Raw genomic sequence first — 121,896 nt, 5'->3', positions numbered from 1 at the left:
CAGATAACTCTACTGGAATGACTACATGTTGGCTCCAGCCAAACAAAAACTTGGAAACGTAGAGTGAAGCAGACAAACTGCTCTCAATGCCCCAGAAGACACAGCAAAACTTGGGATGTAGGATTGGATTCTTGTTTGCAAAAAGCTGATTCTTAAAGTATAACCTTTGTTGCAACAAGGAAATGTTAGTAAGGCATTCACAAAGTAAACAAAGTTGAATTAAGTGGGTTCAAGAAAAATCCTTTATCCCAAGTCAAAGTGGGGGAAGAAGAAATGTATTACTGAAAGAAAGCCATTACAAGTCCCTAATAAAGATAGCCTCCAATGATTTTGGAGGAACAGAAATCATGCTAAAGCTTTCCTAAGATAAGTATGGGGAGTTTTCTTACTGAGCAGGAATAGGGATGCTGATCAGCTGAATCACCTGTCAAATGCTGTTCAACTTTAATCTGGGTTAGAGTCTGACCTTCCAACAGGATGAGCCTTAAAATAAAGTATGATCTACAATGGAATGGTTCGGGCCAAACTCTATTCAGTTAGACTGACAGTCAATGTCTATACCTAAATTCCCTTTCAACTCTGGTTACACTTAAAAAGGCCTCTCTGCGTTTACACAACACCATAGTTATTGAACTTTTCCACCTGCAGCAGAGATTGGCCTTATATGTGGAGGCAGCAGTCCATCTTTTGTGTGGTCGGTAACCATGCCCTCGGACTTGAAAATCTGAAAACGTGAATACATAAAAGCATTTGCAAAAGATATACTTCTTATAAGTGGTAAACCTTGGACAGTTTGTTTGCTATTAGTATATTTTGTGTCAGAACTCATTATTGGTTCTTTGCAACATTTATTATGCAAAACATTACTCCTAAGTAACACCCTTCTGTTGAGCACACTTTCATACCCCAGTGAGAAAACAGACTCCCTGGAACTAAAAGATAATTATGGTAAATTTGCATTTTTTTCTGGACACTTGAGAGGCACTGATAAAAGCTGTGAGCTATTATCATGTCAACATTACACAGATTGTGCTGTTAATTACGCTTCATGCAATCTTTGTGTGTATATTCCAGAAAGTTAAGAATTGAAATTGAGGTGTGTGAACACAGAAGTAATTTCTTCTGCTCAATTTTGATGGGGGTGAATATGACACCACCATGCTGTAAAAAAAAAAATCACCTTTGACAACACAAACCATCAGCTAGTATGGGATTTATCACTGGAGTTCCTTTAAATTTAGTTGCTTTTGTGGTTCTTTGGACACTTCCAGGAGGAAAATTATTGAGCCTAGGTAAGAACTGAAATAAACCTGGTATATAACATACAACATGTTATTTTAATATAAAAAAAACTCACACGGAAAGAAAAAAACAATTAGAAGAATTTTATTGATTCAATTATTGTGAGACTTTGGCGCTCAGAATTTGGCAGGAAACAGTAGCACTGAATTTTACTTTGATATGCATTAGCAGTTATATAAGAACAGAGGTGTTTTTCTCCACAGGCCTGAAACTGGTGGTGGAGTGGAGATAGATGAAGTTGGCTCAGTCCATAGACTGCGCATATGTGAGATGATCTGCTTGAGCTGAATTGGTAAGATCCAGTAGACTGTGTAAGCTACTAGTGCTTTACTCAGGACCCAGAAGATAGATGTCCAGCTCGGATAAACACATGTTTGCATGAACCTGTCCATGATGAGCAAGCATGAAGCAACAGTGGAGAGGAAATCTCTGGCAGAATCAGGGTCGACATGGCGGTCTTCTGCTGGACCGACTGAGATGTGGCGGGGAATGCAGTAAGAGTCAAGGGGCCGGATTTATCAAGATCCAATTTTGCGTGCAGTAATTTGCGCTCGCAAACTGGAATTTTGCGCGAGGGGCTGAACCATGGTTTGCGGGTGATTTAACAAGAGTATTTGCGTAACTGGTGGCAGGTGCAAAACTGTTGGAGACGCCCTATTTAAATGATGGTTTTGCGCGTTTTGTGGTTTGCGGCAAAGTAGTTTGTAGTCTGTACAAACATTAGGAAATTGCATTAGGAAATTGAAATCTTACAGTTTTATTTAGATGTTTCCTAATATTTTCATCATTAATAAACTGACTCCGGCACAAAGCCTCATCCATTTTTTGGCCATATTAAAAATGTGAATTAATTCGCTATGGAGTCTGATTAGCTAAAACCTAGTCTTTGTACTAGTCCTCCCACATCCAAACTATCTGGAATGGCTATATTATCCATCATGCACCACTGTATTTAAATGCTTACAACAGTACATGTAAATTCCTCCCTCTTTGTTTCATTTATTTATTGCTTCGTTGTTTGACTCTGATGGAGGGGGTTTAAATGTGTGCAAACTTTGATTTAGAATTTAATCAGGCTTTTTTTTTAACATCTGTGACATGGGCCGGATTTATCAAGATCCAATTTTGCGTGCAGTAATTTGCGCTCGCAAAGTGGAATTTTGCGCGAGGGGCTGAACCATGGTTTGCGGGTGATTTAACAAGAGCGATTGCTTAACTGGTGGAAGGTGCAAAACTGTTGGAGACGCCCTATTTAAATGATGGTTTTGCGCGTTTTGTGGTTTGCGGCAAAGTAGTTTGTAGTTTGTGCAAACTAGTGCATTAAGAAATTTTAATCTTACAGTGACACCACCCCCTCCAAAAAAAGAAATAAATATATATATATATATATATATATATATATATATATATATATATATATATATATATAAACTTTAGCAACCTTTATTCCCTAAGGTGGTATGTGGCTGAATTTCTACTTCACCGCAGTAAGAAAAAAACAAACAAACAAAAAAAAAAAACCAGGTGTTTTGTATCGGCCTGTAGAAAAATGCACATACCAAATGGCTCACAAGAAGTGACTGTGGATAAGATGACTGCATTGGCATGTTGCTCCACAGGCGCAGGGTGTCGGGGTTCTCCGGTAGGGCGTCAGGGCGACATGGCATTTAGAACGTCGGACAGCACTTCTGAAAAACGAGATTGGGAGATCCCAGCTCTTGCTGCAACCATACGCTGGAATGACCCAGATGCAAAAAAGTGAAACGTTGCAAGGAGTTTCGTGATATCTGGTATTGCGTGGGTCCTCCTTGTGGCTGGCTCCAAATCCATTCGGAGTTCCCCCAGCAGCTCCAAAATGGCAATGCTGGATAAACGATATGTTTTGATGATCGTTTCCTCGTTCATTCCAAAAATATTCACACGGAGTGAAAAAATGCTTTCTCTGCGTCTCCTTGCTTCATTTCCATGTCTCCTTCTTGCGACAATAACCGCTGCCATGTGTGCGCAATTACGCATACAGACCATTTGCACCTTCTTTTAAAACGTGTTAAATATAGAGTCAGATACCGTTAGCAAAATTGCTTTCAGGTTTGATAAATCACTTTGCGAGTGCTAAATTAATATATTTACATGTTCTCCTCCCACAAGACGCACTTTTGCGTGTAAACGCCCCATATTGCATATTCATTGCAGAAAAAGTACTAAATGGATAAGAGGCGCTATTTAGCACGTTTTAAAGACCAAATGCTTTTAGCACGCTGTTGATAGATCAGTTTGTACATTTTTTAGTGTGCGCAGTGAAATAGCTCACGTTTTAATACACGCAAACCTTTGATAAATCCGGCCCAAGGAGGATTTACAGTCTCATAAGGACAAGGTTGTAGAAGCACCATGGGAAAGCCAGATGGAGCTTAGCTACTATGGTGAAGAAGGGGATGGAGGTGGGTTGAATTGGAGTCATTTGAGTCAAAATCAGACATAGCGCAACCACTGCTTTCACTTGGCTGGGTAGCAGGCTGAGTCGTGGATTTAAAGAGCTTTAAAGATGTACTCTTTAAAGATGCTACAAGGTAAAGGTCTTGTCTGTTTTCCAACATGTCTTCCATCAAAATGGTTCTACCTATACCTTCATTTTTCCCTCAAAGCTTAGTTCTATCACCACCATGTTTAATGTACCGAGGGGTGTGACCAGGGCTTATGCATGTACTGGGTGTGGAAGTAAATAAAGCAGCAGCAGTAGAAGGTGGTAATGCTCAGAAATTCAGTGGGAAATCTTCTGCAGAGTGCTTTAATGTGGACCTCTGCAGCTCCTTCATATTTTTTTGGGTACCCCTGATTTTTCTCTAATTTATGCTGCCTTAAGAGTTATTAGTCTTGCTGGATAGCAATTTCTTTCTTGGACTTGTAACCAGTTTTTTCTTTTTTGTTATTTTGGATGAAATGGTGTCCTTTAAACATTCTAGACTACGGACATTGTGATAGATCTAAACCCTGCCTTCCATTTCTCAACACTTCTATCCTTAAACTGTTGGTTGTGTTTCTTGGTCTTATTGATGGTTATTTATCGATATTCTCAGAAGACTTCAGATAATAACTTTTTACATGCCTACATTAAGTTCCAAACTGATTATACAAGAAGCAGAGATGACCAAAACAGTGGACAGGAGGTGCTGGACAACTTTGTGAATAAATCAAGGAAGATGAATGTTAATTTCAGGGAAAATAGGAATAAGTATAAAACTATTACCCACTATCCCCTGGATAAGACTTGACTGGAGCTGCCACTTTGATGATACACATGTCTACCAGAAGGGACAGAGGACACAATATTTCTTCCATCATTTGTTGGGGTAGTGACATCACAGTAATTGACTTAAAGAAAAACAAGCCGTCAAAGAAGGTCAGCTCTTTCCTTTGGACACATGTATAACCTCTGCATTTGTTGCTACAAAGATATTTTTCATTGAAATGAAGAAGTGAATGCTTTCAGTCAGAGTCTTCTTGAATCTCTTTAGAAATGAAGGGATACTGGCAGTACATTTTGGTGTATATGAGAAAAACGGCTTCAAAACAAACCCATGGTTCTTATATGTAAAAGAAGTAAACTAGATAAATAAAAAGTATATATTCTTCCTAATTAGTTTCAGATTTATCAATATTTGTTGGGTAGAGTGACAGGATTTAAAAACATTTAGGGGGTATGAATACTGTGGGTTCCCCATGTTGCATGATTATCCAACTCCTGCTTTTGCAGTGCTTTTAAAAAACATAACTGCAGTGGCGTTATGTAGGATTCAGCTCAATGTAAACTAGGAAAAAGAGCACTTCAGTATTATAGAATGGCTCCACTTTACACTCGAACAATTAATTTAGCAAGGGAACGCAAAATGATTGCAATGTGCACTTAGCAAAGCACCAAACTTTTATTGCAGTTGTACATAGGTTGTAGACATACTGTGATTACACAGGTTTTAGAAAGTGGCTTTGATTTCCAGAACTTTACGTCAGTAACGCAGAAATGCCAACAGATCTTGATGAAAGTAAAATCCGAGTCAGAGAGAGAAAAAAAAAACCCAAAAGCAAATAAAGAAAAATTTAGTAAAAAAGACCCAAATACAAATTATCCTGTGTTTCTTTTTCCAAGAGAAAATAGATAAGGATATAAGCTTTGTAAAATAGAAAAATAAAAAGCAAACACTACTTGTTTCTGAAACTAAAAAAACAAAAACATTCAAACCACCTTTTTTCAGAACCCAATTTTAATATATATATTTTTTAATGAACAATTTAAGGCACATGGGAGCATTCTGTTCATTGTTACAAGGAAATATCCACAGGTCCTCTCTGGGATTGTATGAAAACAACTGGACACATTTTATGGTAATAAAAATATTAATGCTATTAGTTAAAAATCACAAAAAATGCAAATTTGACGTGTCTGCAGATTTTTTAAGGAAATTGAGGTATTACAGCTGGAATAGTAAACCTTTCTTATTATATTTATATGATAATCTCATTTAAATATGGCTTAGGTTCCTACTGCATACATTATCAGTTTTGTTTTTTTTTTAATTAGAGGTCATGTTCCAGTAATGTCTAAAGTAATTCAACAGGATAAAACTTGTAATATTTACAAAAGGATCGATTCATACTTACAAATTGAAGCTTTTGTCAAATGTGTTTCATAGATGTTTTCAAACACAGTCTAAGAAACTTTAAATATCCTTATAAAATGTATTCTAACAAAGTTGACCAAATATTTAACTAAAACTGAAGAAGTACATGCAAGTTTTAGAGTGTATTCAGAGAGGAACAGTAATGTACAAAATTCAAATATTATTAATTACAGTTTGTTTCAAATGCACTATTGGTAGCACCTTAAGTGTTTTGCAATTCTGCACAAAAGCACCTCTGTGATGTAAACAGAGCATCACTTGGAGCATGTAGAGAGGAGCAGGTGGGAGGTCTAGGGAGGAGGGAGGACGGGGCTTTGGGTGAGCGGATCCTCTTGCCAATGCCTTAAGTATGCAACTGTCCACCACTGCATCAAAAGTTCTTTTCCTGATGTCACTCTCATTACAAATAAAAGTCATTTGATTCTGGCCCTACAAGGGCGAGGAGGAGTTTCCCCTGGTAAGCGTTTTTAAAGCAGGGTGAAGGCATGCTCTTGTCTTTCTCCCAGCTTGTTGGATCTTCTTTGCCATAAAGAAAACAGGTTTTTTACTTTGTTGCGGAGAACAGGTGGTGGCTAAAGGCTCTCTTATGTGGGTGTTATTGCCAACTCTCTCAGTCTGTCCTTCAGCAGCTGGGGAGAAGAGGGACGGGTCTAGCCGAGGAAACACACCGAGCCAACCTCAAAGCCGAACCTCTGGTTGGATTCCCCAAAGTCATTTATCATCACATCAATGATGGGTAACTGGTCAATGCGAGGTGTGTTAATTTCCAACACTGTCCTTGAATAACCCTTCTTCATCTGCACAAAAAAACAAAAAGGGGAAAAGTTGAGCTATATGACCCAAGTGCAATTACAAAACATTAGAAGCAATAGAGAATGTTAAATAATCTTAAAATAAACCTTTATTTTTAACAAAAAAAACATGTAAATAATTGAAAATCTATGTATTTTTTAGGATACTAAACATCTCCATTAATTCCTCTCCTTTTTAGTTGAGCAATAATATTAGCATCCAATTTTATCATTAGTTTAATTTTTTAAGCTAGGATATTCCTTATTATGGCCACTGTTTCTGCCATGTCAAATATGAACCCATTCTCACCCTTTTTCTCTAACTTTCTACATGTCTGTAAGGATTAGTGGGATTTCATGGGATTTAGAAAAAACTTTAATTGCAAACTGAAACTTTGAAATGTCTGTTTACCGAGCAGCCATCCATCAGAGACTTGATGAAGGGATTATTGTCATAAGACATTTCCTCATCATTGGAGCCCAGGAAGCGGAGCGCTTTGTCGAAGTTATCGGCCTTGGCGTCGTACCAAGCCACAGACTGATGGCAAATGTAGGTGAAGTTCTGCCGTGCTGAAGAGCTAAGCAGCTTCAGGAAGGTCATCTGCACAGCGCTAATGCTGTTGTCACCAACGTCCACATAGTTCAGCTGGGAGGGTTTGGAGGTAAACAAAATTACAGAGTTATCAGAGGGGAAAGAAGAAAAGTAGGAGGGAAAAGATTTTATATATATATATATATATATATATATATATATATATATATATATATATATATATATATATATATATATATATATATATATATAGTGCAGTGACTATATAAGTTTTAGACATTTCTTAAGCAAGCAGCAAAAACATTAATTTATCAATATATTCTGGAAGGTATTTCTGTAAGTCTGACTCACAATCTTGCCACGCTTGAATTCACTAAACCATGAACCTGGAGATTCCTTAGGCCAGTTGGATATTCTAACCTACAAGAAATACCAGCAAAAAAAGAAATAAAAATTAAAAAAACATGATTATTATTTCAGTATTGTCTTAAAGTTGCCCTTACATGATTATAAAGTGTTACTGAACCAGTAAAAAGAACAATGCATATTTTACCTGACCAATGTGATGTAGTGTTGTAACAACAATATACTCACTCCTGTCGATTTCTTGTCTGGGTAAATGCATGTTTCTCCACCTGCTGTGAAGTTGCAGAACACTTGGATGGCGTCTCCGATGCAGCCCTGGTTGGGATCAATCCAGTATTCACCTGAAAGAGAAACAGATCCATGACAAACCATCAAAAAAACAGCTCACATCCTCTAGATTTTCCCATTCTTGTTTCCCTTTAATCTTCCTAACTAAACTAGCTATTTAAAAGTCTACTAATTTCTGCTATCAAGGAGTTATGCTCAATCTTTTTTTTTTTTCTTTGTCATTGTACCATCTGGGAAATCGGGCTGGCTGAGGTGCAGATCATTGCAGGTCCTGGCGGGGTTGTCTTGGGTGCCCATGGGGAACTTCATGCGCTCAATGTCTTGTTTGAGGTTGTTAAGTGATCCAAAAACATCATCCATTCCCTCCGCTCCCGGCCCCTCCATTCCATAGTCTGTCAAAGGCTCATCCCCTTGCATCTCAGCCTGTCGCCTGCTTTTTTTGCCAGACTGCTGAATGGGAAGCGGCTGAATCATGTCACCAGGTGGACCCTGCAGGACATAAGATAAAAAATTAGCACTTATAGAAAATTAGACGTTATACTAAGATTTAATATACCCTCAAACCATAAAGTCTAAATTATAATTGAATCTCTTTTTACTAACCGACTCTCTTTAGAGCTGTCATTTCTATTCTGGTCAAGAGAAACTTTACTGCTGTGTAGAATAAAGTTTGATTGAAATTTGATACATTTCCTGTCTGCCATAAAGTACTGATGAGACAGTCATAAATGCATAATCTTTTTTTTTTTGGCTTAACTTCAGATTAAATCATTGAGTGTTTTTTAATATAGCTATACAAATTTGTAACTGTACAGATTATATTTTCTTTTATGTACAGTAAAGGCCACAGCAGGTGTCCCTCAAGGTTCTGTGTCTGGCCCACCAGATGCATCTTCCTGTGGTGCTGTTGAAACTGCATGCAAACAGTTTACCTCATAGAGATAATATAAGAGTAGACCCCGCATCGATCGCTTTTGCCTATGGGTGCTGACATGATTTGGTAATTTTGTTTAACTCCCTGAATAATAGTCAGCGACAAAAAAAAAGTAAAAAAACAATAAAAAACTGTGAGAAGTAATTCAATAATCAGTGAATTTTAAACCACTTTTTACAGTTTTGTTTTTTGCTGAAAATAAACAAATGGTTCAGCATATTTAAATATTCTTAGTGGGGTTAAGAGTATTCTGATAGGCCTGATTATATTTAAGGTAGGAGGTCGACCTGCCCAAGATGGCTCCCATAATTTCCATATGTCTATGGTTTACTTTGCGTTTGTTGGGTTGTCTGCAGTTTGCAGTCAATATTATTGGTGTTGTTTCTACCACAAAAATCTGTATTTTGGTTTCAATTCTAAGCAAATAGCTTAACTTAATCATTTTAGAAGGAAAGTGTCTGTGAACAAAAATATCTGAGATGGGTGCTTATTTATCTGCTTTTTCCCCCCAGATTCGTCCTGTTTTTGAAAAGTTTCCTTTTATTTTCCAATCAGCTCCAAGTATGTCTCATCCTTTTCTATCACTTGTTTCTAATTATCCAAAACTAGTATATCTATCTATCTATCTATCTATCTATCTATCTATCTATCTATCTATCTATCTATCTATCTATCTATCTATCTATCTATCTATCTATCTATCTATCTATCTATCTATCTATCTATCTATCTATCTATCTATCTATCTATCTATCTATCTATCTATCTATCTATCTATCTATCTATCTATCTATCTATCTATCTATCTATCTATCTATCTATCTATCTATCTATCTATCTATCTATCTATCTATCTATCTATCTTTTTATATATATATATATACACTATATTGCCAAAAGTATTTGCTCACCCATCCAAATTATTGGAATCAGGTGTTCCAATCACTTCCATGGCCACAGGTGTATAAATTCAAGCACCTAGGCATGCAGACTGTTTTTACAAACATTTGTGAAAGAATGGGTCGCTCTCAGGAGCTCAGTGAATTCCAGCGTGGAACTGTGATAGGATGCCACCTGTGCAACAAATCCAGTCGTGAAATTTCCTCGCTCCTAAATATTCCACAGTCAACTGTCAGGTGTATTATAAGAAAATGGAAGTGTTTGGGAACGACAGCAACTCAGCCACGAAGTGGTAGGCCACGTAAACTGACGGAGCGGGGTCAGCGGATGCTGACGCGCATAGTGCGAAGAGGTCGCCAACTTTCTGCAGAGTCAATCACTACAGACCTCCAAACTTCATGTGGCCTTCAGATTAGCTCAAGAACAGTGCGCAGAGAGCTTCATGGAATGGGTTTCCATGGTCGAGCAGCTGCATCCAAGCCATACATCACCAAGTGCAATGCAAAGCGTCGGATGCGGTGGTGTAAAGCACGCCGCCACTGGACTCTAGAGCAGTGGAGACGCGTTCTCTGGAGTGACGAATCGCGCTTCTCCATCTGGCAATCTGATGGACGGGTCTGGGTTTGGCGGTTGCCAGGAGAACGGTACTTGTCTGACTGCATTGTGCCAAGTGTAAAGTTTGGTGGAGGGGGGATTATGGTGTGGGGTTGTTTTTCAGGAGCTGGGCTTGGCCCCTTAGTTCCAGTGAAAGGAACTCTGAATGCTTCAGCATACCAAGACATTTTGGACAATTCCATGCTCCCAACTTTGTGGGAACAGTTTGGAGCTGGCCCCTTCCTCTTCCAACATGACTGTGCACCAGTGCACAAAGCAAGGTCCATAAAGACATGGATGACAGAGTCTGGTGTGGATGAACTTGACTGGCCTGCACAGAGTCCTGACCTCAACCCGATAGAACACCTTTGGGATGAATTAGAGCGGAGACTGAGAATCAGGCCTTCTCGTCCAACATCAGTGTGCAACCTCACAAATGCGCTTCTGGAAGAATGGTCAAAAATTCCCATAAACACACTCCTAAACCTTGTGGACAGCCTTCCCAGAAGAGTTGAAGCTGTTCTAGCTGCAAAGGGTGGACCGACGTCATATTGAACCCTATGGATTAGGAACGGGATGTCACTTAAGCTCATATGTGAGTCAAGGCAGGTGAGCAAATACTTTTGGCAATATAGTGTATATATATATATATAGATATATTAGCATTCTTTAATTTACATGTATTTATGTGAAATTGGTCTTTCTTAAAATAAATGCTTTGAATTATTATGTTAAAATGTATTTGGATAATAAAAGAAAATTTTGCTATGATTTACCTTCTCAAAGAAATTATATTCTTGGTAAAGTAATCTTTGAAACTTAAACCCTTTTATATTATATGGAACAAGATAAATGTATAATTACAGGTGGTCCAGGTGGTCCAATGAGTCCAGGGTCTCCTTTCTGACCAGTTGAGCCCTAAAAAAACAATGCAAACAACATGACAGGGGCATTAAGAATGCTTAAATACTAAATATAAAAGACATCCAAGAAAGTATTGAAAGTAACATACGACTGATCCCTTAGATCCTTTCTGTCCTAGAGCACCCTGGTAAAAAAATAAGTCAATAGTAATGTTAGATAGAGGTAAGTCAAAATGAGGCAGAAAAAAAAAAGACTATTTCCAACATAAATAAAACTTACTGGAAGTCCAGGGGGACCAGGAGGTCCAAGAGGACCTTGTGCACCAGCAATGCCCTTATGAAATACAACAAGATGGATTTCATCAGTGCTTAATGATAAGTTGCACCAAGAGGAAATTAATCCACCAATAACTCATAAAACCCAATGAAAATGTTTTGATTAATAGCTATTCTTATGACATGCACTTACAGGTTCTCCCTTGCCACCTCCAGTACCCTGAAGTCCAGGCAGACCTCTGTCTCCCTTTTCTCCAGGTTCACCAGGGGGTCCAATCAGACCAATTAGACCAGGATGACCCTGGAAAAGGAACATTTGTTCATTTAAACAAGTTACAAAATAACAATAATAAAGCAACAGAAGCTTATTTTTTGAGCATATGTCACTACTGGGGGGGATGAATGCAAATTTATACATAGTGCCTGGTGAGTTGAAAGGATGCCTAGAGTCAAGCATTTGCCTATCAATAATTTCTATGTTTACTGCAGTTTTTTTTCTTTACACCAGCCGTTGTGTGTCTGCTTTTGAATCTGGCATTAAAACAGTGAATTTAGCAAAGACGATGTTTTTATTCTAATACATATTCATTTAGTCCACTTGATAAAAAAGCCACACAGAGCACAGCTGCTTTATATCTCTCTGGGAGGGGGTGAACACACTAAAGGTGCACATGCCTAGATGCTTGCTGGATTTGTAAGCTTTGGGTAAGATTACTTATTGGATATAAGGAATTCACTATAAAGGGCTATATGATTAGTATTATAATAATGTCTTGCCTTTTCTCCTTTGGATCCAGAGTCTCCTTTCATGCCAGGAAGTCCAGGGGGTCCCTAAGGAGAGGAAATAAGAGCAATTAATAAATCATGTTTATCAATCAAAGGAAACATGTTTATTTGCCTTTTTTGGGCATTTGTATGCATTCCATAAAACATCTAAACTGTATTGTCATGTAAATTCTACTATGAAAAATAAAACAATATTTCTCATATCACTGAGGTTTTGAAGACCATAATTTAAGATGTTTTTTTTGCATTGTGTATTAGATGTGAATTGGATTTAAAGGCATTAATAGATGCTAGTGACAGAAAAGACAGCCTTACGATAGGTCCTGGGGGACCATCTTGACCAGATGCACCAGGCAGTCCTTGTTCACCCTGAAAAAAAAACAAATAAAATTGGTTATGCTTAGGTTTTTAATTTGGCCTACAATCAACATCCACACTGAAAGCTTTGTTAATCTGAAGCAAGTTGCCGCTGGCGTTTAGGGCACTGCATCTGCCGAAAACTAAAACACAGGCAAAATCATACAACTGAAAAAGCAAAAAACATGAAATATGACAGACTTTGATTATTTCTAGATGTGATCTATATAATATGTTTTTTTTCTAAAAATACCTGAGTGTCAGTGAACCATTTAAACTGATGTTTAAAGGGTAAAATAGAAAATACCTTTTAATGACTTCTGTTTGTTGCAACCTATTCTATATTATCCCAGATTTAGAAATCTGTTTGCCCCTTATTGCCAGGTCATGTTGGAAGCAGCAATCAAAAACATTCAAACATCTATCTTCACAAAAAGTACAACCTTTAGATCCAGTCGTGAAACCATTGGGTGTACATAGTCACCTTTGCAGCTATAACAACTTCAGTTGAGGTCAGACAAATTGTTGAATTGAGCAAGAATGCCTGGCAATCTAAATAAAGATCAAATTTAACTTTTTTTCCTAAACTATACTCTGATTTTTTAGTGTGTGTCATTTGTGATTAGGCATTTATAATCCTGTAAATGCAATATACCACATTTCCTATCCTCATAGCCACCAATTGTTTTGGCTAGACAATTTCGTGGACAAATAGTCTGAGACCAAAGACTGTATCGCTGTATCAAAGGTGTTATATTAGATAATCACATACAGTCACAGATTTTTGCCACTGATTTTCAAAACACATCTTGAATTATAACAGATTTGTTTTGTTTGAATGAATATAAGATTTTTTTTTTAATGTTATTCTATTATTAAAACATTTTTTTTTTAAGTTTCGAAGGACTTTTTACTCAATTAAAAAATAACTTCTTAGGGGACTTCAATCTGACTTAAAGCTTCCAGAAAACTGTAGAAAGCAAGCGCAATGTTAAGCATAGTTTTTTGTAGAAAGTAACAACTTTGGCTAATTACATATGTGATTATTGGTTTACAGTTTCTGTAATAGATGTAGCCTAACATAAATGAATGAATCGAAGGTCATGGTGTAAAGGTCAGTTTATTTTGATAATTCGTATGCATAAAATATAAGTGAAAAATAATGTAGTTAAATATGTAAAAATAGAATCAAATAGAGATAAAAATCGAATTAATTTGCTTCTGAGCGACCTTTGACCTTATCTAGAAATCACTCTCTGACTTTTGAATATTAGGTTCAGCAACCCCTGATTCAAGGAGTGCCACTAATAACTACATATTTCTTAGGGCATCAAGTTTTAGCTCAACTCACAACAGGGCCAGGAATACCACGCAGACCCTCAGCACCAGGCTTTCCAGGGGGACCTTGAGGCCCAACAGGTCCAGTTTTTCCAACAGGTCCCTCCGATCCAGCTTCTCCCTAAATAAAATGGAAAAGATGATGATCTTAGCCTCAGAAAAAAACAACAAAAAAACATAACAACAACCTATTCAGTTCAGTGATTCAGTATATTTCCCCAAACTTTACCAAATCTAAAGAACCACTTTTAAAATAAGGTCTTTGATCAGAAATAATGACTTTATTTCTGTTTCAGTAAACCTGGAATTAAAAATGCACCGTTTTCATATTTCAAAAGTGTGATGGAGAGTATTTGTCAAGAATGTAAACAATTTTATCATGATTATTCTTTAAATGATGTAAAACAATTCCCTGCCAAAGCCTGCAAATAACGTATGGTAAAATGTATATAGGAGAGTGAACAATAGATTTTTGAGTCACATTTGTTAGGTTAAGTTCTTTAATGGTGTAAAATACATTAGGGCTGCAACAACGAATCGATAAAATCGATAAAAATCGACTTTTAAAAGCGTTGGCAACGAATTTAATCATCGATTAGTTGTGTCGCGCGATTATTGCGTCATCTGCCGCGCCGTCATCACTGCCTCTTGACTGAAAGAGGAAGAAAAAAAATTATGGCAGAGCGACCCAGCGCCACAGGTGCAGTGTTGCCTACTCAGCGACTTTTCAGACCCCTCCAGCGACTATTTTTCAAAAAGGCGACTAGCGACAAATCTGGCGACTTTTTTCGGTGTCACTGGCGGCTTTTGGAGACTCTTAGTGAAAGCATGTATCATTCCTACTCTGCCGTGGGGCGCCTCCCCCATCCCAACCGCGTTCTCCCGCAGGAGTCCCTCTCAGCGCTGCAGTCAGAGCCTCAGCGTCCAGACTGCAAATGAAGCGCGCATGCACCGGGATTGACGGCGCATATTGATCACAATAATTAAAATAGCCTGCGCTTTGTAAAGCGAAAAAAGTGATAACATGCAACTTTTTTCAAAAGAAATTAACATGGCACGGAACCACCATGTTTGTTTGGTTTTAAAGTGGGGAGACGTTACGTTAGTTTCTCAGGTAGCTCATCTGATGCTTTTCTTACTGTGTTAGTAGGTTACAGACAGTGATAAGGTTGGCTACTTATTTTACTTTTAATTTCATTTGAATTAGCTTAAGCAGCGTTTATATTTACTTTATAAATAAATTAACTTGCAAATTATGAGGGCAAGGCTTTTAAAGTTTAAATCTTCTGGCAAAGATAAAGTAAAGAAGATCCTGCAATTTATGGAAGTAAAGCAGAATAAAATCCAGCAAGATCAGTAATATGTCAATTAATTATCTGCCACATTCCCATGTAAATATCTGTCTTTGGAGGATGTGTTTTTTAGCACCCCTAGTTCTCTCATTTTTATTCCAAATACAATTTATAATTTGAATCACAGGGCTATTTTTATCTCTATGGTTCAGTATTTTCTCAAGTAGCAACTTTAACTGCTATACTTTCCTGTCTTAAAAGGCAGAACTCTTCTAGTCTAAAAAAACTCATTTGTTGAAATGGGGGGGCCTATTGTTTGAGCCCCTTAGGGGCTTTTAAAAACAAAAATGTCTTTTTTTGCGCTTTATGAAACAAAGTTCCCTATATTTTGTGGATGTCAGCTACATTTCTCATGTAAGTTTGCGTAGTTTTAACACATTTATTTTTCATATTGCACCAGTACAGTTAATGAGCAACCTGTACTTGTGTGCTTATTTGTTCTGTCTAAAATGTTTATTTTGGAATAAAGAGGTTAATATAAAAAATATTTTTTGTCTGATTCATCGATTAATCGAAAAAATAATCGTCCGATTCATCGATTTTTAAAATAATCGTTAGTTGCAGCCCTAAAATACATATATGAGCGTTGTTCTTCAGTACACCTGGAGGGTCTTAGCAGATTTCCTGTAGCCAAACCTTTTAAAACAACATCCTCCGGACTAGTCACTAAAAAATGAATGACCTAAATAGTACTAAATGGTACTCATCCGACCAGAAGGACTTTTCAAGAACTCTAACATAGGGTAATACTCAGCAGGTTCAAAGTCTGAAAACTCATGTTGGTTTCAGAGACAAAGCACAAGAGGAAGTGAGAAGTGGGAGGGGCTAGAATGTTGTGCAATTAAAGGTTTTCATGTGTTAAATCCCAGGAGGTGCACGTTATTGATTGACTTGAGGTAATTATGCTTGTTTTGACAACCAATTAGGATTAGGATCAGATTTGGTATTCTGAAATTATCATCCGGGGGGTGTTAACTACATAGTTAACTACATAGTTACATTATTATGACTTAAGGCCAGAACACACTGAATACGATTTTGCGTCCGATCTGACAGAAAATTGTGTCGGACGGGGTTGTGGCGTTTAGAGCTCATTGAAAGTCAATGATTCTACACAAGGGGTTTGCGTAGCTCCAACTGAGATAAACCCCAGGTCTATTTTAGTCAGACTGCACAGGAATTTAGCGGCAATCTTTTCTTTAGATTTAGATCTCATCATGTTTTTAATATTGGCATTGGAAAATTCTCTATCTTTTCTTATTTGAGATGCTTCACATTTGTCAAGTAGGGCTTTGGGATTCTTATTTATCTTTTCTATAACTGATCATAATCTGTCCAAAGCAAATGTGAGAAATTGTTTTAAATTGTATGGCACAGACACAGAAGTGAAAAAAAATCTGAGCAGATGTATTGGAGATCAAAAAGGCGTACCCAAATTGTGTGTTCTGGCCTTAAGATTCTTCATGTTATCTGACTTAGATGTGAAACATTGTCTTTATGGCTTAAATTAGACTTTTTTCCGTTGATGCTGGTGGAAATGCAAGGATGTTAAAATTAAATATCTTGATCCTCTAGGGACCTCATCGCTTCCTTCGTACAGCTAATTTGCAGCAATATAGGACAATTCAGCAGGACATCAGATGAAAACATTTGTAGATGGGTGACTTCTAGTATTTCGTAAGACCGACAGTTTTTGGGACTTTTTTAAAAGGTTTAAAATTCCTCTTCCCTCTTAAAGCAAAACATCAATCAATGACGCTACACCAACGTAGTGGTGCTGCTGATGTTAGGACCAATATAAATTAACTTAAAGGAAAATTCCGGTTTTTAACACTTTTAGTCCATTTTCTGTAGTGTCAAGGATGAAATCGAATGATCGACCCCAAAATTTTGACAATTGGTCCTGTCTCTGCTATTTGGCTCATGCAGAATCCCCCCCTGGCTGCTTCAGAATGGCTTCTATTGTGCATGTCCGATAATGTCCTTAAAACAACCTTAAACGTTCTTTTTTTAAAATATGCTACTCACCGGGTCGTCAGCGCTGTTCAATGACGTTCCAAAAAAAGTTTCGTAAAGAAAAAACGTTCCTGTAGTGTTTTATTTAGCATTTTGTAAATCCCATTGAGTTCTGTTGGAATAGTCAATATCCCTCCGCCACCGGAAACGGAAATGGGGCCTGTTTACACAGTTGTAGTCTTTTCGCTTCACTCTGTGTACTCCTACGTCGAGGTGCTAACGTCTCTGTTAAACACTTTAAAAAACTCTGAAAATGGAATACGAAAGGTGGATTCTTGAGGAGGACATATTGGACTTTGAGTTTGACGGTAGAGGATACCGTTTTGAACCGGAATATACTGAGGAGGAGTATATAGAGACATTGTCGCCAACTAGTGGTCTGGAGTGTGCAACGCTTCAGATTCGAACGGGAAGCGGAAGTTTATAAGCGGTTGTGATGTATCGGAAAAAATAGTTCTGGGATTTACAAAATGCTAAATAAAACAAGACAGGAACGGTTTTTCTTCACAAAACTTTTTTTGGAACGTCATTGAACAGCGCTGACGACCCGGTGAGTAGCATATTTTAAAAAAAGAACGTTTAAGGTTGTTTTAAGGACATTATCGGACATGCACTATGGAAGCCGTTCTGAAGCAGCCAGGGGGGATTCTGCATGAGCCAAATAGCAGAGACAGGACCAATCGTCAAAATTTTGGTGTCGATCATTCGATTTTATCCTGGACACTACAGAAAATGGGCTAAAAGTGTTAAAAACCGGAATTTTCCTTTAACTTCTTAGACACTAACAAAACCTGACACAAGTTATACAGAAACTGTGTTTCAGATTCCTTTGTTTTTTTTTATTTCAGATAAAAAAAACAAAAAAACGAAAGTTAGGTATGTAACTACGGTTCTATGAATTCTATGGATCCATCAGTAGGGATGAAATAGAACTTTATTGAATAATTCTAATATGTAATGAAATTGAAATGTCACCTGTCTTTATGAATTATTATTGATATTTTACAGAAATCTATATTTTTCCATCTTGTATGCTTTACTATTTACACTATGCAGATTCTATTTAGTTATATATTTTACATTTTTTTAGTTTCTGAAATATTTTATTTTGTTGAGGAGGTATATGTTTGTCTTACATATGTGTAAACAAAATAGAAAACATATAGAGTTAAAATAGAATACTTCAGATCAAACAGATCATTTTTACCAAATATTTTAAAAAGGCTGAAATATGTAAATGTAAACCAAGTAAAAATTACAAACAGTGCAAAAATTTTAATTTGATGTGTACAATCCAGATCACTAGAACTTACCTTAGATCCCTTTTCTCCTTGTTTTCCTTCTTGACCTACTGGTCCAATGCCTCCCTGAGAAAAAAAAAATCAGTCACCATTAAGTTCTTTATATCAAATAACCTCAGGATATTTATAGCCTATTTATAAGAACCAGAGTACAGATTAAGTTAATCTACAGTAAAATTATCTAAAATCAACTGAAAATAGTGCCATCATATCATTTAGGTAAAGTTTGTTCTGACTTTGAGAAAGGGAAGAGGTTTGCAAAGCTGGGCAGGATAAGTGCAACTGTCCCACATAATATTTACACGCCGATACAAATGCATCAGCCTTTTCTCAACACAGCCTCTGGTGAAAAAGCCCCTAAGTGGGCTAACATGTGGCATTAGTAGCTATAATCGAAAGCACAACACAAAAGCCACAGGTCCTCCATGTAGGTTATGAACCCTGGATAATATGTGTATGCAGGCACTAGTGTGTGGGTGTATCTGTGTGCTAATGTAGTCAAGGAGTTACACGCATCAATGAACACCAAACTGGAGTCATTTTTAAGGAGATACCAGGATGGAGGCTTAGCCAGAATTACCCTAGTGAAGGATGAAAAATTATATTACAGAGTCCATTAATATGGACATGGAACTGGAGTCTAATTTGTTCAGCGCTAGCCAGGGGAATACAAATTATGGGGATAAAAAGTGCTTACCAACTTGTTTAAAATGTATGATCAACCCTACCTGACCTGCATTTAAAGTCAAGCTACAGTCATATGTTGTTAACTAATGTATATTACGCCAGCCGAACCTTGTGAGTTGAAAAACAGGCACCACACATTAATATCTAAATGCCAATAATGCAATAATAATATATCAAACAGCACCTACACATATTGTTTAAAGGGAAAACCTTGAAAAACTCGGGAATTATCTACAAAATTTTCAGCTGGTGTATTTCCACTAAGTATCATAAACTGGTTAAAAAAATATGTTAAAATAGGCCTCCTTAAAAGTTTTATTCTAGTAGGACAAAGAAACAAATATCAAAATAGCAGAAAACGAATGGGAGAGGCACAGTAAAGGAATCAAAAATAGGCAAGAATCATCTTAATCTGACTTTTTAATCTTTTTGTCTAAACTTTTACCCATATCTTTTATTAATTGTTTATTTAAAAGAAATCTCTCCTCTGCAGAGCAGTAAAAAAATGTAATGAGAAAAATTAATATAGACTTTGGAAAAAAAGTTAATTTATCAGACATAAGGAGTCTTGGGGAAAAGGGTGTGAGCAAGATTCTAATTCTCATCCAGGCTATGTCAGTGTTCAAAAACTGTCCATGATTAACATCATATGGAACAACATGTATGAATAGATTATAATAAGTAAACTTATAAAAATGCTACAATGCAGGGAAAATTCTGAATAGACATAATAGATTTAATATTTTAAAGGACAAATATTCTATTATTTTTTTATTTTATTTACAGTGATATTATCTGTTTTGGATAGTTAATTTTTGTTAGACACAGAAGATTATACCCAATCAAAATAATTATAAGACTTCCCAATATTGGATATTTATAGATTAGCTTAAAGTCTGTGGTATTGTTAACATAGTTGCATTTGTTTGTTGTCAAAGCTGAGAAGAAAACTTTGAAGATATAGAGTAATTAAAATTATACTGTAGATGTTCAGAAAAAGGCACAAAATGTCCAGCTGGCTGGTAGGTACTGGCATGAAGTCAGTAAGAAACTTCCAGTAAGAAACAAAAAACACTGAATTCATTCAATTCACTTTATTTATAAACTGCCATTTTACAACACGTATTATCTCAATGCATCTAAAAAAAAGAATTCAACCCAAATCTGCAGACAGTTTAGTGAAAAGTTTTCTTTCTAAATAAACCAAGCCGACTACACTGAGTCAGTGACATTGTAAAACACATTCATTCTGGTTTAGAATGTAATTAGCATACTGGGGAATATAAATAAGCTGTGTCTGTTTTAGGGTCCTAACCATCACTGTTGATTATTCCACCATCTTAGAAACAGTTTTGTTATTTAGACCCGATCTACATAACTCAGTAAAATTTGCACTTCCTAAAGCTTTAGAAGTTTGACATTTCTGCTGAAGGAAACAAACCAGTCAGTCAATAATTTGAAGGATTCATATTAAAATCTGTTATGTAACCATGTCTCAGGTTTTAGGACTTTAGAGTTAAGAGGACGTGTTAGAACTTTAAATAAACACCTAATTTCCTCCAATAATCTTTTATCTCTCCGTTAAAATGTCTGTATTACCAATGAATGTTATCTTCAATCAATGCAAACTCTTTATGCTTCTCTGTCTCTGTGGGAATCATTTTTTGTGAAACAGAAGGAAATACATTTCAAACCTAAGCCCACCCTTATAAATATGGATCAGTGCGTAATGAAGTAGCTTGGGGCATGCAAAGAGAACTTTAAAAATAGAGACCAAGAGCTCAACAGGAGTATCTTATCCAAAGCATCACTTGGAGAAGTACTCACCCTTTTGCCAGGAGGACCAGGTACTCCAGCCTCACCAGATGGACCTGGAGGACCCTAAATTAGAGCATATAGGAACACTTAGCCTCACTTTATGGAAATTAAGTGGTGTTAGATACTCAGCTCTGCATGTCATTGGAAAAAAGAACTGTTTTCTTTTATGCAGAATATTTAACATTTAAATATAAAAGTTTTGCTTCTTTTGTGATTCATCTTAATGCAATTACTGCCCAAAATTCTATATATGAGAATTTAATTAAAAGTTTGATATATTTTGCAAACGCTGAAAAAAAGGATATTTGAATATAAGATTCAAAGATTCTAATACATTTTCAATCAAACAAATGTCAGAATTGTGGTTTTTCTTTTTTTTTATCTTTAATGGGAAACTAAGTAAAACGTCTCATCAAACTAAACTCACCGGTTGTCCAGGCTCTCCATCATCACCCTTCTCACCACCTAAACCATCCAGACCCTAAAAAAATAATAAAATAAGTAAGCCAGGCTTATTAAAATAGTTCTCCATCTGTGTTCATGTTAAAAAAAAGAGCAGAAAAGGAAAACTTACTGCTGCACCAGGCTCACCAGGTGGACCCGGGTCTCCTGGGAAGCCGGCAATTCCCTATAGAAAAATCAAGATATTGAGAAGACTGAGTTTGACTCGGATGTGTTCCACTGTGTCAACAACAGTTCTGGCAGCAGGCAGCTAAACTGAAAAATGTCGAAAAATTGTGCTATCACTGACAGCTCAGCTACTGATGCATAGCTCTGGGAAAAGTGTGTGTTTAAGAACAGCCCACATACAGGGTTTCCCTTGGGACCGTCGTCTCCTGGAGGTCCTCGGCCACCAGGGGGTCCAGCAGCTCCGGGTGGGCCGGTTTCTCCTTTCTCACCAGTCTCACCTCTAAGGCCCTGAAGAGAACATTCAGTAAAGTTTCTTTTTTATCATAAGAACCAAAAAAGCAAACTATAAAGAAAATACTAAATGTATGTTTGCCACCACAGCGGATAGCAAAACATGAGGTAAGAGAGAAAGTTACTAAACTAAGAGCATGAACTGATGAACTGAACTTCATGCTCCATTCAGTTCAGATCATCTGCTTGATAAATTTAACAGTAGATTATTTTTACTCTGCTAATAGCAGAATTGGACGTTTAACGCATGGCCTGTTGTTAAAGCATAGCTGCAGGACCACAATCATCCGTTAAACTATCAAACATTAGCTCTTATTTAGAGACTCCCAGCGTGCCACCTCAGAATTGACCTTGATTTTCTTTGCTACACGGGGTTAATTTATCACTAAACAGATATGATGCAGCTGGCAGAAACATCAATACCCACTGATGGAGTCACACACAAGAAGACTCACACCAATGACTGAGATAAAGGGTTTTCAGTCACTGGTAAACACTGGCTACTGTTTGCCTGGATCAATAACAGCTGCGAGATATACACACATAATATAACCTATAGCACCTAGAATTCATTTTTCTTTGACTTAACATGCAAATTAGTGATTAAAACTCATTTAGCACACACACTATATTGTTATTTTATTTCTTAAACATTAATGTTTCCCCAAATAATATGCTACCCTTGGAGGAGTGGAGTATTCTGCCAATATAAAGCTCTACCTCTGAGAGGGGATGATGGTCAAAATAGTTAGTTTATAAAAATTGGAGATGGGTAAAAATTTATAGTAAGTACAAATTTAATTGGAAGATACAATTCTCTAATTAAGAGCTAGTCTGAATCAAAATAACAGGCTGTTTTCTTTCTTTAAAAAAATAACACATCATATTTAGATACAGGGAAAAAGTTCACTTGAAATTAGATAAAAAAGCATTTCTATTGGAATTTCACACTTACGGCAATACCAGGTTCTCCAGGTGGTCCTGGGTTACCGGCCTCCCCAGTTTCTCCCTGTAAAAAAGTGACATAAAAATCTATAAACATCTTTATAATTAGAGTGTTAAATCAGATATGCTTCATGTTTTGCAGCTATGCAAATCAAAGAACAGGTAATTCCTTAAAAGGTTTGAGCAATCACCTACCTAAGGACATAAATCAGATAAACCAGATCGATAAACCAGTTAAACTGGGATAAATGTACTTTTGCATGATTAGTCTCCAGTTTATTGTATCTTACCTTCTCACCAACACCTCCCATTGAACCAACACCTCCAGGGGGACCTTGTGCACCCTAAATACAAATCACAACCATAAAACATGTTGAATCCGTTATTCATTTATTTATTTTTGGCTGATTTCGATTCAGGCCAAAACTCAATGAAATAAAGGATATAAAAATTAAAGCTAAACTCACATCTGCTCCACTGGACCCCTGTGGACCTCTGGGACCGGGCGGACCTGGTGGACCCTATCAGAAAGAGTGTTTAGAATGATGCGGTGCTACTGGACTTATTAGCAGATCTATTTCCATCCTAACACAGGCGGAAAAAAGGGAAATATCTGCTATTGATAGTTATATTAATTTGGATGTAACACCACAGCACACTAGTCATTTTAAAAGAAAACATGGCATCCATTATCATAATAAAAACATATGTCAGACTTTCAACATACTTGCATTTTTACATAGTACACTGTCTTTACACATCCACATACAAAATATGCAGATGTTTCATTCAGTGTGACTGCTGGGTTTTTATATTTGGAATTTAAATAACAGTATTTTACCAAATATTTCGTATCATCCAGGTCAATATGAAATGGACTGAGCTGGATTTCGTTGATTTAGTAAGAGCAAAAATACTTTCTATAATACAGTATATTCACTAAAGGCGTCTAATAACTTTACTTCACGCCGGAGAAAAAGTGATTTGGCCAAATATTTATAAGGCAAAGAAGCTATGATTATTGCCACCTAATTGTGTTCCCTTGCATTCCGAACTTATGACAAAATCCATATGGTTTGTTTTGTTTTTGTATAAACTGCGTATAAAGTATGTCCTTGAAAAATAATTTCAAACTGAAAACAAATTGTCTTTAACTTAAAATATTATTTTACTAACATCTGAACCAGTAAACATACTTGAACATAAATCTGTCAGGGCAGTGATATAGTTCAGTTATAGGATCAATTTCCAACACATGGCACTTTATGAAAAAAAATATAATTTAATAATAAAGACAGATTTCAAGTCAATTCAATTATGTCAAATTGATACTACTTATCAAAAATGAGATTTATTAAACTTTATATAATTTTAAAATATAAGCATTTATAATACAAATCTACAGATATAAAAGTTTAAAATGATGACCCTGTGCAACCCACCTAGGTAATTATAAGTTTTACCTTTTTAACTATGTTAAAAAATATATATTTCTTAATTGAAATACACCCATATGTGCTTGCTCTGCATGCATACCACTGCAATAAAATACTTTGATTCAATAGCTCTGGAAACATATTTGGTGCCCAAGCTCCACAATAAAATCAATACATTTCCTACAAAATAATCTAAATGTATTCCTTGTAGAGTTGCCAAACTCACCCCTCAATAAAAGTGTTCAGCAATCAGAATTCCCCTGAAGTGGGACTGCATGTAAATATAATTTAAGAACGCTGTAACAGAAAAGTTACAGAGGTAGATGCACTCACCATTGGTCCAACATCTCCATTCTCTCCCTTCTCACCAGGAGGGCCAGGCAAACCCTGCAGAGATGACAAATACTGCTGAGAACACAGAAGCTAAGGTAAAATGAGGCAGCCTTCTACATTAAAGAGTCCAAGGACAGGGACATATACATTCTTTCTGCTCATTACCAGGTACTTTTAGATGACACATTTTGAAAAAAAAAATGCAGCAAAGGGATGCAAAGCGATGGAGAGTGCATCAATACTAACTGAGCCCCAGAGCATAAACACACAATTAGTCAAAAAGGACACCTATTGTAATTAAAGGGTATGGGAGGCTTGGGTATAATCAGCCTGTGTAAATTACAGGGTGGAAACTTCATCCATCCACGTCCACAGCAGAGTGGGACGAATGCGACTGTGGAGGCGATGCCTACTATGTGGTTTAGGAAATCAGTCATTCTTAACACAAAGAGTGTAAATGCAGCACAGAAATGTGGACGTCTAGAAAGGATAAAGGTGTCATTGTTTATTGTTGCCTGTTATGTATCAATATAAAAGCAGTTATTATGTATTTTGATAGCCGAAGCACAAAGATGGAGCCTGTATAACATATAAAGATATGGAAAGTGGCTATAATAATTGGAGTGTAATAGTAAATTGGATTGATTTAATTGGATATACATCAGTGCTATGATAAATACATCTATATATATATATATATATATACATATATACATGTATATATATGTATATGTAATGTTAGATTTTATTTTCATTGATATACATTAGCCTCGGAATCCATTTGTAACTTGCCCTTAATGGGAGGTTCGTTTTTTTGTTACGACTGTTGTAAAAATGGAAAGTTAAATCTCACATTAAACAATTTCTTGTAAACTAATTCCTTGCAACTGTTATATAATAATTTGTCATGTAAAATGAAAAAAAACAACAACAACAATGCTGATCCAATTTGTATGTGTAACGCTTGTTAATTAAAAACGCACTGAAGAATATAGATTAGAAAGAACGAAGAAAACTGTACGAGTTTAATTAGCAAATACCAAATAAACAAACCTTGACATACACCATCAGAAATCAATACATGTCGAGACTTGGCACTCATTCAAGTTTCCACACCAGCCTTGAATTATAATATGGACAAATGTAATATTTATTTTCTTCTGTGTCTTCATCTTAACCTCTTAATCTGGAGGATTCATTCTCTGAGGGAGGACTGTAGCGCTCAACAGCAAACTGCACGAATTGATTGAAGGATTTCAGGGCGAAGACATTCCTTCCCCCTGGTCAAAAATCATTAATGCTACAGATAATTGCATTGAAAAGCTGATCTTGCAGCAGCTGGTGCTGTGTATTGAAGGGTAGCTTAGCCAAAAAAATAATTAAAAGAGTAGAGTTGGAGTGCATTATGCACAATTAAAAGCCAATTGCACTTAATAACAATGTTATCTAGTCCTATTGACCGACAGAGCTTTGCTCTAATTTCATCCTCAGTGGGTCCTTGGATAATTGACTTTGAGGTACTCTGAAGTATATCGTTTCTTTGTTCATTGCTATCAAAAGAAGTTTCCTTAAACTTCAGCTCATCAATTTAAATGAGTCAATGTGCTACTGCTTAGCTTTTCCCCCATAAGCTCCTGATTTCATCGTTTATTATTATTGTTTTCTTTTTTTGTGAGGCTCTATTAATTTGTTAAAAACAGTGAATCCCTTAATACTATGGTTCCCAGACTTTTGCTGTTGGGCCTTTTTTTTTTTTTTTTACACTAAATTGCTTATCAATTACCCCACAGTTTCCTTTTCACTTTTCCACAGATAAAAGAAAAGCTAACTACAATAAGTTAAATTTTTTAGTTAAATAAGCTACAATCTCTTTTAAATAAAAAATATCACCTTTAAAAAGTAATTATTTTATTGTAACTGGTTATTTTATTATGTAACACGGTAATCTATAAAAAAAATTAAAATAAAAAACTTCCTTTATTCAGTTTATTTCAACCACTCCATCCCTGCATGTGACGATCTTGGCGCTGATGACTGGCTGGATTACTCATATCATTCACCTGACAAGCTCTGCCCAGTTTCTCATCACCCCTAATTATTGTCACCTGCTCCAGTCACTATTTAACCAACCAGCTTCCAGTCATCAGTGCCAGAATATTCTCGAGCCAGTGGTAAGAGTGTTTCAGCATTACCTTAGTGTTTCTGATTACCTGATCCTGACCTGCTCTGCCTGTCAACCATTCAGCCTGCCTGTTCTCATCTGATCTGTTTCTCTGTCCTCGGACTCCTGCTGGATTCTATCTGTTAACTGAACTTGGAACTAATTCCTGACACTGTTCTGATTTCCTTTTTGAACCATTTCTGACTTCTGATCTCCTGGTTCTGAATGCTTGGCACGTCCTCGGAACCGCCTTTGGCTCCACCCACTGGATTATCCTGCCTTCCTTAGTCTGCTTGAATCTGATATCCTGCTTGTTCTCCGTCCTCTGAGACTACGGCGTCTGGTACTCTAAGGGTGGCGCCCGTCGCGTCTCGTTGTCAGCCAACCGGCTGGAATCAACTTTGTTCTCTGGGCATGGACTGAACTATAAAACCAGGTTAGTGACTCACATTTTCATAATCATCCTCCGTCAGATTAACGTGGTCACTAACATGTGTTTTCCTCCTGCAGGGGTTCCTGCCTTAGACGTCCTTGCTGTTACTGCAGATCTGCCGTTTTTCAATAAACGCTTTAGAATTTTCCAACTGTCTGTCTCCCTTGAATACTGGGTCCTCTGTTCTGAGTCCTTACACTGCAACTAGATGGGGACGCCTCAGGGGGGCCAGCCCCCACTTTGGGAACCACTGTAAATTACTACTTTTGTCTTCTCATTAAGTGTAAAACCAGACAATTTGGTCCAATGTGTTGAAACTAACAGCTAGACTAAGAAAGACCAAGACGAAAACATACTTTACCCACCATAAAACAGATACATTTCAAACATGTAGTTTATTTAAACTAAGTGTGATAAATGTTCACAAATTTGACCTTTTTTTAAGAAAACCAAATGTAGTGCGTACTAAAACATTTAAAGCATTTTTTTTTTTCTCAAAATGCCTAATACAAACACGAGAAGACATTAAGAGTTCAGGACAGTTTTTAGTAAACATCTTGGATGTTTCACAGATTAGAGATTGTTTTTTTCCACAATGATACCAGTCTGTTTTGGTTTTAATCCGTTTAACTTAAGTGCCCAAAATCAACCAATCTGGGATATAACAACTTAAAATTAAAAACAGAGGTCTTTACTACAAGTACGATACAAGTGCATCTTCATCTATCATTGATTTTGTTTCCCACAGATTTCAAGTCCTAAAGCTCTGACTCCAGCTGCAATCCAAGTCATTACTCACCCTGAAGATAATAAAAGCTATTTCCTTCACAATCCTCTTAAGGCTGACTAAACTCTTCTGCTTATGTACAGTATCAATAGCAGTTTGTCCTTCTGTTACACTTTCAGTTTATACAGTACACTTAAATACTGCTCTCTCTGAATTTTTTCCTTTACTATAACATTTTATGTTTTGTGTTAAACGTTATGGTGATACACTGCTGTTGTAGGTGAAATACTGCTTGTATGGTTTCTAATCAAATCCTTAACCCCACTCCTACAAGAGGTTGTTGCTGATTGATCAAAACATCAATGGATGCACTATCAAAGCTGGTGTTGAGCAATGCGGGCATGATGGGGTCATAGTTTAGTTTTTTATTAACCTTCTGTACCCTTTCTACATATAAAGAAATGCCATGCATGCATGAAAACTGTTTTAAATTTTTTTGCTCTTTGATGTTGCTTTCATTATGCATAGTGTTGGATTAAGGCTGTCATCAACTCCTGTTTTACTAAAACCGCAGAATCTCACATTGAAAAAATATCCCATAATTGAATTTTACTTAAATCCCATGTAAAGAAACAACTGTGTTTAAAAAATGGCCTGTAGCACAGTTATTTATACCCCCACTGAATCTTCAAACGTAGATCAAAACTTAGCTTTCCTCTATAACTTTTTTAGATGGTTGAACTAATAGTCCCCATAACCTACAGGTTGTCATATACTAAAAATCCCTGAGTGGAATGCATAAATTCAGGGTGCACACTTTGTGTATTGCATCAAGCTTTTATTTTCAAATGAGAAAATATGGTACTCTGTTGTGACAGCGACACAAATCAATTGACTGCTGTCATGGAAAATAAAGAGAAATACAGCTAAAAGTGTGTTAAGCTTGAAAACAAAACTGTGAATCCATTATTGTTAAAAGCCCTCAGATCACTCTCCCCTCTGTGCCTTCAATGCAGAAAGCATGTGGTGCTTTAGATCCCTTGGAAATTAAACTTATGTGTGATGTTCATAAGAGACGACGTGGAAGAGCAGATTTGACAGCTTTAAGTGTTTTATCATTTTTTTTGGACCAAGGACACTGTGGGATTGATGTTTACTGCATGGATTTAAATTAATTTGAATCGAAATCCAAACAGAAAACACCAAAATGTTGACAATAGTGCTGTATTTTAGCCCCACCTATACTAAGGAATGTCCTTGAGCGGGTATAGCATTATTAACTTAGAGGTAAATAAAGTGTTATTGGGTGTCAAAGTCGCATTAATAAAATACGATCTGTCTTGATTTATTATAAACAGGGAGATTATTGCTATAGGTTTAAAGCAGTTTGCAGTAAGTCTTATTGCATTAGATGGCTTCATCAGGGGAAAAGCCATATGCATACCCAATGGGACAGTGGTTAACGTGACTTGCATGTCTTGTTTTTCAAAATATGAGTCCGACAGCTAAAAATGTGGAACTAAAAAAGCAGCAGATTTTGTGGACACTTGCCTGCAGTCCGATAGGTCCCGGCAGCCCTGGAAATCCTCTGGGTCCTTCATCTCCTTTTTGGCCAAACATGCCCTGCTGTCCTCTTGGCCCAGGCTCACCATCACTGCCCTGTGGGAGGGCAGGGTTCATAAAATCTCATTAGCTGTAGCTGCAGCAAATTCAACCACTCAAATAGGGTTTATCCTTAATACACTTCAAGGTTAAAACGTATATGTGAACTCACATAGAAAAGGAAGGATTTTGCAAATACATGGCATATTTTAGAAAGCTTATGGGCTTTATCTAGCCTTAGCATTCTAAAACTTTGTGTTTGTGAGATGTAGCATTTTCACAGTGGTACTGAAATTTTTCCAAAATTGAACATTAGTTTTCCAAAGGGATTAATCTATCTATGTCTTTTATGTGTCCTGTCGCTGCATTTTGGTCAACTCATATAGTAGATGGTTGCCTATATGTGCTAGGGGACATTTGGTCTACAACAAAGATATCTCAACATGGTAGGTATCCTAACTGCATGATTGACTTAGCATTAAAGTAGGTAGGCATGTGTTTCATCAGAGTTTAAAAAATATGTATCATTTGTGTGTTGGTATGTGGGTGCTTTTATATGTGTGGGTGGGTGATTCAGTGTTTAGACTTAAGTGTGGTTGTGTTCAGTGGGAATAAGTGAGAAAGTTGGTCACCAGAAGGTGACTAGATGTACTGTAAGAGTGGCAAGAGCAGAAAGATTTCTGCCACCTACAGCAATTAGAGCAGCCAACTAAAGGCAGATCTGGCTCTGAAAAGCCACAGAAGGCATCACCAAGGGCAGCCATACACAGAGGTGGGTTGTCTCTGAGGCAAAAGAGTAGAATCCCAGGGCAGAGAAGATGTAGGATACTCAGCCCATCCACACTACTGTGTGTAGCCTAATAGGCCAAGTTATGGATCCAGTCCCAAGGGAGCTAGACCAACCAAAACCAAGCAGATATAGGTCATTACCATTTTATCATTACAGTGATTATTGTGCCAACTAAAGATGGACAATTCTGATTTTTTTAACCCAATCCAAAACCAATACCTGAGCATATCAGCCAGTATCAATATCAGCCATGTGAGTGAAGGCTTTAGCCTTGACATAAACGTTGTTAAAAAAAAACTAATAAATGTACCCTCATAAATATGGTTTATATTATTCATTAACATATAAGCAGCAACAAGAGAGAAATAACAGTTTCATGTAAACTGGATCCAATATCAAATCACTGACATGCGATCCAGCTAATTAGCCAATATCAGAGATGATATCCAATACAGGTACACTGGAAAAAAATCCAAATCTAGATAAGTCATTTTTTCTTACAATCAGTGCATTTGTTCTTGGATTGAGGAGATAAAAGAGACATTTTGCCAATGGAATAAGACAATTTACACTTAAAATAAGAAAACACAATAGCATTGTCTTATTTCAAGTAGATATTATCTAATTATCTTATTTTAAGAGTAGAAATACCCATTCCATTGGCAAACTATGTCATTACCTACTCAAATTAAGGATAAATACACTTAATTTGAGAAATGTTTACTTATTTCTAGATCGTTTCTCCAGTGTATCAGATTGGTGCATCTCTGGTGGCATCTTCCCCAACCCTAATGCAAATTGTGAAAGGCAATGTAGACTCTACAGTGAAGCTACATGGTGAAAACTATTTCATCCTTTCGAGATTCAATGTCTAACACCAAAAGTCAAACCAAAAGTGGCCAAGGGTGACGCAGCAAGTCAATAATGTGTCCTTTTTACTGTGCTACCAGACGGCTCCCTGACTAGTGAGTCTCTCCAGGAAAATACAAGTTGCAGAAAAGAACTGCCACAGGGCTATGGTGAAAGATGCTGACTTCTGTGAAGTCAGAGGTACATCGACCTGCAAAGGGTAGAAAGAGGATACTGTAGGGAAAGAGTGAAGTGCTGACAGACAGGGAGTTTTCAGTTCAAACACGTGTCAGCACTTGAAAGTGCTTTAGGAGCTCTTGCAGAGCCCTGGGACATGTAGGGAGCCTCAGGCGATGGTGCTGAATGCAGAACAGTTTAGAGAGAAATGTTAGGTGATTATGGGGAAAACAAGCACAGCTTTGGAAAGATACAGAAAAAGTGACAAAAAATTGTGAGAAACAAGAAGCAAATCTAACTTTGTGGAGATTTGAAGCAGAGCTGTGTGGGTTACATTTTTTAAATTTTAAATTCTGTCCTGTCAGTCAACTTCATAGCATTCATTTCACCCACGTGCCTGAACTTATTTATTTCAGTTCTGCAGCCAACTTGTTTTAAATCAGACCCTAACACCTTAAAGGTGTACCAGCACAATGCAAAAGTTTGTATTCAGCATCACAAGCAATGTAGAAGTATAAGATAAGTATACATCGGCCTATACCTAAATTAACAATAGTGTCAATCCAATCCTAAGTAAAAGTATATTGATAATTTATAGTGTTCTGCACAGGGATCAATTTTTCCTTGGCAATCAAAGTGTTTTTATCTTTTTCAATGAAAAGAGAGACTGTATAGGCTACTACAGCTCTGTCAGACAAACTAATGCGTGGGGGATAGCTGCAAAAAATAAATATAAAAGACTAGTTACTGTATTAGATTTCCCTATGTTCAAACCCAGCTTAAACCAAACAGAAATAAAAACCACACAATAATTTTGTTTGTAGGACTAATCCTAAAGAAATACTGTTAATAATAATTTAAGAAAAATCAATATTCTTTTTTTTCAAATCAAATATTTATTATGGAAGTATATAGCTTAACCCATCCATTTGTTATACCGTTATCCCATCTTTGACTAAAAGGTTGAACATTTTAGAAGAACATTTATTTCTACTTAAAACTAGTGATTTCCTAAATAAAAAATGTGTGCCCATAATACACATAATGATCTAAAAAACATGTTTTAATGAGACCAAATTCAGCCAGGACTACATAGCATGAGTAAGAGTTCACTTGTGAAGAACGGAATGCGCATAAGCAGATTGACTTGTCAGGAAAAGCAACTGTTAAATAATTTTCTATTCAGCATGGGTGCACTTAGAGCAATCTGTCTAAGCTGGTATACTACAGCCCCCACATGGCCCTGCAGACAGTATATGCTTCATGGAATGGTTGGTGAAGCCTTATTATTTTAGCAATGAGCTGCTCAGCCCCCCCTGAAGCCACCAGCTAATGTAGAATAGATCACTGTCCTGGTGGAGGAGGTTCTGCAGCATTTTCTGATAATTTAACTAATATATAAGAAAGATTTGCAAGCCGGCAGGTAAACCATCATTAGTTTTGTTTGTTTTTTGTTTGTAAAGAGGCGGTCAAGTCAGTCCAAGAGGAGCAATTCCACACAAGTTCTGCAGAAAGAGTAAGGATGAAAAGAAAATAGTGGTGGAAAGTTGTTTGGCCTGGGAAATCAAGGTCACTGGTTAGAGAATGAGGGATGAGTTGATCTCATCCTGTGACCCTGGCTAAAGCAACCATTTAATCCCAGTGTTGTCTGGCTAATCATCCCTAAAAAATCAGAAGAACATAACTCTGCTAAGAGCCTGAGGTCAACTTTCAAAAGTATGATGGAAAAACATAAACACAAAACTATCAACAATACCTGACAAAAAAAAAATTTAAGTTAACACCTGCTGGTAGTATTTATGTCAGTATATTGGATTATTATTTTTTTTAGCTTTACACTCATTTATTCTCATAGTATATAACACTTTGCGCTATATGTTGCAGAGTACAAATTCCAATTTTTATCATGCCTTACCATGACCAGATAAAATTTGTAATCCACTTATAATTCCGTTAACATCATCTAAGAACTGCATATTTTCCAAGGAGCTTAGAGTTTTGCAGCCCTTTGATTTAAATAAACACTCCCTGTCTTGATGAGACCTTGATAAGAGTAAACATTTCCAGTCCCAAGTAATTTATTGTTGCTTTTTTGTTTGTTTTGCCGCCAGGGGCAAGCATTATTTGAACAGCTATTTTTTGGCATCATATTTTTTAACCATCCATGAGCTGCAAAGCAAAAAAAAAAAAAAAAAGAAGAAGCTGGAAGCCCTTTTTGAAAATATGAAGAGGATATTGGCAGGGAATACTGATACACCTGCAAAGTTAACTATCTCTTTGGAGCCTATGTCAAACTGGGTGCTTGCTTACTGAATATAAAATACATGAAAGTTAAAATTTTAAAGTCAACTAAGTCTAACTGTTAATATTTAATATGGTGAATTTTAATAGCTCAGAGGAAGAGATACTTACAGCTGGACCGGGAGCTCCAATCACCCCCTGGAGACCTGTTGAGCCAGGTGGACCCTAAAGGAAAAAGGCAAAAAACAAGGCTGCTATACCAGATGATAACAAAACATTATGGTAGTCAACGCAAAAATGTTGCACAGAAAAACTGAACACTTAGATTAGATGGAAAGTCTCAATTAAGATCTATTTGATCTCTTTCTACAGAATGAAGGTGGACTCAATTAATTGTATTGTAACTTAATACTATGATATAATCAAAATCATTTTAATGTAAGTCTGTACATTTAGCCTCTCACTTACATTTACATGGACATAAATAACCAGACTGTATTTGTCATGTCAGACTGATGATTCTCATCTGTTTCGGAAGAAATTTCAGTCAAAAACAGAGAAGGGTTTTTTTTCTGATCACCTTTCCGATTGGCACCATTTACACACCCATTGGGATCTTCAGACTAAAATAATCTCCACAGCACATGTGTGCAACAACAGCGTGACGTTTTTCCTCTTTACTCCTAACCTTAATCTGCTGGCTCCTGGTCCTCGGTGGAGGAGGTAGCTCTAAATGAAATGACCGGATGAACATATCATCCTGCCCTGTACCCTTTTAGTGAAGGAGCATTCGAATAAGGTACTGCTGAGCCCTTAACTACAATTACCTCCAAAAACAAAAGTATGGTTACAAACATGTGATGGTCTATAATGGAAAAAAAAACTACAGCAACAGACACAACTGAAGAGTTGAGGATGAGTTTGTTTACAAAACAGGCCGTTTATTCTACTACCAAAGCGTTTCTAGAAAATTAGACGGTTCCACACAGAGTTAAATGATTTACTCTGATCTAACGCTTGGAACATGTAAAAACAGGTCATGATCGGATCATTTTATTTAGTGTCCATGTAAACAGTGATTCAGGATTTCCAATTAACCAGCTTTAGATAAGTCGGGGAAATTTTGCACATGTAAATGTAGCCGATTGCCATGTATTTAGGGCCAGAAATATTATTATCAGCTCCAGGTTTGTTCTGGTTTTACCTTACTAAAGCACCTTGCTCTTAATTGTTACTGTGTCCAAAGGGGCTTAAGCAAAACAAGTGGAGCAGCTACTCACAGACAAAAGTTTTTCACATTTTAAAAATAGCGCAAAGCTTTTTTTGTTTGCCCCTTTCTGACCCTCCCCAGAATTGATACATTCCTGCATCAAGAAAGATTTAAATATTAGATGAGCATTTAATTATACTTACATTCTAGCTCCACTCTCATTTTTGGAGAATGAAGCTCATTAACTCCGCTCATCAATTTCTGATTCCGTTTTTCTAGATGTACCATTGGCATTTGGGTTAATCTCTGATCAGAGCTAAAACTGGCCTAATCTTCTATGAATGTTGCTGCTTAGGCATATTCTTTTCTTTCTAAAATTATAAACTCAAACTGTTTTTTTAAGAAATATAAAAGTCTGTTACAGATATAGCTTTAAAGTACAACTTTTCTGCTGTGCTCTTTGGTCTTCATAAAGCTGGTTGATCCCTAATGTTCTTTATCAAACTACTGAAGCTCTCACAAAACAGCTGAAATTATGCTTTTATTAAACTGCCCAAATACACTCTTTACTAATTGTGTGACTTCCGGGGGTAATAAATACACAAGTTTTTTTATTGGAGTTTCAAAATGAAGTTGACTGAATCCAAATGTACAGAAAATATTTCAGGTTTTTATTTATCACCTTACAGTATTTAGCAATCATTTACTTCTTTCAACATTTGCTAAATCCAATTAAAATCTGTTTATGCTTGTGGTCGTAATGTCACACAATAAGGAAAAAGTTGTATTAAAATCAACAGTACAGATATTCTCTTTTTGCTCAGCCAACATGATGCATGGATTAAACTTAAAGTTTAAAAAAAAAAAAAAAAACTCAATACAAAATGTAATCAAAGAAGTGCAGTAATAAGAACTCACTAGTTCACCCTTGTCTCCTTTGCTTCCCTTCTGTCCAGGTCCGCCAACTTCTCCCTGTGTTCCAACACACACATTCACAAAAGCTCTCATATCTCTCCTTAACATCTTAGAAACCTCCTGCCTTGCATGTTTATTCTAAGTTCAATATCTTCAAGTGTCACCTTTATCAGGATTTCTCACAAAAATATTCTCAAGAGATTCTAATTTGATTGGCCCAGGAAGACCTTGGGCGAGTGCTTTCAATTAATTGATTGGCTGCCCGTCTCACCCCATTGGTGCTACTATGATTGATAAAAATGTGTGATAGAAGACATGACTTTAGTAGGTGTGATGGTTACAAATGTAAAAAAAATAATGATCTGTGGCTCAGTTTAACCAGTGTGGGTGTAGCCTAGGGGTAAACATTGTGTGTAAACAAGATTCTGATTCAGCACATGCAGCTGTCTAAATCCTGCTTAGTTCTCATGATGCATAAAACTGGCTTACGCTTGGCAGCAAAATAAAGCTGCATCTTGCAAAGTCAAACAAAAAACATGTGCTAATATGCATTAATTATAATAATTTTTATATTATTTTTTTAAATAAAAACAGTGCTCGTCATAAGTTAGCAAATAATGTTTGCATACCTGCTTTATTAAACATGAAAGTGATATTAATTTTGGCCTTTCATTATTGCAAATAATTATTTTTTTCAAAGTAGAATAATAATATTTAACATTTAATAAAAAATAAAAATATAGGTGCACCACTATCTTTTTTTAAGTTACTTTTATTTAAACTTCCAAAAGTTCAATTATAAATAATTTATAAACTCACAGCCCACACATATCGAAATGAGCTTTCCCTGCAGATAAACAACACATGCTTCTCTACCATTAACTTCTGCTATACGTAACTCTGGTTCGTTATTTGATCACTATTGTTGGCAGAGGTTTTGGTGTTCATTTAAATGATTAAAAAGCCCCTTATCAAGTTCAAGGACCCCTGAAGCTATTTACACTATATCATTAATGCACACATGGTCATGAGCAACACTGTAGCCACAGCAGCGCAGAAGCTTACTGACATAGATAGGGACTGCTGTACATGGGGGCCACTGGGCCCTCCGTCCACCATCAATTAATAAAAAAAAAAATACTTTATTAATCCCAGAGGGAAATTAAATGTTGCAGGAACTCAGTTTTTTTAACCAGTTTTTTTTTTTAGGTGTTTATAGCTGCAGGCAGGAAGAATTAGTAGGCAACTCAGGTGAAGGGTTTTGCCCAAACACACAACTTAGATGGTCTGAGCTGGATCCTCAGATTGTAGGATGAATTGTCTCCTATGCCGGTGTCTCCCCTAAAAGTACCGGAGGTGGATCATCCAGGTCCAGTCAGTAAATCTCTGCCCAATTTTCCTTAATCCTTCTCATTTAACCAGGTGATTAATCCCCAGTCTGTATTTCGGAGCTGGAAATGCAAATGGTTTAAAATAAATCCCATACAGTGTTTTTTAACTTGTGGACCTGGATTATCCATCTCTGCTGGTTACCTGCTTATATCTTTAATACGATCAAGGTAAAGGCTTTTCAAGGACCCTTTAGTCTGCATAAATTTTCTAAAATCAACTGATCCAAAGTGCACCTTTGATGACAGGAAACTGGTTAGGATGTTTAGGACGTCCCAGATACCACCAAGGCTCAAGTCTATCATGAAGTGGAAGATAAGTGTTCAGTTGTGTCTTTGTCCAAAGAGAAGCTACCTTAACATCCCGGTAACCTAAGAGAGTGTTGAATACACAACCACAATAAAAATTTGCAGCCTCCCCAACATAATTTTTTTTTTCTGGAGAAAAGGTTTATAGTCAGTGGAGGAAAACAGAAAGCTTTTCATCAACAAAGAGAATGTTTTAATAAGACAATGTGAAGCTTTGAAACCTAAGAATATTACACCCTTTGTGATGAGGATGGTTGAATCTCTCTAAGAGGCTTTCCTAAAGTTTGTTTTAATGGTGCATTGTACCAAATTAATGGGATCCTGAAAAAATATTCAACTTCACAAACAGTCAACATGATACTTGCAGAAACTAAAAAGAAAACTAAACTTGGCTTTCAGACTGAATATTAATCCTAAACACATTTTAAAACAGGTAATGATATGGACAAAGCAAGCAAAAATTAAGCTTAAAAAAATGCCCCAATCTCAACTTCATTGAAAATACATGGACTAGTCAGATCCAGGTCAAGAAACCAACTATACGAGTGACGTTTCTATCCAGGACCTTATTAATAGACACAAAAAGCATGCAGTTCCTCCCATACTTGTCAGGATCCATTAATGGTCATTTTAGGGTGGCTGTAAAATTTAAGCCTCTGTTTTGTTTTGAGTTGAATCACAATAAATTTGAATTATTGCACCATATAACTGTTTTAAAAATCTATCAAAGTTGTATGTTATATTATTAGCCCAAAAAAGAATGTTGGATCAAAATAAAGGCCAAAATTGATACAACTTTTAAAATAATCAGGACTTTTAAACTTTTGAAAGGCACTGTTTGATGGAGGATATTATTAGCATAACTCCTACAAATGAAGATGTAAATGAAAATCCTAAAACACAGCCTCTGGTTTTGCCTGTGTGTTTTTTGATAAAAAAGATTATGGATTTGTGAAACCTCAGAATTCCACATTTACTTTACCTTATCACCATCCTCTCCTGGGGGACCCTGAGGACCAGCTGGACCAGGAAGACCTACCGGACCTTGAATGCCGTCACGGCCAGCTGGACCCATGGGACCTTTCTCTCCCTGTGAGAGGCATTTATCAGTCATTTGATGATACCTTGAAAACTTTAAGGAAAAAAAGTGTTGCTAAGTAAAGAGAGGATAAACAAACTCACAGGGGCTCCCTTTTCTCCAGCAGGGCCTGGTGGTCCTTGCGGGCCGTTGCGTCCTGTCTGACCAATAGGACCTCCAGGACCAGCAGGGCCTCTCTCGCCAGGGGAACCCTGTCATCAAAGACCATATTTAACATACAATTTAAAGACACTCAACACACCAATGACAACTGCTCCCATTTTTCTTGAAGCATAAAAGGTTTGAGAGGACTTGTTTAAGCAATACTACTCCCGTTTACTTTGGTTGGAACAGTTGTTACATTAATGCTGATTTTTGCACAGTTTCTGTCTTAGTCAGTTAAATAACATGCTGCTGTCATTTCTTTGCACATCTCTGGTGTTGTTGCATGGATTAAAAATCCATGTAAAAATGTCCACAGCTGTTTATTTCTTATCTATTCTATAGATAGAGAGTATTTATACTGTAAAAGCAATGTACAGTACAGTATTTTATTTGTTTATTTTCTAAGGTCCACATTGTGTGAGAACTTCTGCTATAACCTGCTGCTGAAACATCACAATTTCCCCATTGTGGAACAATAAAGGGATTTTCTATTCTATTGAATTCTATTCTTGGATATTTTAATGTTATTTGCTAACAAAATAACTATCCTCACATGACTCAATTACAAAGAAGCAATGACTTAGTAATAGCTGTGGAACAGCATGTGTGTCATTTAAAGTTATACAAAAAGGTAATGAGACCATTATTTATACTGTGCTGTATATAGTTTATTTTTAAAAGTTCTTTAAAATATAATATTCCTTTCTTCTTAGGAACCCCACTAAAAAGACGTTCCTCATGTTAAATAAAAAAAATATACTAGTTAGTGTTGCACCGATACAGATACCAGTATTGGGCGTGGCCCCGATCCAGAACTAAAATGGTGGTATCGGTATTGGTGAGAACTGACAAAACCCATTCCAGGTAGGCAATAAAAAGTTCTACTGGATTCACTTTGTATTAGTCTTTTTTCTGCTTCACAAAGGTAGGCAGCAGCTTGACAAAGCCATGATGGCAATTATTTCACATCCAAGTAGTATGAAGTTCTTCATATATATACACACACACAGCAATTTCAAACGGATGGTATCGGTATCTGCCAATACTGCACAGCCAGGTGTCAGTATCGGGGCCAAAAAAATCTTATCGGTAAAATTAGTATAGGGGAAAAAAATATCAAAATATCTTTATACATATATCAGTACCAAGTTTCCGCTCTAGTCCATCTATATCTTGTTCCAGTAGCCAATTTGTCATCAAGTTGTCCCTAGCAACTGACGCGGACCTTGTTAACAAACTGGGAGAGTGGCTACAGCAGATTCCAGGTAAAACATCAGAGGTCTCTGTCTAGAAGAGCGCAGTCCTAGGAACAGCTAAGATACTGCGCAGAACCCTCAAACTCCCAGGCCTCTGGTAGAGGACCCGAGGTTGAGGATGACACATACCACCCCACGAGGGGTGAGAAAACAGTTTTTTTTTTATATATACAGTATATAAAAATACTAGTTGTCAATTCTTTTCCTACATCAGCATGTTTACAACTCCTGACTTTTCCCAGGTGGTTTCTATCTCTACGTAGGTGGTCCTAAACCACACATATTACAGATATATTACAGAGCATCATCATGATACCATTCACCCAGGGAGGGCTTTGAGCAAGCTTTAAACAAAATAAACACAATAAACTTTGATTTGCATGTGTTCAGGGCCAAAGCTATGACCTGGTTCACATTGACTGAATCAGCATCTGATGCGAGCTGCCACCTGGCACTCATACTCCTGGCCCATTTCATGACAGTCATTCTCTGGTGACACACTCACAGCTCCAAACTGTCACCCAGAAGCTGCCAACCTGCTCACAAATGCTGAAACTCACACGCAAAACTCTTCACTAGTTTGTTTTTCTCAATGTATGTCACTAGCTTTTTTCTGCTTCTTCTTCTCCCAGTATTTATTTTTTTCCATTTGGCCAGAAGCAGACAAGTGGCATAACTTATAGTACTTATTTATTGTTTTGCGCTAATGTTTCCCTCTCAGGGTCTTTTAGACACACAAGCCTCTAAAAGGACAAGGATAAAAGAAAACACATGCAGCACACTTAGCCTTCCCCAAAGCACAACAGCAGCTCGATCGGTGGCAGGCAATCGATAGAGGGAAATATCAGATCTCTTGTGTGCATTAACATTGCACACTGGCCTATTTTCCCATCATAACAATGCTACTGAGGTAGTATTTCACCTGTATTCAGCCAGGGACTCACTTTCAAGCCAATTTAAGACAACCACGTCTCACTGCATTGAGAATGGCTTTGCCCCTTTAGAGAAATACTCCTCACATCCAGCATGTTTTCATCCTTTGCTATGCATATCGGCTGTCATCTAATCTGGAGTTGCTCTGTAGCTCGTAAGCAGGGGGGCAATTATCACAAGCTCGCATTTAATGGCTGAACAATATGACACAGAGTTCAAAGCTGCACGTCAGTCAGATTATGCATAGGATGTCAACTCTTCGGGCTTTTTGTTGCCTGCATCACAAACTAAGGGGCCAGAGACAAAAAAAAAATGTCACAGTTAATTTTGAACTGCTCTGCCAGTTTTGAACTGCTTCTTTTTTAAGGTCAAATATTGCCGTGTGATAGGAATGTATATGATTAGCAATGCCTTTTTATCTAGATCAACTGCAGCCATGAAGGCTAATCTTAAATATGCTTGAAACAATTAAGGGTGGGTGTTTGTAAATCCCTTCAAGTTTCTCAACAATCTTTCACTTTAAACGACAAACGTCATTATTTACTTTTTTCTTATGCTTCACATGACCAAAGAACACAGACAGGCATATAAAACAAGAGGTTAAATATCCTGTAAGTAGGAATGTTTTTTTTATTTATTATTTTTTTTTTTAATATAATTCTAACAAATACAAACACTGTTTCAAAATGTGCTCTTCTGGCTTTTGTAGATCTAGAACATCATTTTGGCAAAATATCTGAAGTCTTTTAAATCCTCTAATAAGAATCCAAGCAGCATGCTGCCACCACCATGCCTGACAGCTGGGATGGGGTGTCATTGGTGCAGTGTTAGATTTCTACTGGAGGTATTATTTTTAACATGGACACAAAAGCTTAATATTGGGAACATTTCAATTCAATTAAATTCAGTTTATTTCTAAAGCGCCAATTCATAACACGTCATCTCAAGGCACTTTACAGTTCACCATATCATACAGTCAAATTGATTCAAAGTTTTCTATCTAAGGAAAACGGGTTGATTGCATTGACTCAGATGCAATCCCTCACACTAAGCATGCTTGTAGTGACAGTGGAGAGGAAAAACTCCCTTTTAACAGGAAGAAACCTCCAGCAGAACCAGGCTCAGTGTGAGCAGCCATCTGCTGTGGCCGACAGGGTTCAAGGAGACTCAAGCAGAGATACAAAAAGCAGTTGTAAAAGGCGGCCCCGTCCAGGAAACACACAGCAATGCAGCAGACGAGCTCTGAGCCAACTCCAATGTCAGAGAAGTTGGTTCCGCTGACATGACCAAATTGCCTTCTTAACAGATGCCCTGTGAAAATATTTTTCCTCTCTGAGCTATAAACCTCAGCTCTTATAAAAGGTTTTTCCAGGGAACTCCCAGTTTAGGTGAATAGACATGTTTTGGTAGGTTTGAAGTTGCGCCATGCTCTTTCAATTTTCATATTAAAGGTTGAACAGCGGTCTGTAAGACTACCAAGGTTCCAATATTGTTATATAATCCAATGTTGGTTGATCATTAATACTTTGTAACATCTCTGGAACCTTCCCATTTAAGCTGAATTCAATTCCACAGGTACTTCTGAGGGCAATTAGCTGTCTAGATTTTGTTCATTGGTGTCAAATGAAGGAGGGTGTAATATGTTTACATGCCACACATCCCATTATGTTTTTTTTTGCAATAATTTCTTGGAATGTATAACATGGAAGAACGTGATAACATATTTAGTGCAATTTCAGAATTGAGAAAATAAAAATGTACCAGGAATATTAATACTTTTAAAAGGCAGAGCAGAGTAGGAAAGGGGGGGGGGGGGGGGGGGGGGGGGGTTGTTGTCAAACACAGTTTAAGCAAAACATCTAAAGGTCGGGCAGTAAGAAGTGAAGCCCTTCTATCTATGCCCCAACAGTTGCTATAGGAACCGTTAAGGCTGTGTAAGGAGAACATCCGTAATCAGTCAAGCAACAGGGATAAGACTAGCTGCTCTTCGATTAGACAGTTAAGCAGTGATTAGGTTGTATTTCACTAAGAATACACAACAAATTGTGTGGCCTTTTAATGAGCTTTGGTTTATGCATTTCTAAGGTTCTTTGGTTTTACCAGCTGACACTATAACTTTATATATATAAGACAAACTTGCTTAAGTTGGATTTCTGAAGATTTCAAGATCAATATTGAGGATAATCGAGGGTAGTAAATTTCTATAAAAATTTGCTAAAATATACTAAAATAAAAAAAGATTTGAAGCAGTGAAGTAAATGCCATATGGAATACCTGCTCTAAAACATCTTATTAAAGCTGTGAAGGAACAGAAAGCAATCACACCACACCCCGTTCAGCCATTCTCTGTGCTGCAGTTTACATTACATGCACCGCTGAATGACCAGAGAATGGGGCTGTGGGCAGCACAGGCGGCTCAATTATCCAAAAGCACAAGACACTTTTCCTCGCAATCTCTGTAGCAAGAGAGATGAGGTAACCATAGTAACTGGCTACTTACGATGGGGCCGGGGGGACCCTGAGGTCCTTCTCCTCCCTTTAAGCCACCTGGACCCTGAAAGGAGAGAGAAGAGAAGGTCTGATATCGCTCACTGTGGACCAACACTCCAAGCTATTCAAAGACTCTCGGTTGCAACTGTTAAAATAACTCTTTAAAAGTTTGAGAATGTACTTTTGGTAGTCCCTATGCGAATCAGAATAAATCAATCTGAACAGACTTTTTGGGAAGAAATTGCATCTAAACAGATCACAGTGACTGAAATTCTTTTTCCTGTACTTTGAAAAGACAAACTATACATTTCAAAACAATAATAGTTTGAATTTATTGGTGAAGATTCTGCCAATCAGCAGCATGCAATGAATGTTCCCTCCATGAAAATATCTTAAATGTACCAACATCATACAAATTAAAAGACAGAAAAACAATATTAACAATCCTTAGGTTTACATAATCAATCATGGTCTGTTTTCCTTAGACTTGTATATTTGTGATAGGAAAGGGAAAAAAACAACAAAATAAAAAACAGCTGTGAAAACCTACAAATCTGTATAAATAATCTAAAACAAAGTTTCGGTCAGATTCTCATGCACACATAACATTAGTCTGAGTGTCTTTCTCTTTGGTTGGGAAAGAAGGTGAATGGTTGATTATATTCTGTTCGTCATATAACTTTAGAGCAACAAATTAAAGATAATTTGTTTTGTGCACATTTGAATTTAATGTAGATTTGATCTGAACTAGTTAACCCCATATCCACAGGATTTATGGATGTACCTGTGGCTACACTATTTATTACTAAGCTCACATAAATGTGTTTTTCTTTTTTGCTCAGGTTTAGCTTTTAAACAGGATCAATAGGTTTTTAATAGACTTAAAGTCATGGTTATTACAGAAGATTACAAAACATACAGAAAATTTAATCTTGCACCCTAATATTTTGTTTGCATTTTTAAATCCTTTAAGTTTCATTATCAATCAACCTGGAAAAGAACAGGTGATATAAATTCCTTAAATCATTAGAGATGCACCGATCTAATACCTGGATAGGATATTGGCCCTGATATCGACTATTTAGCTGGATCGTATATCGGTTATTTGATATCAGAGATCCAATGTAGTGCACTTTGCATGGAACTGTTATTTCTTTCTTTTTGCTGCTTATAATAAATAATATAAAATACAATTTATATCTGTGTTCATTTATTACCTTTTTTTTTTTTTTTTTTTACAATTATTATGTCCAAGCTAAAGCCTTTAATCACAAACCAAGATATATTGATCATTCATTCAACAGTGGAATCGGATCGGTATCAGATATCGGCCCATCCGCCGATGTATCGGACTACCCAGGTATCGGATTGGATCGGAAAAAACTGGATTCAATTATATGACATTCATGAGGATGAGTATAAGATATTTTTTTTATTTTGCCAGAAAGGCATAAAAGACATATTTTGGGTACATTTCCGTCAAAGGGTAGTAACTTTACAATTTTAAATAACAACAAATTTAAATTAGTTTAATATCAATTAGACTTTTAAGGTTGTGGTTTGAGGGACCCTTTGTAGAATAAATATCAAAATCCTGACTTTAATAAATACTGAGAAGAAAAAAATGTAACCTTTCTTTAAACAAAAAAAAAAAAAACAATCCAAAAAAACATTTAGGCAGCATATTAGGTATTTATGTAGGTAGGTAAAGTTATTTACTGAATTAGAAAACAGCCTCACTTGCTGATGTATTATCTATCAACACAAAATGAGCCACTACACAAGCTTCAAAGGGACTGAACGAATAAGAAGAGATGACAAGTTTCAAAATCCGATTGTGAGTCACAGGTTGATGTAATGTCCATTTATCTCCAGACTCTCGTCACCACGTCTAGTTACTGCTCCTAGAATGGCAAAGGCTGTGCTGATTCACAGCACAGGAGGGGACTGAGGCTGCATATGGAAAACAAAACTTTTATTATAATGGCTAATTCACAGGTTCCAGCAGTGCCAGGGGATGCAGAGGCTGCCAACAGGCACTGCCACTGCTGGATTGACTGATTCTCCACAGTGCAGTGAGAGACTGAAACGTGTATTTGTTTTAAATGTGTGCACCTTGATCCTTGTGGCTTTCTTTTTCTAGATGGGATCATTTTAAGAAGGAGCAGGAGCATGCATTTGTTTGCTCATATTTTTTGTTTGTGCTTCCATTATTAAAAGAAACTCATCCTGCTGCTCACATGGGACAAACATACCAGCTGTAATAAGTCTGCCCTGTGCTGTCATGAGCTCTCTTAATGGTCAGCCTTGAAATGAGGTTTCAGCCACAGTCCCCCAAGCTGATCCTGAGTCAGCGTCTAATGGCCATCTGCTCACACCTTGAACTTTCTCTCACTCACACCCACTGCTTCTGAGAACCAGCACAGGTTTCTCCACAGGAGGGGGTGAATGTGATAAGCTCCAAAAGCTGCAAAGAGTGTAGACTGAAAGCAAGACACAATGACTAACTTTTTGTTTGGGAACAGAAAGAGCTGTCTAAATGAAAATCATATTGGGATTATTTTTATCATTATAATACATAAACCTCTAAATATATATGAATTTGAGTTCCCCAAAAATCTTAGAACTATAACTAATTTTCCGAGTACCATTAGTTTAACGTCAGGTGTGCCAGTTGGTGATTTGTAATTGCAGTTTAGAGCTAAATTAAGCTGGGTGCGATCTGAAGATGGGGGGGTTGGTTTTCTGTGTGTACATCTAAAATTGTTTTTTTCTACACAATTATGTCAACATGTTGTACCTTTGCTCCTGGGAGACCTCTTGCCCCTTGGAAACCTTTCAGCCCAGATGGTCCCATCTTGCCAGAATGTCCTGGAGGACCTGGATCACCCTGCAGAATAGAAAGGTATCGGTTTAATAAGTGCTATCAGGTATCTTTACCCAGATGTTTTGAGGCCAGTGGAGAGAATAATGAAAGTTGTCTGATGATAGCTTAATTAGCTCTCTATCTGGGACAAAGTCCGTCATTAGGAGGTAAAAACAAAAACATCAATCATCTTTTCAGGAAGAAAAATCAAGTAAAAGAGGAAGTCAGATGGTTTCAAGTACTATACTTTAACCTTCTGACCATCAGGATGAAAGACTAATTTAAATAATTACCACAAAATGCTGTCATTACAAATTGATATAGTTAAGATATGTGGTTTAATTTGTGGTTTTACTCTGCAGTGGTCTATTTATTGGCCAGGAAGGAAATAGTGATTTAGTATGTATGTGACTACATTATTACTATTGTACGTATACATTACTAAATCACCTGCAAAGTTTGATAGACCAACTCTGAAATAAAAACCATAAAAATGCATTCTTTATTACCTTTCCTCCCTCTTTTCCTGCAGCCCCTGGCAGGCCTTGCTCTCCAGGTGGACCAGGGGTGCCTGGGTGTCCTCGCTCTCCACTGGGTCCTGTCTCTCCAGTTGGTCCCTGTCAAGAAAAAATAGACTCACATGTTGCCAAAAATATATTATATTATTTAATCAAATGAAGGCTGTCATCTGATGAATAAAACAAATATTTTTGGGACTTTTCAAATATTCTAGATGTTATTTTAGAAAATAATCGCACAACTTCAACCAATCAATTATTGGATAAATGTAACAATTTTCAGGTTTTGCCTTCCCATGAAAAAAAAAGTAGAAACTTCTTAATTGTATTTGATTATATTTCTGTTTAAGGCATGCATTTATTATCTTAAAATTGGTTCACTTTTTTGGTGGTGAATGATTCTGCAATAGACACAATTAATGACTAAAACATGATCGACAAACATAGCACCGTTGGCTGCACATGTACCTGAGGTCCAACCACCCCTCCAGGCCCTGGAGGTCCAGTCTTTCCTTGGAAACCCTGAAAAGACAAACAGATGGTTTGACAGCTCAATTGACAGATAGCTTGATAATGCAATGTAAAAACATATTTATAATAACATGTAAAGATGACTTCATAGGTCCATTGACAGTTGTTTGATTATCATAAAGAGCTTGAAAGCCTGACAGTGAAATAACTTTAAAAATGTTGGAATGGTAGTACCTATACAGAAAAGGGTTTTCCAAAACAATTTTTTTTCAAAGTTTAAAAATATTATCAATTAATAGATGATGGTTTTTTATTTGATTTCTTTTTTTTTTTTTTTTTTTTTACTAATAATTCAGAACCTACAGAACTGTATATTAATGATACTAACACATAGCTGGGTTTTTATTAAACACTGCCCATTTGACACTTAGGCTTCCTATTACTAAGGTGTCACAGTTATCAAAGCACCAGGAAAAGAAAAGGGGCAAAAATGTAAATTTACAAAATAATCAGCCCACTTACGGTTTCCCCCCTCTGTCCAGGATGACCTGGCAGCCCGTCTTTCCCTGGTGGGCCCTGCAGGTGAAATAGTTTGACAGTTCTCAAAGATCAAAGATACTTTGATACTTACAGAAATGATCAAAAGTGGTGTTCAGCATGACTGTAAAAATTACTTAACAGTTTGACAAAAGTCACTTACATTGGGTCCCTTAGGTCCTGGTAAACCCACAGGTCCCTGAGGTCCTTGAGGTCCCTAAAAGGTGAAAGGAAAAGGATAGAAACAGAACACAATTGAATTTCAACTCATATACTCATCTTTTTCAAAATAGATCTCCCAATCCCCTTCACAGTTTAAGGCCACCTTTTTATACATGCCCGCAGAACCACATTAAAATCCCACTTCCGACACCGTTCTAGGGGTCTTAACACTCATATAGTTATTGTTAAACAAAATCTGATTATAAAGGACCAAGAAGCTTTGAAATCATGCTAAATGCATTTCTTAGTCTTAGGTGGGGCATTAAAGAGTATAAAAGCAGCAGTGGCAGCTAAATCATGACCAAAGTTCATGTGTAGCCAAACTGGCCACATGCCTTATTACATCCACGCTGTCAAGGCAGCGTTTAATGGCGGCTGGTTGCTTTGGCTACAGATGTAGCAAAGACATTCAAGTGCCTTTGAGTCTCAGTTCCAACCGGATTCTCTTCATGTCATATCAATGTCATAGGGGTGGAACGGTTCACAAAATCCCCGGTTCGGTTCGTTTCACGGTTTCGTGGTCACGGTTTTCGGTTCGGTTCGATTCGGTATATGTTGATTGTTACACCGAAATCCCATAAAAATTTATGAAATTAATGAAAAAATCACCCAAAAAGTGCAGCGGGGTTTGCTGACGGAGTATGAGGGATTTCAGGGTTAGCATGACATGTTGGTCATGTTGCTGTTAGCATAAACAAAACGTGTTGCACAATGCTTGCACACTGTTGCACTTTTATCCACAACTTTCTTTCTGCCGTCATCGTAGGTCACTCTAAATGCAAAGCGCTCCCATACAGCAGACCTATAAAGTGCTGCTGGCGCGTCTTCCAACGCCTGTTCTTTCCCACTCGCCATTCCGACACAATTCTCCACAACAACAGATTTTTTTCCCTGCTACACCTGGCTATGCTGCTTCGCTTCTTCTTCTTCTTGTTTACTACTGGTGGTTGGCTTTGGTCGCAGTACCGCCACCTTCTGCTCTGGAGTGTAAACGCTTCGCCTATGAGAAAAAGGAGCAGCGCATGAACCGAACGCAACACATGCGAACCGAACCGAGACAGTCGAACCGAACGGTTCGGACGGTTTTCATAAATCGTCCCATCCCTACAATGTCAGCACAGATACCGTATGAACAGAATACACGTTACAGAATAAAACAAAATCCAGCACCAACCCGCTCTCCAGGTGGGCCTGGAGGTCCGTCACTGCCTGACGTTCCCTGTAGGGAAAGAAAATGAATGAATGAAGACTGTGAACCTTCTCAGAATATATAAAAGACTGTAGAATATGAATATCTTATTGAATCAGTAATGCTGAGTTTACAAAAGGAACATTATGCACACTCATGCTTTAAAATTTCAAATGTAATTTTAACAGCTACTAAATGCTTGTGATGAAGATTCAACTTACTGATTTATTGTTTATAATTGTGCTATTAAGCATCAAAATTGTTACAACTGTTGAAAACAACTCACCTTTGCACCTGGCTTTCCTGTTGGTCCTCTTGCTCCACGTCCCCCACGCGGACCCTATGTTCATAGTAAATTAATAATTAAATGAAAAAAGTGCAGCAATTAAAGGAATACTATAACTCTCAACAAATTACCAACAATGGATTATCTTCTTGGAAACACATAAACCAAAAATCCTTCAAAACTAAACAAAGCTGACATTTATATAAACCTTATATAATATGCAGAGAAAAAAATCTGTTCAGCTTAAGTCCAATGAGATGCTTACTGTTGGTCCACGTTGCCCTCTAGGGCCTGATTTTCCAGCAGTTCCCTGAGAATAAAATACAAAAGCATTTGTTAAGAGCAACACTATTACACCAAGAACAAGTCCAGACTGTTCTTTTTTTTTCTCGTCAGAAGCTTAAGCAGAGCCGTTTTTGAATTCCAAATTATAAAACACATTTAACAACAGACAAGCACAGCTGCTCTGGGAATCTTTGTCACAGATTAAATAGAACCATCTGAGCATCTTTAGACAAAAAATAAATAATCAAACTGCTGTGATAAGCGGTTACCCAAAGGCACATGACAGCTTGAACTACCTGTCAGCTCAAGCATTCTCAGGCCGAGCATGTCTGCCTCTCTAAGTGTGAGCGAGCCCAGATGAGCTTGTCTTGTCGATAACAACCCCAATCCTTCAACATTCCTCACTGTCATCCATTTAACTGTAACCCTTTTCGCCCGGGTGACTCAACAGCTTTCTACAAACAGCAGAATAAAGTTGTCATCCCTCCTCAAAAGTTAGATCTTCAGGACATGTTTTTGAGAGAACAGTAAATGTTAAATTAAAAACAAATTAGGCTACTATTAAGTCTATGGTTAGTAATAAGTTTACTAATTTCATTTTCAAAAACAATTTCTGAAAATCTACTGGGAGCAGCACAAGATTATTACTCTTGGAGAAAGATATTTTCATTGTAGATTATAAATTCCTAGATGTGTAACCTTAGGAAATTAATATACTGTTTTTATTCATTTTTTTTCCTATTTTACCCAAAGGCTGTTTTTTTCTGTCCTCTGAAGATAAAATGGCTCCCCGAACTGCAAAGGACAAACTGTAAGCTGGTGGGGACACAGACTGATGTCTACTGCAACAATGACATCCAAGATGCAATAAAAAAGAAAAAAGTCAAATAAAAACCAAAGCAGCCTGAATCCCTGATTTTCCAAAGCAGTTATGGTTAACAAAATCACTGACTTTCACTCCAAGCTGTTTGGAAATGGGAGGTAAAGTGAATCTTTTTGTATAAACTGCACTAATATGTGAGCTGAAAATGGAAATAAAAGAGCTAAATGTGGATTATCATTACAGGTCCATGGACATGATTTACACAAATTTTATGGTTCTTTGGTTAATCACTAAAAATATAGCAAAAGCGGTTTTAATTTAGAAGAATTTTTTTTCTTCACAATTCTAACTGAAGTCAGAAAGATGAGTATCAAGAAGAATAAATATACACATACAGCAGCTATTGCAATGTGTATATGTTTCATGCAAATTGTTGGATTAGCAAAATTCCTGGTCAGTTGTTATTGCTTTAATCTGGTTATCAGCACATCATTGTTTCAAATCTTTTGCACTTTATAAATTAAAAACCTTAAAAAAAGGTTTTGTTTGAAGTGTTTGTTTCTATCTTCAACTTCAAGCAATGACTGAAGGTGGAGGTGAAGTTTTAACAATATTTTTATGTATTTTAATAAAACATCCATAAAACACTGATACTCAGAACAGCGGCCTGGATTTTCAAACCAAAATACAGGACTCCTGCGGTGTAATTTGAAATGAAAACATTTTGTTTCAGAGATGATTGTGACTCGATTTTGTATGGTTTGGCCCTGGTTTCTGAGGTGCAAATGAAGGGGCCAGAAACACCAGAAATTCCTGTTAAGTTTCCTCCATTTGAAAACACACCTGTAGCTGTGATGTCTACCACCGTTTAAGCTCAAAGTAAATATGTAAAAGAGTTGATACGCTCAAGGTGAATTTACCTATATGTTTGGCATAAAGACTTTTCAAAGCATCTTTTTAGTCACTTCTGTAGTTATGCTGCATATGTATGAGCAACTCCTCAGGACAGCACTCAGCTGTTCACCTATATCTGAAGTCTAAAGGACACTGGTTTAAGGACAACCACGTCCATATTCTGGCCAAGGAACATAGATGGTTTGAGAGAGGGGTTAAGGAAGCCATCTTTGTTAACCTCAAGAAAACAATCACTCAACAGAGGAGGTAGTCTTAGACATAATCTTTCACCTACTTACAAAGCACTTTTAGGAACAACACAGAGGAGATTCATCTCTCACCTGCCCTTGCCTGACTCAAACTTCAATGACGCATGTGACCGAAACCACTCTGACGAGGGGGTTAACGACCTATCATAACCCCCCTAACCTGCCTTTTAATTCTTTTGTTACACCTACAGTATATTAACCTCAGTGCTTCCCACCATCAGTTAGAACTGAGGAAGCCTCTCGGATGAGAGGCGAAAGGTCTTCTAGAAAACTTTAGTGTCCTAAATTATGACTTAAGCTACTGATCTTAATTAAACCAAGATACTAAAGTATCTACATACGTATCTACATAGTATCTAGGTGTTACTTTATTGTATCTCTTATATTATATCCGTTGATTGTGCTGTTCTTTTTATATCTCTTTGCAGTTGATGAAGCAGAATTAAGATGTTTTATCGTTAACTCCATTTTATCTCCTCTTTCATCTTTTCTCCTATTTTTGTTTTTCCTTTCGCGTTTCACTTACATTGCAGTGTTCATATAATCTGTAATACTCCCTGCATATTTATAACAAAGCAATTTATATGTAGAAATCAAGCAAAACACCATGGCGATAGCCGTACTGCTCCACTTTTGAATAATCTATGAGTATCAGACATGTTCACAAGTCATTTTTTGCAAGTCCAAGTCAAGTCTCAAGTCTTGAGAAGGCCTGTCGCAATAATCAATTAATCGCACAAAAAATTCTAATCACTTGATTCATTTAAAAAAGTGCAATAATTTTCGTGCTTGCTTGTTTCTCCTTGTGTTTTCATCTCTGTCACTGAGACGGTATAGCTTAAAGGTCGCTATTATATCTATGGAATTATCATTATCTTGAACTGCTAAATGAAAAATACAATTAAAAAAAGCACACACAAAATTTTTTTCCAGATAAATTTTGCATTTTCTTACAGTATTTACCTGACATTTGTGGTTACAACTTTTTCTAGTTTTAGCAGTAAATGTCTGCTCTTTTATTGAAAATGAGGACTGTGGAAAAAAAAACAATCACAATCCTGCCGTCCACGTACTGTTGCGTCAGTGACGTCAGTGTGTTGCACAGGGAAAAATATGGTTTATGGTTTTCTTTCATTTAAATGTTAGTTTTATGCTTTGCATGTTTGGAGAGGAAGATATGATTTGTTTTTCTTTGTATTTTCTTCTTGAGCTTTGCATGTTTTGATGTTTCTTTTTTATATGATTGTTTTCCTTTATTTTAGACTTTTGAATTTTTCCTGCATGTTGGGTTGTTTTGGTTTGTTTTTCCCTTGTGACAATCCATGCGCACTGGACTGAAGTAGTTGTCTGAGGAGGCGGAGTGCATTAATTGCGCTGCGTAATGCTGCGCTCAGGTGTGAGCAAGGGCTGATTAAAGCCGACATAAAAGGAGTCTAAAGGAAAGGAGAAAGAGAACGGAATCTGCAGGTGACAGGCATATATCTTCCGACGGGGTTTTGGCGCGTGGATGCTGGATGCGCGTGGATGCTGCCGTTCTCCTTGCTTCTCTTTTTAGCTGGATCGGTCTGGAAAGGGGTTTGGCACGCCAGGGAGTGGAACAGTGCTGGAGCGCCGCAGAGTCTGTGGATCAGCCAGTGGGTGCTCCAGGCCGATCACTCGCACCAGAAGCAGCATAACAAGCGTAGCCCAACTTCCAGCCTGTGATTTTTAAGGAAAACTCTTGAATTTTAGGTTTTATCAGGAGAAGAAAAGGACTGTTTTATTATGCCACTTTTGCTGTGGCTTTTTGTATAAATAAAACACTTGAACTTGAGTGCTTCACGGTTTGGGTCTTTGAGTTTTTTTTTTATTTTTATTTTTACCTCTTCTGTGTGCGGTTAAGGCGAGCGGCGATCAGTCAAGTTAGTAAAACAAAAAACACTTGAATAAGTGTTTTTACACTGGAATAAAATATTGTTCACAAGTCGGAAATCACGAGTCTCAGTCGAGTCTGAAGTCATTAAATATGCGACTTAAGTGCGACTCGAGTATGAGTCACAAACTCGAGTCCCCATCTCTGATGAGTATCGATCTAATGCTATGTGTTATGGTTCTCCCTTTTGGGACCCTGAGTTTTTAGTTTTCAGTTATTCTGTTTTGTTGATCTTTGGTTTAATTTCTATTATATTCAAGCAGATTTTAGTTACTCTTTGTTGCCCCATTGTGCTTGTTTCCTTTCCACTTGGCTTCCTTCTAGTTAGTTCAATTCACACCTGCTCCATATTCAGCTCATTAGCCCATCCTTTGTTCTGTTCCCCTTATATACTCCACCTCTGCAGTCACTAAGTGCTGGTTCCTTGTTGTTGTTTTGCTACTTTCTCACCTTTGGTTCCCCATCTGAGTTTTTCCCTCATGTTGTCCTGTTTTTTGTATTTTTTGTACTTTGTATTTTTGCCTCAGTTGCCTTATTAAACCTGCAAGCCTCACCTCTGCCTCCTGATCTCTGCATTTGGGTTCTCAAAACTTACACCCAACCATGAGTTCCCAAATATATCACAACCATGAGTTCATGCTCGTTTTCTGCGCTTGTGGTTCACTTTTTATGTGCCTATACAGTAGATTCTCTTTTATTCGCGTGTGGAACTGTTTCTGTACGCTCATGTCAACTTTTGTTACTTTGAATGCGTTACCCACCCCATAAAGTAACTTGTCTGTGATTGGGTACTTTTCATGAAATCCCACCTCCTGAGGCTGTACTGTTCTTCCTACTGGCAACGTCAGGCTAACCGCTTCTCTTCAAGATTTAGAAGTTGGTAAGCAAAGTCATCATTTATTGTAATATATAGTTTCTGCTAGCTCAAACATTAGTTGAAAATGAGAAGACAGTTTATGTTGGTCACCTCGGTAACATGTCATAGATCTCATGCCAGAGAGAAGGAACAAGCACTGTGTGTGTGTGTGATTATACTGGGGTCCCCAGGTACTCTATTTGCGAATGTAACATGTTAAACAGGAACATGAGAAGTAATGTATGAGAGTCTGTATGAATAAAGCTGCTCATAGTATTAAATGTGTGTGTGCACTTTTGCCAGAATCGCAATGCCATAGCTGCTGCCATCAACACCTTTAATTGTAGATGATAAAGCAGAGCCTGGTTTCAGTACTTTGTCCTGTTTCTCTCTGCTGATTGCATCTACCTGTATGATCTGGTTGATTTGTCTCTCTAAAGTGCTTCAACAGAACATGTGTGGTGAATTGGCAATTTAAATTAAACTGAGTTGAAATTAATAAATATCTTGAACCCAGTTTGATATCTGGGATCATGAGCTCTGCTTACCCTTGCTCCCTTTTCACCATTTGCTCCAGGGAATCCTGGGAATCCATTTGAGCCCTGCAATACAAGATGAGAAAAAAATGACGATAAATGTATGATGAAGGAACTTTTACATGTTTTAAAGTGAAAGAAGAAATACTCTGTATCTTACAAAGACTGAAGAATTCCATCTAATTGAAACAACAATCACACATCAGAAAAAACATGTATATCAGAAGAACAATATAGGAAAGAAACATATAGAAAAGGCTTCTAGACCAAAGCTAGATAGGATCCTGCAAGCAATAAATGTACAAAGAGCTACTTTAAAAAAAAAAACGTACTTTAAATCTGACAAGAGGAAACGTCTTGTTATTTACAAGATTTCTTAGGTTGAATTGCTGGTATTAATGATGGATATAAAAGATTGACAGAAAAAGAGGCAGTTGGTCCAAATACAGACAAAGTAAAGAAAACCAGTGGATCACCTGTGATACTGTAACTATTACAATTTAGTAATAGTTACTATTGTAACTAGCCACTGAACACGTTTGATCAAAATGGGTCAGAGAGGAGAGTTTCCAACCTGTCCTGCTGTCTGTTCTGATTTTTAGTAACTGACAATTTAGTAACTGGGCTTTCAGAGGCTGTCCTCCCAGATAGGTGCAAAGGCGCCGGTCAAACAAATACTAGGTGAGTAATCAGTGTTTGCCTAATAAAAAGAGAACCTAGCAGCTCATGAACATATCCTGATTATATGCTGAATTAGACAGCATAAATAAGCTCAACCTATCTAGGTTAAGTATCCCTGTGCTTTGGGTGCAAACAAAGGTCAGGTGCTTAAGTAATCATATTCCCTAAAACATTGATGAAGCAAACATTTACAATGGTCATTACCCTTTATGTGCATATGCATATTAAGCATCATATTTTGCAAAATCAGAGAAGACATGACATCAGACTAGCAAGGGCAAATGCAAGGGGCAAAACCTTCACAAAGTGAAATTTGTTGTGTGAAATTTGTTTTTCACAGATGTGCAGTTACAGTAAACCAAAATGAGAGGTGCCACTGGGCGACTTGCAAAACTGAGATAAGAGAGTCTACTGAGGCTTTTGCAAATGGCATCCGCAATTAACGATGTGGCGAAGTTGTTAACAGAGAGTGATGGGATGTAGCAGCCAAAAGCACAGACAGTGGAGGAATTCCAGGTCAGGCTGATTGAGGGCAGATACAGGCAGCTGCTAGGCCAAGACTGTGAGCCTGAAGCTACTCATGAGGACAATGTGACATTTCATAGCAGAAGTACTTTACAATGGAAATGGGATTTTTTTTTTTTCCTTCCCAGTTACTCTCCTCGCTCTGCAAAGTTTTCTGTTACAAACAGCTTCAAAGCTTCTTTGAAGTAAGAGAGTATGTCAAAATGCTTATATGATGGAAATTACCTTTTTAATGTTAAAGGAAATCTCTTCAAATGAAGGCAAAAGAGACGATCCTGAACATTTTATGCAACGCCACATGCAGGGAGCAGTTACTCTCCCTCTGATGGTTTGATCTTGGTAACTAGTTGGAAGCTTTGCAGACAGCTTTTCAATGGACAAAAGCTTGGTCTAACTACACAGCATGTTATGAGTATATATTACACAGCTTTAAAGCTTGGAGTGAGGGGCTGGGATTGATGTGATACACAAAAACCACTCATATTAGCCTACAAAGGTACTTTTTTTCCAGGTGTCTTCTGAAGGACAATTTTTTTTATGCATTTTGTCGTTGATTGTGTTGGCTCTGAATGTAGACTTGTGGTTCAGAAATTAGAACATTTGCAAAATTTTAACGAGTGTAAAATGGTATTATGGCAATGGAAATACACTACTGATATTTTTGATTGACTTGCTATTTTAAAATAAAATATTGAATTAATTGCCTAGCATTAATATTGGTCTCAAATTATCTAAAGCAGACACTTGATTGGGTTGGTCAGCCCCTTGGAACACCTGCTGCCCCAGAATTATAGGTTTGTTTTTTTACGTGGCCTATTTCTAAAACAAAAAAATACAATTTCAAACATTATTTTAAATTCCAAAAATAAAAACAGGCATAAATTGGAAGTCAGCTGGACTTTGGATCAATTAAAAAATAAAATAAAACAAAATAAACAGAGCCACAGTCCATCTGCCTTTCAATTTAATCCTGCAGTTGCTATGACCCATATGACTGATTATTTACATAGGCATTTAGTTTCAACATGCCATTGCTTTCCTGAATTAAAGAACTGCTCTTCCTTTTGATTGCTCAGCCAGAATAGACATCCTAGTTGCCTTATAATTAGTTGTGGGACAATTTCAACTTAAAAAATTTTGTGCATGGTTTCCCAATAGTCAAGTAGAAAAAGGACTTAAGGTCTGACCCCAGACCAACATGAGGAATCCAGTCTGTACAATGAATTAAACATCAGGGCTAAGTTGCTTTTACTTTTTCTACTCTGGCAGCTTTGCTTGAAAATGCTGGTGGGTCTTGGTGGTTTCAGGTCTCCACATTTATCCTCACTTTTATCTCTTTTTAATTTCTGTTTAAAGTTTCACATAATAACTTACAATATGGCCACAAAACTGATACGGTTAGGAATTCAGATGAAATACAATGGCTTAAGCATATGCAACATTACATAAAAAAAACAGTCTTTGTTACAAATGATTGAAATCTAATAATTAAAAATAGAATGACTGTTTTAACCCTTGAATTAAAATTCTGGGCTATACTTGGTCTGAGGTTTTGCTGACATTAAGGAATGGTCAGAGATTTGCAGATCTTGATCTTGTGGGAGCAGATCCTATCAGTGCCAAGATGTCGGTGCTTACAGCAGCAAAGAGGAAGCAGCTGTAGCAGCACATCCAGATAGTGGAGCCATAGCAAAATGCTCCCAGTTACATTGCAAGCAGAGCCAGATTCTTAGATAATGGCTTCAGTCTAAAAGGGGGAGGACAGCTGATGAATAAAGCAGATGACCGTGCCAGTTAGGCTTTCTACAGGAATCATGGATGGGGTGCAGTAGGTGTCTGCTTGTGTTTGTGGGACAAAGTAATAGAAAGCAGGTTTCAGAAAGGCTGTGTTTTGAATTTTTCTTATCACCCTCTCTCCTGTATAAGTCAACAGTGAATGTAATATTTTCTTAACACATTGCAAATATTGCATATGAAACTTATTTTACACAATCTGACCTTTTTTATAACCAGAGAGATTTTTCTTTCTTCCAGTGTACATAAAGACCCTATGGTCGGTAGTAAAAAACTTCTGTGCAGCATGCAGAACCATCTGGAAGCAGGTGCTTTGATTATCACGCAAAGACTGTAGTGTTTGCTGTGATTACAGTCCCTGAACAACCAAATAAACCATAGAAAGAGATAATCCTGGCAAATAAAATTTTTTCCATTACTTGTTTTTTTTTATGACTATAAATAGTCGGTAATTTGTCGAAGAGGTGTTCTATTATTCACCCACCTTCTGTCCTTGTCTTCCAGGGTAACCGGGAATTCCAGGGACTCCAAGTTTTCCCTAAGGATGAAAAGAAAAAAAATACAGATATAAATTAGTGTGCCACCAGGCACCTTATTTGATTTGTAATATTTACAAAGGGAAACGCTATCAATTTTTATTTACTCTTAATCTGTCCATTGATGGTTGGAAAGCTCTTAATGATATATTAATGCAAATGAAACCATCTGCTTTACTTAATTAGACACCAAATAAAGTCTCCCCAATTCAAAGTGTCAACAACGACAGTACAATTACATGGTTTACCACTAAATCCTTCAAATGCACATGGGCAAGAGAAAAAAACACATAAGCCTGGTTAAAAAATCACATAACATTTAATGTAGAAATACTTCTGGCTTGTTAATATCTAGGGATGCACGATATAATCGGCCCCCTATCGGTATCGGCCTGTATCGGCCTTAAAACTGAATATCGGACATCGGCCACCCCACTGATATTTAACCCGATATTTTATCAGCTTCTGAGTTTCTAAAAAAAAACAAAAAAAAAAACAATCCTTCTACTACAGACTTAAAAGCTTCTAAAGACTAATGACTACTTATTTTTGTCCAGCTTTAACATCGGAATCGATATTGGTTATCGGCTACGAGTTTTTAAATATCGGCATATCGGCCAAAATCCCAATATCGTGCATCCCTATTAATATCTATTTTGTCAGATGTTCATTTGTCCGCAGTTACTGGTGGAATCACACCAAATATTGTATGGATCAAAGCTCTGCAAAATTATTCAATCAAATAAAAATACAGTTTATTACATGATAACCTGAATATAATGCAGTTCTTTCAAATAAATGTTCTATATTCCAGGGTTTAGTTAAGGTTTACAACAAGAAACCTTGAGGTCAGAATTAAGCTTTTTAAGGCAGTTAATAGTAGTGACATTAACTAAGAACTTGGTGACTGTTGTTTTTTTGGATGTGTGAGTGTGAACAATGTATATTTGTCTTTTTGTTGGTCTTTTATTGATAACATGTGTGTCTCCCTACTCGCTATACACATGGCTTTAAGAACAGGTTAATAATACTAACCCTAACCCCTGTTTGAAACTTAATAATCCAATGGCTGGTTGCCTAGCCATATAGCGGTCTATTGCAGGCTTAAATAATTTCATCACTGCTAACTTTGCTCTTTGACCATTGCAGTGTTGGCTATAGCTAAACCAGCAGAAAAAAAACTTAGCACGTAAACCTTCTAAGATTGTTTCAGCTGATGTGTTTATGCAGCATTAAGATTTTGTTGAAAAGAAGATCCTCCTCATAGCTGGCTAAAAAATGCAGTCTTCATCGGCGGACCTTTAATTGAAATTTATGATTTGCGTTTTTTGTAACAAAGACATCAAAACAAGTAAATGACAGTGGCCTTTATGAAAGTTTTACCAATTGAGAATTACATTTCTCTGAGCAATGAGAAAATAAACATATGTAAATAAGTTGGCAAATGCAGGCTTTGATGTGCAAGTCAAACTTTGATGTGCCTGTTAAGTAATTTCTGAAGGTGGCCATGCTTTAAGACTGGTGGTCCTCTTTAAGAAAATCCCTATCCTGTCTGAGCAAGATAGTTGACAGGATCCCCCTAATTATATGCAGACATCGAATACATAAAAAATTTAGAACTATGTTTAGAACTCAGTTTAGAACTATGAAATAAATTTGGAATATTCAAGAATACAATTTTTACAATAAGAAGGGAACTGAGAAGAACTACATGTTCGTAAGAGTAACCAGCAAAACACTATTGAAAAATATACAGTAGGGAATTTTAGAAATTTTAAAATTTAAAAAGGAAATACTTTATATTTTATTTTCAAAAAAGCTAGTTTTGCATAATTTATTCATTAATTTAGATTTAAAGTTTACTATTACCACCTCAAAAACATGGACTGCTTACCTTCTCTCCAGCTAAACCTAAGGGTCCAGGCTCTCCGCCTGGTCCTGATTTCCCTTTTGGACCTTCAGGGCCATCTTCTCCTCTGGGTCCCGGTACGCCATTATCGCCCTAGACAATGCAAAGACAGCAATTTCACATGATACATGTTTGTTATATCCTTCTTGCTACTCTTTATGTCTCTGCAGCTGTGAAGACTGGGCTTCTCTTGAGAACTGATGCCCTACCTTGTCACCCTTGATGCCCATGTCCCCTTTGAAACCAGGAAATCCATCTTCTCCCTGTAAATAAATAATATTGTGAAATAATGTTATAAAAACTGATGCAACATCAGATGCTTATACCAAAATCTGTTGCAACAAAATAAAAACAACAAACAAATAAATAACCCAAAAATTGGCCTTTAAGTGCAAAAACAATGCTGTAATTCACAATATTACTGAAATAGGGATGTAAGTTGAGGTTAGACAATTGCATATTTTAAAAACAAAAATAGTGACATCTACTGGCCATTTAGACGAGGCTCTGGAACCTAATTATGTTTATTGTTAGGTTTTACTTTACTGCCATCTGGTGGTTTAGCTTAGGAATTACATTTTTCTATTGATCATTTTTCCAAATGGAAATTGCTTCATCTTAGCAATGTCTTTTAAAATTATGCTTGCTTAGGCAAATCATCATCCCATATACATATTAAGTTAAACAATTATTAATTAACATATTTATGATTTTCTTTTAGTGTTTAAAGATGCCTCAATGCTCTAATAATATTTTAATGTTAATGTTAAGAAAGACTATAAACATTTTCAGATAGACTCTGAATATGATATGCTCATCTGCTAAAAGCCCAGCTCTATATTATACCAGCTTGATAATTCATCCTCCATTACAGCTCTGTGTTATGAGGACTTAAGCACCAGTCTGATGGGCCTTTAAGAGCTTTTCCACTTGTAGAGAGAGAAGAAGCCCAATTTGAGGAAGAATTAGAACTCTAAGGGGATCATTTACAGTGACTGACATCTGTTAGCCATGTTGAGGAGGCTAGAGAGGAGTTTACCTTTTCTCCTTTGTCGCCTCTGACTCCTCGAACTCCTTCAGCGCCCTACAACATGTGGGAGAATACCGTCAACTTGACATAGACAAAAAGAGGAAAACACTATGTAGAGCATTTTCTTTACCTTACCTTCACACCACGTGGACCAGGATAGCCGATGGATCCTATTGGACCAGGAAAACCCTGTAATTTAAAATCAAACACTAAATGTTAAACATTTTATTGCGATCTTGCCAGTTTTTGATCTTTAATTTCTGGACTTGCGTGGACAAGAACTTTGGTTATTTTAAACGTATTCAAAATGAATTTAGTAATTCAGTTTACAAAGTTAAACTCATTCATTACTTAGTATTTATATAGTGTTTTTATTCGGGGGGTCAGATTTGATTACTGTGGTTTATACAATAGCCATAAAACCATGGAATAAAATGTAGTAGAAAAGTATTAGTCATTGCTGACCAATGCTGTAGCCATATTGTGGGGTTAAATGCCTTGCCAAAGAGGACATTAGCATACATCAGCAGGAAGCTGAAATCAAACCATCGACCTAAAGGCTACAAGGTAACTATTTAATCCACTGAGACACAGTTTTATAGTAAATAAAAGCAGTAGTTTTATGCTGCTCTTATGTAATACTGTTATATTATAAAAAGTCCACGTTGCATTGCCATTCAATGCATGCCATAAAAATGCTTTGAATTATATTCCAAAATGTCTTTTCATATTTTGTAAAGTGTTTTACCCAGGTGCTATGATGTACTTTAAATCTACACCATATGCAGTACACATAAAAAAGAAAATTTCTTAGCAAATGTTTAGGTTGGGACATTGTGTAAACATCTAAATCCATACTTTATTCAGTTTGTTTGTGTTTTTTTTTATAACCCTATCATGCCTAAGCCCACGATTTATCCTCAATATTGACAATTTTGATGAAACTTGATGAACAAACGAAGAACTTTAGTTTCTACCAAATAATCCAAACTTACTGTAGATCCTTTCTCTCCAGGAGGTCCCTCTTTCCCAGGGTGACCCTACAGAAGCATATGTAAGAACTGTTTATGTATTTATTCATATTTCAAATCAGTAATTAAAATGGGAAAAAGAGACTGATATCAGAGGCTTACAGGTGGGCCATCGGCACCAGCAAGTCCAGCCAGACCCTGCTTCCCTTGAGGTCCCTACAAAGAAAAGGTAATAAATATAGACCAAGATCAGATAGATAGGTTTAACATACTGAAATATTTTCTTCAAAACCACGAACAAAATGCCTTCTCTCAGCCAAAGTAAGCACTCATGCTAATAAAATGTGAGGTCCTGTAAGTGTTTCTGACTTTAAAGCAGCAAGGTAAGGGCTTATGCTTAGCCACAAATCTGTAGAACCACTTATGAAGTCTTAACTGAAACATGAACTTATCAGCGCTGTGGAGGAGAAGGAGGACTACAGAAGAGCTTGGAATCTCACTGTACTTACTTTTTCACCAGGAGGCCCAATTGGACCTTGAGGACCAACAAGACCCTGGGAGACGAAAAATGGAAACATGTTATAAAAGCAAGAGCAAATATATTTTAAAAAGTCAGAACAGAATTATGATAGGAGATAATCTAGTTGCTTATCATCCTACTCTTCTAGATATTAAAAATTCTTAATAATTTGGTCCATAAACAAAATTATATATATATATTTCTATATAAAGGGGTAGAGAGAGAGAGGGAGAGAGAGAAATCTGATGTGTATTTTTATATTTCTTTTTCAGAGTCCTTGTGCTTTTCCTGGAAATCATTAATATGGCTCCAGCTGTGAACAGGTTATGTAGACAACCTGCATTGTATCTGCACAGGTTCCCACTAATATTTTCCAAAGTTATGGCGCCGTGCTGTTTGTACTGTGATAATCAGCAGGACGGAAAAATGACACCTGGCAGATTTCGTTCAGAGCTGGCTATTATCCTTCTTGTTTTGCTTTAAATCTGACTCAGGAATGGAATTAGGTGTCTACTATGTGACAAATTTCTGTTGGATGCAAGATTTGTTGACTTTTTTTTTTCACTGTGCAGAAACAATTATTTGCTCTTTTCTCGTGAGATTTTTTGAGGGGTAGGGGTTGGGCTGGACAAGTGTATTGAGAAAATATGAGCTAAGAGTTTTGATTTAAAAACCAGAAACGTGGCGGATCATTCAAATTTATACTGCTCCCTGTTGCACAGCCAATATGGCAACACAGATATAGGATATAGGAGATATAGGAGAAAGAGGACCAAAATAAGGTGGGGCGGATTGAATGAGATAATATAGTTACAATGAGAGAAAAAATAATCTAACCTCTTTGAAAACAACAAATCAAATACTTACATTTGGACCAGGCAGGCCTTGTTGTCCAGGAGGACCTGACTCTCCTTGTGGACCCTTAAAGAGAATGGAATAAAACAATCCTGCTTATTTGTGTTAGAGTAGAGCTAAAATATCAAGGAAACAATAATTACAAATTAGGTTAAAAACATAACTTATGATTGGGCATGAACAAGATGTCTTATCCTAATATTGGTGACAGACAAAAACTCTAAATGTCTTCTTTTTGGCAAGCATGGCACTGCGTTGAAATTAAACCCTAAACAGCAGGACTTAAAAAAAATCTGTATTTTCAGCTGTTACAGCTGACAGCTGATAGAGTCACTAACAAAGTAAACAAACACAGCTAGTAAACAGTTTGATAAGATAAAAAAAGATATGCCACCTCACAAAGTGCAGAAGTTGGAAGCAAGCTGAGCCTAATTTTAAAACAATTACTTTATTTGCATTATGACCTTATTTCATGGTCATTATTTTATCTGTATTAAATGACAGACATAAAAACTATTTTCAATTATTAACAGATCACTAAATCATAAAGCTCAAAGATAATATTGAAGGTATAGTGGACAATCTTCTTTAGGCATTCAGTTCCACAAGGACCATCTTAGTTTTTGGTTGCCCCACATACTATGTGAAATTCTGACCTAACGGCTTAATACCAGTCAGGATTAGTTTCAGTAATGCATGTCAGCAATGCACGTGTTCCAGACAGAGCAAGAACAAAGCTGAGCTGTGCTTGAGGTCATCAGGGCTTGGCCATGCTGGTGCATAAACATTTTATTAGGGCTGAAACAATTAATTTGATGAATCCCGATAAATCAATTATTGAAATAATCGTCATCTAATTTAGTAATCGATCAATCGTTAACTGGAGTATAGACTCTAAAAAATGCCTTTAGTTGACAGAGTGACCAACTTAGAGCATTAACTACACCAAAATTGTAAAAAAAAAAGAAAAAAAAAAGATATTTATAAACATGCTTTTGAGATAAAAAAAAATCTTTTCTGTCTGTCAATGTGCTCTATCCACAGCTCCTCAAGTGGAACAGTTTTAGTTTCACCTGGTTTAAGTTTGTAAAAAATATAACCTGTGGTTTGATTATCAGTCAATAAATTGAAAAAAAAAATGGACAGATTATTCGATTTGCAAAATAATCATTAGTTGCAGCCATACACTTCATAAATATCCCCCATGTGGAGCGAAACAGCAGGCAAAATGGTCTTGCAAATGGGTAGCTATTCCAAATCTAACTTGGGTAGTTTGTCCCAATTTTTCTTGGAAAAGTTGTCCTCTATACCTTAAAAGCAACTCTGTGTAACTTTTAGCCACTAGGGGCGCTAGACCTGTAACTTCTGGAGCACTTCTAAACCCTGAAGCAACTGGCATCACTGCATTGCTGAAAAAAAAAAAAGTTAAACCGTGTCACTCTGTGTTTTGTAATCTGGTAGCAGACAATTTTGGACCAGCAGACTGAGAGGTGAGGGAGTTACTTGTAAAGACAAGGCCACATTCTACCTTACAGATTAAATCCCACAACAGAAAACCAAAATATCTAATCAGGTAAGTGTTGTACCTGCTTGTTTACCTTTAAAAGCTTCTTTAAATCCTATGGAAGGATTTCCTAACAACCCAGCCTTGGACACTGGACCTCTCCCTGGCAATGTCTTAGACTGGGGTGGCTGACACTACCTGATCCGTAACATTATTTGTGCGCCAATGCATGCATAAGTGGTTCACCACTGAATTAATTAATTACAGTACTGAAAGTACTTATATATATCCTTAAATAGCCCAAATAACACTACTTAAAATTATAAATTTGTGGGGGAATAATTGCATTCAGGGGCCACTCACAATTTAGATTATTTTTGAAAAATTGAAAAAAACACTTGGATCAAGTTATTATACTTTTTAAATGATGACCTATCAGTTTATAATATGACACATTTTACAGTACAAGTACTGACTTTAAGGCTGAACAAAGCCAATAAATGTGCTGCAGATGATAGTACCTCAAATCATATTTGCTGCAGCTGTGTGTTACTCAATTATAAAGGTTCTAGAGACATTTGTTTTTCCAAATATCAGCAGAAAAACTCATACTTGGAATATGAAGAGGTATTGGAAGGTGATAGAGAAGAGTATCACCCTCAGCAAGATGCTAATTTGTCCACAAAAAAAAGAAACATCTCAAGCTTTAAGAGAGACTTTCCAGTCAAAACAGAGTGAGTGGTATCTTCTGAATAAAATTAGTTTTTCTGTAATCTAAGAGAATATTCAGGCATTCACTTCATTAGTTGTGAATAGCAAGTTGTTCATCTAATCAAAATAGATTTAGTGTTTAAAATTCAATTAAGCTGCTTTATGATGAGGGTTTAGTAAAGCTGAGTCATTATGACCTTCAAGACAAAGAGTGCATATAGAATATAAGGAGGGTACACAAGAAAATGATTGACCAGGTCTGACGTTGAACTGAGCCACCTGCACCGCAGGGGCAGCTTCACACCAGTGTACACATTTAGGGGATACAAGAAGAAAAAAAAAAGGACATTTATCCCATTCTGACTGAGAGGGACCACCCCTTCAGAAGTCCTACTAAACCTTCTTATTGGCAGTCCTTTCCTTCAAAAGTTCTGCTCCCTTGCTGTGACTCAGCATACAGTCACAACAGAAAGAAATATGTGATTCTGTCTCCCTTTTTCCAAGTTTAGAATTTTTTAAGAGAGAGTTCATGATGATGAGAAACTCTATGTGATGCAGGACACATACAATCTCTACATGCTGTCAGGTCGCCCTCTCAAATAATGGAAGGAGAAATGCTACATTTTTAGTTTAAGATAAAGTCAACTTACTGATTTAATTTAGTTTAAATTAGTACAGATATTCCTATGTAAAGGAATATTTGCCTCCTCAACTTAATAATTGGTTTTTCCACTCTTGAAGGTAACAAATTAGTTTTCTTTTTTTTTTTTTCTTGTTGGCTAGACGCTATGGCTCCTTTTGCAGAATTGTTTAAAATCGGCCAAGCTGAAGGATTTCTTTAAAAACAGATTATTCCAAAGGATCTCTATCGGACTAAGGTCTAGAAATGAACTTGCTGGTGTGCATCAGTTCATCTTACTGCTGCATAAAATTTGTACTCTTTAAAATTTCAAACTGACAGCTTGACATTCCCCTTGAGGCCTGCAGCAACATTAACAGTTCCATCGATTACAGAAAGTTACCTAAGGGCTGCTGCAGAAGCCATTCTCCACTTATTATTTAAGTTTTAGAAATTGCAAATATTATGTCTTCTGCTTAAAAATCCAAATACAACCAAAAAGATGGGGCAACATAAGGTCACGACAGAACCTACAGAGCAATATAAGGCTCTGCAGTAAATATGATTTGCCAATGATCAACAGCTAAGTTGTGACTTCCTTTCTGGCATTGCTGCATTGCCTTCGAAAAGGAAGACCTCTAAAATAAGTTGACATGAAATATATCAGATTTTCAACAGCCCTTTAAATCAAACTCAGCATATATGTACTCACCATGTTTCCTTTGGGACCAGGCTGTCCATCCAGTCCAGAAAGACCCTAAAGTGAACAGAATCAGCTAATAAAATTACATCCTTCAATGCAGGATGACTAAGTTTATAACAAAAATATAATATTTACAGGTTGTCCTGGAGGACCTGGGGACCCTCTGGGGCCAAGCAATCCTCTGGGACCCTGTTATAAAGAGAAACAATATAAAATAATAATAAAAATTTGATATAATAATGGTAATAACAGCATCTCAACACATAAAATTGTTAAGTAACAATAAAATATATTAATCATAAAAGAATAAACTTAAACTGTTTTGGCCTGAATCTAAATGCTTCTCTAAATTTGTGAAATAGAGACCCCCCCAGTTTGAATGAAAGATGGTTTTCCATTTAAAATCTGAACACACGCATTCAATGTCTGTTCAAATACTTTTGTTCTTTTTACTTTCCTCTGGTGCGTGATGAAACTAGGTGTAACCATTACTTTAAAAGGACAATGCTAATTTGGGTATAACAGGGAGCAAATTATTCCCTGTGCTACTCTGTGGTCTATTTGAGCAGCACTTGGCAGAAACTGGAACTTTCTCACGGATAATCACAAAAGACCACATTACCAAGTCCTATTTTTCACATGGGAAATCTCCATAGCAAGGTCAAGATTAGAGAGCCAGTGGTCTTTGAACAGAGGAATGTCCTTCCAGCTGCAATAAAGTGAGGATGACAATCGTATCTAAGGATAAGAAAGGTGATATTCCACTTTGATTTGGACTGATTTAGATTTCTTTGATTGCATCAACATAATCTAGTGCGTACCGTAAATGTGAAGTGGAAGAAAAATGATACATGGGTTTCACAAAAAGATCTAACAAGTGTAGCACTCATTTGTATTCATGCCCCAAGACTCTGATGCCATTATTAGAAATGCACTGGAGTCAATTACCTTCATAAATCTCCTAGTTGGTAAGAACACAATTGGAAGATTGTCAAGAGAAACCCATTGCATAAAGACAGCCACAAGCCATTCGCCATGTACAGTAGGGGACTGGGATAAACATGTGAAAGATGATTTTCTAGTCAGAAGAGACCATTAATTGACTTTTCAGCTGAAAAAAGTATCTAAATTGGGCTTTTTCTAAAATGAATGATAGAAAGATATGGTTAGAGTTGATGGGAAGATGGATGGAGCAAAATAAAAAGAAATCTTGCAAAAGGAAAATTGATCACTGTTGCGAAAGCACTACTGGGTGAAGATTTACAGTACCTTCTCATAAGGTGACACCAAACACACATCCAGAACTATAATGTCATTCAGAGGCGTTTAAAACCCAAAAGGATCTAAATGTAATTAAAAAAGTGTTGCAAGGCTTAAAAGTCGATGTTCACACATTCATACCATCTAATCTAAATGAGATAAAGTTATTTTGTTTGTTTTTTGCAAAGACAAAAGGGCAGAATTCATGTGTGAAGGTTGGAGAAAGACCAAGGAAGACATTCAGCTGTGAATGCATGATTGATTCAAGTGAGCTGAATACAGAGGATAACCAGAGAAAATCCATAATTCATCTTTTGCAAAAGTAAAATCAATAATTATGCTTTCTATCACATAAAAAATTATAAATATTTTGGTAATGTAGCATGATCAAATGTAAAACTTTCACAAGGAGCTTTCCTTTCATACTTACACCCTCTCCAGCCACTCCTCTCTGTCCGACCTGGCCATCTTCACCCTTGGAGTAAACAAAAAATTTGGATATAACAAAATTAGAATAAATAAAAAAACATTTGATAGTCATAAAAGACATTTGGTAAGCATTTTGTAGCTCACTCTTGGCCCGTCCTCTCCTGGAGACCCTGGAGGGCCAGTGGGGCCTGGTTCTCCCTGGAAAAGATTGTATGAGAAAAACAACAATGATTAGAAAGGCTAGAATCACAATATAATCTTGACGTTACAGCTGATAAAAAAAGATTTTAGTTTAAAGTAAAAATATGACTCGTGTCAGAAATTTGGAAAATTGAGGGTGTAAAAAACACAACGAAAACAAGCAGAAACCGCCTTTTAATCTAAAGTTGGCATGGACACCACAATGGGCATGGACCCGCAATATATATGTTTTTATCTATTCATAGTGCTCTATAAGGACAGGCCTACCTCTGTAATTATCTGGTATAGGATGAGGTTTAAAATCCAGTCTAAAAATAACAGTCTGTGATCTTTATGTCTCCCTTTGGTTGGTCCAAATTTGACAAACACTAAATTCAGCTTGCATCATTCGCCTCCTGGCCTGGTTAAACACTGCTTAGGTGGATGTGAAACTAGCCCCACCTTTCATGACTGGGTCAAATGTAATCAGGAGTAACAGCAGCTAAGCAATCACATCCAATAGTGCAGTTAAGTCAGACTTCATTAGATAAAAACAGAAAATAATTCACACATACTGTACATTCTGATTAATGATGATTTCATGCATTTGCAAACTCGATATCTAATTTGTTCCCACTTACTCTGTGTCCCTTTGCTCCTGGAAGGCCTGGGAGGCCATCAAAACCTCTGTCACCCTGGAGTAAAATACAGAAACATTTATTTAAAGAGAGTACATTTAAATATTTTAATTAAGTTGCTAGTATTCATAAAAAATATTCTGACAAAACCAAAATTGAGTAAAACTGCTTCACCTTGGCTCCTGACTCTCCAGGCATTCCTCTTGCACCATCAGCTCCGTTGCGACCCTAGAGGACGTTCACACATCATTTCTGTTCACTAGTTTATACTTAAATAAACTGAACATAACTTTAGGTTAGCTAAGATTACAGATAAAATTTGAATTGAAATTTGTATTTGTTTAAGTTGGCATTTCAATTGTATAACTTGAGTCAAAATATTTCTGATATCCCTCCTGCAAGCTTTGTTGTAAATTTGGATCATTCCTCCAGACATAACTGGTGTTTACGTCACCTTGCTTGCAAGAAACCAGTTTCAGAGAAAAACAGATTTTCCATGGGATTGGAAGCTACACTTAAGAGTCATAGTTCATTCATAAGGCCACTTTGATCCTTACCCTTTTTCCTGCTTTCCCAGGGGGACCAGTTGGACCTTGAAGACCTCTTGGTCCCTAAAGAGATTGTGTAAATGTTACTTTTTGCTGATAAAAGCAGGAATAAAAACAATTTTATTAAACACCAAGTGTCACTGGAAAAAAAAAACAGAATGGTAGTTCTTTCACCTGTGGCCCAGAGTCACCGGTGTCACCTTTAAGTCCGGGAGCCCCGGGAGGTCCCTACATAGAAGCAGAACAAAAATAAAATACATTATACATGCAGAGAGACAGAGAGAAAGAAAGAGAGAGAAGTGTGTAGCAGAAATCTGTCTAATATCATCCCTTAAAGATGGATTTTGGACAAGCAACAAACCCTCAGCCCTGTCTTTTAATAATATTTCCATATGTACAAAATCTCTCTGCTATTGAGGAGTTATCACAGACCCTTTCACTTATATCACTTAAGACACACAAGAAATGCTGTGTCTCATTTGCTCTAAGTGGTTAAGTTAAAAAGTGGTTGAGGCAAAAATAAATATTTATTTATTTTCTTTATTCTTTAACTTTTGTTGTGACGTATAGTCCTGCTCTATGAACTACACACATAGAGAAATGGCTTTTCCTTCCAAAGCAACTAAAGAAAAGTTAACAAGTAGAGGTGAACAAATTAATCATCAGTGTGCTCTCAGTGCCATCATTATCAATCATAATATTGTTTAACTGTCAGTAAGAGGGATCAGAGAAATGTGAAAAGTGATTAAAATAAAGATGTGCTTTGGGCTTCAAAGGACAGAGAGAGACAGTATTTTAGCACATAACAGGAAGGCTCATTAGAGTGTTCAAGCTTTTTCTGATACAACATCATAGATTTAAAATGTTAACAGTCTGTGAAAATCTGAGTTGTTTAAAGCACTCTAAAATAGATATCTCGGGTAATCTCTATCACTGCAGCAAGGTGCTGCCTCTATTCACAATATAAAATATTAAATGTCCAGTTAGACGGGCTAAGTAAGGCAAGAAAATATATGCTTTTCAAAGAGAAATACTTACAAAAATGTAGGGAATGAAAACACTGTTCATTTGGTATTCAGCATTTGAATTATAATGTTAATATTTTTTTATTAACCTTTAATTATGCAGTTTATTTTATTTTTTATTAAATGAGGAGGATTCATGTAGACCTTGTTAACAATGACTTCCTTTCATGTTTACATGTAAATGAATGAAAGATACTCACCAATGGTCCAGACCTTCCTGCCAGCCCAGCCGGTCCTGGGGGGCCTCTCATTGTTAGCTATGGAAAAATCACAATCAATATATCATAAACATTCTACACTGTATAAACATATTCATGTCTGTCTGTTTGTTTGTTTCCCTGTTTATGAAGCTAAACCTCTTTTTATCATAATCAGTGTTGTATTTTTGCACTCCAAATGATAGATGACCTCTGCAGTCTCAGTCCTATATAATGATGTAATTTTTGAATTAATAGTTATTATAGTCTAGTCTATTATTCACAAAGCCTAAGCTTTTAGTTTTTTTACTTTTTAACACATAATACTATCAAAATCGATGAACATATATGAACAGAACAGAGATACTAATTTCTTTTTAAGCGTGAATTTCCATAAACACCAAACAGTGTTTTTATTTTCAAGTAAAATCCATCTGCTTTTATAAACCACAAATGAATAAACAATACAAATTTAAAAACTGGGCTGCTTGTATTTATTCATTTTTTTATGTTATAAATTACCTATTGATGGTAAAAAGGAAAAACACAGGGACAAAAATAATTATAGTCTCTCAGAGAGCAGTGTTCATATCTCGTGCACACGTCACCACTTCAGTGTTGTATTTTTTTTTTTTCTACTCTTAGTTGACCACATGTGGAACAGCCAGAAGTGTCTGGTATTTATTTTTAGTGTGTTGAAACAATGACAAATTATTCAAAAAAAGAAACTGATTCATGTATACAGTGTCCCAATGTATGCATAACAGAACACCAGGAAATAATTACCAAACGCTCTGCCTAAACAACTCAGAAAGAACCAACCGATACAGAATGGGAAAGTATTTTATTTTCTGTTCCACACTGCCAAACCGAATGTCAGAATGAGAAGCTCAGTACTAAAAGGTGACAAATGCTTTCTAACCCTGAAAAAGCACTACGGGGGCAGAGTTCTAAATGTTTAAATACTCAGTGTTTGTGTAAGACTAATCACCTCCATGTGCGTGACAATATATCACAACTAGATGAAAAGCTGCAAAGTTTAACCTGTTTTCAACACTGCTACGTTTGTCAAAACCCATGATCGGGTAGGAATGTCTACTGTGGCTTTCAGCACTACTTAGCTGAACAAAAAGTTATCTTTATTTGCTGATAAGAATCCTTGCAATGTCATTTATCCCATATATTTATTTATGTAGTTGTTGGTTAAAGTTCTTTAGTAGGTAATGCAAAGTATGTGTTTAGAATTGAACTTGCGTAAGTCAAGTCATAACATCAAGAAAATAAAAAAAGAACAGAAAATATTCTGAAAATGACATTACATAGGTAACGTTAAGTATATGTGCAGAATTGAACTTGCCTAAGTCAAATCATAACATCATCATAACAAGAAGGACAGAAATGTTCTGGACAAAATGCTTTGACTGATACTTACTCGAGCCTGAGATAGAATAGCCTGAGCCTGAGCTTCTTGAGCTGTTATTACAGGTCCCTTATGTGACTCACCACCTGCACGGAACTTTTGGCCACAAAAAAGAAAAGAAAAACAACAAAAAACTTTATTAACCCTTCTTTGCTTTTACAGAATGACAAATGAAACAATCACTCCATGAGAGTATTTTCACATTTTATTTATAATGTTCACATTTTTTTCTACATGCTACTAAACCTGTTAACCCCACACCTTACGATCACATCACCGTTGCACACAAATACATGCCTCTGACTGAGCACTTCAAAGCCTCTGTCGTTGGTTCTACTCCATTGAGCTGGCTGACATTTACAAGGCAAGTGATTTGTTACCGAAAGAAAATAAGGCTGCAGTCCCTGGCCTACTGTTGACAAGACTTACATTTGCTCACCAAAGCAAGTCCATGGCCAAGTGACTACAAGTTATGCAATACAACAAAAAAAAACAAACAAGAAAAACAGCTAAAAGGTACATAGAAAGCAGCAGGACTTACAGGTAGCATCAGAATGGTTCCTGGAGGCCCACGGACACCATCTGAACCTGGAATACCCGGACGACCTGGAGGACCCTGAGGAATAAAGTGAGAGGAAATTTAAGAATGGAAGGACATAATTTCTAAAAGAATACAGAATATAACTAGTGGCCATTAATTAATTAGTTATTAATGTAAAGTGTCATGACGTTACTAAGGAGCATCACTTCTACCTTTGTAAAAGATATTAAAGAGTAAGAAAAATGTGTTTATGTCACCAACAGAATATTCAACCACAAAATCAAAATAATAACAATATAAGGTACCGTCCACAGTAGGTACAGTAGATACTCGAATGTCTAATCATGCATAGCACAATCTAGCACTAACAAAATCTCGACTACATTTTCTTGCATCACTTAAATGTTTGCATCATTTTATTTATTCTTGAAGATCTGTCCAAACTAATTATTGAAGAAAGAAAATCATATTGTATGAAGGTCACTCAACACTGGCTTGAAACTCACATCCGCAAGAAGTAGAATACAGTATCCATACAGGAAAAGTTTAAGTCTAAAGATAAAACTGCCTGAAGCTGACAAAGCTTTAAAAGGCATTTTAATAGTTATATCAATCCACTGGGCAGTGCAATAGCACTCTCACAGAATAAAGAAGGTAGAAAAAGGAAGGGAGAAGAGATTAAATCATAAGACAATGAAAGCGGAAGAGAGAAAAAGGTGTTTTATGTGGACCTACAAGGAAGGAGCAGCAATTAGTAAGAGTATATTACACAATAAATCCATAACTTCCTAAACAGATTGCAAGAACAGAACCGCAACACTGAAGTCCGATAATGATTTTGTTTGTGTTGGCGCATGTGTGTTAAGAATGGTGGAGTCTGCATGGGCTCGCATGTGTTGACTTGCCGGTGTGTAGCCGGTTATGCCTTTAGGGTATCATGACATAGACGCCACAGGGGGCGCCTTTAATCGCATCTACTCTGGGAGCTGGTAGTAGTTTGTGGACGCTTCGTCATCAAAAGAGCTTTTGGTATACATTCAACCCAAGTAAATTCCCACATAACTCTTAACTGAAACATTTCCAGCTGTGATAACAATGGCCTGACAGCTTGACGTTGCTTATCCTCTTGAGTGGCAGCAGATTTTATTATGTATTTTGATGTGGAATCCCAGGGTGCTTCAGTTAGCTTGATCCATCATTTGTTGACACAATAAACCCCAGAGAGAATCCTAAAATGGCACTCAAATGCTGAGCTAAGACATTCAAATACTCCTCGATTGTACATTCCAATGGGTGACATCACCAACCCACATCTGTCTTACATATAAATTTAGTGGTTGCTATATTATCTTAAAAGTAACATATTGTCTGTGGTAAGCTACTAGAGGCACACCCAGAATGTCTGTACCTAATAACATGGCTATTGATTGAGAAGGAGTTGACTTTATTTTTTTGTAAACTACAAAAAAAAAATCTATTGCAAAAGAGATATTTATAGCAGATAATGACCTTAAAGTTACACAAATTTAAACAAACAGATACACAAACCATCTAAAATTAATTTAAGGCTTAAGGCAAGGCCTACTACTTTGACAGACAGAAGGATCTACTTTGCAATCTCACCACTTGCTGCAATCTCATCCTGGCTCGGATTGATGCCATGTGTTTCCATTTGCTTTTTTTCCCAGTGGAAGTGAATTTACCCTATCCACAGTTGTGATTATGAGCATAGCGGCATCTAGCGTTAATGATGGCTGGAGGAGAGCACTAAGGGGAGAAAAGGCAAAAGACGGAAACTGCGTAATGGAAAACCGCAAAGAGTAGGTCTAATGTCTCTGTCAGTCCTCGGTGATTTTCTCTCAAGGGAGGGAAGAGAGGTGGGTGGACAGGCTTGCTGAATGAACAAAAGTTGTTTTTTTGAATCACTGCAGCTAAGTGGAACAACAAAGCTTTTGTGTTGGTTGAAACTTTAGAACACATTAGGAAATGTCTAGTTTGGTCTGCAAGTAAATTTTTTAGAAATAAAACAGAATTCAACTGACACTTTAAGCACAGGGCAGGATTCTATCATCAAGTAAAAAAAAATATGATTCTGAAATCCAACCCTGCTTGAAAAATCGAGACTCCAGATTTCACAGAAAACTCGATCTTCTCAGCAAACATTTTCAACACAACGGATCATTTTAAACTTTCCACATTTAAAAAAAAATGTAAGGTGATATTTGGTGTAATTTTATGTTGATGCCACAGAGGCGGTGTGGTGATGTCACCCATTGGTTTTTCAGGAGAGGAATATTTAGGTCTAAGCTTAGATACAGCTGGCAGGTATGTAATTTTCTGTCAACTACTGTCAGCAGCTGTAAAAGCTAAGTGAACCTAATTTTCCCCTAACTCATTGTAAATTGGAAACTCACCTTATTGCTTTGAATGTATGATATTCTCCTATTAAGATATAAACATTTCCTTTTGGCTACAAAAAAAAAAAATTGGTAATCATAGATCTTCTAGCTCAACTACAGTAAGATATACATTGGAGTCCAACATTCACTCACCCTCTCACCAGGATCTCCTGGGGTACCTGGGGGTCCTTGCAATCCTGGGTTACCAGGAACACCCTGAAAGCAGACGTGAATAAATTTGGCATATTACCCCAAAACCACTGCAAACCAGCATTTCCAGCACAGTCAGGCTACCCAGAGCGACGCATGTGGAGGCCAAAAGAGACAGAGGCAAAGCCATCATTTCAAAGGAAAAAAATTCAGAAAAAGTAAGCCCCCCCAACCCCCATACCCCCCTTGACTTTCTTCGAAATGCACATACAGAGTAACAGACATACAGACTTCCGTGCACAAATACACGTTTGACATTTTGTCTCAACTCAAGCTCCACTGACGATCTTTCCATAAAAACATTTTTCCGTCTTTAGCTGTTCTCCATCTGTGAAAGGCAGACAGAAGTGTGGGAGAACGTGATACTCACTGCTGGGCCAGGGGCTCCTTGGGGTCCTTCTAAAAGCATCCCCTGCAAATGGAGGAGAAAGGGGGCAAACAGTAGCATTAATGACAGCTTATTAACCAAAAGACAATTAGGAGTAGTGGGGAAAAATGTAGACATTTGGGTTTTTTTGGTTTTAAAGTTATCTCAAAGCTAAAGTCTAGGGATCGGAACAATAACATCCGATCTGATTTGTGAATTTTATTGATTTGGGATGCAACAAGAGGTATAAAGGCCATCATTGCCAGTGTAAATGTTAATGGAAATCACAATCTTAAGTTCTTTTGGGAGATTTCAATGTTGTTGCTGGATCTGTTGTTGGAACATTATCCTTTTTACTATCAAAATCATGCTTGGAGATAAAGTTAAAGAAAGCACTAAAGTATTTTAGTTATTACAACAAAACCATATCTTTTTGTCCAAACAGGTGGCATTCAATCTCGAAGGAAGTTAACCACATCAAGTTATTCCTGTTTTAGCTCAGCTACAGACTATATAGATCTCATAACAGACACAGGTTGCTTTTTTATTCTTTGCTATTGTTTTTTGAACTAAAGAAATCTAGCCATCTGTTAGCTACATTACAGCAACATGTTTGATTCTGAGATGCTAATAAGCACTAAAATGTAGTGGTGCACATGCTTCACGTCCATCTCAAAACTCCTAACCCTTAGTGTATCCTCCCACAGGTCAGCTGGTTTCTCCATTTTCAGTTGGCCATTCTGCTTTTCCTTTATAACAAGCCATCTACAGTATTATTGCAAATCATGGATGGTAATAAGATGCTCAGATTCTAACCAAAATAAAAAAAGATTATCATGTATTATGGAATATGAAAGCATTTTTACATTAAGGAAGCTCCATAACTCCCTTAATAAGTTCTGTAAAAGTTTTAAAAAAGTTTAAAAAACAATCCACTGGACTTGTTTTTCAAGGTTGAAGATGTTTCGCTTCCCGTCCGGGAATCTTTCTCAATTCAAATGTCTTTATTCACAGTGAGTTTGAGGCTTTATATAGCAAAGGCCTTGTATTGCTTGGAAACATGCAAATTCAAACTGACGAGCGGGTTGTTTGGTTCCATTGTTAGCCTGTAATATCTGCAACCTGTCTATGATTGTGCAAGGTCGGCTGTTAATAAGTCCAGTCTATTACTTTTCTTTCTCTTAAACATCTTGAATAAAACACAGATTTTTTTTATATCTGCAAAATTTCAAGTCTCTTAATATTATCCCATCAATGCAGAGAAGATGTGGTTTTTGTTATTTTTTACTGACGGTAGCTGATTAAGTAGTTAATAAATGTAAGCACGCACGACCCATGTACGGAGGCCTTAGTCATCGACGCGGCCGACCCAGGTCGAATCTAAACTGTGGTCTATTGCCGTATGTCTATCCCCCTCTCTCATATCCCCTTAATGTCAGCCTACTGTCAAAAAAATGAGCCACAAGTACCATAAAATCCCTAAAAAAAAATTTAAATAGAATAATAGTAAGATCTTGAGAAAGGGAAGAGAAGAACTCAGTCAATGCACACTAATTTAAAAAGAAAATTAAAGATATAATATTTGAATAAATCCAGATAAAATTATGTTCATAGGAAGGCTAAGCTGTATCTAGTTGCTGCTTAATTACGAATCAACCCAGCCATGTCCTATGCCAACTAAGCTTTAATAAAAAAGGCTGGTATCATGGAACAACAAGTGGGATGGAATGTAACTCGCTGGTCGAAAAAAAAAGCTCTTGGAAATTTCCGATTCCAAAGTGTGAAATATATCAGTGATGTGAGACAAAAGTCAGACAAACCCACATATAGTTTGTAATTATTAAACCCACAGCAAAGGCAGCTCACCACGGTTAACTAACAAAGATAAAGTTTTGTATTGTTCTAGTCTACTTTTGAGCAACTTGTCCAGTGTGTGTTAATAGTGAGAATTGAGGAGACTAAAACGACACATTGCACAGCCTCTGGTGTGTTGTCACCATCTGGTCTCACTAAACAGCTGTCATTGCTACATTAGAACTCCGGGCTGCGTTGGCGAGATGACTTTGCTTCCCTTTACCTCATTCATGCTTACAAAGATTCCACAAAGAAACCAGAAAATGTCAGTCCAAACAGGAAACATTTGAGGGAAGTAGGCATTTTCACACATACACATCCACTTCTTGATTTGTCTTTCAGCCAACTGATTTCTGGTTCACCTCTGTTGATTTAATACGTAAAATAGGTATAACATAAATTTTGACATTTTTGTTTAAAAAAACCTTCAGAGCAGGGTTTATCTTCCTGATCAAGCTTTTGGCATGCTCACCAATGGTTTAGCAGCTGTTTTAACAATGCTGACTAAATGTGGCTTAGATAGGTCATGCAAATTTGGAAAATTATACCTATGTTGATCTAAATATAATGACTTTATTCTGGTACATGCATTAAAGTTTATGCAGGTAAATCAGTAAAATATTGGCTCGTTAGAATAAGCCGATTAACTTTTTTATGTATTCTAAATTCGTTTAGTGAAACATTATGGGCAGAAATCTTTTTAGTTATCTGATTGTTTTTTCAAATAAGGGCACATTACAGTAAATGTAAACTCACCGGCTCAATGACTGCTGGTTCACCCTTCTCTCCTTTTTGTCCCAAGTAACTTTGACCCCCACTTACCTGAAGACAAAAAGAAAATGTGAGCAACTTTAAGCGTTAATAATACCACTAAAAAACACCACAAACTGTTGGAAACTGAAGTTCCCTTAATTGCAAAAGTCTATTTAAAAATTCTTTAAATATACTTCATTATCTCAACTGTATTATCCTTATTGTTAAATATGAGATGAGCATAATTTCTGTATTTGGTATCCAATCAATCAGTCAATCAAATTTTATTTGTATAGCACTTTCCAACAACATCAGGAAGACTAAAGTGCTCCACAGAAAGATTTAAACAATGTAAAAAGTGGCATATCTGTGAGAACATGCAGACTGTATAACGTCTATTTTCAATGGAATTGTTAAAAAGTGCCTAAATGAAAAAAAAAACACTTCATCTGTGCACTTATATAGGGTTGTTACCCGAGACTATTCATTTAATAACTTCACAAGAAAATAATTTAAAAAGCGACCGCAATTCCAAACCTCTCTACAAAAAAAAAAAAAAAAGAAACAGGAAGCTAAAGGAATTTAACAGTTTTAATATTACAACCATGTCACCTCCTGAATCAGCAGATTTAGTTGTTGGTTTTTTTTGTCAGGGAAATAATGCTGGGGTCAGCAACTTTTCTCTGACTGCAGCAATGGCTTTGATGGAAACAAAAAAATAAAAAAATAAATCAACTGCCAAGAAGTAAGTCATTAGATCAAACAAACAGATTACTGCTGGAATATCCAGGAAAAGGTATGTCTGATAAACAACAGAGGCTTCTCGGGTGGAAAGCCTACAAAGTGCAAGCTAAATGCTGACAGCTGTTTATCTAAAGAAGACAAGAGGTGTGTTGTACGAGCTTGTGTATATTTGGGTTTCTGGCTGGTGAACATAGAAAGCCTGAGGCTTAAATAAAAAAAATGAAATTGCACCTTTGAAAAAAAAAAAAAGAAAAATGACAAACATGGCATTGCCGCCAAGCCGGTGAAGATCCACTGAGTTGCAGTTATTAATATCAAAATTATTATTAATATTATTTTAACTATGTACAACGTAACTCTACAACGTCTTAAGAGCAACATTTTTTATTGTGGATGGATGAGGTCACAAATGCAGAAGGCACATGTCTTGAACTACTTCTAGGACTTTACACCTTCAGTCATTTCTAAGCATAACCACTTACACTGAAATCGGTCTTTGCTGGAACACCAGGACCAATCTCATCCTCATAAACTTCAGGGGTTGGCTTTGTATCGGTGGGATTGTAATCACCATAATCGGTGTAATCCCCATAATTGGTACCGCCGTAGGGTTTCTCCCCATAGTCCCCTGTATCGTATCCTTTTAGGTCTTCTTCCTTAAACTCTGTCACTTCAGTTTCAGGATCCACCTTCACGGGGGGGTCCACAGGAACATCAACAGCAACGGTTGGGTCCATGCCAACCTCGTCTACACCAGTGATGTAATCGTCCACAATCTCTGTATCGTAAGTCTTGAATCATCCCAAGCGTTTAAGAGAAGAAGGAGACCAGGAGCAAATGTTAGTACAAAAGATAATCTTTTTAGAAAAATAATTCCTTTAGCAAACAATATTTTTTCATTTTCGTTAAAAGCTTTATGGCACTGACACAAACGATTTACACAGAAATGAAATTCTTTTATCCAGTTTAAAATTACATATCTATACTGGGGTGTCAATTTAAGGCCTATGTGCCATTTGCAACCCTAGAAAAGAGTTTGATCAGCTTATGTTGGCATTATAAGAATAGTAAAGAAAGGTTTTTAGAGATTATTAGTGAAAAGCTGAAATGTTTTTCATTTGGAAAATGTCGGGCAAAACGCAATGTGTTTTATTATTGAGTATTTGATTTATAAACCTTTGACTCAAAAACAGCCATTGTTACACAGAGTAATTAAACTTGAGTCAATATAACAAGCCCACAACCTCTTCTTGTTTTTGGGAAAAGAAAAGACGTAATGACAAAGATATTTTTGAAAATAGTGTTCCATGTTTTGGATAAGGCAAATCTAAAAAAAAAAAACAACATGCTTTATACTAAGGATTGATAGATCGATTTCCAATCCAAAATCGGAACTAAATAAACACTGACTTAAAAAAAAAAAAATTGTTTATTTAAAAAAATTGCAAACAGCATCACTTAAACTGAAATACATTTCCAAAGATAATCTCAGCAATCTTCAATTTTAAGTTGCTTGACCCTCAATGGTGTCCCAAAAATAATAACGTTCTCACTAAACAGTTAACATTGAATCAGACAGAAGAACAGGAAAGTAGAACGGTTACCTCTCCTTGTCTGGAAGACTCAGTCGGAGGCTGTTTACCATCCACTATGCTGTAATCGTACTCGCCAGTGTAGTAGTCTCCACCAGCTGTCTAAGATTTGAGTAACAAGAGTTTTAAAAGTTAGGTAAGACCTGATAAAAACAGTTGCTTAATTTTAACACAAATATGTTACCACCAGATTAAAAAGGAAGAGTCATTTATTACACTACTACTGTAAATTCTATTCTACAAAGATCTTTGGGGTAGCATGTATAGTAGTTGTGCAGAAATAAGCCGTTAATAAAAGAAAATAAGCAATTAATATTTAGCAGTCAAAAAAAATTTGAATAAACAGCTTTGATCCTCAAAAATATTAATAACTATATATTTTCCTTAAAAAAAACAATAAAGGTGCATTAATTTACCTCAACCTTTGCTCCAGAGGTAGAAGGAGCATCAGTGGTTACCTCCCCTTCACCATAGTCATAAAATTCACCATAATCATAGATTGGGTACTGTGTGAAGAAGAAATATGCATATGTTAATACATTATGTAAAAAAATCCTTGTTAGTCATAAAAAAACAGTCTGATCCTCCGGTTTGAACACTAACAGCTGATGTAATATGCTTTTTGATCAGGAGATGGTTTAACTTCACATCTAAGCCAAAACAGCTGTTTTCCATATGCACCATCACTATGATTGTCTTTATTGTTTTTCCATTTTTGCAATCACTCTGAACTTGAAGTTTGAGAAAAAGTTGGTGAAAGTAAGTAAACATCATTCCGGGCCATGTCTCTATCTACTTTTTTTTTTTTTTTTTTTTTTTACACAGGATGTTTAAAGCTCTCAAATTTTAAGCTGATTAAGGCTGATCCGCAGTTGATGCCTAATGCTGGGAACCAAAAAGACCTGCAGTTGTCATTATTGGCTCTTTCAAGCAAACTATTTGACTGTCATGTATCCCATATTTATTGATGTATAATACACAGAATTTATAAGGCAGGAGGTAAAACCACAGGTTTAATAGCTGGAGCAATAAAAAATAAAGAGCTACAGAGGGCAAAGTGAGGATGGAGGAGTTTATGGCATTTCTTTTATTAGCAGTTTTGAGGTGAATATGGTTAAACTGCAGTTAGGAAACTTCAGTTTGACTCATCCATCCACTTATTGTCTTGTCTATACCCCCTTATAATGTTTGTTGGAAGTTTTGCGCCTATTTTTAGATGTCAATATGCAGAAAGTGATAAAAGGTCTCCAATACTTTTAGAGAAATACAGTACAGATATACAAATAACAAAGAGCACACACACTTTTATTCAAAAACAATTCACTGAAATCAATTAGCATACATGGATGTTTTAAGATACCAGGAGTAGGGCTGGGTATTTTCGCCAAAGTCCTGAATCGATTAGATTTTGATTCATACAGTTCTAAATCGATTAATTTCGATTTGATCTGTTTTTACAGTAATGAAAGAGGTTCAACTGTATTTCAAAATACTAATATATTTTATTTTTTCCAGTCACATTAAACTCAAAGTGCAAACTTGTAAATCACAGTTTAAGCCTGAGGTGTGAACAAAACTGTTTTTAAGTGAAAACTTGTTTGTGAAAAGTGAAAAAGTGAAGCCTCACTCGAGCAAGCAGACGTGACACAGCAGACATGCATGAGCTGCATTATCTTCAATGCACAAACCAAATTTGCAGCATTGTCTGTAACAACTACAGGGTGTTTGCTGGTCAACCCCAATTTATTAATGTCTTCAGTCAATCTATTGGCTATATTTGCAGCTGCCTGGCTTGAAGTAATCTTGAGTGCATCTTTCTTGCTCATTTGAGTGTGAACGTCACGCGTGTCACTATAAAACTAATCGATCTCATTCCCTAGACATAGATTCAGCAAAAATGTAAAGTAATTTATTCAAAATCATTTAAATGGATTTTTTTACTCAGCCTTAATCAGGACGAAGCTCAGAGAACCCATGCATGGACAAGCAGAACATGCCAACTCCAGACAGAAAGCCCTAAATGAAAACTGGACCAAGTTTCAAACATTGTTATCCCAATGAAGCCTAGTTAGAGTCATAACCAAGAGCAAAATTATGCAAACAAAATCATTTTTGTTTCAGTTGTAGTTTAAACAGTTTTAACATAATCCATTTCAACTTGCAGACAGAAAAGTCTTAGCAAGACCTGTAGGACTTGTTAAAAGCATGTAGCATAGTTCTATTCAAGAACTCCCATAATTACAGTCTGCTGAGTTCTGTGTCTGTGTCTCCTACAGAGAGCTTTTTTTATCTTTTAAAGCATTCTTTTCCGAAGTGTCTATGCTTCTGATAAAGCCATTACTAGCTAGAATCAATGCTTTAGCTTCTTAGCTTCTCTTCAGAGGTTTTTTTCTCCAGCTACTTCTACTGTACAGTACTGAAGCACACATGATCTACATATAATGATTACAGTCATCTTCTACATTCCTTTGTGAAAGAGATTTCATTATCCTTGCATTGTATAAAAAGAGGCAAAGTAAATTATTATAACAGAGCAGTCATGCTATGTAATACCCGGTTAGCAAAGGCATGAATATTAGTCTCTAGGCAGCTGCTAAGCTTATAAAAATAATACAAGCTCAAGCGCTTGGTGAAACGTTGGCCTCAGTTATGCGGTCTGGAGGGGGAAAGGTCACATAAAAGAAGCCTCGGCTTTAAGATCCAGACAGGCTCAAAGGGAAGCAAAGAGTAGTTATTTATAGTGTTAAAGCCAAGCAAAATAGTTTTACAATAGCCAGATTTGAAAAAAAAAAAGAAAATAGAATATATTTGCTTAATAAATGTACCACTCTGACATTTTCTTAGTCTACCTACAGAAATGTTGATGAGGACACCAAAGTCAGTAAGCTTCATAAGATGGGAAATCTTCAGAAACGGTTTCATACTTTAATTGTTTAAGGTATCTCATTATAAAAGCAATTGCTGCATTACAGAAATACTCTTTTATATTATTAAGTCTCAGTAAGTTTTAGCACACTGAGCTGGAATATAGGCAGAACATTCCAATTTTAACTGTACAGAAAAAAACAATAAATAAACAAGATTTACAATGTCTGTAAAGCCAAACTGCTCCCTGCTGGCTGGAATTGACAACCTCCTTATGTTGGCTGAGGAAAGCAGCTTGATGATGAAGCGATATTTTCCAGTGCTGGTACCCTCTGTTCTGCCAATAGCTTGGAATAACGGACCAGTTTCTCTTTATTTTATTCTGAACAAAAATCCAAAGTCTGCTTTTCCAGGTACTGGAAGTAGTCAGGGAAGGAAAGGCTTAAATTTCCCTGTGAGTCTGGGCCGAGCCTGCTGAACTCGTTAGTGATATAAATCTTAGGGCCACTCCAAAGTAGGCTAAGACTTTGAGGAAGGAAAAAAAAAAGAAGAAAATGTTCCAAAATGAGTTTAGTGCAAAAAGAAAGTGAGTTATTTAATGCAACACTGAGGGAAAATATTTACCATAAGATAAAACTGTAAAACAGCACAAAGAGTTGAGATGAAAAGAAACTAAAAGCTTGCTAAAGAGGTTCTGAGTGATGTTTTGGAGACGGCACTAATAAAATTTTTATTTCAAACCAAGCCATGTATTTTGATATCTCATTGTTTTTCCACTAGTGAAACAGACTGGAGAAAGAGGCAGCTCTGACAGCTTTACGCAAGCTTTTCTGTCTCTAAGTTTCAAATTTATAGCCAAAGGATTGTTCACATAGCACATTTTAGAGGAAATATTTTCAGTTTTTTGTTACTTAGCAATTTTTCAAAACACCAAATAGTTTAAGTAGTAGCCTTTTTAATCAAGTTAAAAGGAAAAAATACTGCACTTAACATAGTTTTCTAGTTAAATATCCTATTATTGATGCATTGTATCTTTCCAGGAATCCAAGCTTTCTGCTTACTCCTTCTTGATCTTTTCTAATCATACCATATAGTAGGGAAATGTAAGGTTATCCTTCCAAGTAACTGCCACTCCAGCTCCTACATCATTTCCTGAATTTATTCCAAATAGAAATAACTCTTGAAACCTGATGCTTATTTGTTTTTCAAAAATAGATCAAAAGATGCTGACCTCTGCTTCTGGTTCCTGAGCCTGTGGCGTGTCGTGGTGGCTGGGTGCTTCACAATCAGGGCTGTAGGTTTCACAGTAGTCGTAGGCTGCCCTTGGGTCTGCCACTATCAAAAGCTGCTGAATATCCCCCTGAAAAAAAGAGGAGTAGGTCAGTGGTAGCAGAGAAAGAGTTCACACATGAATGTTCTCATTTTTCCTCAGCGGTCGTTAAGATAAACAGGGAGTCTGTTGGATCATTTACATCCAATATCCAAAAAAGGTACGTGAGATGGTCTGTGGTATGATTTGTTTTGCTCTTTTTTTCTTAGAGTCTGATTTCTTTTCCTGCTTGGGTTTGTAAATGTCTTCAATATGGAGTCACATCAGCCTCATGGGAAACACAAGAACATTTTGCTCAAAAACTCCAAGACATTAACAAGACAAAGACAAGAGCAGGATTAATGTATCTAACTGTCCTCTTGAACTAAACAAAACTAAGCAGAGCTAAGCATTTGGGGATTTTTATATTGGTCTGTATGTTTTAAAATATGTTTTTATGTATAAACTCAGATTCTCAAACACTTTGTGACATTATTAAAACTTATGGACTTCAATATTCTGTTATGTTACAACTGCACGCCAAGGTGTTCTGTTTTATGTACTGCAGAAGGAGTATACTATGAAGTAAACAAAAGCTGAGTTTAATATCCATCCATCCATCCATCCATCCATACTTCCATCCATCCATCCATCCATCCATCCATCCATGCATCCATCCATGCATCCATCCATCCATCCATCCATCCATCCATCCATCCATCCATCCATCCATCCAGACATCCACCCATCCATCCATCCATCCAATCCATCCATCCATGCATCCATCCATCCATACTTCCATCCATCCATCCATCCATGCATCCATCCATCCATCCATACTTCCATCCATCCATACTTCCATCCATCCATCCATCCATGCATCCATCCATCCATCCATGCATCCATCTATCCATACTTCCATCCATCCATCCATCCATGCATCCATCCATCCATTCATACTTCCATCCATCCATCCATCCATCCATCCATCCATCCATCCATCCATCCATCCATCCATCCATCCATCCATACTTCCATCCATCCATCCATCCATCCATCCATCCATCCATCCATCCATCCATCCATCCATCCATCCATCCATCCATCCATCCATCCATCCATCCATCCATCCAAAATGTCTCTATGGGTTGTAGCTCAGATTGTGTACGAGGGAATGCCAGAAGGTGAAACTCAAAGCATGACTTTTGCAGTTTCAAATTTGTTTAGATATTTTTAGCTCCATCCATCTTCCTTCCTGTGTCCCTACCAGAGTAAGGCACTACAGCATAATGTTGCAAGCATCCAATTTCACCATTACTACTGTAATAATGTGTCTTTACTTCTCTGCTACAGATAAAATTTGGCTTGCTGTTCAAAAAGGCAACTCCTACAGATTTGATGTGTATAGTTTGCTTGGTTTGTAGTTGTGACATGCTGTGTCTCTTCCCAGTGGTCTATTATACATAGGACCAGCATCAAAATTCTCCATAACTGTACCCCTGGCCTGTTTACTCAGTTTTTTCTTGGTATTGATGATGCTATTCTTTCCGTCTATAAAACCTCATGTCCCTTAAGAAGGCATATCGATTTAAAATTAGGTTTAAATATTCACAAAGTTTGTTCTATTCACTCATAAGGAGACTAATAAAGGTAGTTGGTTACAAAGAATATTAGTTTGGGTTACCGTAAAACAGCATATAATGCTTCTTTAAGTGTCACTTAACATTCAAATCTACACTTATAACCTGGAAAAATGAAGATTAATCTTTTTTTAAGGCACTGTTCTTTGCTGCATGGCTTCTGGTCAATTCCTGTAAGCCTTATTTAATTTCCAACATGTCTATTCTGACTGGTTTTCCTACTTGTGGAGTACAGACAGCTGTTCTTTTTTTTCTTAAAACTGTGCCAAATTAGCTCCTGGGGAGACTTTGCTGAAATGTTTATCAAAGGCATGTAGTTTGGATAAGTACAGCAACAGCAGGAGCCAGAACTACTGTATAAATAATCAGATTCACAAATTCAGGAACACATTTCTGATACAGCTGGTGATTAGAACTACTTCTGACATGGATTTTATAACATTGGAACTCAACAGACACTTCTATAAAGCCTGAAAAAAGGGGGAAAACCTCAGAGAGCATACTGTAACAGGGATTATTTAATGCCTATAAAGTGTGCTCTTTTTCCTTTGGCTAGACTGCCCAAGGTCTTCCACCAGCTTGACGGTAATAAAATGAGATAATAAAAAGAAAAAAAACAAAAGCACAAGGCGGATGTTAAATACTAAAGAGAATAGTCTTCTGACTATTAATTAGATCAAGCTTTATAGGAAGCTACTAGGCTGTAGGGGAGTCTGAAAGCTTTTAAAAAGAACTATTCTACAGCTACCCATACTCCATCATTAAGGTTAGCAAGTCCCTGTACTCAGCAGACAAAAATCCAAAGACTACTTATCTGAAGCCGTCTGTTTTTCATGAGCCTATGGAAAAGGAAATTAGATCTCCTCTCCAAAGGGTTTAAAAGACATATTTTCCATGATACTATCATGGGGATTTACAGGAAAATCAGCACGAACTTTCCCTGTATTCTAAAAGAAAAACACAATTAATATTCACCTGGCTTTTTCACATTCTTTGGATTCCACCTCAGTAAAAAAATCTAGCAAAATTACTCTCAAAAAGTAAAGAGAGGGTACAATCAGGGTGGCCCTTTAAGAGGAAGTTAATTCATGCAGAGTGCATTAAATGACAGGAGGCAACATCTGTATAAGCTTAAACCTCTGGAAGGAATTAAACTCTCATCGCTCTGCACTCCCATCATATGTAACCAGTAAATCTGAGCAGTGTTGGGACAACCTAAATTAAACATAGGTTAATTAAGCTTTTTGGTTCATAGAGGGATAGTCTGTTTGGATCATAGCTCTTTGGTTGAAAACAGATGTATCATTTTTTTCCTTTAGGTTTCCTTACAAGAAATCACTCTGTGGGGTCCGAATGTTCACAATTCTCTATAGTTACTGTACCTTAAGAAAGTATTCCTTCCAGTGGAACTTTTTAACATTTTGTCAAATTATTACAAGTGTTGAGAACAACAGGGTTACATAATAACGGTGTTTGTAACTGTGGTAATTTTTCATTGATAAGGCAATCCAACCAGTCAATTTTCACATATTGGTAATGATGTTACGGTACTTAAAAATCTAAGCAGCAGGGAGCTGAAAGAAGCGTACGTAGCACCCATTGGGTGAGGAGCCGCAGTGTGGATGGGTGCTCAGCATGCCTTGAACACGGACTGAGAGAAGAGACAATTGAGCAGAGCCACTGATTCAATGAGAGAGTTCCTAATGGAAAGAAAGTCAATGGCTAAAGGTTCCTGTCATTTACTCATTAAGTCAGTCAGAGGCCTCTCTAATCTAAAGAAGCTCCAAACAGCATCTAACCATTGGCAACACACTGATAATTGCCTGCCTATATACTGCTTCATACATTCATACTGTTTTTTCACATAGAAAAACTGGGATAATAAAATCCTGCTATGTTTTTTCCTAGAATAATTCCAAAAAAATGTAAAAACACAGGACGTTGTATTCCAAGTTTGAAGACCTTTCGCTGCCCATCCAGAAAGCTTTCTCAATTCAAAAATTCTGACATTCACATAAATATATTGCAACTCACTTGGCATTAAACACAGGGATAACAGCTAAAAAACCAGCTTTATGGCTACGACACGTTTACATCAATGTTCATTTACGTGTATTCTTCCCTAAACATTAAAACATTTAAAAAAAATTAACTAAATAAATAAAGATGTCCCAGCACACAAAGTAGCAAAGATTAATATATTTTATTCTTTTAAATTGACTATTTAAAAATGCAACATTAGGAAATAGTTACTTTAATTAACTAAATTACTACTGCTGCCTTAATGTGGTATCGTAATTATGGTAAATACCAAAATCAACATCAAAAGTGCACAAGAACACCCACCCATGTTGTAATCTGGCAGGTTTTCTTTCAGTATTGCCTCATTCTTACTATCACTGGGAAGTAAACAATAACTTGCTTCCCAGTCCCAGTTTTTTGAAAACTGCAAACAACACATCTTTTGGTCTCTTTCCCAAATTGATTTATTTTGCAATGTGTCAAGTTTTCAGAGGGCATGATTAACAGTTGCCCTGTCAACAGATTATCATAACTTAACAGTCATCTCTGCAGCTCCTACTGAGTCACCATGGGCCTCTTGACTGTTTTCCTGAGTTATGCTTCCCTTTCCCAGCCAATCATTTTAAATGGATGGCCAGTATTTGTCAGAGTACCAATTTCCCGTTCATTTTCCACTTAAAATGATGGATTGAACAAGGTTCTGTGAGATGTTTAAAGCTTTGGATATAGTTTCATAATCTAACCCACACTTTCCCATAAATAATATCTCACATAATACACTGTAAAAAAAAATGAAATAAGATCATTTTCATTTAAAATAAGAAAAAATAACTCTATTATCTTATTTCAAGTGCATAATAACGAATTATTTCATTTTAAGGTGAACAAATACAGTATGTATTCCATAGGCAGATGTTCTTATTTACTTCCACGAGTTATGAAAATACAGTTATATTTTGAAAGTTTTTGTTGTGTTCGGATAGGTTTTTTGAGAGTACATTATGTTTAATCGATTAAGAAACATTCCAACATAATATAATACATTTTTTGGCTACAATGTGAAAGGAGGGTTAAAAACTTCAAGGGCTACAAAAGCTTATGCAATTTATCGAGGGAGTTTGTTAGGGGGTTTTGTCGAATTGGGTGTAGAAAAACATCTGGGAATTAGTTTGACCTGGTAAACCTCTTTACTTAACACAATAAACAGTTTTGAAAATGTGTTGGAGAAATAACAGTGTTAATACTGCAGCATACTGGGAAAAGACAGGAGCGATTAAACACAGACACCTTCAGTCTGGCATGATCTATGTCTGCTTCCTCCTCTACCAACTATATATGTCTGGGTAGAATCACTATATTCTTTTAATTCTCTCTTTTTTAAACAAAGGTTACCGTTCCAAACATGCCTGCAGTCATTATATGTACAAAACACTCTAAATGAAAATCACACTGAAATCTCATCAACAGACCACACACATAAGGCAGTTTCTTAAGCCTCGGAGTGATTCAGTCAATCCCACACTCCCTGATGAAATCCTCATTCCATGCCTCCCTCAGCTTTTTCTTTCATCCTTGTGACTTCCTTAAGCATATCTCTGTTTATTTTGTTGCCGTTCACGTCTGGGTCAAACTGCACATCTTTTTGGGAATGTGTTCTTGTTCTTTCTCAGAATCCCAGGAATGATCCACAGCAGTGAGCTCAATAGGCCCAGCTCCATTTCAGACATAATGACAGAAATCATCTTGTCACGGATGCAGAAATACAAACCTATTAATGTTTCTTTTTGCCAAAATAAAAGTCTCAGAATTTCTGACCTTCACTTGAATCATGACAATATTCAATTAGTTAATGAGCAAACCATTTCTTTTGGAAAAAGGAAAAAAGAAGGAAATAAAAACCCTTCTGTTTCTTCCTGAAGCTCGTTTAATATTTTACTATAAATTAAGAAGTTTACAGAAGCAGACGGACACTGCTTTATTCGACCCAGACAGTGTCAGTCTTCTGATTCTCCCGTTAGGATTAAATCATTAGTCTCGGCGGTCAGAGAGACAACAAAGAGAGGGTGGGTTTTTTTGTCTTTTTTTTTTTTTAACACAACTGATTACAAAACTTCTTGGAAGTAGGTAATTAAGTCAAATGTTTGTGATTACCAGCTGGAGGTGTCTGCGGTTTGTATTGGAGGAAGCAAATAATGAGCCTCCACATTCAAGTAAAGTAAAACTGAAAAAAAAAAATCAAACTTTGATACATTTCAGCTGTTTCTGCAGACATTGGGATAAAAAAGTTTGTTAAATAACTTTCAACAACTTTTAAAGCTACAAGGGTTAATATATTTCCTCAGCAATTTATAGTAGATCTTTTTGCCTATTGATTCAAGTGATCTGGCAACAAAGCTTACTAGTGGAACCTATGCTAAGTAAGAACTGCTGTATATCCAGTTTATCACTTCTAAGATTGCTTGCAACTCTCAAATTATTTTCTGAATCAGCAGCCGGTGGTTTGTGGCATCTTATCTTATTAAAGGAACATTTCTCAACAAATGTTAATGCCACTTGCTTACATTTATTATCACTCTTAAATCTATGTTGCATAAAATGTATGTTTGGATCCCTAAGGCCCATTAATAATTCTAAATGATTTTAGTAATAATTCAGTCAATTCAATTCAGTTTATTTATATAGCGCCAAATTCACAACACACTTCATCTCAAGGCACTTTACAGTTCAACCAGATCATACAGTCAAATTGATACAAAGTTTTCTATCTAAGGAAAACCAGTTGATTGCATTGACTCATTGACTTGAAGGCAATCCCTCACACTAAGCATGCTTGTAGCGACAGTGGAGAGGAAAAACTCCCTTTTAACAGGAAGAAACCTCCAGCAGAACCAGGCTCAGTGTGAGCGGCCATCTGCTGAGGCCGACTGAGGTTCAAGGAGACAGAAGCAGAGATACAAAAAGCAGCTGTAAAAGGCGGCCCCGTCCAGGAAACACAGAAAATAACATGACTCTTATTTGGATATTCCTGAGAGAAGCAAACATACTAGCATTAGCATGTTGCCATTGTTTATCTGGGTACTGTCAATGTAATATTATTCCCAGAAACACATTCATCCCAGCAGCTCATATATGCATGTGCAAATACCTCCAAATCACCATTGAATTGGCTGTAGGAAACAGAAGTTGAAATAATAATTACCAACATGGAGGTGGCAGCATCATGCTATGAGATGCTTTTTGTTCATATGAGACAAGGAAATAGAAACAGGCTACACAGAGGGAAACTAGAAAAAAAGGAAAAATATAATAGTCTGCAAAAGACTTGAGGCTGGGACAGAGACTTAGCTCCCAGGAGGACAATCTTCCTAAATATACCAGATATACATTAAACCCAAAGTATTTGAATATGTAAGAATGCACCAATCAACGATCTAATCAGTTTTCTAAAAATGGAAACTCACTGGATTGCATGAATATTGTTTAGATCAATCAGAGAACAATGGACTGGAAATGAATGCATACAAATCTTTAAGAATGTACATGTAATAAAATAAGAATGCCATTATAATTGTTTCGCATCAAATTTAGGCATTAATTTGTGTCAATTTCTGATACAAAGTAAACAAAAACAAAAAACATAGAAACATTAAATGCTGAAGTGATATCCTCAACCAAAAGAAATATTTTGATCAACTGCATCTAAATCATAGAATGATTAAAGCACAATGACTTTGTTTCTCCTCCTGACAACTGTGAAGAACAATTTATTTAAGGCTTGGAGCCCATCAGCCTCTAGCTGTTCATCTGCAAACATCAGCCCAGCTCAAGGGAAAGCATTTTGGAACATTTGGAACATGGACAAAATATCTTCACCGCCCTTCATCATCTGCTTAACCAAGTAAAACAGAATGACCTCCAAACAGACAAATAAAACCCCACAAAAAACAATGCTATTGTTAAAAAAGGTTTTGTTTAAGATTAATCCTTTAAGTTTAAATGGTTATTTAAATGTTTAAATGTACACGCATATCTATATCTATATATATATATATATATATATATATATATATATATATATATATATATATATATATATATATATATATATATATATATATATATATATATATAGATATGCGTGTACATTTATACATATATTTGTGTGTGGGGGTTGGGGGGTATGTGTAATGGGGGTGGTAGCATTTGGGGAACAGGTCATCGAGTATATCTCTTAAACATCTGTGAATGTCAGGCCAGGACTGAGCACACTCTGCTCATATTTTCCTTCAGCCTGCCGTGCTCTCTTCAAGTCCAGCTTTGACACCTGCATGTGGAATCTATTGCAGTAAGGTAGACTTGAATACAATGCCAAAATAAATTTTACAGATAAAGTTACTTGAAAAGTTGAAAAGTTCTTTTTCTTATTTTTTTAAAGACAGTTTAAAGTAGAAATAAATGTGTGTTTTCAGTTTATCATACCACTTCTGAATTTAAATAATTAAAAACACAACTAAGAATATAAAACTATGTCTCAAATTATTTCTCTGCCCCGCAATGCAGTCATTAAAGGTTGTTTTTACATGTCTAGAACAATACATTTATGACATTTTTAAATGTGTTTAGAAGAAAATTGGAGAATTCTTTTTACATGGTCTTTCACAAAAAAAAAACATTTCTTGAACAAAGCTTAAAGGTATTTAAAGATTTGCTCTTTATAATATTTATACGTCCAAAGCTGTTGGGCTGATGGCTTAAGACATAAAAACTGTTTCAAGCCTCCCTGGCCTAGAAACTTGGTTCTAGAACCACCAGTGTTTGAAATTTACATGCTGCTTCTGTATTAAACACTAATTAAACGTTTTTGTTACCTGTGAAAATCCTGAAACTTTGGAACAAAAAGCACCTCTTATAAAGGTTCTAAAAGTAAAACAAACTGCTCTGTAATTTAGGACGATTTAGTATAATTGGTCTTTAAAAAAGGAGCAAAAGCAGCTCCTACCCAAACTAAAAATAGATTAGCTACTATTTTTCATCTCCTAATTAGCTAAATTACAATTCATGTCCCATTTACTCTTATTCCAAATAATTTATAACAATAAGTCTTTAAAAAGACATTAAAAAACAAAGATGTATATTAAATGGATTGGATTTGATGACCTCATGTCATCTGTGTGTTAAGTATTACTGGAAATAGTTTTAAATACCAAAAACCTGTTTGTGATGAAAAGTTGCATCGATATTTTCAACTATCTTTACAGTGGAAAGTAATCTCTGACCTGGAGGCAAACATCTTGCAGGCTGCTCCGTTTTGCATGCATTCCATGTGCAGTGACATCAAAGAGAGCCTGTTTTTTTATGGTAGCATTTAGCTCACATTTTCCACGAAGCAGGTCACTACCTGTGCAACCCCACTGCAACCTCAATCATAAAACCAAATGGATATTTCTGCAAATTCTAACCCTCCATTCCAACTGTTTTGCTGTAAATATTTACAGAATAGTATGACATCTGTTCAAAGCAGACTTCTGTCTTCAAAGTTAGTCAAATATTTAAACCAACTCAGTCTGTGCTGAGGGGAGAAAAATATAATGATTATCACATTGTGCAAGAGGCTTTTTAAGAGACATTCATCCAATTCCAACATTGTTGTTCTGGCCAATAAAATCCACCACTGCAAAGTATTTATAACTTAATAAAAGAAAAATCTGAAATCTATAGCCTTAAATTGCGTCATTGAAATGTTTGCACTGGGAGCATAAAATTGCCATTTCAGATTGGCACAGCTGGTTACTGCAAATCAAATAGCAAGAAAAGTTACTGCTGGTTTAACTATGTCCTAAACTAAGAAGTACCCGAAACCATGAGACTTAAAGGTCAACTGCAATAAAATTTTAAGTTCATAAGTCCCTAACTGTATTAGGGACTGCTTTTAATCTTTTAAAATATAATAATTCCACATGTCAAATATTGGAATAAGTTGGTTTTGTTATATTCATTAATAAGAATTACCTTTTTTCTATTTTGATAAAAACAAAACATATCTAGAACTGTTGATTCATATCTTCAGGCAACACAGAGTACATGTCAGACTTAATAATACTACTTCAGCGATAGTTTCAAGGTGTTGCTTTATTGTATGTCTCGTACCATGTCTTTCGGTTGTGCTGTTCTTTTTACATCTCGTTACAGGTGATGAAGCAGACTGAAAATGTTTTGTCATTGTCTCCTTTCTATCTCCTCTTTCTTTCATCTTCTCTCTTTTTTCGTTTTTTTCTTTCCTTTTTCTTCTGTTTTTCTGCTCTATTTACATTGCAGTGTGCATCCCTGCATAATTATCATAAAGCAATTTATATGCATGAATCAAGTGGAGCAATAGGGCAATTGCCATACTGCTACACTTGTGAAAGTAAAATCTGTTGGGCTCTTTTTGGCATCCAGACAATTATTCTTATTGATACATTGCCAGACAGGACACTGTTAAAAATAAATAAATAAATAAATAATACAGAACTGTTGATAGAACATAGCTCCATAAGTATGTAACAAAATTTTTTAAAGATTTACTTTGCAAAGTCAATGTCAAAAAATATTGCCATTGTTTCCTTCAATAAGGGCTTCTATACCTACACATAACAAATAGACTGCAAAGAAGTTATATGTTCTAAATGTAATCTTCCAAATTATGATTAGGATGAATAAAATAAACAATTTTAAAAATGCACACTAAAAAAAGGAAATATGTCTTTACAGGCCAAGAGTTCTTTAACGGAAGTTCAAACTTACTTCAAAGACCTCGTCGTCCAGGATTCTGGTGCCGAAGACTGTAATACCTTCAGTGTTGATCACAGCTTGGTCGCTTCTTTTAAGTGGTTTGGTCACTTTCTTCTTACAGTCCACAAAGATGGTAACGCTCTTCTTCTCAACACTGATGGCCACTCTGTGCCATCTGTAAGGCAAGAAGAGAGGTGAGAAATCGTTAAAAACTGTATAAGAAATAGTTTCATTGTATGTATATGTGAACTGCTTATTCAGGGAAAATATTTCAGTGTTGTGTATTTTTCTCTTTCTATGTGCAGCAGTTGTTGGAATGAAATAGCCATCAGTCATGCTTTTCAGCAGATGAAAAACAGCCGTCACAGTGTCTGAAACAAAATCTGCCTGCTAGTCCGTCTAAAGCTCATGATCGTTCAAAAGGTCATCAATAAAATTTTGTGTACCTGACATCCAGAGATTTATATCCTGCTAATGGTGCAAGGACAAAACCTTTATTCGCCATTTTTAGTTTGCTTTGATCTGTATCATAAAGCAGTTTTTTAATGAGAAGATTTTTTTTAACGTTCCCTTAAGGTTATGCATATTTCTTCTACATTTAACCCATCTGCACAGAACCTTTTTTAACCCTGCAAAGCAACACAAGGAAATCTTTTCATTGGGATTCAGTTGATATAAACAGAAAAAAGGGCATCAGTCCTGAAATCAGATTTATGACATCTAAGATGACTTTGTTTTTCATTATACAATTCAACAGTTTCAGAAACAGGAATTGGCTAAAGTTAACAAAGGTTTGTTAACCACTGTCAAAACAGCAGTGGAGAGAGTAAAGCAAACTTTATATCACTAAGTTTCATGTTCTGTACTTCAGAAAGTCTGCTGTAAACTGTACAATCTGTCCAATTAAAACAAGGATGTGAGTCACAAAGAGGAAAAAAAATATTGACTCTGAAAATTGGTTTTAGAAACAAAACGACAGATATGAGAAATGAAGCTTGCATCTATGTTGACCTTTCAATGCCAATACTACTTGTGAAAATAAAGGAGTATGATTTAAAGCAAGAGTAAATGAAATTAATTCTATTAAACAAGTTAGCTAGTCTTTTGTTACTTTTGTGCTTTGCTGGTTTATTTCTTCAAAACTCTGAAAATAAGAATCTGAATGATAAGAATTACTGTAAAGAACTATGATATGCAGGCTTTTAACGAGAAATGCATATGGGCGTACATTGTACTGTATGGCCTTTGCTAAAAAAAAAAAAAAAAAATCATAAGCCCTGTTTGCTGGAGTTGGAAAAATTTTAATTTATGCTGCTTGACGCGCCACATCAACTCATCAGAGAAGCTGATCTGCGAGCTGGCAGGACATCGCTGCTTATGCACAGAGCTATGATGACTCCACTTAAATAGTTTCTTAACGCCTAAATGAACTTAAAATTAGTGTTGCACCGATACCGATAACAGTATCGGACGGGGTCCCGATACTGCCCTATAATGGTGGTATCGGTATCGGCGAGTACCAACAAATTGGGCACCGATACCATTTTGAGAGCCATAAGTTTATTCAACTATTGTCACCCACTCCTGGTAGGCAATAAAAAGTTCTACTGGATTCACTTTGTATTAGATTTTTTCCTGCTTAACAAAGGTAGGCAGCAGCTTGACAAAGCCATGATGGCAATTATTTTACATTATTATGGTTATCGGCCGATACTGCACAGCCAGGTATCGGGTATCGGTATCTGGGCCAAAAAATGGCATCGGCGTAACACTACTTAAAATAGGGACCCCTGCCAGCAAAATTTGTTCGGTTTTATTGTTCTGGTGCCTGAAGTGTCTACCAAATACCTGAAAAAAACTACCATCTGCTTTCAGTAGGGGGAAAAAAAACCCAGAAGGCAACTGGGCCAAAGGCAGCTGCATCTGGGGATTCCCAGCGACAGTGGACCGCACAGTAAAATAATATTTGAAGGCAGGATCGCAGTAATCTTGATGATATGACTGCACCGATTATGTTTTAGGTGGACTTTGTTGCATAAAAATGTATTATAAAATATATTAAAACCACTTCTTACCCACTTATCAGAGCAAATATGGTTAAGCTGCTGTAAACACCTTATTTTTCTTTATTTGTCTGACCTTACAAACATCAAAAATGTAGCAGCAGGCGCTTTTCTGTTGCTAAAATCACGGTATTAAGGTAGCATTACACTTTCTGATGATTTGAATTAACCTATGAAATATAATATTTTACCTAAATGATATCATGTCTTCCGTATGAAATTTCCACCTCTAGTCACAAACTTCCCATAATCACACAAAAGTAGTGTTGTAACAATGACAAAAAAGTTAGCTGCATTCCACCTCAATATGCAGGAAATAGAGTTTCAGAGAGTCTACATTTCAAAACTTGATAATTCCCTACGGCGCGCAAAATCTAAAGATGCGATACACCAAGGCGTACACCTTATGAATATTCCTAGCTAAAAGCCTGATGATATGCATGTACGTCTCTTAAAATTTTATAATGTTTGCTAAAAACAAATGCATAATTCTAAATTTGATGGAAAACAAAATATTGTTTTCAACTTGAAACAAAAAAATGTATATATATATCTCAGAAAGTAGGGCATGAATGCATTCAAATAGAACAAAAACCAAATCATGTGTTTTTAATCTTTCTCAGGAATAAACATTCACCCACACAATAAAAGACCAGTTTTTGCTGCAGATCATTATACTCATTTAATTAATTATAGCATTTAGGTATTATGGACCTCGTTCCTTTTTATTTAACTAAGGCTGTTATAGCAACTTTTTATATGACAGTTTAAGTCTTTTAATTTTTATTCAGGGGTATCGGTGGATAGGGAACCAAAGCCTTAATACAATAACAGCCACACTTTGATTTTTTTGTTTCTAAAAAAGATAATTAAGCGTCTCACATTAATTCTTAATAAAAAAACATGGTTGAATTCTATAGACATGAATACTTTTCCATGTCGCTGTATAGACATGATGTTTTTGATGTAAGTCTTACCAATAAGATATCAACATATGGAAAAACTTTTAACCATTTCTCTTAGCATTTCTTTAAATGATTAATGACAACTTTTATAACAATGTTTGGATATGTTTCCCTTGGAGCTACGCAGGTCATAAAGATCCCAACCATTGTTCCATATCACTGCACCATGACTGTAAATTGTCAGGAGAAAACAAAGGCTGTCATTATATTGTTTGCTACAATTTATTTGCAATTACTGTCTAAATTGTTCCATGTGCTATTAACGACTAAACAAACACATGATAATAATTAATCTGCAGAGTTATAAGTCACTTTAGCCGGCGAGAGGCGCTTGGAAAAATATTTTGCGCAGACTGGTTCTTTTTAAGATAAAACGCAACCTATCAATCTTATTAAAAGTGTTTGGATGAGCTTTAAATTGTGATGCATTACCCTTCAGATAATCCCACAGATTTCACAATTTAAGTCTTTGAAATTTAATACCAAAACCTCAGTTTAGAGTTGATCTAGTGGTTAAATCCTGGTAAAGAGAAAATTCTGTGAACACAAACATCAGCCACCCACTTTTTCCCTCCTGTGTTTAAAGGCCTTTTGTAAAGGCAGTCACTTACTTGCCATCAGCAAGGTTGATGGAGCGGAACAAAGGGTACTCCTCTGGGGCGGGTTTGCCATGCTGGTCCTCATACAGGAAGACGGGGGCACGGCCCACCTCCACTCCCAGCTGCTGGATGCCTTGTTGGTTATACACAGATAAAAGGAAAGACTGGAGCCCAGCCTTGGGCTTGATGGTAAACAAAATGGAGAAGTCTTCAGGGAAAACCCCTCCTGAAAGTGACAAGGGAAAAATGAAATTGAGGTTGGCACATCAGTAAGCGCTTGCACATGTGTAAAATACAAAAAAAAAAGTATCTATTAAAGCTGTGCGGCACTGCACTGGAACATGAGTTTAATAACACAAACTGGTTACAATCAATCAAATTATTCATGGAACAAAACTGGTAAAAGATTATTTTATTCTAAATTTTTTAACGTTTTGCTTTATGGAGTTTGAAGCTTCATGTAAAAGGTTTACATTTGACAATTTGGATAAAGCTGGTGATATTTAGGGATTCTCTTTGACTTTGGCACAGTAAGTTCAAATTTTATTGAGATTGTATTGCATTGAAGCTGTAGTCACCTTGATCTCTAAAGAAAGGGTGAAACACAGGTGGTGAATGGGACAGAGAAAAACAGAACCTGTGTACTCTAATTTGAAGACTGTTTGCCAGGAGTAGTGTTACTGTTTACAGTTGGAGGTTTGCCTTAAAAAGTATAACTCTTGGAACAGAAAAAATATATATATATTTTGACACTGCTTTACACCCTTCTTAATAAACAGCAAAAAAGGTAGGAAACTATTATGATTTCTTTTCTTGTGTTAATGTTTCTGGACCATAAATCTTACACCATTGAAAAGCTTGTTGGGTCATTTTAAATGGCGCCACATCTGTAAGAGAAATGCCTTTGTAGGTTGGAAGTGGAGTTCCATAAGTAGGTGGCGCCCATGAGAAGAATCAGAAACAAGCAAACAGGCAGTGTAATGCTGTGGGGGTTATCTCATATATATGGAAGCCGAGAGCGGTTGTACTCGACTTTTTTTTTTCTTTGCCTTCTCAAGACAATGACATAACTATCTCATTATTACGGTTAAAACATTGTTTTTCCGAGATAGCAAGATAATTATCTCGTTATCATGTCAAAACAGTTATTGATTTCTTGAAATAATGAGATGATTAACCTGTATGAGTAATGAATGAGGCTGGCGAACAGCCCTGGATTCCAAGTCCACCTGTGTCTGTGGTTCCCGTAGTTGTGCAGTCGTGGTGCCATATGCACGCAAGTAATTTGTTTTTTAGTTTCCTTTTTCTTTTCACTCATTCTCAGGTTGTGGTGTATGATTGGATTGCATGGAATACAGTAGAAACAAATCTGTTTTTTTAATGAAAGTCTTTAATCAAGACTCATTTTGGGGGTTAATGCATCTTATACGTAGCGTTGGATGTGGAACATTTCTCTTAACATGACTGCCCAAGTGCTATGCACGACGTACGTGAGCGGGGCGGAGCAGAGGGTTGAAGGAGGATGTGGGATCGCGGGGTGTCATCCCAGGTAGAGTACTTTCTTGTGACGTTAGGGGAGTCTCAAAAATCCACACAAAATGCAGTAAAGTTTAAAGACTACTCGTAATTTTTTATTTAATCTATAATTGTTCATGGACAAGAAATACTTTGGTGAATCTTGTTCTGTGCCTCTGTGGATCTTGTCCTGTGCATGTATGAATCACATATGTGTATTTGTGAAAACTGAGACCAATCTAGCTCAATATAGAGAGACTATCCTCAGGATTTGGGAGAGGATTAAATGAACGTCTTCCAGTCCTAAATCAACCCTGTTGAAATTTTACTTTTATCTATTCTCACATTCAGTTCAGAGATAAGCTTTCCCATTTAAATGTTTTTTATTAAGTTTGATTTCTAAAAAGGATCCAGACTCCAAATCTTATCCACACCCATTTATGTACTCAAGCTTTCATATCTATTTCTATCGCTAGTGCTGAAAGCACTGGCTCTACTGCCAGTAAACTGTTGCTATCTCATAGACAAACAGACTATATATCATATTAGCACTATCTACAACTAAAAGATTACTAATGAATTAAGGAAATGTCAAGTCCGGTCTCTTATTAATTGGCACAGATTTTAAGTTATCAATGGAAGTTATACACTGTTCTTGTTCAGAGATCAGCTGTTAAAAAATGCTTTGCATTGTATAAAAATGTGAAAGACAAAAACAAATAACAAATTATTTTTTATGGTAAAATGTCCTGTTGCTTCAAATGTGCAAGACTGGCTTAAATGTGTTTAATTTTGTGACAGCCCAGGGCTGCCAGTAGCTTTCAAGTAATGCTGAACCTTGATGTTACAGGTCTAGCGCCCCCAGTGGCTAACATTTACACTGTTCCTTTAAAGCTGACATATTTAAAATCCACTTTTTCATGCATGCTAATGTGTAGTTGGAGCCTCTAGGAGTGTAGAAAATTGCAAATTACCGTATTTTCACGACTATAAGGCGCACTTAAACGTCTTTTTTTCCCCTCAAAATGTGCAGTGCGCCCTATGTGTGTTGTAACTGTGACTTTTGAGACCACCTCATTGAGGAGATGATGAAGGAGTGGCTGAATGTAAGGAGACCAGGTGTTTTTTTTCCACTCATCACCATCGCTGTTAATATGTAACTCCATGCGTGCCCATCTCACAGCTGATGTGAAAAACATGGGGAAACAAATTAACGCTGTGCTCGCTGTTCAACCGCTCGACATCGGTGTGAACCGGACCCAGCAGGTGCAGCAGAAGCAGCGAGTTTACATGCAAAGTAAATGGTTGACGCGCGTATAGGCGCAGCAAAAGGTCCTGCAGCGCGTTTTGAGCAGCAGGAGCGTTTAAGCATCTGCCAACGCGCTGCTGCTGCTCGAGATGGAAAAATTGAAGTTTTGCTGCTGGACGCGCCGCATCAACCAATCAGAGAAGCTGATCTGGGAGCTGACAGCGAGACAGACACAGCGCTCTGATGACATATGATATTAACGCAAATGGAAAAGGCTGGATGGATGAGGAGATGATGAAAGCGTAGCTGAGGGAGGTGTAGCCTATGTGAGGAGACCAGGTGGTTTTTCCCACGCATCACCATCGCTGCGTGCCCATCTCACAGCCGATGTGAAAAAAAAGGTGAATCAAATGGATACTGTGCTCGCCGTTATCCCGGGGGTCTGACAAAGGAGCTTCAACCGCTCGACATCGGTGTGAAGCGGCCGTTCAAAGTAAGGCTGCGAGCGGCGTGGGAGCGATGGATGACAGACGGAGACCACAGTTTCAGGATAAGTGGAAGGCAGCGCCGGGCAAGTTACGCCACCGTTTGCGGATGGATTGTAGATGCTTGGACTAACGTGTCTGCTGGCTCTGTTGTACAAGCTTTTGCAAAAGCCGGCATTATTTCTGAGGAGCTGCGCTGCACAGAATGTGACTGACAGCGAAGAATGGGAAATTGGCATGTCTGATTTAGCGCAGCTGTTTTATTCAGAAACAGAGGATGATGACTTTGTAAGGATTGTAGAGGATTGTAGTGAAAGGATTGTAGAGGATTAATACTTTGTAATAAATACATGAATAAAGCACAATCATACTCAGTTTTGCTCCCGCTCTATTTTTCTACCTGAAAACTTAATTCAACAGCAGCCTCTGGGCGGGTCTCCTCCTCTTCACTGCGGTGGCTGGCAGGTGTTTTTTCATCTAATAATCTAAATCTTGCAGCTATATTTGCTGTGATCAGTGGGAATAAAGTAGTTTTAATATGTTTTTAAGTGAGAAAGTCCACCTGAAAACTTAATAATTGCAGTCAGTTCATCCAGATTATCTATTTCTGTCGGAGGCGCTCAGACCCCCACATACCAGCGGTGCGCCGACAGGAGAAATCCTTTCATCAGCAGCCTCTAGGCTGGGCAGCCTCCGGGTTCACGCGGTGGCTGGCAGGTGTTTTTCATCTAAATAATTTAAACTGCAGGCACCCATAAAAGCGAACATATTCCGTCGGCAGGTTTCAGGATTTTAAGTTAATTTAGGAGTGATCACAGCGCTGTGTCATCTGCGATGTGTCTGTCTCACGGCCAGCTGCCAGGTTTGATTAATACTTTTTAATAAATACATGAATAAAGCACAGTCATACTCAGTTTTGCCCCCGCTGTATTTTTAAATACGCAGTAGAGGTATTTAAAGGTAGTAGAGGACATGTACCTGTATATAAAAAACGCGCCCTATAGTCCGGTGCGCCTTATGTGTGTGTTAAATACAGAAATGGGACACATAACTGAGACTGCGCCTTTTAGTACGGTGCGCCTTATGGTCGTGAAAATACGGTAATGCCTTCAGGTGCAACAGAGATATTTTTACAGAATGTTTGGGGTAAGAAGCCTAAATGTTGTGTTGTTGGGTGCATAAACCAACACAAGTCATTACACTGCCTACCATTGGGGCCTCTTCATTATGGTTGGTTACATTTTATTTTTTCGAGGGAATACACCCCCAATATGTTCATTTTTGGTAAACACTTCAAGGACGAGTGCTTCTTCAATCTCAGCCAGTACCAAGAGCGATTTGCTTAAAGGTTTTGGCTTATTGATGAATCTGTTCCTTCAATATATGAGGACTACTAGTACTTTAAATGAGGTAAGCTGACATAAGCTTGTTCGCAACAAAATGTTATTTCTCAGATAGAAAACTACAAATACAGCTTTCCCTGCAAACACAGCTTGCCCTGGTGGAGCTACAGCTCCCCGCACTGTAAGGATTTAAGGCACAAATTTAGAACTCAAATGCATAATTAGAATACAAATAGGGAGCATTTAAAAGAATAATATGTCCCCCTGTAATTAACGATGAAGTGAGTATTGTGTGAAACATCTAAGTTAATGCAGAGCTGGATAACAACCCTACATTGTATCTACCTTTGGATAAAACATTCCTTAAAGTGGCAATAAAAAAAAGAATTGAGGACAGCTATATACCAAAAAGCAGTTGCACTTATGCAACAAAAACGGAAAATGGAAATAGTAAAAGTTTGCAGTTCTAGGCCACAAAGATGTTTTAATCGCAGAAATGACTTTAAAAAAGCTAATTTTTTCAAATTAATTATCTCATTTCATTTCTGTATTTATTTAACCATCCACTCTTGGCAAGCTTAATTATAGTCAAAAGATTTTAGTACATCTGGGGTGAAGACTAAAATAACTTTGGTTGATCAAATTCACTTTAGAAGTCCGGTCGCTTCAAGAATGGTAGTTTTCTTTCTGTTCATATAGAAAATTCATACAGAAGTTGGCCACTCTTGTTCAGTCTGGTCGGTTTTTCCAGTTGAACAGAAGCGATCCATTCCTATGTCACTATAACCTTTCTAAAGGCGACACTGGAAACTAAGTGACTAAATGTATCAACTGGGCTTCATTAAATCGATTCAGTTTATTTATATAGCACCAATTCACAACACATGTCATCTCAAGGCACTTTACAGTTCAACCAGATCATGCAGTCAATTGGTTCAAAGTTTTATATCTAAGGAAAACCAGTTGATTGCATCGACTCATTGACTCTGATGCAATCCCTCACACTTTAAAGAGATCCATTGATTTTTAAACTTTATTTGGATTCTTTATATAACTTTTTTTCAGTTTATCTGTTCATTCTTGGAGTTATAAAATAAAAATGTAGTTAATTTACTTTATAGGAATCAAGATTTTTCTTCCCTCTAAATATTATGGTTGGAATCCCTTAATATCTATTTCTGAAAAAATAAAATGAAAAAATATAACATGCATATTTCTTTTTGATTATATAGTACAGTTTAGTTATGTATCAATGTTCATTAGGAATTGCAGATAGTTTTGTGAAATAACTGCCCATTGAAGAGAGATGAGGTTGTCTTTACAAACCTGGGAAGAGCTGTTTGGTTGGAGCACTAATCTGAGCATTTTTTGCCACTCTGTAAGCCACGTCTGGTTTGGATCCTTTCCGGATGGTGCAGAACCCTGGTGTTTTTCGGATTCCTTCAGGAGAACTCTGGAAGTCTAGTGCTTTTAGTACATCGACAGGTTCAGCTGAGGAGAAAAAAAATAAAAGATGAAAAATTATAAAATATAAATAACACTTTAGAATCAAATGTTATCACTTTAGTGTTAACTCCTATAAACAAAAATACTTGCACAGTTGTGCAGTTGAAAATAAAGATTCTTTACACCTGTTTAACATGTATATACATTTATCTACTTACCAAAGCTAGCAATTATATTCCTTTCACATAACAATTTCATAGCACTTGGTGTTTCTTCCTCAAAACTCTGTCTCAGGAATTACATATTGAACATTACTGTGTTCAAACATTAAACAAAAAATAACTTCTAGAAAATTCTGCTAAAATTTTTGGTAAATTCTTTTTTTTTTTTTTTTTGTGCACCTTAAGTTATAGACAAGGCTTTTGTTTGCATTATTATCATTACCATATAGATGTGTTAAAAAAGATTACTTTTTTTTCTTAACAATTATAGTACTAAATATATACATAGCAACCAACTAACAGGATAAAGCTGGGTTTTAAAGAAATTCTAAACTTTAATGCTCCATAGCATTAATATAATCAAAACCATCATTGTGTATAAAAAGGATCTAAAAAAGTTTTACACTAAATGTTTAAAGTTTTAATGTCAGTAGGTAGAAACAGAGAGTGACAAAATGAACAACAGACTTTAACATTATAGACATAATATGGGCTTGTTCTCCTCTAATACATGGCACATGGGGCAATTTAAACTGGACAAAAGTCAAGTTAAAATAGTAATAAGCAAATTCCAATAAAGTTAAGGCATAAACGATGGAAAATGGAATAATAAATCTAATTTTTACTGTGCACTCTTAATACAGCATTTGCAATACATAATCACACCTGGCAAGTTCATGATACATCAGCATTTGCACCAATTATTCCCATAGCCTATTCAAGCACTGCTTGAACAATCTGTGAGCACATCCTTTTTTATTTATGAGCAGCGCTGGTAAGCAGTAAAAATACGTAGTAGCAACCAGTCTAACTGGCCCCCTGCCTAACCTCAGCTGTTATCCCCTGAAGCTAAATGGTCTCAGTATGCATGTGGTGATGAAACTAGCTGCTTCTGATCACCAGGACTTCAGAATAAGGAGAACACAGAGGGGTGGGTTTTACAGGCTTCTAAACACTCCTTTACACTCTCTTAATGCACTTTCCGCTCAGTGGACCTAGGTCAAACAACTTTGTAATCGTAAACACTGGATGTGGAGTTATAATGTACCATGCAGCTGTCTAATTCTTGGGAAAAATGTATTCAGGACTTATGAACGGCTAGGAATGACTGGAGAAACAGTTTTCATTAATCTGAGTGCTGAAGGTTTGGAGATAGATTTTCTTAAAAAAAACTGAGCAAGTTTGTATTGAAAGCTTTTGATTTAACAGTTCGGATTCTTTTCTCTCCATGCGTCCTGATTACATGTCAGAATATCTCTGTAGAAATTGCAGTAACAGGGTTTCCGTGTGCGACATGATTCCCTTTATGAGTTATATAAGTATACAATTTTCTAGCTTTTTAAAGTATCAACACTGTTGCATCTTGGATTAAACAAAATACCATTTTCCATACTCTTGTTTAAGTGTGGGTAAGCTGTGGCGGTCAGGGTATACCAAGGTTTTAAAAAGTAATAGTTATAAAACCACTACAATTTTCCATCATTTGAAGTTTGAAGAGCTTTTAATGAGATTCTGTAGAGAGGGACAAAGTGTTCAAAGTCCTCTACACTGCTCGTCGGATTATTTTAAGTGTATGGTACTGTTTCTCTGAATAGGAGAAATGGCAAATTTGGCTGAAATATTTATAGCGTAATGAACACAAAGATGCATGAAGTGAAAACTGAAAGAGCACCACCATTATTGTGTTTAAAAACTACAGTTGGTGAGCTAAAAAGCCACATTTCTGTTAAGCAGAGACTGCAAGATAGCTGAGCAATCTATTAAAAAATGTATTGTCAATTGCATTGAGGATCTAAAATCAGCTTGTTATACTATTGGTATTATTATAAATAAATTAACTACAAAGCGTATCATACTGTGCAAAATAAGCATACTGAAAACTACCACTCATTATACCGGTGTTTCATTCTGTTTAATTAATCTCATTGTCAAATTTAAAACCACGATAAATAACGCACACAGCATTGTTGTTTTAGGACGGAAAAAAACAAGCAACAGTTGATCTGTGTTATAAAAAAGCATTTAGCTTTCATCTATGGCAAAACTTTTATCTAATACCCTACTGGTAAAAAGTAGCACAAGAAATAACACTTACTGATTGCCTCCAGGTGAGTCCCTGATTATTGGAAACTCTTTTTGGTAAAGTAGAAAGATGGGCGAATGATAACACCCTTTCTTTATTGAGATCAATAGAGGAGGACAAGAATGGATTTCTTTTTTTTGTAGAGTTTGTCATTATTTGCTTTTTAGGTTGCACAACAAGTCACGTCAAACAAAAAAGCCACTTTCAGAAAAACACATTTTCAGAAGGATTTATTTTAAACATGCCAGCATATGTTAAAACATAAAAAAATACAAGATTTCCAAGTGATGATACCTTGTAATGTTTCAAAACTAGGTTCCTTCCAATTTGAAAGTTGCATTTAGTTAAACTGTTATTAAATTGCAAGCTCAATTCATTGCCCAGAGTTTTTCTGTTCTTCTCCTGTCTTCTCCTAAAGCCTTTGTTGACCAAATGTAATTTTTTTCAATTGCAGCATTGTTAAGTAATATAAGTATGTTGCTGAATGTATTTTACACATTTCTATAAAATATATATAGATTATTGATTATATTCTCCTATCCTCACCTCATGAAATATACATTTTTCACAGACAAAGACCGCTACCAGTAGGCAAAATAATGTATTGAGTTTAGTGGCATGCAATAAGCCAGTTTCAGGAAAACAAATCTAATTTAACAAATCCAAAACAAATCTAGATATCAATATGTAAATTAACTTCACGTTAGACCAAACATTGATCCTCTCCACATTCTTATGACAGTTTAAAATAAGATTTTTAAAGTTCTATAAGAATTTAAAATCTTAATTATAAATGACCAGGGTTAAAAGTTAAAGGTGCTGTAAAGACAAGGCCACGGGATTATTATTTTTTTTTTTTTATTGACAGAGCTGCTGTAAAAATTACAAACCTATTTTTCCCATGTTGAAACAGCAGAGGACAAATTCTGCCTCTGGTGAAACATTTATTTATACAACTACATGACCATGCCCTGGAATTTTGAAAGTTTTGGTCACACACACACACACACACACACACACACACACACACACACACACACACACACACACACACACACACACACACACACACACACACACACACACACACACACACACAATTAATTTTAAATTATTGGGTGTGACCAAATTTTCCACCCTTGCAATGCATAATTACATTCCTCTCCTCTCACTCTCACTTCCTTGCAGCCATGTACTTTTTGTATTGCACTGCTACAGCTGGTTTTATAACAAAACCTAAATCACCCCTTTTCTAGGAAACTTATCATCAGCTACAGTGAGATAAAGAAGGACTGAGGAACCTTGACAGAGTATGTTTTAATGTGCTGAGATAAAAACAGTGGCTTTGGTATTATTGAAGCATGTCTGCCTGAGGCTTTTATTAGTCTGGATTACACAATAAACACCCATAGGTTAAAGATAATTTCCACTCTGCTGACAGAACTATGGATAATTTCTTTTGAGTTATAACTTTGCAAACTTTGTTGTGTTGTATAGAAACGCGTGCAGGAGTATCCACACCCTCTCAACTTTTCTAAAATGGTTTGCCAGCATGAACTGAAAGAAAAATAGCACAATAGTTCAACTTTGGTTTGTGAACAATAAACAGATTCTCTATTGAATTTAGGTATGGATTTTGACTTGGCTCATCTAATGTAAAAATGTTTGGCTCTAGAACATACACTATATTGCCAAAAGTATTTGCTCACCTGCCTTGACTCACATATGAGCTTAAGTGACATCCCGTTCCTAATCCATAGGGTTCAATATGACGTCGGTCCACCCTTTGCAGCTAGAACAGCTTCAACTCTTCTGGGAAGGCTGTCCACAAGGTTTAGGAGTGTGTTTATGGGAATTTTTGACCATTCTTCCAGAAGCGCATTTGTGAGGTCGCACACTGATGTTGGACGAGAAGGCCTGGCTCTCAGTCTCCGCTCTAATTCATCCCAAAGGTGTTCTATCGGGTTGAGGTCAGGACTCTGTGCAGGCCAGTCAAGTTCATCCACACCAGACTCTGTCATCCATGTCTTTATGGACCTTGCTTTGTGCACTCGTGCACAGTCATGTTGGAAGAGGAAGGGGCCAGCTCCAAACTGTTCCCACAAAGTTGGGAGCATGGAATTGTCCAAAATGTCTTGGTATGCTGAAGCATTCAGAGTTCCTTTCACTGGAACTAAGGGGCCAAGCCCAGCTCCTGAAAAACAACCCCACACCATAATCCCCCCTCCACCAAACTTTACACTTGGCACAATGCAGTCAGACAAGTACCGTTCTCCTGGCAACCGCCAAACCCAGACCCGTCCATCAGATTGCCAGATGGAGAAGCGCGATTCGTCACTCCAGAGAACGCGTCTCCACTGCTCTAGAGTCCAGTGGCGGCGTGCTTTACACCACCGCATCCGACGCTTTGCATTGCACTTGGTGATGTATGGCTTGGATGCAGCTGCTCGACCATGGAAACCCATTCCATGAAGCTCTCTGCGCACTGTTCTTGAGCTAATCTGAAGGCCACATGAAGTTTGGAGGTCTGTAGTGATTGACTCTGCAGAAAGTTGGCGACCTCTTCGCACTATGCGCGTCAGCATCCGCTGACCCCGCTCCGTCAGTTTACGTGGCCTACCACTTCGTGGCTGAGTTGCTGTCATTCCCAAACACTTCCATTTTCTTATAATACAGCTGACAGTTGACTGTGGAATATTTAGGAGCGAGGAAATTTCACGACTGGATTTGTTGCACAGGTGGCATCCTATCACAGTTCCACGCTGGAATTCACTGAGCTCCTGAGAGCGACCCATTCTTTCACAAATGTTTGTAAAAACAGTCTGCATGCCTAGGTGCTTGAATTTATACACCTGTGGCCATGGAAGTGATTGGAACACCTGATTCCAATAATTTGGATGGGTGAGCAAATACTTTTGGCAATATAGTGTACATTTGTTGCATTACTAGAACTTTTCAACTCAGTAAAAAGCTTTCCTGCCTGGTTCTCCTTTTTTTAGCTTAATCTGATCTCAACTCAGAGAAAGCAAACACGTTTAAATGTTTAATTTAGTTAAACAGCAAAAATGCACTTAGAACATAACAGTACAACAGTATTGGCTCAAAGAATATACTGGCTTAAGACCAGCAGAAAACCTCAACTCAAAATATTTTTTTCTCCCAGCTATTTTTTTTTCAACTATTAGAGAAACAAAAACAATGAAAAATTGTTACAGCTGTGTCTAGACAAGACTTGACTCATTTGGTTTTTAACTGGATCAAGAAGCAGGATGTGTCTTTTTCAAGGGTCCACCAGTAATAAACAAGGTTCTGACTAGTCATACTGAAATTCCAGAACAACATGACCTCTGCAGAAAGATCAGTCTCCATTTTCCCCTCAAAAGGCTGAGATTAACTGGTTTAGTGTAATAAAGAAATGCATGTGTATGTGCACATTCCTACTTCTCAGATTTATTAAAAGGTCCCATCCTTCTAACAGATATCTTTCATTCTTGCTTTTAGATTTGACTCACTTGTAAAAAATAAGAAGAATGTTTTTTTTTTATTATAATGAAATAAGTAGATTCAATAAAGGACATAAACAGCACCTGTATAGCAAGATTTAAAACAGCTACAAATGATGCCCCAATACTAAGAAATTCAGTTTAAGAGAAAGATTGTCAATTATTGTAAAATCAAAATCAGAATACTACCCTTTAGTTGGTGGTTATGATGTGAATTTTCCAAAAAGAGACATAATAAATAAGTTCAATAAATATAATAATATAATATGATATATGTACTGTGACTTTAAAAATGTATATACTACTAGCTTACACTGGTTGCATACAAAGGCTTTCCAATTTATTTTAAATGATAGTGTCCTATTGGCAGGTTGCTCAGTGATGCAGTGGGTAGCACTGCTGCCTTGCAACAAGAAGGTTCCGGGTTTGATTCCCGACCTGGGGGCTTTCTGCATGGAGTTTCCATGTCCTCCCTGTACATGTTTGGGTTCTCTCCAGGTACTCCAGCTTCCTCCCACAGTCCAAAAACATGAGTATTAGGTAAATTGGCTTCTCTAAATTCTCCTTAGGGTATACCATGCCTTTTGCCCGTAGACAGCTGGAGATAGGCAGCAGCAACCCTTGCAACCTCAGCTGGGATAAATTGTGACAGAAAATGGATGGATGTCCTATTGGCTTATTAGATACTTTATTTATGTGTTTTACACTTTGTGGCTGCTTTTTTAACTTATTTAATTTCTGGAAGCGCACATCCCTGGACAGATATATGACTGAAGTGCCATGGTGTGGTCTTAGTAAAAGCTGTTCATGTTTTAAAAAAGATGATTATGCAAACAAGAGTGGGAAAAAATTTCTCTGATGTGATGTGAATGACTAATTACCAGTTATCTCAAGCATTTGATGGCAGTCGACGAACCAGTTTATAATATCAGTATCAGATCAATATCAGATAATATAAGTCATTTTTCTTTGACATAAAATCATGTTTATTATATAAAAAAAGCTAAAAATCTTTAAGTGGGTAAATAAGTTTATAGCCCAGTAGTATTGTAAAATACTATTCCTTAAGCTGTAATACAATAAAACTATTCCAATACTATTTTTATTATTTAAGACTTGTTGAAATTTCTAAAAAAAAATGACTCCAGTTACTGTGGAAAAGAAAGGCAGGAAGTGCTGATTGTGCAGTTCCTATTTGCTTTTAGACACCAGGAGCAGAAGTGATGGGTGGTGCTAAGAAATCCACATGCTGAAGCCATTATAGTGCTGGCACCACTCCCTTTACCTCCTAACTAAAACATACATACTAACTAAAAAAAAAAATCCCTATTGCTTCTTCCACAGTGAATAAAAGCTTGAGCTTTGATCCAAACTTCTATAAGTTCAAAAGATCAAATGAAGCAGTCCAGATCTGTAATGGGAGAGCCAGGGAGGAGTGCCTACTATATACCAACCCGTTTCTCTCTAGCTTCTATTAGAAATACAGCTGAGCAATAAAGCAGTCTATCTTTCCCTTTGATTTCAGTTAAATTAAAATGAACTTAATTAGTCTGAAAGGATCTCCTTAAGTGGCACAAAGAGTGAACAGTTTAATAGGCTATACAATTATTTAAACAGCGAGAGAATAAAAAGACAAACTCGAAGCATTAAACGCCAGGTTTGAAAACTCTCACAAAATGCCTCATAAAAAGGAAAATAGTCTGTGGCTCTTCTGAAAATAGTCCCAAATTCTGAGCTACTGGTTCTTGAAAAAAGACTGCTTGGACTGAAGGTCTCTTTGTGAGTTTTAGAATGCCTTTCTACGTTACTGCATACCTCAAGGCCTCATATATTCCAGATGTGCTGAATTGGCCGAGAACCCAGCCTCCCAGTCCTCCCCAACACACACACACACACCAGCACACACACTACAATCACCCTTCCAGACTCTCCAGCCACTTTTCCTTCCATAGTCATTGCTCCACTGAATCCCCATTGAAAAAGGGCAATATCCCAAAACTATTATAGACCCCCAAAATGAGTAGGCACTGCTTTTTAAGTTTTCAGCCTCCAAGGAGGTGAAGTCAATATGCATTTCTCTCAACACATCCAGAAAAAAAAGAGATAATCCTTCCAGCCAAAAAGGAAATAAAACATATTCTAATGATAAGGATGGAAAGCCACATGACAGAGCAGACAGTTCTCTCATGGTGAAGGTACTAAAGAAGTCTCTCCACAGTCTCGTCTTAATGGTAATTTGTCAGTCTCAGATTTTAATGACACTGCTGCCAAGAACCTATGATATACCATGTGCTATTTTCACAAGTCATCTCTATGTAACGTGAAACATGTGTTGACATGATAAAAACCTGTTTGTACACCATAAAACACAAATTTATCTCAACTGCAAAAAAAAAAAACCCATACACATGATATCTGTTTACCCATCTCAATTGTACAGTTTGATGTTTAGGGTTAGCTTTGATTTAATTTCAAACTTGTGACATTCTAACTTCATGTCTCTGCGGCTCTGTGGTTATGCAGCAGCATCTCAGGATATCTCATCTGTCTTTTTTATGTCACTACAATCCACAGAGTGTTGGCAATATAGTTAGCAATTAAAGAATGCTGGAAAGACTATAAATGTTTGCTGGCACATCATGCAATTATGGCCAGCTTGAATATTTGACAATATGCAGACATATGGAAAAATTAGCAAGTGCTGCACTGCGGACCTTGCTTTTAAGGTCCTATTACTTAACGCTTTGTGATAAGCATATGTGTTAAAAATATTATCCCTTCTATAATATTCATTTCGTTCACACAATTATTTATATCGACCTTGATGCAAGTGGTAACTGATACATATGTACAGGTTTAAAAATCAAATGTGTCAATTCTGATACAAATGTTTTGGAAACTTGAACTACTTTATCAATGTTCGGTCACATCTTACACCTGTTGCATCATGCAAATATATGGTTTGCATATTCTTAATGAAAAGACGTGAGAAAAATAAAAGTTCTTAGTTATGAGAGCTACAAGACTACATATAAAATGTACCAATTCTTGTACAAAAAACAGGTCAAATCACACAATGCTTCATAAAAAATGTTTAGTTTCAAAAAATCCCTAATGTTCTTCTAACTAGTTCTTGTATCAGGCCTAAACTTTTTAATCATATAATACTCAATGCATGTTTTTTGAGATGAATATTTCTTAGAAAGGCATACTTCTTTGTTAGAGAGGCTTACCTTTATGTAATACTTGCATCAAAAGTTATACTGCCTTTCCTAATGTCTTTAAGGGGCGAGGCCTTTAACATCGGCCATCTGTTTAACAAAGTCCGCCCTGCAACCAGAGGGTTGTCGGATCAAGCCCTGGCTTCAGTGTCATTGTGTCCTTGGGCAAGACACTTCACCTGCATTGCCTGGTGGTCAGAGGTGACCCCAGTGTACAGCAGCCTCACTTATGTGAGTCAAATGGCAGCTGTAGCTACAATGCAGCTTGCCACCATCAGTGTGTGAGTGTGTGCATGAATGGGTGAATGACTGAATTTAGTGTAAAGTGCTTTGGTAAAGTCCTCTGACTTGAAAAGGGGCTATATAAGTACAGGCCATTTACCATAAAAGTGAAACAGATATATCAGCTATGATACAGACATTTCAAAGGTCCCTACCTCTTAAGTTAATTATCTCCTAAAACCAGCTGTGTTCAGCTGAAAACATATATTTTTCATTTATTAATACATCCAAACTGCATTGTAAAAAATATATATACAGTTGGTTGGTTGGTTACATGACTACACAGTTCTATTGTGTAAAATATGATACAAAAATGTGTAATATAATCGCAATTCGACAAAATTCCATTTTCAAATCTCATAGGCACTCAATTTCAATAACATTACATTTAAGAGTAAGACCCTATATTTCTCATTATAAGCCTTTAGGTGGGGGTAATACACTTAAGGAGGGTTTTCTGCCACACACAAAGGTAGACAGAGAGTTGCAGCTAGCACGCATGCAAGTAGAAGTGAGAACTTTTTCACATGAAGATTACAGTAAAGTCCTGCAACAATGGACTCTGGAAAGCATGCTTTCAAGGTCACAAAAAAACTGAAACCCTGGGGTGAAACATCTACAGTACAAGCAAAGGAAAATCTAAGTAAAATTGCGATTGCAATGGGTTAAAATAGTTGCAATTCTGATTTTTAGCAAAATCGATGAGCTGTAGTTCAAACCAGAAAAAAACACAAGGGTGCGCTCTCCACATAGTGAGATTTTGGTCCGCCTCCGTAATTTACATAATTCGCGGAAGAGGGTTACATACCCCCTCCTGGCGGTCGATACTTGCATCTCTATCTCATCAAAAAGAACGATTTCAAAAATCACTGACTTACCTGCAGGGTGTCAGTATGCATTGCTGCTTTTGTAACATTTTATCTATCATATAAAAGGCGACAAAACAACAAAACAATGATAAACAAATCATGGCAAACTGCCAATGTTAGTTACTACAAATAGATAAATGAGCATACACAGAATTCATGTTCTTCTGTTTGCCCTTGCAAAAAAAAAAGAAAAGGGGAATGAAAAGGTGTCCAAGAATTGAAGAAAATTTTTCACAAGGATGTTTATTTCCAATAACAGGTTAGGACTAATTTAATCTGACATTAAAGGGCTAATTGTTTAAAAAATAAATAAATAAATAAATCCAAATGGATGAACACAAATTAAATGATATTTTTTTATATTTCAACTTTCTTGCTATAATGAAAAGTATTCCTATTTGTATATAAACAGACTCGAAAAAGATACTCAACAATACGTCTATCACTATGATTTCACAAAGGAAAGAATGTGTGACCCTATGTGTTCTTAAAAGCGAAGAAAATACTCCAGACTTTTCCCCCATCCTTTTTTTCCATCAACGCCCCTTCTTGGACTCAGTGGGAGCCGAAATAATGTGGAAAGATGGTGATCTCTCAAGCCAAAAAATAAATTTCACTCAAAAAATCCCACTCTCGTGCCCAGGTATTATATAAATTTAGAAAAAAAAATCACTACCTGTATGTTTAAGGTTAGATTCTCTAGTGCATCTGCTTGTAAAAACTTTCATTTTGTAATATCAAAAAAGAATAGTAAATAAATATGAAAACTTTTCAATTTGAATCACTTAGTGAAGCAGTGATCCATTCAGGTAAACCTTTAGAAAAAACAAACATAAAAAAAAAAAGAAAAAAAGGTTTCAATAATTATTTTAGGTCAAACTAAGTTACCATATGTTGTGAGGAACTCAAACTGTCTTCCAAGTGATGAGAAAACAGATTGTCAAATATGACCTAATTTAATGAGCAACTTCATCGCTGTGCTGTTTACTTTAACTAATACTTTTATTGCTGATCAAAGCATGATGGCTGTAACATCCAGTATTGTTCTTTTTTTTATTATTTAATTGTCTTGGCAGTGAATGCATTTGGAACTTTTATCATTTTTCACAATAAATGTCATACTTTGAAGAATATCATCTTCAACTCCAGTCATTAATTTTTCTCTAAAGCACCTCAAATAGCGGGATTGAGGCAGTAAAATAAAATTCCCTTTCTTTGTCTTGCCTCAGAATACAAATCTAGAATATCTCTTCTCAAACCACACATTTATAAAATAGACCTATATTATTGATGGTCTTAACAAAAGTCCTTTACTGCAGCACAGGTTAACCTCTCACCCTCTGAATCTTTCAAAAGTCACATGATGTACCCCAGATACACCTAAAAATAATCTCTATGAGAGACCTACAAACTAAAATCTAATGAAAGGTAAGGTATGATAATGTTAGATTCTCAGCAACAGGTAATCTTTTCATGGTAATAAAAAGGAATAAAAGTTGGTATGCAGCTCCTTTCTATCACAGACTTCATTGGCCCCAGCTGCCAAGTTTGGGCTGGGTGCCAGATCATCTTCAGATTTTGGACCAGATACATTTAACAATAAACCTTCTCTTACCTGCTCTGACAATTTGGAGAATTAGAATGAAGGTGCCCACAGTGACTAATAGACGCCTTTTCGTTTTCCACCTGATGGTCCATCTTTCCATCTCCATGGTGAGCGCCCGCGCTGCTGTAGAAAAAAACAAAAACGGGCGACTTGATTTAAAAAGTTCGACCCCCTCAAAATCCACTGACAATGTGTTTTTTTCTGCTAAAGCGCCATGTGTGAAAGTGTATATATATATTTATCTCTGAGTCAAACTGGGCCCCTAAGATCCTATCCCCCTAAGCCCAGATCTCAGAGTGATGGTGAAGAGGTCTCATGGAAAAGGGGGAGAAAAAAAAGGAAAAAAAGCTCAAGATACTTTAGAGAGCTGCGGCGTGAGGAGGCAGGACAAACACCGGAACACTACCCGATCCCACTGTGACAGACTTAGACTTTAAAAGGAAATTCGCAGATCATCAAATCAGGAGTTGCGGACCTAATTGTTTGGCCCGCCTCCCTGCGCGCTCCAAGCAAAGGAAACAGCATCAACCGGCGCATCGCTGCATCCAGATGCTTTACGCACAGCCGACCCAAGGCTATACAGGGCTCAGGGGGGTATGAAGGAAAAGCAGCAGAGCGCTGAGACAAAAGGAAAGGGCTGGCAAACTTGCCATTTTTAATTATGCACCAAATAATGCTGCATATATTTTTATTCTTTCAATATTTTTTAGTTCTGTACCTACTGTTCACAAGCAGCAATTACTGTATATCACTGAAGCCACTAAGGAAGATATACAAGGGCGTAACTATCGGTAAGCAGAGGGTGCATTTGCTTATGGGGCCCCCATCCCTCTTAGGGGCCCCGTTACTGGCCCATGGTTGGCCCCCTATGCAATTGTGGTCTAAGAGAGCTCTTTCCAGATGTAATGGTGTGAAAAATTCCTTTTAAACCCACCTGTTATTGGGTAGAGTGACCAGACCTTATTTTTACCCCAACACATGGCAGATTTGCCACACCAATAGCAAAGTAGACAGTTGTACTTTTAATTACTATGTTAATAATAACTATGTATAGTTCATTAGATGGTTGGTAAAAATAAAAAATACACTAATATGTTTCAAACCGCAATAAAGATCTTCAAAAGTACGATGTATTTGAGTATTTTATTTTTTACAATACGACTTGGAATTATGGGTAATCCAGAGCGGGATGGGGTGTTGTACTTCATATGGAGCGCACCCAGATAGTTGCTTACGGGCGCCATTGAATTGGACAGTATAGATCTTTAAAAGGAGGCTAATTTTATTACATTATGTCAGTTCATAACATGATAATGGTAATATTGTTGATTAACTCTGAAAAATCTATCATTGTTTTCACTTAAACTTTTAATTTAGTGCAAAAATGCTAAAACTTCTTAAATGCAAAGGCACCTTTTCTTTTCTTTAAAAAAATGGTTGAAAAGGAATTACTATGAGAAATGTTATGTGCTATACAAAAGTAGTTTCTTTATTATCATCTAATAAATAAAATACTTACTGCATGTGTATAATTATATATCTAAAACACCATTTTTGACTCTTTTAAAGATAGGAGATGTTTCAGCATTTTTCATATTGTATTAATTGCTTAGGTGGTCCCTTAATAAATAATCTAAACTTACTTAAGATCAGTGGAAGATATGAAAGGCTATTTTACCAAAGCTTCTGTGAGAAGGGCTGACTTTTTTCCATTGCCAGCAGTAGTTCATGGTTTGATAATGATTATTCCTGATAGATGGGTAAAATGAATAATAAAAGCACAGACTGTAGCCATAGAGGTCTGCACTTTATTTTTGTTATCAGATTTCACAATTGCCAATGGTTTTGAGAAAGCAAGGAAGTACAAAAAAACAAACAAATTTTAGAAAATAGTTAAAAGTTACCCTTGTGTCAAGCATTCCAGCCTTCATTCTTCTTTGTCTCCTAAATATTTTTGGCCTCCTTGCTTTTGATTTTACACAGTGTACTGATCTTGGGCTGAGTCTTGCATTTGAGTCCTCATTTTGAGTACCACTCGCCAAAAAGAAAAAACTGACACTAAACTTTTTAGTCTCTAAATGGACAAGTGCTGGAAAAACTAACACTGCACATCCCCCTTAAACATTGTCTGCAAGTTAGAAAATGGGGGTAGCTGTATCATGTTGCACAGATGCTTCGTTTTGTTTTTCTAAGCAGGAATAACAAGGTGGACATAGTAATGGGAGGAGGGATTTAGTTACATACAGGACTGAATCCAGTGTTCAGACATTCAGCCAGTGAATTGATGAATAACTAAATGATGTGTTCAGAATAAAACTGACAAGCCTTAATTTTGTTTTTGCTCAGTAGTGGTTCAGCACTGATTTTAGGTTCCTTTGGTAGATTGCTAAGCAAATTTGTTTTATCTTGAATTTTTCAAATTTTTTTGGTGCACCATGTCAGGAATTCTTGTTGAGAATAAAGCTAAATAAATAAATATTGGTTAAATTTAAGGTTTCATGGAACAGCAGAGGAGGAAACTGGACAAAGCAAAATGGATACTTTTCCTTCTCTAAACAGCCTTGCCCAGTCAGCAGGACATTATGCATTGACAGATGTGCAGCTTGTTGTACAGTGTACAATTTTCAAAGAAGGTTGGGTTTAAAGTTGTCCTCTTTGTAGCTGGAATCATATGATTACAACTGGTGCATATACTACCAATGTGTGCCAAAATGACATTCTGTAATTATTCTATAATAAGCCAATAGTCTTTGCATGGGTCAGACAGGGGCAGCTTTGAAAATAAATGCAGCCTGGCTGATTTGTTTTTATGTTTTTAAAGAAAGCCTTTTAATCAAAGCTTTGAAATTTCAAACAGAAACCTTTTTATTGCCATCCAAAACCATTAAGCTGGCTCTGCTATCAAAGGATCTTGAGTTTAAATGAGGAAATTAAAGTCTCCTAAACAAATGCATGGTAATATAACACAGTAATGTGATATGTATGAAGTATTTTTAAAGGTGAACAAAAAATATTAATAAATTTTTTCTCTTTTTTTACACAATAACTGTAAAGATATAGAATACATGAGATTGGTTATAGAGAAATCTTTAGACATGATAAAAGCCCATGTCTACTTTAGTTTTTGTTGATCAGATGTTAGTTTTAAGTGAAATTTATAAAAGGTTTTTGAAAACACTTACAAGAATATAATAATAATAATAATTACCTATAATAATTACCTATAATATTCCTTCCATAAGGAATTTTGTCTACTATATCAACATAATATTTTATATTATGTGACAAGTTCCAACTATATACAGTAGCACGAAATAAGTCACTTTTGTTTGGAAAGTATGCTGTTTGTTTAACTGTGAAATATATATCTGTATACTATTGAGATTTAAGCAGTACTAGCAACTAGGATTATTCATAATAATGAAAAATTGAGTTATACATTTTTTTTTATTAATTATCATTTTGCTTCTTTTGTGTGGTACTAAATCGGATCATATCTAAGCTTTTTAAGTTTCTGTCATCCATGAAAAACAGCAGATCCAACAGTGCTGATATTCCTCCTTTACACATTATCAATACAAACATACCACACCAGACTGGTAATGAAATTCATGCCAACAGATGCGCTGAGTGTATAAATGGTAAATGGTAAATGGCATGTACTTATATAATAATAATAATAATAATCAATCCAATTTGTACCGCACTTTTCATTAACAAAAATCTCAAAGTGCTACACAGTGCAAATAAAATCAAAGATAAAAATCAACATCATAAAAATCATGTGGAGGCAGAATAGGCTTGCTTAAATAAAAAAGTCTTCAAGCCTCTTTTAAAATCAATCAGTGGTTGTGGAGCTCTCAAATGATCTGGGAGAGAGTTCCAGAGACGGGGGGCAGCGACAGCGAAAGCCCGATCTCCCATGGACCTTAATCTGGAGCGAGGAAGGTGAAGGAAGTTGCAGTCTTGGGATCGAAGAGATCTGGTGGATGAATGTGGAGTGAGAAGGTCCTTCAGATAATCCGGTGAGGATCCGTTTAAACACTGATGGGTTATGAGCGCGATTTTGTATTGAATTATGCAGGTGATGGGAAGCCAGTGAA

The 121,896-nt window shown here is 36.6% G+C and overlaps 1 protein-coding gene across 1 annotated transcript; it reads right to left on the bottom strand.

Moving 5' to 3' along the window:
- Positions 1 to 5,201: 5,201 nt before the first annotated feature.
- On the bottom strand, positions 5,202 to 118,174 carry LOC119787189 (collagen alpha-1(XI) chain-like). The gene is made up of 67 exons (XM_038290859.1): positions 117,803 to 118,174; positions 105,889 to 106,053; positions 99,983 to 100,196; positions 96,356 to 96,518; positions 85,833 to 85,961; positions 82,153 to 82,242; positions 81,749 to 81,838; positions 80,627 to 80,935; positions 79,404 to 79,469; positions 76,797 to 76,838; positions 76,370 to 76,432; positions 73,818 to 73,892; positions 73,289 to 73,372; positions 71,860 to 71,916; positions 70,809 to 70,862; positions 70,644 to 70,697; positions 70,261 to 70,314; positions 70,090 to 70,143; positions 69,413 to 69,466; positions 69,270 to 69,314; positions 67,715 to 67,768; positions 67,589 to 67,633; positions 64,055 to 64,108; positions 63,177 to 63,221; positions 62,830 to 62,883; positions 62,692 to 62,736; positions 61,832 to 61,885; positions 61,706 to 61,750; positions 60,876 to 60,929; positions 60,652 to 60,759; positions 58,706 to 58,759; positions 55,234 to 55,287; positions 49,912 to 49,956; positions 49,647 to 49,700; positions 49,346 to 49,390; positions 48,113 to 48,166; positions 47,935 to 47,988; positions 47,410 to 47,463; positions 46,933 to 47,040; positions 46,358 to 46,447; positions 43,568 to 43,621; positions 38,818 to 38,925; positions 38,618 to 38,725; positions 35,942 to 35,995; positions 33,985 to 34,038; positions 29,706 to 29,813; positions 24,834 to 24,887; positions 23,532 to 23,585; positions 23,355 to 23,408; positions 23,075 to 23,128; positions 22,009 to 22,116; positions 21,773 to 21,826; positions 21,626 to 21,679; positions 21,208 to 21,261; positions 18,706 to 18,759; positions 14,038 to 14,145; positions 12,645 to 12,698; positions 12,321 to 12,374; positions 11,737 to 11,844; positions 11,548 to 11,601; positions 11,417 to 11,452; positions 11,269 to 11,322; positions 8,204 to 8,465; positions 7,917 to 8,029; positions 7,674 to 7,742; positions 7,182 to 7,415; positions 5,202 to 6,775 (listed from the first exon to the last, which is right to left on the bottom strand). Exons 1-67 carry the CDS (start codon positions 117,897 to 117,899, stop codon positions 6,629 to 6,631), a joined length of 5,448 nt encoding a protein of 1,815 aa, XP_038146787.1. The 5' UTR covers positions 117,900 to 118,174; the 3' UTR covers positions 5,202 to 6,628.
- Between the last annotated feature and the right edge of the window lie 3,722 nt (positions 118,175 to 121,896).

This window comes from Cyprinodon tularosa, unplaced genomic scaffold (assembly GCF_016077235.1).
Source record: "Cyprinodon tularosa strain WSP-4 unplaced genomic scaffold, ASM1607723v1 ctg29, whole genome shotgun sequence".
Taxonomy (NCBI): Eukaryota; Metazoa; Chordata; class Actinopteri; order Cyprinodontiformes; family Cyprinodontidae; genus Cyprinodon; species Cyprinodon tularosa.
This window is presented reverse-complemented; position numbering and strand designations above follow the sequence as displayed.

Coding starts and splice junctions, on each gene's coding strand:
- LOC119787189 (XM_038290859.1), bottom strand. CDS start 117,899: ATGGAGATGGAAAGATGGACCATCAGGTGGAAAACGAAAAGGCGTCTA. Junction 79,470..80,626: donor CAGCAAAGACCGATTTCAGT/GTAAGTGGTTAT, acceptor TTTTGTCTTCAG/GTAAGTGGGGGTCAAAGTTA. Junction 23,129..23,354: donor TGGGAGGTGTTGGTGAGAAG/GTAAGATACAAT, acceptor ACTTTTTTACAG/GGAGAAACTGGGGAGGCCGG.